Consider the following 144,179-nt stretch of genomic DNA (forward strand, 5'->3'; position numbering starts at 1 on the left):
TGAGCTCTAATTATGCGAGCATTTGCATTCTAATGTGCTCCTCAGTCCTACCAGAGGTCAAGAAGTCCTCTTTTCCCTCTTGGAAATGATGCAGTTCAGGTAGAACAACTGCAAGCTAATTATAATACTGTTTATTTAATAGTGCATTTCACTGCAGTCATTGTCACCTTACCACATATAAGAACGAGTCATACATTCAACAACAAAGAAATAAAAGAAAATACTCAAGTTTAGTACAAGTTTACCTTACAATTTATATTCTGCCACTCTTGATTGGAGTGTATTGAACCACATTTAAGACAGAGTTTAATATTCACTCTAGCAGAGCTCCCTTTCAAACAATGTTTATGTATTTTTTGTCAATCCCCTGCAGTTACTTAATACAACACAGTCTGCTTTTAGCATCAGGCCCAACAGGCCTGTGCTTCAGTTTTCAGGGGATAAATTGCCACCAAGTGGTCATGAGTTGCTACTGTAGTTGCTACAATGAGCCCATCAATTTCAGCCTTACTATCCCCAGATTGCCATTACAATCAAAGCATTTTAGTTAGTAATTATGTTATTGCAATTGTATAAATAACTTATTTATTACATTTTTATGGCAACAATATGAACAGCAAGTTATTTTAAAGGGTTAATGGATTATAATCTTGAGAGAAAGGAAAGCAGCCAACACATCCAAGACTTGCTTGCCAAAAAACAAACATTTGGGCTATATGACAAGTTTAAAGACAGAATGTAATATTAAGTTTTCATGGGAAACTGGTAATTACACTCTATCAGGCGACAAGTTGTGGTCATTTTAAACAATTTTAAAAAGTTATTTTAGTCATATTTTGCCATTATAAGACTGATGCTTCTTTCTAAAGTAGGCCTGCTTCATTTTTGTGTATTGTATTTGGCAAAGGCCTTAATATTACTGGAACACATTGTGACCTTGCCGTAAACAGGCTATCATAATGTCATATCGATTATAACATAAGCACCTAAAAGCACCAGTTCCAATCATTTTGACATTGAATTATGTTCTGATTAATAATGGAGCAAGAAATAATGCCAACCAGTAGCTGTTATTTGTCACTTTCAGTTAGAAATAGATGCTCCTATTTAAGCTTTCTGTGCATGAAACAAAGGAATTCAAAGTAGTTTATGTAGCTTTGCAATGCAGAGCCTCTTAGAAATGATTAGCTCCTTTCAATCCACGCTGCGCTGCCCTGAGAACATTAACTCTTATGTGCCCTGGCATGATTCTTCACGGCCAGTTTGTCTTTTGTCACACTTTACTTTGTTATTTGTTATCATTTTTAAAGTTTTTCTTAACTTGTGAATCTATTCCCTAACACTACATGTTTCTGTCAGTAAGACCAGAATATCAGTTATTGTGGCACTGCTCCGTTTGCCTCTTTTCAGTGAACTGAAGAACATGAAAACAATACTGAGAAATTCCCTTTTTCACTATTCCGCCATTAACACGATCTGACCAATAAGGTGTCGTGTTTTCCCAACGAGCCCGCCTCCTCCTGCTGCTGATTGGTCCACTCGCTCCTCTATTACCTTTCATCCGCTCTTCGCTCCAGGGAATAAGGTAAGCTCACTGCGAGCGGAGGAAAAGGAAAAGCCCATTAAGGGAGGTTGGAGGAGGCACGCCAGCCAACTAGTAGAAAGTGAATTTTGCTTGTCAGTTTATGTCTTCATTTTTAACCGTTATTCATTGAAGAAGAGGGGACACATCCGAGCGAAACAAGGACTAACACGAGTTGAAAACCAACAGGTACGTGAAGGCAGCAGCAGGTGCATCTAGTATCGCTGTGGCGGTTCAGTTTCGGTTGTCATCTGTCAACCTGTTGCTCGCTATTTCTTGTGATAAATTTTAACATGGAAGCTTTATAACAGTAAACGAAAACTCTTATTATGAACATATCTTTATAGGTGTAGTTTCTGAAAAGTTGTGTTGCGTGTCGCTGGTGAAATGAACGCTGTCCTTTAATAAGCTACCACTGCTCTCAGGTCAGTTCTGCAAGGTGGCAAATGGCCTTGACAGTGGTCATGGTGACTGGATGTATTTTTACCGTATGAACCGTATTTTTATTGACACAAAATTATCAAGTTTTGAGTATAGTATCTATATTTTTTTATATTTTTCTGTAATGGTTTCTGTTCCCTAACAGATATCGTTGTGCTCTGCGTCTATCATCATTATGGCTATTGATTTTTTTTAATGTTTTCCAAAACATTGTGTGTTATTAGTTGTTTATCATTGATGAATCCTAAAACTTTTAGTCAATTGATTTATGAGTCACAGAAAATAAGTAGTCAACTATTTGGATAAATTTATAGTTTCAATCATTTGTTTAGTAAATTAACCTTATTGTTTTGTGCTTTGTGTTCCTTTTTGGCTCTTTTAAAAGATTATTTGTGATAACAAAAAATCTTGGTCAGTTGCAGCCCTGTAATTTTTAGTGAAAACTGGAGACAGACTGCAACTCAAACTACTATTATCACCACGTTTAATTGCCATTCCCAAACTTTCCGTGTTGTAATTTACTCATGCAATGCCTGTTGTTTGACAGCAGTGTGAGAACAACACAGTATTGTCCTTCTCTAACCTTATCTCCTTGCCTTAAATTGATACCTGGCTCTGAATTATGCACAGGGGGGCCTTTCTACCTAATGACTGGACTATGTTTTATTTAAAGTGGGAACAAAAGGCGCCTCGGCTGTGGCAGGGTTGCTTTGTGGGAAACCAGACACTGGTGTTTTGTTGTGCTGCTGAAACTGAAGCACTCATGCGGTGCGTTGGTCAGATGGTGGGAGCAAGGGGAGCACACTGGCCTCTCTGTGTGGTGGTGCTGCTGCTGGATGGCCTCACCCGCCTGGACTGCACTGTGCCCGCAGAGTCTGACCTTAAGCGAGAAGCATGTAGGTAGATGCGTATATATACACACATGCATCCACCTACATGCAGGTTCCCAACACAAACACCTGTTGATCCAAGGATTGGCCATGCTCTGATGGATGGTTAAACTCATTGATAAAGAAGTGACTCAAGGAACACACTGCTTAATACCGTGACACAAAGACGCACATGCAATGTGGAAATAACACATTTGGCAATCATAGCATGCAGCTGCTTATATGAATGATAGGGTAGGTGGTGTGTGGGTGTGTGTTTGCAGGAAGATTAAAGAAGAAAGAAAGCCGGAAACAAAAGATGGAAGCAAATAGAGGGACAGGTCTATAATATAAAAGGAGCGTCACAAAGCCGTAAAGTTACCCGGGGTGTTGAAACATATAGGCGACAAAATTGTTTGCACAGTGGCAGCAAAAGTCATGCAACATGAAAAAAAAATTTGCTTAATGCAGTCATTTTATATGTAATTGGGTCGTGCTGCTTCAACATAACCCAATTCTCACACCTTACATAAACATACAGTGTGCACATGCGTTAAAAATAGAACTAATTACAGGTTCGGGACTGTTGATGTGGCGTGTTGTTGTTTGATATGATGACTCTGCTTGCTTGATTACTTTTGGTGTGTTTGAGCGCTGGGTTTAAAGTCGTATGTTTACATTCTTTCGGTGACCTTTCACACAGGCCATCATGACCCGTACGGATGAACTAACTGGTTCGGCTACGTGAGTTTAAAAGGGTTGAACACTGAATCTGCAGCCATAAGGATCCTCACAGAAGCATTAGCAGAACATGATCATACCTAAAAACGTGTTGCTAAATGGGATCCAAATGAAATGGCACGATTACAAACTGCTACATGATTTAACATGAACAAATCGAATCAACACCTAGAACTAAAGCAGCTTAAATGCTGAGAAAATCTTGGTCACATTACGTAACGCTGCTGTAATTATCCTTATCACTCATGTGCGGTGTCAGTTTGAACAACACTGTGTGTCAGTGAGATAATGGGACAAGGATGTAGCAGGAAGGTGTCAGAGTTATAAATCAGTTAACAGCTTGTTGGTTTCTGTTAGTCTTACAGGTATTGTTTACATTCTCCTGTAATGGATGAGTGTGTCTTGTTTCAGTTCCTTTTCTTCCATCATACCTGCATGATGTGATGTTTTTTCTGGTATTAATGGTTTCAGGAAATTGGTGAAGAAGTAAATGACTCATTTTAATGGACGGGGAATTCTGTGGGGGTTTTTTAATGGTGGATAAATGAACCAAGAATGGTTGTAATCAAGTAAAGGAGAGTTAAGTGTAGACTACTAGCTTGATCTAGATATGAATGAGCCGGTGTGATTAAGTACAAGCAGGTTTTTGATATGCAGTGCTTTAGTAAATATAAATAAGGGAAACATTACATTAAAAATGAAATAAATTGTGCTTGTAACGTTGAGCGATACAGCTCAAACAACTTGGCTGACCAAAGTCCTTTAGATTTGTTCTTATCAGGGATTTCTTTGCCGATAAAGTCGGACAATTCAAGACGACAACTTGGAAATATCAGAGATAAGCTGAGGACATTGTGTCATGCAAAAGAACCCAAATATTCAAGGTGAAACTATCGCATAATAACTAAACTGTAGTTAGCATGGAGGCTAGCTAGCCCAAAGTGAGGTAATCTGATTTGTAGAAGTAATCATGATGTCATGCTCAACCTTGGAAATGCTGATAAGTTGATAAGTGCCTGATTCTAACATACAGGTATTCAGGTGTGCTAAGGTTGGATGACATCATTGCAGTAACAACCAGTGAAGTCTAACGCTGATAAGGAGGTCAGGGTGAATGACTTGAATCTGCACAGTAAGAGCTCAAAGGAGGAAGTGCGAGGCCTGCTTAAGGTGCCTTATGCAAGATAAAAAGTTCCCTCACAGGATTAATAAGTAATCGAAGGACAGGCTGCTGTGTGGTGGGAACTAGCAGGCGTGTTGAGAATGGAAACACTAATAGGGAAAAACCTTGATGTGAATTAGCTTTGGCCATATTTAGGATGAAAGCAGCAGTAAGTAAATGTTACTTACTAAATTAACTTGAGGTTAGATTTTTCCAGTTACTATTGCAGAAACAAACCTCTCTCTAACGTGTTATAGCCTTTGCACTGAGGTTAAGGAGTTAGCGTTGTCTGAAGGGATTTCATGATAATGGAGGGGTGTTTGGCAACCACATTCAGCCTGGCAGAGTAGTTTTGAATACTGTAATGGTAATTATGCTCTAAACAACTCCACTAACTAACTGTCTAATAACAGAAGGTGGAAGACAGGCGACCTTTCTAACTATTACTGCTAGAAGTTGAGGCCGTTTGAAACTAGGACTGGTTTGCAATGACAGAAATTGAGTTGGCACAGACTTTGTGGAACTTACATGTTGCACAATTATATTGTTAACACAGTGTGTACAGAATAGAACTGTCATGATGAAAAGTGGTTCAAATAATTGTATGTTAAGCCCCTTTCCCACTGGTCAAAAAGACCACTAACACCTGTTTTTTTTTGCTCAGTGGGAAAGGTTCCAATCGGCATTCAGACCCGGGTCAAACGACTCTGCAGTAGACCTGAGTAATTATTGTCTTGGCTCCGATTTGGCAATGATGGGAACAAAAAACCCGCGTCAACACGCTAATCTCCGCCCCCTGTCTGGCGCGATGCTATGACGCGCATTAAAGTTCCGCCCACCATCGCTCAAAGAACAAAGTACAACCCCGAATTTGTTCTTTGTTTTGTGAAAGACAGCAAGGTAAGAGAGCTTCTTCTGATGGGAAGAAGAAATAAGGCGACAGGTTTGTGGCGCGTTTGTGGCGTCAGACGGTGACGCAGCAGAAAAGAGACCAACAGGAGTATACTCCACTGGCAATGGGAACAATCGGCATTAATTAGCGGGTCTTCCCGGGTCGGAAAACCCGCATCAACCTGCTAATTTTGGTGGGAAAGGGGTGTAAGTGTGAAAGTTGATGCTCAAAGGGACAGACCCACTCTGACTGTCTCCAGCTGATTGTTTTGGTTTGCCAGTCTGTAGCTTTGCTGTTTTGGTTCCCTCTGACTGTATACATAGACAACAGATTGAGCAACTGGTCAGTCAACAACATAGTTGAGCATTTAGTGGCTAATGAGTCAGATATTTTTCACAGGACGTTGAGAAGACAAAAACAAAAGCTTGAAGGGGAGTGATTATTCGCGTCCTCAGGTGGTTAAAAAACATCGAATTGCCCTGTCAGCTGGATATATATTTCTTGTAGGGACTATGTACGTTAATCAACATTTAAACTCTATATATATATATATAAACATAAATACAAAAAAGAGCTCCGGTAAATGTATTCAAGGAAGTGGATTTATCCCCCACATTCCTGGCATTGCAGGTTGTTTCTTGGAGAGATCGCAAAGACAGGAAGCACGTGGGTTGACTTCCAAATATTCAGTGTTTGTGGGCCATCGGTGAAACTATCTCAGATATCATCCAGCACAGTCAGACAGTCACAGCCTCTCCACACCTTTACCTTTCTCCCCCGTCTTTTGTCCCAGTTGTTATTTCAGAACTCTTTTCTGCAGGCGGGGTCAGGAGGCCTTTTCTTGACCACTCATCGGCCTGTGCTTGTGAGTTATTGTCAGACCCTCCTTCTTTTGTCAGGGGAACAGAGAGGCCTCTTCAGGTCCCACAGAGCAGATGGACGGGAAGGAGACAAATGGCTGACAGAGGTTATCGCTGGCTAATATGAGACCCCCTGAGGGCAGGCTGGAAAGTGTGTATGGTTATGTGTGTCTGTCTGCCTATTCTGGTTATCTGACAGGACCACACCTACACTATTGTATGGCTCTATAGGACCCTCTTTGGGATGTGGCAGTGTCATGTGTCATGTGTGGAAGTGTGTGAGTAACCTATTTGTATAGGCAGCTTTTAAAATATGTCCAACTCCTTTTACCTTCATTTTGGTTAAATAGCCTTCAGATAGAAAATGCAGCTGCAGCAGAAACACAGTGCAGATACAACGAGAGCCCTTTTCCCACTGGTCAAAAAACCCACTAACATCCAGCTTTTTTGCTTAAAGGGAAAGGTTACAATCAGCATGCAGACCCGGGTCAAATGACTCTGCAGTAGACCTGGGTAATTATCGCCTCGGCTCCGATCAGCATTGATGGGAACACAAAACCCGTGTCAACACGCTAATCTCCGCCCCCTTTCTGGCTTCTGTGACTCCTTGTCATCTCAGCTACAAATTCCGCCCGTCTCCGTCCAAGCAGCGCTCAAACAGCTTTCCATATTTGACGGCGGTGAGGCAGCAGAAAAGAGACCGAAAGGAGTATACTTCACTGGTGAGGGGAAAAGAGAGAATCGGCATCTATAAGCGGGTCCTTCTGGGTCTGAAACCTGCATCAACACTTTAATTTTGGTGGGAAAGGGTTATAACAAACTCTTGAATGCAGCCTAATGTGCAAGCTCAATACAGTCATAGAGAAGGCAGAGGTCTGCTGTGGAAGTTATTACTTAGTTATTACGTTTCTTATATAGGTATAAATGAGTCTTGACTGATGTTTTCATGCCTTGTTTGTCATGTGTTGTGAAAAAATTTTGTCAGATCAAAAAATTGGAACAACTCATGCATTGCTCTCTTACCGCTGTGACACTGGGGAAATTTCAATTTTTCTTATCAAACATCATTCAAATTTAAAAAATGAAATGATATTCTGCACCTGTTGTTTTGGATTCTTCTCTCCTGATGCACATAAATATTATCATTTGCAAGCAGCAACAACGTCTGCTTAGTTTGCATGAGTAGCAACAGCCACAATGGTTGAACAGTGAAAGCCCAGCCACCTGCAAAAAGCCCATCTGGAGAACACGCTAATCCAAGCGGCACTGTTTGACTGAAAAGAAAAAAATTATCACATAAAAAAAATTAAAATGCTGATGTTTAGTTAATTAAGGGCATGTAGGACTGAATAAAGAGGCCTACAGAGAGGCTGAGAGGAAACAGGCACGTCTGATGCTGTTTCACTGCAGTTTGAACTACAGAGTAACCCTTCATCCTTTGTGTGTTTTAGGCCCTGTTCACATTATGCATGTGTCCTGAGTGAGAGAGAGAGTTCGAGAGAAATAGAAAAGCCAGACACACTTGTGTGTGTGTGTGGGTGTTTGTGCGTACTGTACCCCCATAATGCCCTGTTCGATAACAGGCCTCTGCAGAGGGACCTCTCAGGTTTCACAGCCCCTGATGAAAAGGTGTGGGGTGAGGGGTTGTCACTGAGACTTGATGCGGCTGCAGACGCAGTAATATGGCTCTGATGTTCACTAATTTAAGAGGCATTTACAGCTGTCGGACATGTCTGGAGGTAGAGCTTGATGGGTTTTTTTTCGGTCAGTCTAAGTTGAGACACATTATCTCCTACTAGCACAAACTAAAAAGCCACAACACAAATGTATACAAGACAAAAAGTTATATAAGCTCAGCGTAGACACATAATAACAGCGGACAAGAAACAAGGAAGGAAAGTTATTTTTCTCGCACTACTCGCACCGATGTGGGTTCAGGCAGGACCACATCTGACTATTTTTCCTCTCCCAAGTTACAAAGTCCAGCGAGTGTTGCACCTTTTCCTGGTGAAGTTTAATCTCTGTGTGATTTATTTTACAGCTGCGAACCTTCCCCCACCACCCTCCACCCTTCAAACCACCCTTCCTCCTGTAATCCCCCCCCCCCCCTCTCCGAGGTAGGAAACCTGCGCTGCCAGCAGTAAAAAGGAGCCCATTGTGATCAGCTCCCCCAAAATTCAGCACGGTGGCGGACTCTGTGCCGGGAAACACAATGGAGATTAGAAATCACTTGACTCCCGAGCGTGATGATCAGTGCTATTAGGTTACTGTATGCGTTTCACAAGCAGCGTGATTAAAAGTTAACAGCGACTGTTTCGTGTCTGCAGAGGCATTAATACAATGAGCGATCATCTACAGCCTGCAGTGTGCAGCCTCAGGTGTAGGTGGGACTGTAATTATCAGCATGTTAGACATTCATGTCTTCTTATAGCAGACGCTTTTGTCCTAAGCTACATACGTAAGCGATGTTAGCTCCCACGTGTGCTCTATCTATCCTAAACGGTGTTAGCATGCATTAAGATCCCTATGCATGCGGTAATAGCGCTGCGAGCGAACAAAGACCAACTATATAAAGGATAAAATAAAATGTTACATTATTTTATAGCTTTCTGCAACATAAAGCAAACTTCTCAGAGGAAAAGCGCTTACGAAGGATTAGTCAATTTGAGAGACTTATCGGGGTACAAAAGGCCGGCTGTGTTGCACCGAACATCTGCTCAATAATGTCCCGAAGAATTACAAAATTATAGCTAAATGTTCATCGAACAGCTTCTGGCGGTTTAACGCCAAAGCTGTTTTTTTACCTATTACTGTTTATTGGTGTGATTAAAAGGTAGTTCGTCCCGCGTGTGGGCATGGAAAAGCCATTTAGGAAAAGCAGCGGTGAAAGCTGATCTTTTGCACATTACAATTTAAAACTGCAGCCTTCATTTTCCTGCGCTAAGCCGTCCACTAAATCACTTTTATTCATGGTTGCTTTTGCGGAAAAACTCCCCCTGTAGATTTTATGTGAAGATTGAGAGAGTGAGAAGCAGGAGAGAGGAAATAAATTTGTTGTTAGACAGATGTTTGGCACAAAGAGACGGACTCAAACTTTCCCTTTGTTTCTGTGGGGCTTTTTATTGCTGTGATGGGTAAACTAAAAGCTAAGCTGCCATATAATTTCATTTAGTGATACATTTTGATCAGTTGTCCTGAGCTTACTGAGTTCTTATCTTTTCTGTGTGAGGAAGTTTTTCTCTGATTGATGGCGAACACAGTCGGACTTAAACTTGGAAGTACTTGTTTTTCCTGACTCGAGCAATAACACTGAGCTTGATCCAACAAACTTCCCTTCAGTGAGGATTTTTCACCACGCTTCCACATAAATTACAGAGTTCAGACTATCAGATGCAGCAAGTATGGCGAAATCAGACACTCTGAGAGATGTGAGCCAGCCATCTGTTATTTTGTGTGCTTTGGGTTTTCTCCATATCAAATTGTGCCTCACAAGGTTGATGTTTGAACATCCAAAGTATATATTAGCGAAAGCACCTTTTTCAACAAATAGAGACCCCGAGTTGGAAAACAAAATCCTCTCCAGTGACTGTGCCGTTGTGAAAGCAGTACGTTGATTTGCCCCAGTTTTTTTTGTGTGTTTAACAGTGATGTTTCCCAAGAAACTGAGCGGGGTAAATAAAGGGAATGTGAATATTCAGTGAGACTAAAAAATAGTAGATCAGGTTTAAAGGAGCAGTTCGCCCCTGGAAAAATCCACTGTCAGTCAAAGCTGGTGTTCTCTGTAATCAATAGAAGCAATTATATTTGAAATTGGCGCCATAGCTGTGGAGAAAGTTGTACAAACAGCTCGTGGTTTCGTCAATTCTACATTCCTACAACACCCAGCATGCATTGCGCCCCTCCCTCTGAAAGGAACGGCCCAGCGATAGACGCTGGAGTGAAATACTACCGTTTTCGCTGCAGGCAATGGCTCAGAGCGGTACAGAATCTGAAATACGACGAGAATACACCGGTGGGTCGTCTAAAAAATCTACATTTTTGACGATTTTGAGTGAGACATGACAGGCGGGCATCCCAGATTGAGGAAGTGTAGTTTAGCGAGCTCCCTGGGCCCTGGAAAACCTAAAAACTACGTAAAACCCGTCATCTGGCCGAGGTTTTCCAGGGCCCATTGGAGAAGTGGATAGTGTCCTCCAAAGACACAGAGCCAAATTGCATTTAATCTGAAAATCTCATCTTTTTCAACACCTGCTTTAACTTTTGTCAGTTTCTAAGGAATGAGTGAGAGACAGAAGTGTAAAAAACGTTGGTGAGATTTGATCCAAGGCTTTTAAGGCCAATAAATTACCAGTTTTGAAAAGCAGTGACATGAGAAACAATAATTAAGCATTTAAGAACACCTGTTACCCACAATCCATCTCTCTATCTGCTTAATTATGGAGCATCTCTTCCACTTGGGTTAATCTAATCGCTCTATCAGGGGGGTGCCGTTCGGATAATTTCCCCAATCATTGTTCGAACCCAAAAATGTGGAGAATGTCTATCACTTTTTCATTTGCTTAATTTCAGCTGACGTTTGGAATCTGTTAAACCGACCGGTGCAGGCGGGTCACGGCGAGCGAGCACGCTCTCCTCAAAAATTATGAAAAATGTTCTTTCTCAAGAATCCGCCTTGGCTCGGGTCTGTTGTTTGCTTCAGCGGCGGCCATGTTGGGGTCAGTGGGGGAAGTGAGTGTTAACCGTTCGCCCTCACACAGTGTCTCTTGTCTGCCTGCCGGCTTCTTTTGCAATTCAAATCTCTGGTGCAACAGTGAGCAAATGTTTCCTTGTTGTGCTGCCGCTGCTGCTCTACAGGGCAGCGTATCGTGTATCTGGACCGTCCTTTTCAGGCTGCTTAAAGCATCCTGGCAGGTATAAAAGGAGAGATTAGAGGCATGTCTGTTCACTTTCATCACGCCATATTAGATAGTGGGCAGTGACCCACTTTCTCACACCTTATCCCTTTTATTCTCACATGTCTCTTTGTTTTCTGCTCTTTCTTCATCCCTACCAGACATGATGTCACTGACAGGCCCAGCAGCAGCATTCAGTCACTAAGCCTTTTCCTATGATGTCATTGATTCTGTAGTTTGTGTGTATACTGGTAATCTGTTAAAGTGACCACAAGGATGCACACATGACTGAAAAAGTCCCTACTTATTGGTTTAAACATTTCTGTCTGTCATGGAGCGAGATAAAATCGTGTCTGCTCAGTTTTAAATGTGTTTTTTTTCTAATGGACTCATGCAGCTGTTTTTCTCGTTGATCAGAGCACACCATGTTCAAGTTACTCGGAGCCGGGAATCACATAAGGTACTCAAACAAAGCAATCAGAATGATAAAGGTGCATCAGATGAGAAGTCAGTAAGGCACAGCGTGTAACCATTGAACAAATAGAGCCTTGATGAGATCAGGAAAAATACGTGGAAATACCAGTTGTTTTTCTTTAACAACTCCCCTTTCAGCCTCCTGAGACCCTGCGTCCTCATACGGGGACATTACATTTTGGCTTCACAACACCATAATATTTAATTCAGCAAAACTTAGACCCATATGTCTCATTCATGGACACTTTGTCCACCAGCCTGTGATCACAAAAGCAAATTACACTGATCGGTGTACATTCAAGATGGCCGTGATCCCGACCAAAATGTGGTCTCTACAGATAACTCGGTCTCTACAGATAACTCAACCAGGTACAAAACCTCTTCAGATTTTACTTGTTTATTTAATGCGTATGAACAGTTGTAGCTTGATATGGCAGACAAATTTGACTAATTTTATCAATAGCAACAAGCTACAACAGCATTACAACAAGGTACTTACATGAGGACTTTAATGTAACACAAAGACAATTCTTAGGTTTCATACCTATTAGGTCCTATGTATCCCCAAAAGGTAGGAGAAACTAAAAATGCACACCAAACAAAAGCTCGGGTCTCAGGAGGTTAAAGAGTTGTTAAACAGATGGGAGCACCTGTTTATAATGTGGCTATTCACATCTGTAAACAATGGTATGCACTATGCACAATCAATATTATTTGAATAAGGACTTGTATGGATTTGGGGTCACAACATAGGTGTCAGAATATAGGAATCTCTTTGTTTCTGCAAGTAGTTTCTGCAAGTAGTGCATGCATTTTGCTGCAGCTACTAAGATGCACTTCCATTTCTCAGTGTTGTTGTATATCCGCTTTCATTGGAAGCAGAAGACATGTTGAAATCAGATGTAGGCGGCCAGAGCGTCCTGACTGATACTGAACTGTAGAATCAGATTGGAATCACATCTTAAACCTCCTCTAAGTGTGGCTTTAATCGCATTTTGAAAAATCATGTTTCATTTATTTTTTTACCGTCCAAACAGCTTAAAAAATGCTGGTCAAATTTGCTGAAATGTCGCAGTGATTGGCCAAATTTGCAAGGTCACCAAAATGTGCAGAGATCGGTTGAATTTGCTGTGACTTCCTGGAGGAACTGCTTAACAAAAGTAAAGATTGGGAGTTGGGATGGTTTGGTTGGATGCTCAAATGTCGCAGAGTCTATTGGCTGTGTTTTTTCATTAAGCATTGTCCCCGTATAGCTTCTTTTACATTCCGTTCTCTAATATTGTCCATTCATTGGCTGTAATTGCCTCATATAGGTGGATCTTTGGGAGCAATAGGGACACGAGGAATGCTGTTGTCTTGGAGCTCGGCGGGTCATTTGGTACTGTAACCCGACTTGGGCCACTCCAGGAGGTCGGACGATTACAGGAGTGGAAACACCCAGTTCTAATTATGTAGTCTGAGTGTCTCACAGTGAAAAGGGTAGTGTGTTGGCGTACAGACTTAGGAATTGTGTGGCTGCAGAAGAACGGGTACAGAGTTGTGTGTGTTCTCCCATGAAAGATGTTGGTATATCTGAATAACTCAAAGCTAAAGCTGCAGCACTTCCCTCTGTTGGAGCTAAATCAATGAAAAGATTGTATGAAGAAGGCCTGGTGAAATCTAAGATGTAACTCCGATTGCTGAACACTTTATAACAGGTGCTCATGTTACGTGTATCTGAAAATATCGCCTTGCCACGTTATTGATCGAGCACTTCTGCCGTTGCATGTTCGCCTCACTGCAGGATTACATATTTAATGTCGTTATATAATGGGTAATCTTTGTTCTTGTGACAAAATAAAGCCTCATGAAATTAAATAATCAGTAATCAGGAAGTTGAACTTTACACGACCTCCAGGCATGTTTTTTTTCTGTCTTTATGTGGCAAACATTTAGCCCCAAAGCTATGTTAAATGCAATTGAATGGAAGGTGATTTAGTCCGACACGAGTTTCGGATATGTTTTTAACCAAAGAATATGCTTGAAGATAAAGCTGTTACGATCGGTTGGAAGTTTGTTTGAGTCTAATTTAAAAATAAAAAGTTTTTATGCCACATTTGCTTTAAAAAAACACTTAAAATGTTCCAGTTTTCAAAGGTATTTATTCTCTTTTTCTGTCTTTCTATGAAAGTAAACTTGGCTTTTGGGACTGTGACATTTAAAGACATCACCTTGGACTCTCATCAAGAATATAGAGTAGATTAATTGCAAATAAAAGTAGTTGCAGCTGTACTTTAATGTAGCCCCTCAGGTTTATACTCCTGTGATCTTCTTGTTTGGACAGGTGTTTGTTGAACCAGGAAGTGTCCTGCAGATTATCCTCTTATCAGGCATATTCACCAGCCGTCTGCACCGGGCAATAGATGTCTGTTGAGATCTTTGATTGCACGGATAATAATCAGTTATATGAGTGATTATAAAAGTCTTGTAATACACTTGATAACTGTCCAACCCCTCCCAAAATCCATTATTCTATACAAGATAGATGCAGTGTGTCATGTGGGATTCCTGCCTTTGTCACAGATAGATCTTCATTAGCAGTGTTGGCTGTTTAACACAACAATACAAGACGTCGTCAGACTCTGTCTTATGTAATTGATTGAGCGGTTGAAATTACATACTGTGCGTTTGAGAGCAAATAGGCTCAGTGTTGTGTGTGAGCAAGCCTTGTGATGCCATTGCATTTCACCCGCTTACGTAACTGATAATTGAAAGCTCTCCGAGGCCCGAGGTTCGGATGTGTTAGATCAACACAACATGTCATTAAGACGTGGGCACATCTAAACTTTGAATACAATTTCCATTATTTGTTTTAAGCTAACAATCTGAGGGCCAACGCGTACTGAATGAAACAACCTGTTTGTTTTACCTGCTGCACCCGCTCAACTGCTTATCAAGCACATTCCTCTGAATGTGCCACGCAGCCCGACCAGACAAAGTGCCAGTGATAAGGCAGCAAGGGTCAGAGTGTCACGCCGCCATAAAGTGTCAGGTGTTTGGCCTGCTGATTGACCATGGGAAATGATTTTATTGAATGGTTTTAAACTGTTTGTTGTCTGACTTTCTGTCACTTTCTCCTCAAGACTGATCGTTGGAAGTCATGCTGTTAATCACCCTTTCAAACTGTACTCAACAAGCTAGCAAGGTTTTTTGTGTTTTGTCTTGTTCCACCTTTGCTGGATCCACTTTGCTGCGATCGACTAGGAACGCCTTTTCAGTGCTGCTCCCAACAACATTGCTAACATGCAGGTATGATTTTTACCATGTTCCTAATCAGGGTTTAGCAACACATGCAACATTTGTTAGTTAGCACTAAACAAATTGGACTGAGTGGAGTAAATTTTGACCCAGTTAAATTCATAGATGTTCACTGAAAATGTAGAAACATTGCTCTTCTACCTTGGCTTTAAATGCATTGTTATACTTTCACCTTTTCCTCTGCAGTTGCTAATATGATCATTATTACTACATTATCTCAGTATTGGTGGAAGTGTGAGGCTGGCTGAAGAAAAGTGCATCCAGTACAGACACGGCATCTTTACAAGATAACACCTAGAATTAGGGGTGCAACGATTAGTCGACTTATGGATGATGCAGACTCGCACAGATAAATGATTAGCTTCTCAGCTAGTTAACGTTAGCTATCTATAGACGGATATGTACTGGCTTTTAACATGAATATAACACTGTAGTGCTATAGAGAGAACCTGACACATCTCTCTTTTAAACATCAACCGTGACATTCAAGGTAACAGTCCAAAGTTTTCAGCTTGTCTCTCATTTAAATTTTCCCCAGAGAACACACATTTTTCTCTCTTTCTCATCTCCGGTTCTTCCTCCTTTTATTTTTCTTTTCTGTCAGAAGGAGCCAAATCGGCCACAAAGTTTATTAAAAGACATATTTTTGAATGAAGTTATATTTATTGTCTTTATTGTTAGGTGATAGCTAAATAAGAGCTGGGGGGGCTCTGATCAGGATTTTTTGGGCCCGATCACTGGAAGCAGTATCTGTCGATGCCGATCACCGATCACAGGGTCTATTTGAGGTCTTGGATTGATTATGTCGCACTATTTATTCTTTTCACATTATCATCTTATTTACTTGGAAGCATTGTAGAATAACGTGCACTTTTTCCTTCGGGACCCCCCGTGCTCGGAACATGTCAGTGAATGCAACTGTGAGAGCCTCCGCAGTGTGTGACCGGGAGAACCCTTGAGAATGAAGAACAACTGTGTCGTTCGGTTTTGATCAGTAAACTGCGCAGTTAGGCTCAACATGGACATGGGACACACACTCAAACTCCAAATGCCACTTGTGAAACTTATTGTGATAGTGATAAGTGATAGTGTCCTTCATGAGGCTGGCGATATGTTCTCAGATCGTTTGGTATAACTGCAGCAGGTATACATCTGTGAAATATTTACCCACCGGCAGAGAGTAACGTTGATCCATGAGTCGTCTGAACCCTTCGTCTCCCACAAACGACTCTAGCTTGTGATCAAAGCAACATCATTTCTTTTGGTTTCTTGTTGTCTGTGCTGTATGTTCGCTGTCAGTGAAATGTAGAATGCAGACGTTTGAGTGAGTCGCGGCAGAGTCGCCAACCGCTCTCTCTGCTTCTTCTACGAGCTTGCTTTGAACACTCGTCATATTCTTTGACGTGACTCACCTTCAAATGTCTGGTGAGGTTCGTTCCCCCACGAGGTACTTCCTTGGAACGCACCTTGCAAATCGCAAATGTATTATCTTGTTTAGACACCTGATAAAACTGCCAGACCGGTGAAGCAATTTTAGTGTCGCTCAGAGAAATTGTTGAGAGTGTTGTGCGTCATCTGATCGGCTTTTAATACAGCGATAGACCGATCAAACAAGTTAGAACAAATATTGACCAATCAGAGCACCCTTAATAAGAGCCATTAATTAAGTGTGCAATTAATTATCCGACTAGTCGACTAATCATTTCACTAATTGATGACTGGTAGACTATCAAAATATTTAAGATTAAATAAAGTAAAAGAGCAGCTTAATTACATGTGCCATGTCACAGAAAGTGGTACGTATTTTAATTATAACTTCAAAATATCTTCATGATTTAGCTTCTCTGTACTGTTTATAATAATGTTTCATACGACAGGCCGTGTGAAAGCACCTAAGAACCAGGTTATATCATACGGCCTTTCTGCCACATCGCTCTGTTTAAGCTGTTAAAAGTCCATTAACAGCTTTTGACGGGGATTTCGACAGCATTATACATTCTGTGAGGGAAAATAAATACTTTCAGGAAGTGAATGTACAGCGGCTTGCATAAGGCTGTCATTGTTCTCCAGTCTGTTTGAAGTAGGACTTCTTTTCTTGGCTATATTTCCTCTCAGCGGGACATTTTATGAAACACCTATTTACTGTTTATTAATAGTAATTGTCCTTATCTGGTCTCTCATACAACCAGTATTTTTAATACAGTAAGTGTGAGTTAATACAGGCCCTTAATCATGCGATAAAAGTCACTGTGAGATTTGGGTTACATTACAATGACAGCCCGTGCACTGTGGAGTCAGTGTCTCCCTGGGAAGTCTCGTCTCATGTGCTTCTGGTGAAGTCATGCAGTGTCACGGGCCACGGCTGATGCAGTACCAGCTCGGGGGGCCACCATGGGTGAATTCCTGCATCTGTTCTGTGTCCGTGGTCAGCTGGTGGGACCACGGCTCATTATATAACAGAGATGGTTCCCGTAGCCTGGCAGGGCGGAGGCAGCTGTAGGCAAAGGATGACATAGGATGAGCTAACTGCTGATGTACTATTGTGTCCTCTGGTACGTTTTTGTGCACAATTTACTGGCTTATTACACACTGCTGTAGTTGTTCAGTACTGTTCCATCTGTTTTTGTTGGTCTACGATATAAGCATCTGTCCTGCTTAGGCTGCTGCAGACAGGGGTTGTTGAGAGATGAGGCCTGAGCTATAGGAGACACCTGGGACCCAAGAACAATAGAGATAACATTTTTTCGTAATGATGGTGTCACTGAGACTTTTCCCACCTTTCAACAGGAAGTGGGTCATTTGTTGTTGTGTGTTTTCCTTCCTGCACTGTTTGTCTTCAGCTTCCTGCGGGGCCTTCTCTTCTTTCTCACTTTCTGTGTGTTGTTTTTTTTTTTTTTCCTCCTTTCATACATTCCTCTCCCTGGCCGGCTCTCTTTTGTCGCTGTGGCTCCCTTGTTGCCGGTGATACCCCACATTTTGCTCTGAATAAGGTAATCTCCTGCTTTGTTGAGATGTTGTAAGATGCCGTTGAGCCAGTGAAACATGTGAGCCTCGAGCTTCCGCTGACATCAGAAGCTGCCAGCTCGCATCGAGACGAGTTTGTTGGCTCCTGCCCGGATGGATGTTTGCTGCAGTACCTTTTATTTAATGTAAAAAAAGGTGAGCGCGATTACAGCGTGAGGTTCCTGGTTGGTTAATTGCCTCCATAATCCTTTAATTATCATTTAAAATCTTACTTTTGTATGTGTATTAAAATCTGGGAACATACTGATCGGGGTCAAAGACTGAAAATGTGTGCTTTGCTGCAGTTGAATTTGCACGCCCCATTTTTAGACCAAACACAACACACAAACAAAACTCCATCGCCTGCAGCCCTGTACTATTCTAGTGCGGAGGCATTCCTACAGAATCCAGTTAAACTCACCATGACTAGATCATATTGCAGCCCCCCGGGGGGTCCTTAATGCAAAAGTAATTGTCCTCTTCTCAGAGGCCACTTGGAAGTAATAAGGAGTTTATCATTTGCAGAGGCTTGATGCAGTTCCTGGTTGATGGTTTACCCCGGAGGATACACAATACTTAACTGTGTGTGTTTTTTATACAATGTTTTTAATGTACTTGTATTGACTCTGCTGCTTAATTATGTAATATCTAAGTGTTGAACTAAACGCCACGTGCGGATGGCAGAGCAGAAGAAGCAGGGTTTGTAGTATCGATTGCACGTGCACACGTTCAGTCGACACGTCACTTTATCACAACTTATTTCAACTTGCTTCAAGTTGACTCAATGTTAAAGCCCCCCTCCAATGATAATCAAGTGTTTAACCTTGTAAACATCTCCATGTGGTGTTCTTCATGTGCTACAAGACATATAAGGGACAACATCAGCAGTCATCTCCATGGCTGGGCCTGTCTGCTTTTAAACTGCAGTGTACCAAGGACAGGCTGAACAACACGTTTTCAGATTGGCAGGTTTGAGACGTCACAAACCTAAGGAGCCAATCCCGTTAAAGGACGGGGTGACGCTATGCATATCATTATGTGTAACCTATGGCAACCACTTTGGCGATGTGCGAGCCAGCTGTAACCGTCATCATAGTTTTTGCAAACTCACTACTGACTGCTAACGTTAAAGTAACAATCTCAAACTTTTTCATGTAAATAAATGTCTGTTAAGTCACTATCTATCACCGAGTGAGGTAACACAATTTTGATTGAGCCTATGGCCCACTGATGAAAGACTTTGCATTTGCAGTATATAAAACTAACAGCAAACAAAAACCGAGGAAAATCAAGAGTTAGAACCATGACAAAGGTAGCCAGCTGTAGAGGTCTGGTTAAATCAGGACGTGTGCTCCCATAAGTACCAATCACTGCCAGTGGGTGGCGCTCAAGAACATGAAACTGAAACTTTAACGTTACTACTACTAATAACTAAATTTCAAGCTAGCTAAGTTTCAACAAGTTGCCACTAAACGATGGCAGAGACGTGTTTTGTTTTCGTGACAGAGGGGGCGGTTGGAACTTTGTGGTTGGGGACTCTGCAGATTCTGGAATTTTTAATGAGGAAGAATGAACAACAATGAATGAGGAGATGCCACAATTTATTATTTCAAGCAGAGCATTTTATAAGTCTTAAAACATGACTGGAGCTGGTCTTTAATAATGTCAAGGAAGTATTGAGGCCAGATCAGGGCAGGAATGCAGAGCTTATTAGAGTGTGACAGCTTGTCTTGGTCAGCTATAGATTTTAGACACTGGTGTGAGCACTGCCCAGCAACACACAGCCACTGTTTCTCTCACCGAACCTCACACACACTTTTTATATACACCTACAAGAGGAATTGCAGACGTTGGTGATAACACTGACGGCACGGCAACACAGCTTTCCCTTTCCCGCTACTGGGAGCTTTACTGTCAGTGCTCGACAACCGACCACTTCCACCTTTTCAAAAACAGCTTCCTCTCTGGTTCTGTTTGATCGCGGACAATGGGAGTGATGTCTTTCAGGTCCTGTGGGAGTCCAGATGTGTGGTAGTCCAGAATTTGTCATGCTTCCTTCATCCATTTGATGCACGAAGATATTACTTGGTGTTAATTTCTTGTGGCTTGAGTTCAGTTTTTTCAGCAATGGTAGGAGTTAATGGCACCTCATTGGTGTTTAAAGGAGGTTAAAGTACTACGTATACACTGAGTAAAGAATATAATGGTTCACTTTTTAAAGTAGGCCATAATGGGCCAAGTGGTCAGTGGAACGATTTTAATCCTATACAGCAAGAGGCTTAAATCACTCATATGTAAGTGAGAGTGCTGGTGCCTCGTGACTTCTGTGGGGTTTATGCCCTGCAACTAAATGCTCTACTGTTGGAGAGTCTGGTCTAATTTCTGTAGTTATAACTGCTTTGTCCTATAGGCAGGGCCCACTATAAAGCTTAGATACCGACTTACACCCAGTAAGACTTGAGGGCAGTAAAGTCTTCATGGAGCCATATTCTGGCAAAAGCATGCTTTTCTCCAGTATCATCTTGTTCCAACAATTTAATGATTTCTATTTGTTCCTCGGGCCTTGATACAAATCTGGAACAATAGATGTCTTACAGTAAAAGAGACAGACATAAAATAACACTAGATATGACGTTAAGAGTTTTAACAGTATTGTGAACTGAAAGGAGCCTGGTCTACCGAGGATTTCCTGTTTGCGTCACCAGCTCTTCCCTCCCTTACCCTTGCGTCACCAAACAGCACTCCTGTCGCCTAGCAACAGGTAGCTAGCAGGCTAACTAGCTATCATAACTAATGTCATGTAACCTTTTCGTTTATTTTAACATTTGTATCGCTAGCTATTTGATTAAGTTGAAGCCAAAAACTTTTACATTTCAAAGTGTATTCCTCGGCCGTTTAAAAGTCTGCCATCTCATTTGAATTGGCGCACAATGAATCATGGGATACGTTGGGCAAAGGATGCACCCGATGGATCCTTCGTGGCCTGGGAAAGGGAGGCCGCATCTGTCGGCCGCATCTGAGGGAGCCTTCATAATGGCACAGCCTTTGACCCGCCGCTGTGACTTTGCTTTGCTATTGACTTAGATGGAAATTGCACAGGTGTATTTGATAACATTAACGATGGCTCAGTTTCAGGGGCAAGGTTCACAAAGAAAGACTTTGGCTTAGATCAAATTGATAGTTGGAACTCCAATAAAACTCATCTGTGGCACAAAGATGTTTAGTTTGATCCCTTTACTCTTATATATTACTTATTTAATTTGCCCTGAATTCTGGGTAAGTTATTACATTGTTAGCGGAGCTTCAGAGTTAGCTTGGGCTTAAAGTGGCTAACTTTTTTGTGTTAAGGTATATGTTGTAAAACTGCCTTACTTATTTAGGCTAATTTATGGGCTAAATTAAGCTAGACTCTTACACTAAGAACAGGTGTAAACTATCTTAATGAAACATTTTCAATATAGTTCATTACACCTGTTCTCATCCTGTTTTGATATGTTAAAATGTATGCAGAGATACAGCGACACATTAATGGTTTATTAGTTCTTCCAAGCAGATTTAAAGTCGTGTTTCTCACCGCTAAATGCTTTCTCATTAAGAGCAACAGTGCTAACACACGCGCTAACAGAGCTAACAAGCTTTTTGGTTTTAGCATGCTCCTTGGTTTGCTGGCTACACATGGCGTCAGCTGTGTAGATCGTGATTTCCCTGCTTGTATCTTTTGTCTTCCTCCCTCTACCTCTCCCTTTCTCTCCCCATCATCTTCACGTTTCATTTTTCTTCCATCCCTTTTTTTTTCTATCTCTCCATCAAAATTCTGCCTTCTCTCTCTGAGGCTCCTGGTGGTCCAGTCTCGTGGCTGCATGGTGAAGGTCACGCTGGAACACATAATCACCATTAAAGAAAAAAAAAAAGAATCAGAAAGAATTTAACAACCCCCTCCTGTCCTTTATTTCTCCCTCTCTCCATCCGCCCTAACCCCGAGTTTCTGCTCTTGTTCGTTTTATGAATCCAAAAAGAAAATGTGGCCTTGCCTGACTCCTTCCCTGACCCTCTGGATGTTTTTAAACATATGGTCTTTAAATTCTTACGGCTCTTAAGGCAAACTTAAGAAGTGTAAGAATAGTACTTAGCTGAGTTGTCATGAGCTTATCCTTGTTTACACGTCTCATTTACATGTTGACCCGTTGCAGAGGTCTCTTGTAAACACGTCTTAATTACATTATTTTAAAGCTAAAGTCTGATTGGTTGTTTTGCTCACAAGTTCCAATCAGGTGTCAGCCTTCAAATTAAATGAAAGCATCGTTGTTGGCAAGAAGCCACATTGTTCACTTTACACACTTTATTATACTTGAAGTGTAAAATGTGTGTATTCAGCTTGTACTGAGTATTAATATAGATATTAAACAAGGCCTAGACGTTTCCGAAAACATCACACTCAATAAAGCAGATCATTTACAAATTGTATTATATTTAAAACAGATAATATCAAAGCAACAGTTTCATATGTTAATGATTTAATCTGGTAAAGAATGTGAAGCAAATCTGAATTAATTTGGGATTTCCAAGAGGCGTTGTGAACGGGTGTAGACCAAAATGCCTCTTCATGCTATAACCAGTCAATCAGACCAACAACATGTGTGATAAAGCAGCAGGCTGCGAGTTCAAACATTTATATCGATATGGCTCCTATTTTAAAATAATACACACTTTAGGCTATTGGTGGGAATCCCAGGGTAAGTTGCGATACAATACGTGGCCCACGATAATGATAATATCATGATACAGCGATTCTGCGATAATTGATATATTGCAAGACCATCATATCATGATACATCACGATATCTGATTAACTGAAGAATACAAAATGCCCCTAAAAAGGTGAGTGGGTGTCACAGATGTTTCACAGATGTTGAAACAAATTGAGATAAACAGTGATGCGCCAGCGACACGATAATTGTATCGCACCAGTTGGGATGACAATATATATTACAATATCGATATTTTGTCCCACAACTTCTGTTGCCATGACATGGTTCAGTAGCCAACACTTGCATTTGTACATATATTTAACTACCGTCCAGTTCATTAAATACTGCTGCGCTAAAAGATTCAGGTGACCACGTTAGCGGCAGCCATCTTTTTTAAATGTTTTTTTAACAGAAACTCTTAAATTGGGCTTAAACCTGCCACATGGTTGGTACTGGTTGGGATTGGTTCAACCTGATTTGGTGTGGATCCAAATCTTTCTGATGTGAGGGGGACCAGATGCATGGCCAGATCTCATACAACACAGATTTGTCTGCTTCCTGTCGGCTAATTTCTTCCTGTATCAGTGCCTTAAACATTTGCCCATCACAAAGAAAAGGCCTGATGTCATCAGGTGGAGTCAGGTGTTAAACACAATAAGGAAGTACGGATGATAGTTAGTATTTGTAACTAGGTTTTTCGATGGGGGGCTTGAGGCTGGGAGGTCACCCACCAGCTCCACCACCACAACCCCCTCCTGCTTTGGCTAGTCTCCATGTGCAGGGCTCAGGGCCTTGGGAATGAATGGCGCCCGGCTCTGCTCCGTCTTTGAAGCCAGCCAGGAATGCGAGGCCTCCTTTTTTTTTTTTTTTTTTTTTTTTTGCTCCCCTCTCTCCCTCTCTCTCTGTTGTTCAGGCGGCCGGCCGCACTAGCAGCTATCTGCTGCAGTGAAATATTCCCTCCGCTGCGCTCATTGTGCATCGGAGAGCCGGACGTCATCGGCTGGCCAATCAGTGGCTCCCACTGGGCAGCCTCGGGTCTCTGCGGGGGGAGAAGGGACTCACTAGAAGTCTTCCCTCTAATATGTAGCTCTCCTGGTTACTCGGTCTGGTCCCTCTTTAGAGGAAGAAAGATGTTCTGAGTGAGAAACATGGACAGAAACCTTTAAACAAATCTGTATTCAAGTTGAAGCTAAGGAGACTTTTTCTTTTTCAGATGGAAATCAGGAAGATCAGCACCTTAGACTCAAAGTTTGGGTGAGTTTTTCCACTTTTTACTTGCTGAAAGTGCTGTGTTAAGTTGGTAAACTTCCATGCAAGTCTTTCTGCTAGTAGCTGAGTTGTCTCAGAGTAGTTCCTCGTCTGCCTTGCGACTGTTGCTCCAGCCTCCTTACTTGTGTCCAGCTTCCCTGCCCTGCTGTCATTGTTCACTTCTCTCGTCTCTTGTTGTTGTAGTTTGCGTGTGAGGGTATTTGTCTGGGCCGGTCACCCTCTGCCTCACCCTCCCCTTCCCCTCCCTCCTCCCCTCTCTGTACATTTTGTCACTGCCTGTCCCCTCCATCACTTCCACTTGAGCGCTCCCCTGTTTGGGAGCCTCTCTCTCTCTGTTCGCAGAGGGAAGAGGAGGGCTGGAAACCCCACACACACACACACACACACAGAATCACACCACAGATCAGAAGGCCCTTCATAAACACATGGAATCCCCCTTAATACTGTAGTTTGAAAGGCTCTTGGGAGGTGGGTTTTGTGTGTATGCAAAGCGACCACCTAGGATCATGTTTGATTCAGCTTATTTTCAGCTTTGCCAAAAAACGTGGAAACACAGGGAAGATTCTGCTGACTGGCACTGATTACAAAGGAGTTGTTTAAGTTCCTAAGCTGTCATTTACTGCTAGATTTTTGGTGGTTATAATATATTTAGATTTGTTAAAAAGCCCAAAACACAAGAAACAAAATCAGCTGATTCACAATGTGTGCAACATTTCCTCCTCTTCCATAACCAGTCAGGCCCAACTTTTATACTGCACTTTCAGAGTTGATTAACTGGTTGGCATTTCTTTTTATTATAATAGCATCATTGACCTTTGTGTGTGCATGGCAGGAATGTAGCTTCAACTTGATGACAAAGTCCTAGATAGGTATGCAGGTCATGGGATAACCTACTTTTACTCTGTCATTAAGAGTCCACAGTAAAACCTATCATCAACCTTCAGGGGCTGTTTTCGGTACTGATTTTTTTTTTGCTGATGATGGCAGCGTGTTTCCATATGCTATAAAATTGTAGTCAAGTCAAGAAAGTGTGAGCAAGGATGAGGTAAATTGGTTCCCGCTCTTTAAAAGATTCATCCCATTCAAAATTAATGGCCTGTAGAGAATCAGCGCTCTAACAGTTTGAAAGGCCCAAACATTATGTTTTTAACGTGGCTTCAATCACAACATAATAACCCATTAAGGTTTCCTGACGAACCGAGAAAATCTTTAATATCCACTGAATATTAGGGGGATAAGACAAGTCTTTAGGGGGTGCAGTGCAGTATAATAAGCCCTTATACATCTTTCACATGACTAATCTCCCAGGATTTCTGTACTTCCATATGGAATTCCAGACATTTTTTATGCGTGTGCTGCAACGTGCACCGCAAGCCTCAATGCCCCTCATGAGAGGCCTGAAAAACACCAGGCAGACTCCTGTAACAGGTGGCTTACTGTACTAACCTACAAACCAAGGTGCACTTAACTGTGTCGACTGTGACACATAAAAATGAAGTCTTGTTCACATAATGCTGTTACCATCGACTTTATAGTGTAAGAGGAGGTGAGATCATTTTTGGTTTCATGCCATGTAACCATCTAATCAGACAGATCTGATTACTGCTGTGTGAGGGTATGCTCTGAATTTCTTACCCTACATTAAGTTAAGTAGTTTGATAATTGCCTTTTTTATGTATGTACAATAAATACACTTTATATGAAACTAAAGTTACAAAGAAAAATGAAAAAAAACACATTTGGAGTCATAAACAGTTTTAGGATTTCCCCCTCTGTGCTGCCGTGTACCAGCTCCTCCACACTTCTGGGTTGACAAAAACTGCTATCTACTGGAGAGAAAGAAACATATTTTAAGTCAAGTGGTGTATGATTTGTCTTTACAACTTATAACAGATGGTGCAACATTTCTCAGAGGAGGAATTTGACCTAGAAATGCCAGGCAAAGTTGTTTCACCACTGACTTACCGTTTTCTGGCATCTTAATAGTTTTTGAGCAGAAAGCACCCTGCAAAAATAGCAGCTATTTTTCCCACAGATCCTTTCACAAACAGTTTTTCCTCCATGCATATAGAGCGCGCATCCATTATAAATGTGTTTTTCTTTGAGGTGTGAGCTTTGTGTGCCATAAGCCTAGTAGACATGCCAAGCTGACAATCTGACACATACTCGTGTGTTTGTGTTAAATTGTCCTACCGTGGCGAGCAGTCAAAACACAGAGCTACGGGATACTGAGTATCGGTTAGTGTCTGTACTTTTCAAACCATTCACTCTTGAGCAGCCATTTGGCACAGATTTATGACTGGAGCGTGAGTCCTAAGTCAAGATTTCCGTCTGATAACCGGTCTGTGCTGTGTTTATGCTTTCTCCCCCAGGAGTTACTGAGCAGACCGTTTCAAGAGGCTTTGAATAAACAGAAAGGAGGCCGGAAAATGACCTAATTAGCGACAAGCGTGACGGACAACCTGGTGCAAATGTGTTGGTGGTAATTTCCCCAGTTTCACCCACGAGGAAGACACATGCATCAGCGCACATTCACTTACGATACACTTCCAAGCTCTGCCCTTCCCTTCCTGCCTTCCGCCCCAGTCCTCCATGGATTCCTACAACTTCCACTTTGAGAGAATGAGCAACGTGGACCTGCATCCTCTGAGCCTGCCTGTCAGCCGGCTCTCCCCAGCCAAGTCCAACAGCAGCATTGCCGACCAGCTCGCCCATCACCAACACGGCAAAGGAGACTCTGCCTATAGCTCCTTCTCTGGTGGATCCAATGCCCCAGACTACCCATCTCCCTTTCTCCCAGACGATCTACAGTCCAGCCACTTCAGCCACTATGCTGATCTTAAGTATGTAAGGTCCATTTACCATCCGACCCAGGTTCTGCAGTCTGACTCAAAGACCATGGACCAGCTCTACCGCTCTGTCGAAGCTATCTCCCAGCAGTATCGCAATAATACCAACAACAATGTAAACCACCACAACCACAATGGCAATAATAGTTTCCAAACCAACAACAAAGGACGCTCTAAGCAAGGTGTGCTTTTGGAGGTTCCTTCCCAAGGTGCCTACCCTCCTGTCCACCCTCCTCCGGTCCCAGCACGCCTGGATAGTTTCATTGCCATAAAAAACTTGGAGAACAGCAGGGTCCCCCAGAACAGCACTGAGTTTCAACCCCAACAGCCTGAACAACAGCCCAGACCCAATAATCGCTTACATCCACAGCCCTCTGGTCTGAATGCGGCAAGACTTGAGACGGTCAACCCAGATCCAGGCAACTCAAGCTTCAAATCTGACCCAATGTTCTCAGTTTGGAGGGGCTCTCAGCAGCCTCAGGCCCAGCAGCTACCAATGTACCGCCCCCATCTCAAGCCTCATAATGCGACCAGGGTGAACCAGCAGTTAAACCCAGAATACCTTTTCATCATGGATAACAAATCTGCCTCTGAGCAGCAGAAGTCAACAAACATCCTAAGCTGTTCACCTCCCCGAGTCACAGGCCAGCCTGACCACCTGAACCCCACACAATCCTCAAGCAATACTGGATGTAATAGAGACCATAAAAACAAGGCCGGTGGTAGCAGTAGCCATTTTGAGAGTCAGCGCAAAAGGGCACACTCTGCTGACGATTGGATCCGTTCAGAGCCAACCCGAGCAGCTAGCCCTTGGAATCCTGGTCAGAGTTTTATCAACAGCAGCATCCAGCACAAGGGTCAGTTCTACTTTGTCACGGGAGTGTGCAAGTCATCTGAAGCTGGTAAGAGGACACACTCTGCATCCGTGTGTGGGTCTGATGCTGGGAGTGAGAGCTCCTCTGTGCTGGAGACACATCACCTAAGAGAGAAGGACAGATGCCACAGCACAATGGATGGTTTGTTTAGACCCCTCCAAGCGAGTTCTCGCTCTTCAAGCGGTTTGATCTCAGACGAGCCAGAGGTTTTCCATTCTGTGTCTCAGGGCAATGACCTGTCCTCCAGGAGCCATGATCAGGAGAATCGCAGGCTATCCCTCACGTCAATGAAGTCATCGCGAAGCTTTGACGCTTTGGAAGAAATTGACATGATGCAGAATCGAGAGATCGGACGCCATTCTGCCAACAACCCTATATTCTACTGTGGACCTGACAGAAGCTGCCCACCAAATTCAGCGACGAAAACTAAGGATGTCCCCTCACTGATAAGCAATGAGACCAACCATGCCAAGAAAGAAGACCAGGCGAAGAGGAGCAAACGGCAGCCCTTAGCGGATGTAGCCAGCGAGAGGATAAACAAAGAAACAACACCTCTTCTGTATCATCTCACTGGAGCCAGCAGGGCAGCATTAAAGCCTAAAAAACCTTCTGATTTCACTATAAAAGGCAAGGAGGCGATCCCAAACAAAACAGGTAATGGAGATGCGGCTGTTAATGATAATGAAAGACTTCCAAAAAGCGACACAAGCATGAGCGACAAAGGGGATATCACCTCTGTTGCCTGTAACACATTGGATGACTCATTTAAAAAGTACTACAAAGAGAAGCTGAAAGATGCCCAGTCTAAAGTCCTAAGGGAGACATCCTTTAAAAGGAGGGACCTGCAGCTGTCATGGCCACACCGTATCAGGCAAAAACCAGAGTTGAGGCCTACAGTGATTCACACTTTCTCCGCCTCGCAGGACTCTGAGACCTCCACAGACACAATCACTCCCTCTTTGACCTCTGAGGAGACAGAGAGGGGGAGCATTAAAGAAGAAGTCAGGGAGCATCAGGAGGAGATGGACAAAGAGACTGAAAAGGAAAACGGGAAGCCAGCAAATGTGGCACAGCCCCAGGTAGCGCGCATCGGAGGAAGGAGGCGATTGACTCCTGAGCAGAAGAAGATGTGCTACTCTGAACCAGAGAAACTCAACCAGCTTGGTAAAGCCCCCGTGCACTCTGCCTGCCGCTCCTTTGGCAACGAAAGTGACAACCTGTTTGCTGCTGAATGTGAGGAAATGGAACATGCGCCACAAGGAGAGCAGGGACTGGTCGCAGCACGCAGGAAGATGTTTGAGACGAGAGGCCGAGCCCTTTCAGCGTCAAGCGCTTCAAAGACAAACTTAAAACATCTGCAACACAAGGCCCTGGTGGAGTACATGGAGCGTAAGACGGGCCAGAAAGTGGCAGAACCACAGCAACCAGCCCCTCAGTTAGCAACTCCATTGAGACAGAGGCATTCTCTGGGGGAGAAACCATTTGAGTGGGGTCCCAGACCTCTATCAGCAAATAATGAAGGCAAAAACACCAAGAAGAAACTCCACAGGCCGCACTCTGCAGGACGAATCCTTGACTCCTCCACCAGCTCCATCAGGTATGAAAGAGAGCAGTGAAACTTGTTCATTGCTTTTTGTTGGATCGAATCAAACATTTTAATTTTCATTGTCAAAAAACAGGTATGCCCAGTTCTTCTCGGCTCAGTCTTGTTCAGGCCAATATGCTGGCCAGTCGAATCAACCCAGATGGAGGGAGAGCCACGGTCCATCTCAGGTGAAGTCTGCCTCAGTGGAGAGTCTCTTAGACCAGCCAGAGGCACCTAGTTTCATCAGGATCAGATCCAAATCCACACCACATGCCTTCCAGGTACATCGATCTACATTCACTCACTATAAACTCATTGTAAAAATAGAATGAAAATGTATTGGTAGATATATTTAGACCTTTTGACCTCAAATCCTTAATGCCTTGTAGGGTTGATTTCTCTAGGTCAAGCCAAAGAATGCAATGAATCAGTATAACCAAGTCTGACTCTTACAGTATATTACACTTATTGTATAATTTGTGTACCAATTGTTGTGTAATTCATGTGTTCTTCTGGGTCTGCAGGAACTTGAGAAGGATCCATTACCAGTTCAAACTATGGAAACCTGGAGGTATGTACCAGAACCTCAGACAAATTGGGACATTTTTATTGGTTTTAGGTCAGTAGAGTATTAGGTCAGTAATGTCCCGGCTATAAATCTCCTTGTGAGTTATTGTGGCACTAGAAAGTCAACACCAGCCTGCTCCGACAAACCAACATTCCTTTTAAAAGATTTATGCATGGACTCCAAATGAGGAATAATTGCCTAAACCGTGTTCTAGGAGTTGGCCTTTTTCTCAAACTACATCTCGATTTGTAGGAATATCAACTTGTTGTTGTGAGTCTTCAATTAAAGATGTCTAGAACCTTTTTTTTTCATTAAGGACAAATTTGTCTGTACTAAAGTAGTCATAATATTCCTGATTCAATGGCTAATGTTTTACATTTAACCACTAAATGTCTATGTCAGACCCCAGAAGGATGCCACTGAGGACTCCCTGATGAAGTCATTCCCTGAGGGCCAGCAGCGTGTCCGTGTGGTTGCACAGAGGGGGAAGTCCATGGAAGAGCTTGGGGCATCAAAGTTAACAAGACTGACAGCCCTGAGTAAGAGTTCTGAGCAGCTGGATCAAATGTCGAGGCATTCGAGTGGACCGGGAGGACCAGACAGAGACAAGAGGAGCGTCTCATTCTTTGCTCAAGCCCGAGAAGCCCAGGGGCAGGACAGAGGGAGGAAGAAAGGATATGTAACAGAGCCAGCTGGAGAGATTGTTGGGCAGAAGAAAACTCAGGGACAAGCACAAAACCAAACCCAGAAAAGATCTGTGTTGAAGCAGAACTCAGAACCAGAGCAGGATACGTCATCAGGAACAAGGAACTCCAGTAGATCCACCTCTCCGGCCTCACGTTCCTCCTCCCGGGCCAGGGTTCACTCAGGATCTCCCGGTTCTCACGGCCTTCTCACCGATGAGCTCAGATCCAGTAGACCGCCCAGTGAGACTTCGTCTAACCCACCTTCCCCCAGAGGTCTAGAGACCAGTGATGGGGAGATCAAATCCACATCGTCCACCCCCACCCAGACAAAGCTTCCTTTTGAAAACAGACCAAGCTCCAGGTAAGATTAGACTCTGTAGTTACACTCCATTTGTTTCCTCTGTGCAAATACAATTCTGGCCAAGTTTTAAGTCTTAATCTATACTTTGTTTAACTTCCTGTAGAGTCAGGACTTCTCCTCCTCCTCTGGCTGGATCAGAGAGAGAGCAGTCAGTGGATGAACCGATAAATGGCGCCACGACACCTGATTCAAACCATGAAGTGTCTCTGAGCTGCGGCGTAACCACAGATCCATCGCTTTGGATTGTCCCTCCAGAAGAAGAGATCAAAGAGGAAGTCCACACCTCAGCGCTGACAGACGACGTTTTTGACGACGACTCCACCAGCACGGCCCCTAAAACGCAGACAAGTGAAACCTCTGTGTCCCCATGCACCTCCGTCTCTGACACAGATATCAGTCAGCAAGTGGAGGAGGAGAAAAATCCAGAAGCAGAAGATGAGAGGTCCGAAGACAACCAGGAGATGGAGGAGAGGGGAACTCCAGAGGGAGAGACGGAGAGGCCCGCTGAGGGACCTAAGTGGGAGGAGCTTGTAGAAGCAGCGGTCAAGGCAGACCAGTCACTGACCAGGGTGTTCTACCCACTGACGGATCGTAAGACAGCGCTGATGCTGATGGAGCAGCTGCTGTCAGAGGACACGCTGCTGATGGAGGAGCACTACAAGAAGAAGCAGGAGCAGAGAGGAGCTGCTGAAAGGTAAACGTGCACTTCAAGCTCTGGAATTCAAAAATAAACTCCCACTAGTGTCCACTATCTACTAACATTTTACTGCCTGTGTAAGCAGGAGAAGATTGTTCTATAAATTAATATGACTTATTCATGGAAAATAGCTGATAAGTAAAAGATTGGCATAGAAATGGAAGATAACTAGCTTTATAAATGTCCCATTTCATAACCCTTAATCCTAAACAGCCGTGTAGATGGATAGATGAATCCATCGCACTCATATCTTAAATTTCCTACTTTTATTTTCCGCTACGAAACTTGATACAGGTTTTTAATTTCCAACGAGCTAAGCTTCACCAGTACTGTGTTACCTTTTGTTGCGTCACATGCGGAGGCACACCTGGCTATCTGCTTACTGTTGTACATGCACTCGTATATCTGCTAGCATAAGCAAACTGCAGATACATAGAGAATGTGTTCTGTAATATGTAACTAAACACTTAGGCATTGCTTAGAGTGTTCTCTATGTGATGACAGGACTGTCTGCATCAGCAGAGCGAAAGCTAACTTGAGCTTAACACATGTTTCTTTTTCTAGTGCTGAAACGATTGAAGAGGCAGCACCACCTCCTTGTCCATCTGCTCCTGACAGCCTCGTATCTCAGTGCACAGACCCGCAGAGCAAAGCTGACATCACTGAGAAGAAGGTGATAGTTCATTTATGCTCATGAGTAAATGTGTAACAGTTTGCCTCACAGCACAAATAATCTTTAATTTGAATTATTTAAAACAATAAACCATTTAAAGATGCCAAAACAAAATGAGACAAGAGTGCAGCGGCAAGTTCATCATAAGATAATATATGTCTAAAATTGTCACAGCTTTGTTATGACATTGAATAATAAGAATAACAAGAAGTCAGACCGGACAGCAGAACAAACAGGACTTTTGATTCTGCACTACGAACTGCTTTTTATTCTTCAAGCATTTGCACTTGTTGCTATTTGGCTTTAAGTGGACTCATTACAGACGGAGATAGTTATGTGTCTCTTTTATTACATGATGTTCTGTCTGTCTCTTATCAGTGTCTCGCACTTAGCTAATGTTTGGCTCGGCAAATAAGCCCCCCCTCTACCTGACTCCACTTAACATTTACTCTTGACACACTATGCCTTCATTAATGATCCTATGACAGCACATGTTAAATATATATTATTTATATATTATAATAGAACTTTGATTGTGGCTCAACACATATTTTTTTACCTATATTTTTCCATGTGACCCTGCTTTCCCATGTGTATCTGATCTGCAGCATCATTGCCGAAAATCTCTCACACCTCATCTTCTCTGCTTCAATTAACAGCGTCTGTTGGTGTCGCATATCGATGCTCGTCTGCATTCACTGGAAGAGACGCGTGCTGCCCTCCAGACAGAGATTCAGGAGAACATAGCCCACGGTGAGACCCTGGAGGTACTGGTCCGTGAACGCTGTCTGCCCCTGGAGCTGGAGAGGTACAACCTGTTCATAGGAGACTTGGAGAGGGTGGTCAACCTGCTGCTGTGCCTCTCTGCTCGGCTGGCCAGGGTGCAGAACGCCCTGAGCACGGTGGACCAGCACACGGATGCTGAGGAGAAGGTGAGGAAGCAAAACCTTTACTGGGGATCAGTGTGATTGTAAATTAGGTTCTGTCACACAAGCAGTATCCTTTAAAGAGTCCGCTTCCCTTCCAGGCAGTGTTTGTATTTCATGAGTTTCTGAATGCTGTGAAAAACAGCTTGCAAACACTTGAATTTGCCCTGGATGAGTATTTTATTGCAGTCAATATTTAGTTATTCAATTGATTTTTAAATGTTGCATAAGTTTCTGTTGGTAAAAAACATGCCAGCAGTTATGAAAACTCTTCTTCTGGTGCGTTCAATGACCCATTGAAATCCAACATGTCTGCAGCTAAAGAGAGAACCCTTTTTGTAACGTAAGAAATGTACATAATCCATTAAGTGAAATCCGGGGTTAAAGGTCAACTAAATCAGTTAAACAAGATGTGATGAAAATCTTCGGATGAGCTACAATGCAACGTCATGTGCTCAACGATCTTATTTACACGCCTGTCTTTCCCCCCTAAAAGCTGCCTACATACTCACACTAACGCATGTACAGTCAGTAAATGCTCCTGGGCAGGATATTATTATTATCATATCACGTAACCTGCGGTTCTCACGATTCACTGCAGCTCATTTTGAGCCTCTGGCAACAAGAACCATGAGTGTTAGAAGCGTGCGGCTGCTCCCATGCCTTCAGCTATACTCCGTTGTGTTTGTTTTAGAACAGCAAACATGCCACTTGGGAAAAGTTGAAGGGCGACTTTAATGGAGTCAAGGTTTCTCACTGTGTGGAATTCAAAAAATGTCGTTGGCTTTATCTGTGTTTAATCGCCCGTTTAAAGCTCATCTTTGTTCGAGCCAAATGATTTATCAGAGGTGAGGATTATTTTAGAGATACTAATAGGGCTGCACTTTTTGGTCTGACATATTGAGGAATAATTACCTTAATGTCATCATGCTGCCTTTGAGCTAGCCACATTATAAGATGAATTCTGTCCTAAGTATTATCCTGAGTTGAGTCACAGGATCTGAGCATTGTGCTTTTTTGCATCCCAGTACTTTCATCATCAGTTTATGCGTGCATGGATGCATTCAATTCCTAGGTTTATCCCTGAAAGGGCTCCTTGTTAGTTTTTCCATCTGCAAAAGCCTGGCTGAACGTGTTGCATAGTGAGGGCTTGTTAGAGGCTCATTTGTTTTCTTGCTGTTATCAGCAACACTGGTATTTACACTGACTCACCGAAACTCCAGCCCGGTTTCGATGACATTTGTATCTACCCTGCCCTCTGTTGACACAAGGAAACACTGCACCTCCTCTCCTGTAGCTGCTTGACACATGATCACACAGCTTTTACAGCTCTCTATTACATCACTAAACACATTAGCTTTTAATTAAAACAGAAATATAACACAAATATGGCACTAATGGTTGAATAATAATGCTTTTATTCCATGTTCAGTGCTCAAATGTTCTATCAGCAATATCATTTTAGATAGAGAGGAAATATACCCTTTGTATATCGGGTATAATTCATCTTCTTTACCCCGTCTTTATCTCTGCACTCAGCAATCTCTGGACAGTCGCCACCGTCTGCTGTGCAAACAGAGGGAGGACGCCAAAGACCTGAAGGATAACCTGGACCGGAGAGAGAACCTGGTCTCCACCTTCCTGTCGCGCCAGCTGTCAGCCGAACAGCTGCAGGACTACCGGCGCTTTGTCCAGACCAAGGCGTCGCTGCTCATCCGGCAGAAGGACCTGGAGGAGAAGCAGCGGCTGGGAGAGGAGCAGCTGGAGGCCCTCTCCAACAGCCTGAGAGTGTGAGCCGGAGGAGCAAAGAAAGCACTGATTTCTCCTTTTACTCCTGACTTGATGGAAAGGATGGTCGTTTCAAAAGGACGAGAGAGTACTTTTAGACATAGACACACGTTCAAGAGTTTGACTGGAAAACCCATCATGCCATCTGCTCTGCTCTCATAACTACAGGCCGTACATGAGATGAGCATTAAAGACCGTTAAGACTGAAGCTTCCTGCCTTTCTCACATCTACTGAGCATGCCCAGAACGCTCATCCAATCTCCTCCCATTGTCGTTCTGCACAATCTGGTATGTGCATCAAGACTTTACCTGACATGTACTTGTTTCCGTTGACTTTGAACAGAGGAATGAACTGCTTCCTTGTGCCTTGATATCTGTATTGCTGTGGAACTTTTTTTCCATTAGAGCTGCTGGGCAGAAACTTTGCGTCCCCTGTTAGCAACCCAGCTGCTGTCCTTCACTTTTCATTAAGCCGATAGTTGCTTACAGCCCTGTATCTGCACCTGTGGAAACCTTCTATAAGCTTTAAGATTGTATTTTGACCAGTGAGAAGGCTGCAGTGAAAGAGAGTAGCCTGAGAGGGGGGCGGTGTACTGTATCATGTCAGAAAAAATGTACTATAGGTGTAGAAGATTTAATCTTTGTTTTTTATTGTTCTTATTTTTAAATGTGTTTCAAATTAAGGCACTAAAAACCAAAAAGGGTGAATGAAAAAAAGCACTTTGTGATACATAAATGCACATTTCTTCAAATCAGATCTCAAGCGAAAAGCCTTAATCCATCCGTTTAAACGATATTTTACTTCTTCTGTCTGTTTTTGTGTTGAAGTTTGAGCAGGAATGTTGAAATAATTGTTCTCCTAAGGTACATGAGCACACCCCGGCAACTTTAAGGAATGTGTACAAATTCTTCTCCGGCTTATTTCATGCTTAATGTTATTAAGTCTCGATGATTTCATGCTGGAACGGTTCCTCATACGGAGGCAGTAAACCTCTTTAAAGCAGATTATAAGTAAGCAACAATTATTTCTCCCAATGTCCCTTTGTCGCAGAAGTGACACGTGATACTTGAAATACTTTATACAAGGAAAGTCCACAATCTTCTCTTCAGGTGTCTCGAACTCATTTTCTTTTCTCTACCTCCACTGTGTGGCCCCTTTTAGACACATGTAACCTTTAAGTCTATTTAAATGTACACAGTTGTCTTTAGTTAAAAGCTCTTAATGAAAACACTGAATCAAATTACTTAAACCCCTAATTTTTCTAGTTGTTTTAATATCTTTTTACTAAACTTCCAACCATCAGAGAGTTGTTTTCGACTCATGTGAGCTCTGCGTCAGAGCATGTGCAGCACGTGTGTGTCTATGCTTGAAATCATGAATGTCTTAACTTTGTGTGCGTAGAGATTAGTTGTTCAAAAGAAAGACAGAACTCCTCTTGGTGTTTGCTGTGTGCGTTTTCCACAAATTAAAGTGATCAAAAGTTTATCATCCCTCAGGAAAACACACCTGTTGGCTGTTGTGTCTACGTTATTATGTAATGGTGACCACAAAAAGGCTGAGCGTCATTAACAGCCTTTACACACTAAAAAAAAGAGTAAACAACTAAAAGCAGTTTTTCCTCAGAAGCTGGAAACCATCCCACGCCTTCACCCCAAAGCGTTGCTCTGGAGATTTACGTCCGGCCGTTTCAGTTTGCTAAACAAATGTATGTTTGTTTTGGCCTTTGTGCTGACGCAGGGCCGAAGGGTTAGAAAGACTCTCATGTTGTTTCCTGCAGCCTGCTGGAATTCCTGAAGTATGCAAAAGACCAATATTTTGGAGTAAGAAAGTAAGAGCCGGGGGAAGTGAGGGAAAAGCTCCCACAAAGGAGCAGCACATGGATAAATAATCCTTTGAGTTCTTGCTGTGTGTGCATACTAACAAATGTTTGGCAAATTCCTCAGTCATTTCTTTCGTTTCTGTCATTCAATCAAAGCAGTGTTTTGTTGAGGTCGCAGGAAAGGGGGCCTGTTTTTCAATTAGTTATATATTTGTTTAGTATTGGAGTTTCTTTCACGTACCGGAGGTGTGTATTTCTGTCCCAGCTGGTGGTATGACAGCAGAGACGTTTTGAAAATCCACATTTTCTGCTATATTTCTCTTTCCTGTTGAGAGTTTGAGTTGTTTTTTGTGCCTGTTTGGAGTTATAAATTCCACGTTGTTTGTAATATTGTGAATAAATTAAGCTCTCCCTCTCCTCCAAGTGTACTACATTTCTTTTAATCCCTACAGTGAACAGTCAAAAGCATTTGGTACAGGAGCATCACATCACATGCAAGACACTTCATACTATACATAGAACTGCAAATATAGGCTGCATGAAGTATTTATGGAAAGACTGCTTTATGTTTTCTGCCACTATTGCAATATTAAAGCTTTGAGAGCAGGCAAAATGGGATATTCTGTTACATTATATTATTTAAATTTTGCCATATATTTGCTTTACTCTTCTTTAGGTCTGCAGTGTCCTCAGTAGTAATATTGTCAATCACCTGGATCGGTTGGTTTCACTCAGAGCTCGTGTCTGCCCTCTGCAGGCACAGCAACACACTGCGCCCGAGAGTTCAATGATCACTAAAATTGGAGCAACAAACAATTCCCACCAGAAATATCTATGCTTTACTGATAGGAGAGGAGAACTGATGTAAAGATATTGTACAGAAAGAGGCTGATGGTAATGACATAAATAATAGGTTCTTGCCTTCAAATGGAAGAAGAAAACTTATTAAGAAATATTTGATTTGATTTTTTCATGAGCTTGAGTGTTTGAGCTTTAAAATTGTATGTCAGCATTACTATTGCTACAAAAATCCCACTAATGTCTTACCTTAGTTGAAACATTTTGTTAAAAGAAAGATGACAAGAGAAATGCTGCTCTCCTACTGTACAGTAAATATTGAAACGGTAGCTAGCAGCCAGTTAGCTAAGTTTGTCTGCAATCAGGAAAACAGTTAGCTCGCTCTTTTAGAAGATTACCAAACCTACCTACCATAGCCTCTTCTCGCTTACTAACAAAAATGTATTAAATGTATATTAAATGTATTGTTTTTTAGAAGTTTTGGCGGTTTTGTACAGACAAAACAAAGAAGATATAATCTGTTATGAGTGAGGTATGTGCTGGTATGAGTCAACCTTTGGGCAGAGCCAGGCTAGCTATGTCCTGTTTCCAACCTTTTCCTAAAGCTTAAGCTAACTGCTGCCCGAATCCGACTTTTGAACATACATAAAACAAAAAGAATTTCCCCAGTGTTACATTAGTGTGTTGTATCAAGTAAATGCAAGTTTAAAGGAATGGTTTGACATTTTGGACGTATAGTTTTCATTAAGAAGGTAGAGCCAGGAGGCAGTTAGCCTAGCTTACCATGAAAACTGTACACAGGGGAAAGGTAGCAAAATCTGTCTACCAGCCCCTTTAAAGCTTACAAATGAGTATGTCGTATCTAATTTGTTTAATCTGTATAAAACTGGACATCAGTAGTAATTTACACTTTGTATTTGTGCATAAAACAAAATATATCATGTTAATCAATTAACTTTAGAGATGCTGATTTCCATTAGACAGAGCCAGGATAGTTGTTTCCACCTGAGTCTTTTTTGCTAAGCCAAACAGCTGAGGCATATTACCCAAACTATCCGACAACTAATTAAAAAACACCCATCACATTCTGGGGCTGAAAACAGGGCTAAATGCTGTGCTGAGGGGGATATATTCTCAGCAGTCTGTCTTCCTCCTGTCTTGTCTCTTTCATGCATCCCTGCCCTCGTTTGTTCAGCCTCACAGAGGAATGTCGTCCAGTTTGTTTGTCAGCAACAACAAATGCTTATTAAAAGACACGGAAAGGGCCGAGAAAAAGAAAAAGGATTTCATGTTGGCAAGTGCCGAAGGAAACCCCAGGAGGACAGCGACAGACACCAGAAAGCACTTAGAGTACTTTACAAAGTAAAAGCGCCTTACAATCAGATTCCCTTTGACGGCCACAGCGACATAAATCTCATCTCAGGGAGCTCTGAACAAGTAAGATCTTTGTTGGACACTAATTGCATACTAATGAGGGTTTAGCGACATTACAAGAGAGCATAAGTGATGGGGCATTTTGGGTGGTGTTTGCTGTAGACAAAAAAACAGGAGGGAACAGGATGGCCTGAACACTGCAGCAGCAGGCCTGTCACTCTGCTGTGTAATGAGGAGCTTTGCTGCTGATAATCACTGACTGTGTCCTTCTGTCTCAGCAGCTAAGCAGAGAAACGCAAAAATGGTGGATGAAACAAAAGCTGAGAAGTAACATCTACACCACAAAGAGCCAGAAAGTGTTGTGCTTCATGCCCTGAAATAACTGTTAATTTGACTATGACATACAGTGTCTGCGGGTCAGGAGGACGGCTGTTGATCATGTTGATGACTCTGTGATTATCCTGCCAGGTAAGAGCCTTCAAAGCTCACTTCTCAACCTGAACTCTGAACTCTCGGCCCGCAGGAATGTCAGTCTCCTCCTCTAACCCCTACTAGTCATTACACAGCTCAGCTATGATGACTAACAAAACCTTTTTCTTACTGACAATAAACCTGTATCGTTTTTATCACCATGATTTATCACCTCTTGGTGTTTCTGTTGGTGCTATACTCTAATTTAGCTAACCTAAGGTCTGTTCATAACTATCTGACACACATATGGGATAATAGCTTACGATGAAAATGCATTCCAGTCCCTCCTCATAATATTTCTCTACTGTCTCCAATTCCAAGACATGTAGGACATAATAAATGAGACTGAAAGTGTTGAAACTAACTCTCATGTAGACACTAAAATATAGCTAGCAGGCCCAATTTAGGTTGTGTTTGTTTTACTTTATAAATACTCAGATGACAATAGGTGTTCACTAGGTTGTGTTAAATATCTTTACTCACTTTCTTGACTAGCGTGAGATGAGAACATTGATACCACTCTCATGTCTGTAGGATAAACACGAAGCCTCAGCCAGCAGCCGGTTAGTTTAGCTTAGCATAAGGACTTGAAACAAAGGGGAACCTTGCCAGCTTGGCTCCGTCCAAAGGTTAAAATATCTGACGGTTGCCTGGCAAAGTCGAGGTCCTAAATCTTGAGGCTCATGTTTTATGTGCTCTGGCAGATGCATCTGGTCCCCCTTTTGTTCAGACAGATTTCTGTCTGATCTGATTCACGTCAGGCCGATAACAAATATATAACAGGTTTGGATCCTGCTGTCATGTCAGTATCAAATTAAAGGGACAGTACTTATCACTAAGTTCAAATGGTAAGTTTTGTTGGCAACTAAATCAGGCCAAATGTCTGTGTGTTATTAACTACAAGCTGAAGAACAAATTAAAAGTTGGAACTAGCTACATAGCTTAACAGCTAACCGCTATGTCACAGCTTTAGTTGCACTGGTTGTTATAGCATCTAAACTATTTAGACTGCACACAAACCTCACTTGGAAACAAAAAAACATTACTGACGAATTTCCAATCTGCCAGGTTTGAGAGGGTCTGGTAGGTAGATTTTGTTAGCTTTAGACAAAGTCAGGCTAGCAGTTTCCCCCTGCTTCCTGTCTTGAAGCTAAGCTAAGCCAACTGCCTCCAGTTCCAGCTCCAAACAATAAGCACAGATATGATATTGGTGTTGGTCATATTATGTAACTTATGGCAAAAAGTTTATTTTGGTAAGAACAGGTTTGGTCCAAGGACTGAGCCTAGTTAAGGCATTTTTAAGCAGACAACATGGCTGCCTCTCATTAGGAATGTTTAAATATGCTGTCATGTCAGTAACAAATGAAAGGGATGGTACTTCACACACATACTACACACACACGTTCAAATGGTGGCAACTAAATCAGGCCAGATGTTTTGTGTTACAAGCTAAAGAACAAAATAAATGTTGGAAGTAGCTACCAAGCTTCACAGCTAGCAGTTTCCCCCAATTGGAGCTAAGCTAAGCCATCCAGTTCCAGCTCCACACTAAAACCACAGATATGACATTGGTGTTTAAGCAATTCCAAAAATGATTTACTATTCCTTTTAACATACTTCTTCAGATCTTATTCTACATCCTATTGTGGAGAAATGTTGTTTGGTTAACCTTCATTGCCAGTGCTGCTTCAGAGAGATCTCTATAGTGTAGTTTAATACACTTTCTCCATACTGAGCCTGAACGATTTCTCTTTAGTGGACTTTTAATCCACTGCATTACAGAGGGAGATATTTTACTATATGGGTCTAATGGCTGTGGTTAGGTACAGCAAAACATGTGATTAACTCTCACAATGTGATGCATTTAAAACCACTGAAAAGATAATGTGGTTGACTAAATTGCATCTTACAGATCTCACTGTAAATAGGCTGATATCAAAACATCCCTTTTAGAATTCAAGATCACAAATCATACCTCCATATTTTTTATTTTTGCAAAAAGTTTCCTTTAATAATGTAGTTCAACCTTACGGCGTTTCTGCTTCTTTTATCTAAAGGATTTGACTCTTTCCACCACTCTGGGTCTTGTTCCCGACCTTGTCTTGGCCTTTCTCCTCACAGCAGCAGCAGCAGAGGGGAACATTTGCTTAATAAAACCCTGAGGCTTAGAGATGAAACATCGTCTTGACGTGAAGACAATGCACGCTGCTAGGGAAGTGACATCATCAGACATGAAAGAAACGGAGGGAGACGACTCGAGGCGGGGACCAGACTAACAGTCACAGAAAGACTTTACTACACATGGCTTCCTCTTTGCTTATGATTCTTTTATCTCCTAAACAAGTTCCAAATAACGTTTCCAAAACATCAAAAGTCTGACTTTTATTAAGATAACACACAGTCACATCTGTCGAGAAATGAACCAGGACAGACTGGAAACAAAGCATTCCTCGTCAGCTGCTCATCCGGCTGGATCACAGCTGTCTCAACAAGCCAGGAGATGCATCAGAGCCACATTTCAGAGACGTTTTGGCACGTACAGGGGCTGTAATGATTTATGAAGCACCTGCACAATGCTTTATGAATGGCAGACCCTTTGACATATCTTGTAAAATGTATTGTAACTCAGTGAGTTTGTTTTCTTCAGTGGGATGTTTACTTCTCCTAAATGCTTTTTTAATAATTAATGTGTTAGAGAGAGAAGCAAGTCCTCTAAATCCTCCTCGGAGGCACAAACATTTAGATTTTTTGTATTATTTATTAATTCATTTTGTTGCTTCTAGATGTTTGATTCACCCATACTTTGGCAAATCCTTGTTTTTTTAGTTTGGGCATGATTGCCTCTAGAAATGTAGAGGATGACCACTTCCTTTTATTACTCAGAGGTGAAATCTGAGAGGGAAACAAGTCCTGTCTTAACCTTTTTTGCTTCATCAGTAGGAGAATTTCTTCATCATGTATTTATTTCCTGTAAGTATAGGTTCATTTTGATCAAAAACAGATTAAGAAAGGACTTTTTTTAAACAGGACATTCATTTAAAATGTGGGTATGAATACGTGCAAACGTCGTCAGTAGACGTACTGATTTATTCCTCATTGTATAGAGGGTGGTTCTTTTACAATCACAATTAAAGGGAATGTACGGCTCATTTTACAGGCAGTGGAAACTTGACATAAATGAGATTAAAACCAGATTTTTGTGCTTTGTGAATAGAAATGCTACAGTGGCTTTACATTTACATGACTTTACATTGAGAACAATTAACTCATAACAATAAAGATAAAGGGAAAATCACCCTAATCAGCCTTATTTATGTATTAAACTCTTACAATGTCTTTGTCTGTCCTGAACTGATGAGCGGACTGAAGAGATGATGCATTCAAGATACTGCAGACAGTGAGGAATGATAGGACGAGTCACAGGACCCACTGGGTTATTTTTTTAATCATTCTCTTGTTAACACCTGGAAACAGTAACTTAGAAATAGTTCATTAAGGTAATGTCTCAAACTAAATATTTATGTCAACAACCACGTCAGAAAATATAAATAACATAAAACAGGAAGGAGTCATTGCTTAAGTCTTCCAAAAAGTTTGTGCCGTTTCTCTGCTGCTTGGCATGGCACACTATTCCTCAAGAAAATAAGACAAGACAGGCTTTCTGACTTTACATAAAAGCATCTGACACCAGTCTGTGTCTGAATCCGTTGCTGTCCTCTCGTTCCTCGCTGGGGTCATCGCTCAGGGAGTAAAAAGCCGGCCTCTGCTTGTGCTTCTTCTTGTGGCCTGTCATGTGGGGCTGAAAGAGCCGGCTTATCGAAGACAGGCCCTTGGAGAGATCCGGGAACAGGTCCAGCTCCTCTTTCTCTTGTGGGGCCTTTTCCGGAGCCTTTTCCTGGACTTTTGGCTGTCCTAACATCTCTCTCACTGTCCCAGAGATCCCTTTGTGCAGATAGTGATAGGCCCTCTTCCCGCAGTTGTCCCTGATGCTCGGATCAGCCCCGAACTCCTTCACCAGCATGGCCATGATGTACTCCTGGTCGTGCAAGGCGGCGATGTGCAAAGGAGTGTATCCACCGTGTGTTTTTGCATTAACATCAACTTCCACCCCCCCGTCCTTGGACACGTCGATGATCTTCAAAATCATTTTGCTGTTTCCACATTTGGCTGCCCAGTGCAGAGCGGTGAACCCTGACATGAAGTCTCTCTTCTCGGCCAGCTGGGCGTCTCTCAGCAGCAGACCGTAAACCTGGGTCCAGCGTCCAGCGGCGCAGTTAACCATCCAGTCATGCTCCGACTGCTCCAATGGAACCAAGGAGGGCACCCTTGTTTCCTCTGACGCCCTGGTGCTCTTTACTGCCCTCCTCAGCTGGGGGGAGCTGCTGCTGCTGCTGATGGACTCCGCCGAAGGCCTCCGTTTGTTCCTGAAGGAGTACGGTTGAGGACTCTCAGGAAGGTCATCCTCGTCCACTTTCAGTTTGCGGATCTCCACTCTGGTGGCGCCGGGGGGCACCCTCAGAGGCAAGGCATACGGTTTGTTTTGGCTGATGCGAGGCTCATTTTCTGCACCTTTGTCTGAGCCATTTTCCTGCCTTTGGGTCCCAAAACTCAGCACTCTCTTAACTTTAATATCATAAAGTTTGCTCCTTTGCAGTGCCAGCTGGATAGGAGACAGTATTTCTGAAGGATTTTCCCCACTTTCACATTCCTGTTCCCGATCAGGTTCAGGATCAGCTGATCTCTCCCCTCCTGCTTCGTCGGATCTCTCAATCTTCTCATTCTGCGCAGGTGGGCGCTGCTGCTCACCTGTCAGCTGGATCTCTGTATTATCAGTCTTTTCCTCATTTTGAATATCACCGTCAAGCAAATGCTGATACATTTTCCTAATAACAACGTACCGGACACCGTCGATTTCCTTCACGTAGGCGACGTTGTTGACTAAAGTCTTAAATAGCTCCCTGTTCCGCTCTTTCTCCCGTGGATCGTCGCAGTTTATCAAACCTTTGAACTTACCCACCAGGTCGGACTTCTTCACTTTGCCCCCCTCCGCTATCAGCAGAAACAGGAGGGATTCTTGCGTCAAAGCCATTATGAAATGTTGTTTAAGTAGTTAAAGTAAAGAGGTCCAACTCCGCGTTGTATCGTGTTTCACCTTTGTTCTGGTGACAGTACAGTGTTAGCCTTCACCTGCCCGCGCGCTTCTCCCCTCCCTCCCTACCTGGACGAGTCGCTCTTTCCGGGGAAAGTGCAGACGTGGATTCGATTTGAATAATATATGCACGAAATCCCTACAGGCAAAGTGGCTGCGAGCTCTTAAAGACTTGTTTACTGTTTATTTTTCTGTCGACATTTTGTCTTCGACTTCAGGAGTAATAAAGTTTGAAATGCTTCAATTAGATACTTAAAGCCCACACACCCATTAGCCTACTCCCACTCACATAAAGAAGCTTAAAACTAAAAGCACATGTCAAGGTAGGACATTTATATAAAATTAATCAATATAAACCTATAATGCTTTATTTTGGAATTTAAGAAGGTAGTCCTACAATGCAAATTAATAAACATGAGCATAGGTATAATAAGTAGATTTAACATATTTAGCCATACAGGGTATTATTTATCTACCTCCTTTTAAAATAGGTTTATTAATAACCATAATAAAACTACCAACAATCACTACTTCGATCAAGATAATAGGAGGGCCTATTTGCTCTATGACATGCACATATGTTGCCTAAACAAATATATAGGTATTTAAAAAAAATACATATTTAATATTAAAATGTATGTGAAATGTCTTGCTTTGATAATATTATTGTCACAATATCATAGTCTGATTTTTTTTCATAATAACCATATACTGTATGTAGATAATCGTTTTCAAGTCAAAAACTACCAGTCTATCAATATCACTCTTAAACTACAATATTGATGGGGCCTCAAAAACCACACACAAAGTTTACAAGTGTTTTATGGAAACAGGATGCCATCAATGTCCTGTGAAAAGTCCCCAGGGAACCTGGCAACATGCACCTTCCAACATTAGGCTACAACACATACAATAGGTCTATACACTGTTTTTTTTAATTGGAGTAAATTGCACAATAGTGCAAGAATTACATGGATTGCTCTGATTGGCTGAGTTACAAAGTTAAGTCAATCGTGACCTCATTTATTCATTTAAATATTAATACCCTATCCTGACAAGACACATCCACATCTGGCTACACTGCAGTGATGATTAGGTATTTTTATTATCTCTACGGTTGACACACATATTTCTGCTCTCCCCCTCCTGTCGCCCTGTGTTGCTGCTCGCTCCTGTCCTGGCTTGCAGTGTGTGCAGCATGACATTCCTGAACTGAATGGGAGTTCCTGAGAAGTGGCCATATTGGAACGTATGTGTCCCATCCAAAGATGAAACCTGTATGTCAAGATATTTCACATCTTTTCTTGAACGTACGTAAACGTTGACCGTTACAACGCCTAGAAACGCATGAAGGCGGCTTCTATTTCCGAATACATCAAAATTTAATTGCAAGCATTCTTGGTAAATAATTTAAACATAAGCTTATTTTAAATGAAGCAATAATTCATTAAACGTGTTCAAAATATTTCACAAAAAGAGAGTGTCGGCTGAACCTATTCAAGCTGACTGACTCTGTTTGCTGACTTATTTATGTATTCTCCAGTGTTGCATAGCTTAGCCAGATGAAGCAAAGTATTTGAGTACTTCTACTAATTCCCTGCCAAAGTCTTAGCAAAAAAACAAAAAAACAAAACAAAAGACAACAATTTCCCATGCTGAGCGAAACAGAAGAGGCGTAGCAGTGAATGCTCTTGTCGCTTAGCTAACAGCCTCCCTGCCCAGTTACTAGCTCTTCACCGTCTTGTGTCCCTCTCTTCCTATCTCTGTCAGCACCACGGCTCAGTAGTTTAGCAGGCTAGTACGGAGAGACGAGGGCTGCTCCCTTTCGCCTCTGCTTAGTCTGCCCAGCACAACCAACACCATACATTCCTCACCATGGCTGCCACGGACGTTGACGTGTTTTCGGTAAGTAAAAACAACGCCTTTTTTCTCTTTGGACCAGAAAACATCGCAAGTGCAACCGCGGGAATACTTGGTTGTGATTAGTAAAAGTGTGTGTGTTAGCTGCTGTGTGTATGGTATGAAGCTAAGCCTCCCCCGCTTTTGAAGCCTTGTAATGTGGGCTCTGTCGAGATGGTGGAAGTGATTTCTGTGATGGTGACTGGGTTTATTTCAGTTAAGACACATTTAAGATGACGCTGCAGCCGTTGACTATTTTAACGTCGTGACTTGAAACGTTTCTATCAGCTCATATGGGTGTAACGTATGGCACCATTCAACTGTTTACTGCTGACGTTATTAATGTGACTGTAAAAACCAAACATTTAGGAAGGTTTGCTGTATCATATTACAGGTTATTTTTAAATATACACAAATACAGTGGTTAGCTCGCAGATTCAAACACTATAAAGTCGGATACTATTGCTAGAAACACTGTTGTGTTCCATTGACACATTCATCCCCCTAAACTAAGGGATGCACGATATTGGATTTTTTGCCGATATGCCGATATTTTCCAACCCATTTAGCTAATTTCGATCACGATATATTAGGCACATGTTTTTTTCCCACCTAATTGCAAAGAAAATCAAGTCTCCCCAGTAGTGGAATTGATATAATGCCTACTCTTATTGTAGTGGCCCAATGGCAGATGCAGAAATAACATAATAGTGCTTTTTAAAAGATGCACAATCACTTGGCAATATAAGAAAACTACTTAAACTTAGGTGTACCAAATGCCATATTTATTTGTATGTAACATTTTCTTTCAAATAAAACTGTAATATTCATTCAAATTAGACAGGCTTGGATGATGCTCTCCCTGAGACAATCCTGACAACAGCCACAACGAGGGCAAATTTGACCTATTGCACAGAACAAATAGATAAAATGAAATCAACCTTGCTGTCTGTTTAGGAAACTTTGGAAAAACTGCCATATCCCAGACACCATGCAACCCTGAAAGAGGCGCGGTGCAGGCATGGTGAGCTTTTTTAGGGAATCATCGAGCATTTAGGATTAATTAAAGTGTTGTTTTATCGGCGGAAAATATCGGCAGAAAAATGACATATCGGCTGATGCCGATATGTCATTTTCAAGCCATAATCTGCGGATACCAAACGTGCCAATAATATCGTGCATCCCTACTGTAACTAGTATTACTTGCAGTTTTGTGTACGTAACCGCACTTTTGTGTTGAGTTACCACATCTCAGTGTAGCCTAACAATGTGTTGACATTTGGCTTTGAACTTCCTGCTCTGGGGTTCTAAAATGAAACTTTCTTGACTCATAATGTGACATTTACATTGCAGTTTTACCAGCCAGGTGCTGAATAAGCCCTGGCTTCACTTCTGATGGCCTGTGTTTCTCGATACACAGCACCTTGGTACGTCATAGTAGTATGTTGGGCGTACAATCAGATGAGAGTGGAATGTATCCTGCTTTATTTTTAAAGTGACAAGCCCTGTCAGTTAGGTATGATGATGCAATAAAGGCTTCACAAGTATATGCAGTAGGATAGTTAGCTACTTATGTCAAGAATTCAAAGCATGTGTGTTAGGAGAAAAAAACAACATTATTGAAGTGTGGAGGCGAATGTACAGGAGGGGATTTAAAAAGGGTGATTAACTTTTTGGCAGATGCTTCAAGAGATCCTCGCGGTGGCGAATTGGACAGTAAGCAGCACTGAGTTGCAGGGATAAAGAGATTAAGAACACACTCCGGGCCACTCCTACCACTTATTGGTGCAACACATGTCTGCAAAGAAAGGAAAGGGTCCAAAAACAGGGTGCTTAGGATATTGAACACTGGGCATTTCTTAAATTTGGAAGGTGTCCAAGATAGAGGGGTACGGGTTGCGAAAGGTATTGCCTTCTTGCGGTTTCTTAAACGTCCCTTTTTGGAATACAAAAGTGGAGCATTGATTAATGAGAAAAATGCTGAGATTGCAGTGAAACAGGCTCGTGGAATGAGCAGCAGCACAGTTGCCTGACTGGCTGACTTCCTGTCTTAACTTTGGGAACTAAGTGAGACCATATTGAACAGACTGACGTGCTCGCCTGGCAGTTTGTGTAAAGGGCATGCTGTTAATTACGTGTAGCTATCAATAGGGATGTGTGGTTGGCCCATGTCAATCCCGTTTTTGCTTTAGGTTACCTTTCCAGGCCAGAGAGCCACATGAGGCGATCAATCTTTCAGACTACCCATCTATTGTTTTCACTCACTGATTGCACTAGAGTGTGCATATATGAGAGGATGCTGTTTATTGAAATGGTTATGTAATGAAATGCCCTATGACATCTTTAACATGTACAGTGCTTACTGACCCTAAAGAGCATTGTTTCTCCTGTGAGGCGTGCATGCATAACATTACATTAGCTCCATAAAGTGCTTTAAGGCAAGAGACAAGGACTTACAGGGCAAGTCACTTGCAGTTTATGGCTGCATGTTTTTGCAGAGGATGATGTTACCTTATCTACATGTGCTCTAGTTATAGACTCTGGCAGTCCACCTTCAATCCTTAGGCTAACCCTTAAAACTCTGCAATATATATGAGTGCTTTAATTGGTGTTTTTTCTTATTGCGATGTAATTTCTTGGATTATTCTCAAATGTTTAATATCTCGAGTCTGTGCAGCCTAACCTAAAAGTTGTGAAAGTCAATTGTAATTGAAGAAGTAGTTGAAGTGGTATCAGAAATTGAGAAAATGCAACAATGCAACCTGATGTTTTTCCTGCAGTATCTTTAAATGCGTCTTGTACCAAAAGCCTGTACAACTTAAAGGGTATGTAAGTCCTCACCTCATGCAAATAATGAGCTCCTGCAGCCAGATTATGGTCGCCCCCTGCAACGTTTTATCACCACATTTCACACTGTACCTAACAGCATGTAAGGCTCTGGCTATAGTTTTTATTTTACATTGATTTGAACAGGCTCGTGTAAAAAATAAGATCTGAAATGCAGGTTCTTTTCGATGTTGTATGTTGCTGAGGTCAGATTGCAGGTCGAGCATACAGACTGCTGTGTGTCATCACTGATACATGCTTTATATAGAACATACAGGCTAGAGCTGGCTAGAGGCGGAAAGCTTGTCAAATCCACTGTTGTAGATGGATAATGACAGCTGAGCTGCAGCCTCTGTGGTGATGAGTCAATATGCATCTATAGAATAGGGCAGAATTTCTCAAACATTGGTTTCAAAGCCTGATTTGTAATGCATGCTCTGAGATTAAAATAGCTTTCTAAATACTCTCGGCAGACGATGAATTCAGATTTACGGGCGGTAATGTTTGTTTTGATGTTTAATAACCATCAGCGTTCTTTCTGTTTGCAAGAAGGAAGGAAAGTTGATGATGAATTAAGTCCACATTAAATAGCTGCTGTGGACAGGATGACGTGGAGGGTAGAGGTTTTTCCATAAGCTTACAAGTTTGATCCATAGCAACCAACTTATCCATCAGCAGTCATGTGTCTCTTCAGCTCACAGTGTCTCAGTTGCTCCACACGTACAGTTTTCAAGTCTTAAAAAGATTGTATGTAAATGCTCATATCAAGTCCATCTTGGCTTATTTACACAACGCAGCTCAAGCTGATTGGACAATAAGACAAAACAGAAAGTAAAAGCAAGGCGGCCTGTACTTTACCTGCAGATTCAGTTGGTTGACATGTCTGTAAATGTCATGTGCATGCTTGATTGCACAATGCAAAAAACGTCTCTTGTTACTAACCCACTATTTTAATGTGTACAATGTGATTAAGTCAGGTTTTCCTCCTTGATGTTGGAATGACCAACAGCACTCAGTAACGAGTATTAATGTGTATATGTTAAACAAGAATTACTTACTTAAGAGTATGTGTGAAACTTTTGCATGCCTGTAAGAGAGAGAAGCTCACCACTTCCAGACCAGTTATACGCCTATTCCCACAAAACACAAACATACTGCTTCGTGACTAAAACATACATAATGTAACTGTCAGAACTATAAACAATATTTTTTCAGGACAGAATTTTTCTTCCTCAGTTCAGTGATCGTCAGGAAACAGTGTATTTATGAACAGACCTGTAAAGATGAGTGAGCTGTACATCTGTCTCATAAAGTGGTTCCTGTCTCCTCTCCTGTCCGTCTCACTCTTTTTTTTTTTTGGTCTTTCCTGTTAGATGAGTGATGAGGGTCTGCAGCATTGTTGCCGTACAAATTTTGTGCTTGAGCGTGAGAGAAGAGAGAGAGTTCATTTCATATAGAACTGATATTGGATTTTTTGTTGTTTTTTCTTTAGACCAAAGCCAATTTTAGAGGTTCGTGGTTATAGATTACGGTTATGGCGACCCCAGTGACCTTTTCTGCATAGATTGTGCGCTGCTATGACTATGCAAAGCTACTCAGGAAGCTGTTTCTTAAGCAGATAACAGTAGGCTATACTTGGCCAATTCTAGTGCAAACCCTTGTCTGCTGCGCTGTGGCACTTGCAGACAATCGACCCAGGCATTGTTTTCTGCATAATATGTTATATATTATAACATTTCTCATATCAGCGCATATCGAACATGTACACTAAGGCCCCGTGTCCGCATAGCGCCTTTTGTTTTGGCAGAAAAGCGTTTGAGAGAGCTGGGATGAAGCGCTTGTGAGGTGAGAGATTAAAGGCTGCACAGGTTTTTTTTCTATGACAACAATAAGTTTAACTTACTACGCAGCTAACAACGAGCTTGCAACGCACGGGGCGATAAAAGCAACAACACTCACCAGCAACATCTAGTGTCTGGCTGATCTGCTCCCACAAATGGGCTTTTCGGTCTCTACTGTGATTCTGTTTGTTTGTCATATGTAGGCGACAGCTCCAGGTAGACCGAAACGGCCAAAACAAGTTGCTCCTCAATGTTGTCGTAACTATGGTGACGAGTGACCCCATGTGATTGACCTGGAAAAAGGCGGCAGGGACGTCACCAGCGCCTTTCTGAAAAGTTCAGAGATTTTTAACTCGAAGCGCTCGGAGTGGCGGCCCACACAAAAAAGGTGGAGCGCTCTGAAACTCTCGCCGAGTGCATGCGGCCGCATACGCTCCGTCCTTATTGGGAGTAATTGAAAAAAGACGCTGGCGCTCAGAAAAGGGGACACAGGACCTAATATGTTTAATCTGTGATAGGCCCACATTGACCATTAATATTGGCTGGCCGATGCATTAGTCTGAGTCAAATCTCGTGAGAAGTTTCTGTTTCTATGTGCAAATCTCAAGCATCTATATCACCCCCCCCCCAGTATCCTGTACCGATCCACGTTTGAGTACATGTGAAACAACATTAGGTATTTGGACAGGAAGCATCAGCCGCCCATCTGTACTGACTGTGCGTGTGGGTTTGTCTCTGAGGTTATCATGTGGCCTCCTCCTCTCACAGATGCTATGTTAAATTAGGCCCATACTGTCTCTCCAGAAGACCAAAAACAGATATCCGCTCTCAACATGAAGCTTCTGTTGCTCGCAGTGAATACACCTAAACAACTAAAGGCACAGGAGGCTTTTGTTGCTAACGATGACTCATCCCTCTTAAATCAGCTGAGTATTTGTCGTAAAAGCCATGTTCAGTAATAAATCAGATGTCAGTAGTTTCATATGTCGATTTCATAATGTAGGTTCTTGTTTTTTGCACCCCCGTCCGGAGGATTTACACTCTTCCTCTGGCTAAGTTTACGTGCAGAAGTGCAAAAAACCCCCAACTAAAATATTTCTAACTGTTCATTTACATATGTTTTTGGATTGGCATTCAAAACAGGATTTCTTTAAATTGTTTTGGAAGTAATTGGATAATTTTTACAGAATTCAAGTCAAGTTAAAAAGATAACTCAAAGCAGTCAGTCAGTAAGGGTTCAGATCTTAAGTAGGGCTACACCAAACCTTATTTTTCAATATATACATGCACAGATACACATTTTTCAAAAGCTATATGATAAAAGTGAGTCAAAGAGCAGTTAAAAGGAAGGTACTGATTTAGTAAAGCTGAGCTTTTCGTGCAGGTTGTTCTATTGTAGTGGTGCAGAGACAGAAACAGCTCTGTCCTCTTTTAGTCCTCAGCTTCGCCTTAGGACAGCCAGGATGGTCCTGGCAATGTGTCAGAACCCGCTGCGATGTCTGCATATTGCATTTTCTGTCAGGCTAAAGTCAGGACGGCAAAGTGAAAGAGAGAAAAGCAGGAAGACCTTATATGTCAGAAGCTGCATGATTAAGTGATAATCAAAGATGTTAATTATTTTAGCATAAAAGTCATGCTCCAAAAATAACTATTACATTAGGACCTTGTTGCAGTATAGAGAATGTCTTAAATAAATATAAATAATATATACAGGAAGTGAAGTGATAGAAAACTACCATTGTGAAATATAGAATACCACCGTGCAGCTGGCCCCTTTTAAAATTTCATGTGAAAACACAGCATTTAAGGGCACCCACTTCTACACAAAGTGCACCTGGAGTTATTGTAAATATTTGAAGCATCTTCAAAGGCTTTCCGTCCGTGTATTTCCTCACACTCAGGCCTCAGCTGCAGCCGTGTGCGTATCAGTCTGTCAGGTTGCCGCTGTCTGTCAGGTGGAGGCTCACTGAGGCAGACATGAACTGCAAAACACAAGTCAGACACAAGTCAGGTGGGAGGGGAGGCCCGAAGGCGAGAGGGGAAAGAGACAGACAGCAGGAGGAGAAGGAGGGGGTCTGCAGGAGCAGGAGGGGAGCATGACTGAAATTTCAGGTCATATCAGGACTGTTCAGTGGAAGAGTTTCTTCAGAGCGATGGAGGGCTTTAAACAGATCTCGGTTTTGTCTTCAGTTTGTGTCAAGTTGGATCTGCGTCGCATGTATTTCACCTTTCTGAAAGTTTTTGTCAGAGCTGATGTCAAAGTGCCCCGTGAGCTGCCTTGCCTCATTTGTGATGTTTTAAATGTCTCTGTTGCATCGAGTTACAGTCTCAAGACTTAAAAAAGCGCCGAGGTTTAGATAAAACGATGGAGGGAGGCACATGAGGCAAAGAGACTGGGTGAGGTGAAAGGGCCAGGTGCATGTTTAATTCAGCCTGCTTATCTACACGCTGAGCAGTTTAAGCAGCAGCGGTGGCTGTGACATAAAGCTCGGGAAGGAAATTAAGGTACGACCTCTTGGGGTCATGACATAGACAAAACTCATAACAGAGTAAGTCACTACTAGTATTATCGTAGGAGAATTGTCACGTTTTCGAGCTGTGTTTAGTATCAAATTTATCCTTAGTTGTCTGTGCAATCATGGGTTATTTGCATACAGGACAAGTATTGCTAATAGCTAACATAGCTTACTTTAATTGCTGCCAATAAGCCAAAATATTAACAATTGTAAGCTTACAGAGTCTTGTTTTATTAAGGATCCACGGTGGTTTAGATGAATCGTGAAGAAAATGTGGGAATTGCTCTGAACGTTTAGCTCAATTCCAGCCTGTTAAAGTCTTTAGTATCAATTATTGAATCAGAAACATTTGGTAAAGATTAATTAAAAGTGAGAATAATCATTAAATGTAGCCCTTGTCTTAAAATAAAAGGTTTAATTCATTCATATTCAAGTGTCCCAGCAAGCCATGAAAATGTTAACAGTGAGCCTGAGTGCATGACACTAGAGCCTGAAACTGACCTCGGCAATCATCAAGTTTGTTAATCACTGGTGCTTTCCCTCTCTGTTAGAACAGGCCTGTAACTGACATAAAAAGCAGCTCACATTAGCCAGCTACAAACCAGCGTATATGGGTTGTGCCTCATTTCGCTTTAAACCACCTGGGGCCCCAGTGTGCAGCCATTTCCTGTCGGCATGTTGATACGGTGGCCTGGGAACCGTGTCGTTTCCTCACCCTGGGACAGTTAACCAGAAGCTTGTCATTCCTGTCATACTTTACGCCGCTGCTCTTCTCTCCTCTGCTCGGATGGCTGGACAGACATGATGCCTCAGAGTGTCCCTAATAGCCCTCCTCTGCTGGTTGAACATTATTAGCTGATGGGTGTTTTGATGCTGCTGTCATTTCAGAGGACTGTGAAGATCACGTTTTATCATGTATGCGTTTCTTCTGAGCCTCATAAGGTGGGAAAATGGCTTAACTTATCGTGAGTTTTGCAATCATTCTGCCCAAGTACAAACAAGAAAAAGACCATGAAATGGTTTCACATGACGGTAGATATTAGCTGTAGCTCTAGCATGCAAAGTTTGGCCTGTTCATTTTCCTGCTACTTCCTACTGCTCGTTCACTACATTTCCATCGACACCTGTAGTTACTATACTATAGCCAATTACAGATGACGATTTTTAAAACAAAACATATGATTTTCTTCTATATTTATATCAAATTTGTGTCTTTAAAGTTTTCAATTTAATGGAGTAAAAATCTGCTTGTCACAACATTTTTCAGCGCACATCAACTTTTGCATTTCAAGTTTCATTATTCTAATTCTGCAGTCTGCCTTATTCTATTTAGTATCAAGCTAAACGCTCATTTCTTACCTCTTATCTCTTTGCTGATTTTGTCCTGTACATGCTTAAGAGGTGGTTTTTAATAAAAAATCTCATCCTGCTTTCTTTAACAGTCATATGCACTTTAAATGTTTGCCCTGTAAAATGTAAACAAAGGCAGCGTGCAGTTAATCGCTTCGTCTGACACCTACCCCCCCCGCCAGCAGATTCAGGCATTCAAAATAACTAGATAGAAATAATCTATGTTGTCGTTGATGGTCTGGTTTGCTTTTGTAGCTCATATAGAGTCATCAGAATTAATTTCAGTCTGTTTTATAACCAGCGAAAAACTCCTCACAGGAGCTTTAAACAAGTGGATTTAAATTGAAAAGTTAGACAGACAGTTGGACTAGGGCTGGGCGATGTGGCCAAAATCACGATATAGGATTTTCCGCATCTTTATTCCGATATATATCACAATAAAGGGTGTCATGTTTTCTGGTAATTTAACAAATAGGCTAATTAGTCCAATAACCACGTTAAAGCCTATTTTTGGAAAATCCTGTGTGAACTTTTATGTCCATGTTAATAAACAGCAGCTCCCTCTATTCCAGGTTCACTCCCATGTGTGAGGATTAAAACGCAAAGCAGTTCAGCTGTTGTGTTTGTGATATCACGATAGACACGATATAGAAAAACACATATGATAGACATTTTCACATTGTTAATTTAACCTTTTATAGGGCTTCATTGTATTAGGCCATATAAAGTAGATACATACATTCGCACAGACATGCATATTTTAATGATTAGACTTAAGTACTTTGAATTTTTTACCTTGTTTTTTGCTACTTTTACTTCAGTTAAGGACTTCTGTTAACACTGAGTCCGGTGCACACTCACCACACATCAGTTAAGTCACAGTTTGGCGAGCTTGTGTCCACGTCTGCACTTCTATTGTGTGTGATCCTGAAAGATAACACTGTTGGTCAGGTCTGCGTGCGCTTTTGGTCTCCCTCAGTCACAGCCCCATCACTCACTCAGAGATTATGTGCTACTGTCAGCTCGGTCTGGTTCAGTGTAGGAGGAAGTTTGACAAAAGCAATGTTTACAAGGTTAAAAAAAAAAGAAACTGCTTATGACTGACACAACCCTACTTCTGAAATATGGCCATGTTTCTATGAAGGGCCTGATATAAACAGTGAGTTTCCAGACCTGCGGTTGTAACACGCACACACAAAAATTCCACACTCGCATAAAAAAAGTTGTCAAGGTGCCCTTGAGCAGGACGTCTAATCACTAACTGTGCAGTAAGAAAGCTGCCACGTGTGAAACTGTACACAGGACGAGGCGTTGATGGAAAGTGAGCGCGCAGCCTTTATTTATCCTCCACAGGATAAATAAAGGCTAATATAACTTTCTCTATTTCCTATTTTAAACACAACTCTGGAATCCAGAGAGTCACTGCACCGGTTTCCCTTCCAGGCCCGATACCAGCACTCACACCCTCCCCCCTCCAGCAGTCTATCCAAATATCTCCATAAGCTTCATTTGGACTGAATACCACGGGGAAGCTTTAATGTCGTCTGACTAGCTCGGAGTGTAACGTGATTACACTAACAAGAAATGGCCACTGCCTCTTCCTCTTCCTCATCCCTGTAAACCTGCTACTGAGTAGCACAAACATTACATTCTTCTGGCAGATGTTTTGTTGAAAGCGACTTACAATAGATCCTCAAAAGGAACAAAAACTAGATGTCATCAAACACTGGAAGAGCTGCGCTCCCACATAAACGGCTGGAAGTGTGTGAGGGAGCTTTGTCCCACATGTTTGCATCTTGATAAATGTAAGTTGGAAGTCTCTGTGGTGTTTTTTATGTGCTACAAGACATATCAGTGTCATCTCCATTGCTGGGCCTGTCTGCTTTTAAACTGCAGTGTACCAAGGACAGGCTGAACAACACGTTTTCAGATTGGCAGGTTTGAGACGTCACAAACCTAAGGAGCCAATCCCGTTAAAGGACGTGGTGACGCTATGTATATCATTATGTGTAACCTATGGCAACCACTTTGGCGATGCACGAGATTTTTACAAGGTAATTAAATGGATTTTGCAGAAAAAACATATCAGACACAATTTATTATTTCTTAAAACATGACTGGAGCTGGTCTTTAAGACTCCAACTAACAATATTTTTCATTATCTATTACTTCCATGATCAATTGTTTGATCTGTAAAATGTCAAGACGTTGTGAAAAATACTCAACAATCAAAATTTCCCATGAGCCCAAAGTGACGTTATGAATGACAAAGGAAAGCGGCAAATCCTAACATTAAAGAAGCTGGAGCAATTGTTTGACATTTTTGCTTGAAAAATGACTTAAACGATGAATCAATTATTTAAACAATAGGCACTTAATGCTCTTTCGTCTTCTTTTATAGGTCCACTAAGCTGCCAGCTGACTTACCACAAAATGCATAACCTCAGCTTGGCTGGATGTTTGACAAACAACATCACTTTTAGAAACACTTGTATTGATTATTCTCTCATTGAACAGGGTGTTATTGTAATGTAATAAACTCACAGCGCGCTGCAGTTCAGCTCAGTATTGCCTAGCTCAGCTCATGTTACATTACTCCAGTGGTGTTGCCTGTCACATTAAGCCCTATTTTCTTCCTCACACACACACACAAACAGACAGTGCTCATCGCTTATTGTGCAGTTCATTCAGGTTTATAGCTGCATGCAGAGCCTGCCTCCACCTCTCAGTTCAACGTAGCATTCAGCTGCTCTGCTCTCGGGCTGCCTGTGCTCGGTGACATCAGCCCTCAAGTATGCAGTCCTTCGTGGCTGAGCCAGACGAGCTCGGGTGGCCTCATTCATCTCAAGGTGCTGTCTTGTTGCCTTCCTCACAAACGATCTCTCCTTCAGACAAGATGCGTTAGATAAGAGAGATCAAAGGTGAACTCGCTTACAGCCCAGTAGTTTGGTTTGTTGTATATATCCGCAATCTTTAAGCTTTTAGGACTCTCTCTCCCGGATGTAGATTGGTGACAGAGTGGTTGTGCATCGTCTCTGCATAATTTACTGTAGAGATGGTGATAAGGGATTATTTTTGGCTTTGTTTACAGGTGTGGGTGCTGCAGCTTGTCACACTCCATTTGTTTGTGCTGGGAAAGATGATGATATAAGGCAGAAATGAGATGGTTTGATATCATTTTTTCCAGGGGTGTGGGGGCTATCAGTGCTAAACTAATAGAAAGGAGTAACTTTTAAATATTTATGTTGTTGTAATACTTTCAAAGAACTGCTTAACATACATCCTGCAACCAAGGACATTGTCTTTTCTCTTACCGAGTTAATATGCTTCCTAAAACACGTCTTTCTTTGTGTGAAAGTCTGTACTTCCTCATCCTTGTGAATAATTTTCCTCGCCCTCCCTGCAGGCCCTGATTACCTAACTCCTAATTTTTCAGACAATGGCTTTTACATCTGCCGAATGTGTGGAGGGTCTTTGACATTGATTTGCGTAGGAATGCGAAGACATCAGCTCTTCCTACCTCTGACTAATGCTTTCCCCGTGTGTGTATTCCTCACATGCAACCAGGCTTTTAATGTCTTGTTTTGTTCTTGCCCCTCAGAATGAAGAGAAGCGCAACCTGAGCTTGGGCGGACATGTTGGATTTGACAGCCTGCCTGACCAACTGGTCAGCAAATCGGTCACACAGGGATTTTGTTTTAACATTCTCTGTGTAGGTGAGTACCAAACCCCAGCATGTGTGACAGACTGTGTTAAATATTGAATACAATTAGCACCTCAAGGAACTGCCGTGCCGTAACTACTGAACATTCCTCTACAGCCCTTTTTCCCTCAGTCTTGATTTGCTTTCCTCCAAACATCATGTTCAACTACAACAAATCAGGGGCGTTCTGTTGTTTCCCTGACATGAAATGAAGGCACAGGCCTCCCACATGACTCGCTGCATTAAAACACTCATGTCTGAAAGCTAATTAATGACTCCCCGGTGACTGAGTGATTTAACTCTCTGTCTACGTTTTCTCTCTGCTTCCCGCCGTCCACAGGGGAGACAGGTATCGGCAAGTCAACGTTAATGAACACGCTCTTCAACACCATGTTCGAAAACGAAGAGGCCAGCCATTATCAGAACGGCGTGTATCTGCGGCCGCGAACATACGACCTGCAGGAAAGCAACGTGCACCTCAAACTGACGATCGTTGACACGGTTGGCTTCGGCGATCAGATCAACAAAGAGGACAGGTGAGGAGTGGGACATCAGTGATGCTCTTTTGGTTAAAACTCTATTTGGTCTAGAAGCAATGGATGTTTTTAGACAGGATGCTTAGACAATATCTTCAATAGAATTACAGTGACAGTATTTCAGTGTGAAGCTGTTCACCAAAGAGAGAGATCTTCCAGACAGCTATTTAAATACACAGTTACATAGTACAGGCCCGTGTTTCCAAAATTAGACTTTGGGTCTCCTCCGAATGATGTCAAGATAAATCTGAGATGTCGTGAGATGATTAATGGGAGAGGAAAGAAGAAAAAAAAGTTTCCGCTACACTAATTTTGTTCTCATTTTTGGTCGATTTATCTCTATCAGCAGTCAGCAGTTATTTATTTGAGGAAGTTTAGAGGGGAAATGTTTCTTTGGTGGAACTGCGAACAATCAGTAGATGCACATGTAGAATATAATCAGGGACAGGGACGAGGGTTAACAGCAGAAAGCTACTCATTGACTCAGTAAATATGTGTTGTATTTGAAAAAAATTGTAAAAAGTAAAGGTAAGAAGACATTACAGCTTTTAGATGACTGGTTGCAAAAAAATATTTTGCTTTGAAGTTAAGCTAGTGAGTATAGTATAAAGGTTAAAGAAAAGTAAATACTCTGAAACATTAAACTGTAAAGTTGTAATATGAAGATCTCAGTTTCGTTCTCTTTGGCAGCACCTATGGTGATAAACGGTAATTGCGGGAGCACACTTCCCAGATATCCAGACAGTGTTGCATGTGTGACGTCCACGGTTGGCTCATGTTGTAACTCTTGATTTTCCTCGCTAACGGTCGCTTTCCTTTTTAGACTGTTTGCTTCATCTGAGCGTCGAATTTGTTTCCTTTTCTTTGGATTTTCACTTATTTTTGAAGTTGTATCTGTAGGCATCCATCTTTTCTTTGTTTGTTCAGCCATAGTAGATTACTGTGCTTTTACACACAAGTGTGTTGTTGCGTTACCTCCGCCTACCCTCTCTGACCAACCACTCCTGGGTGATGGAAAACGCGTCACTAACTGGGCGCTGCTTGTTATTTTTATATGTGAAAGTCGCACCAGTTACCCAGTCTGTAATACTGCAAATGCAAAGGTTTTCATCAGTGGGCCATAGGCTCAGTCACCATTGTGTTATCTCATCCGGCAATAGAAAGAGACTTAAAAGACATTTAAATACAAATCTTGGAGAAATAGATGTACTTATTATACTCCACCAATGAGTCACTGAAAATCTTTGAATAGGCTGTATATTTGTGACACTTTTCAGCCAAGTTCAACCCAGTTTTAGTTCATACTCTGACTTGTTTTTGGTTTAGCAGAATAAAACAAACCATGATGAGTCTCACCCCTTGTGCTATTTTTGGCATTCTGGCTTTTCTTGATGTATTCTGATAAACAGTTCTCATTGCACAGAGCTGTGAGTCAAATTCGGTTCATCTGGTACTGAAACACATGCTTGGGTGTGTTTTCCATTTGACTCCTGACTGTTGTAACTACATATTTTCCTGTCAATCCTCATCCAAACCCTCCTTTCTATTTGCAAGTTGTCAACTGCTCAGTTTTGCTGAAATTAGGTCAATGTTGCCTCGGGATACAAACGAGAGAAACAGACACAAAGGAATATCAGTCCAGGTTTCAGCACATTTTTGTTTTCTCTTTTGGATGGAAAAAAAGATGGAAGATGGGACGGGGACTGTTGTTTTTTAACTTTCGGCTGTGGAATGAAGTGTTCTTGTTGTGACCAAGCCAGCGAGCAGCACTCTCACGCCCTTTGATAGCAGCTTTCTCTGCAGGCCGTATAAACTAACATAGTGAAGGACAGACCCTGCAGCGGACTGTAAATGCTCAGTGCGAGCTTCAAAAGGTCAGAGTTTGTGCATTCCACAGGGAAGATTGAAGATAGATGTGAAGGCAAAGGACAGATGACTGTAAACAAGGAGCTCGCTGAGGATATGGAATAGATTCTTTAGACTTATATCTCACTCAGAGCTCAAATGCAGGAAGACTTTGAGAGTTTGACAAGTACAGTCTGCTGTTCATATAAGCAATGAGCAGGGATTTATGTGCAATATGGTTAACAGGAGGACATGACTAAGCATGTAGCCTAACATGTTACCTATAGTTTTGGATTTTAGGCCTAATAAGTTACTTGTTTATAGAATAGGAGTTTAGGTAACTGATCTTGTCTAGCACATGTACCTTCATTTATCTTAGTTAGCCTTCACCTTTGCTGGGATTGTAAACGAGCAACGATTCGGGCAGCAAAAAATGGCATACTAAAGTATGAGTGTGGGAGATAGGATACATTTAATAGTATTTTGTCTGACTTGAATAATTCAGCTAGTTTACAAAAAAACAGAAGAAATCCAGCATAGAGAGGTTGACGCTGAGGTTGCTCACATGCAAAGCATCCTGGTACATGTAGGCACTGCAGCTCTGCAAGCAGGTGAACTCAGCTTTCTCGGCTGTTGCAGCTTTCTCGGCTGTTGCACTGAGGAATTTATTGCTTAAAATGACTACAATTACCATCAAGACTGATTGGACAGCCATCAATCAAATTTCTCTTGAAGTTTAACATGATCTACGTACTTGTTGTGATTTTAACTCCTGTGCAAGTGGCTATCAATGTAAAGATCTGCCTCCTTATAGCTCTGAATCTGTGTGCTTTGGGCTTGTACCCTGTGTGCGCCTCCGAGTATGTTCTCACTTTTAAAGGTAGGAAGTTCAGAATAGATTCTTGTGCTCTAACGGCTTTTGTAGACCTTCTAGAACGTAGGTTGACCTTCAGCTGCTTTGAAGTATTGGGGGCTCCTGTGGCTGATGTTATGTTGATTCAAGAGGTATTATCGATGTTTGACATTGGCCAGTTTTATAAATACTTATCAGTCTTGCCGGAAGGAGCCGGAGGAGATGTAAAAGCTGAGGTGACACCAGCTGTAACCTTTGAGCCTGAGGTGGTCGTGAAATGACAAATAGAGCATTGGTTTGGTAACCACAGATGTGTCATTTTTGAGGTAAACATAGGAAATGATGCTGGTTGAGTTGTGTAAAGTAAACCATTTATTAAACATCTCAAAAACAGATAACACAATTAAATCTATATCTTTAATAAACAACAAGCCTTCACTCAGGCAGCCATGATGCAGTTTGTTAAATATGAGGCTGACTCTAATGGTCTCATTCCCATCTCCCCAGATAAACTGAACTAATTGAGTTAAAGCTGAGGACTCAAACAAACTGCTCCAAGAAAGCTTGCTGAGAATGCGGCATAAAATATCTTCAAACTGTCATGATCTAACCTTTTTTTTTGTTGTTGTTTTGGGGGTTAAAGCGAATTAAAAACAGATTGCAGACACATGTGATGTACGTACTGGTGCGTTAGACAAATATCCTTTCTAAAACTTTAATTAATTTATGACTCCTATAGCAATGGAGGACATGTGCAGTGCCTTTCTGTTTCACTGCACATGCACAATGCTCCTGAGAAAACACTCCTTATTTCTTTGATTTACTGATGACACTGAAGACTACAAAGACCATCACAGCACTGCGACAGAAGACAGGATGTTTTGCAGTCTCTGTGATTTGTTTTAACCAGACGCCCATAAGCAGAGCACAAATGTTCACGCAGCACTAAGCTGTACAGCTCTAAGCTGAGATCTTGGCATAGAGTCAGATCAAACAGTAACTGAAAACACAACTGTCTCGGTTCATTTCCCCAGCGACAAGTCCATATTTCCTTTTATATTCCTAACCGGTGCATGAACAAGAAGAACTGTTTTAGCTTTAACCGACATTCATACATGCTTACAGTGTCTTTTTTTTTGCTGTCTCCACAGTTACAAGCCCATTGTCGACTACATCGATACGCAGTTCGAAAACTATCTCCAGGAAGAGCTGAAGATAAAACGCTCGCTCTTTAACTACCACGACACCAGGATCCACATCTGCCTTTATTTCATAGCCCCGACAGGACACTCCCTCAAGTCTCTGGACCTCGTCACGATGAAAAAACTGGACAGCAAGGTGACACACAACTGGCACACAAACACAAATCCATGTGTATGCTGTTGTTTTCCTCCCCTTTGGCAAAAAGCTCACATTCCCAATCCTCTCCTTTTGTCTGTGAATAACTTTCAGTGTTGCTGAAATCTGACCTCCTTTCACTGTGACTGGTGTGAATTTCACTGAGACATGGAGATCCCTGATCTTTTTGTTTGGGTGTGGACTCCAAATGTCCCCAAACAATGAAGCCAAAAGACAAATGTTGGAATGAAAGAAGAACATTTAACATTGAGACATTTGGATGAGGGTTTTTCGCAGGTGGTTATGTTTGATTTACTGTGTTAAAGTCAATACGATTTTCTCTGAATGGCCCGTCAAATTATAAAGATTTTTGTACACAATAGGATTAAATTGTTCTTTGTGAGGCAGTGTGTAAATCAATGAAAAATCCTGCTCATCTTTCTGAGTTCCGGTTTGACACATTTCCAGTTGACGGGTCAGCTGTAAACCAGTCAATAGTCTCATTCAGAGCCGCATTGATTTGTGGCTTTTGTCGTTGCTCTTGTGTGAGTATTACTACACAGCTTGTTGGTCAGTGGATCCATGTTTTGCCATACATCCGGTGAGTGCGGCATAGTGGAGACTCAATCATTGGCTTGGCCTCAATTATTCAACTGGTAGAAAAAAGATTTCCTCATAACAGCGCCGGGAGTGTGACAGAAGGGGAGGGAGGAATAAGAGTACTCTGCTACACCAAACATTCATGTGCATTTTGCAACTGGTGTGTGCCGCGCATCCGTGGTGCGGTGTGTCTCTCTGCAGCATCGAAACAAGGAGAGAGAGAGGAGAGATGCTGTTTATTCCAAAAACAATACACTGTATTGCTGGCAAAATGTTCTAATACGACTAAAGTTATCATTATAGTTATGATTGTTGTTGTGGACCACCTTTTTACCTCTACGTGTTGGAGCTTAGTGCTAGTGTTAGCTGTTACCATAAGAGCTACTGTTACCTGTCCAGGAGGAAAAGGGCAGCATCTGCATCGCTCTTCAGCCCCTTACACTCCCACGCGTCTGATCCCTCTTTTTATTTAGGGCTCTCTGTGTAGCTTTTTTCTCCTCTAAGCTCTTCCTTCTTTTTGCTTCTCTTGCAGTATATTGCCGTTGTCGGCAATGGAGGTACAGGAAATTTACCGCAAGTAGCCATAGCTCCTGACGGACACAACCTCTGCAAACACGCTGCTGACACAAGTCACGTAAAAGCCAGATGATGCTAGTTTGTACGGAGTCGCTGTGATTTGCTAGTTGCGTGGAAAGCTAATTCTGATTGGTTATATGATTCAGACCGGAACATTTTTTTAACACTTGAATAAATCCAACCAGTTTAAATTTAGATAAAATGCCTCAGCGATAAACACAGCTGAACTCATTCAGCGGTTTTTGATCGTAACTCTTAAGTTTCAACATGTGGGAAGTGTGGAATCTCAAGAAGGTAAAATATTCCCAGAACATTTCAAAGCACATGTTTACAAAGCCCAGAAGAGAGGGAAGGACACAGTTAGAATGCAAAGTTCAACTCCATTTCCAAGATTGAGAAGGATCTTGGAAGCACTGAAATGTTGCTACACCTTTAGCTTCATTCAAGATGTTTTTGAGTGATTAACAGCACCATCACTGGAGAGAAATACATAGGATGATGTATAACACTGCTGTAGGAATGACAGAAGCGGCAGCTTTGGCCCTGCTTGTGTCTGATGATCCAATCATAACGAATCCAGAACAGAGCAGATGGTCAGCTTGTGACCAAAACCTGCTGACTGACTGCTGCCAACTATCGACGCACGGCTGCTCATCTCTGCCAAATGTCTTCTGATGCAATTCAAAACAATGACCGGACACTTCAGCCAACTGTCGCTCTCAAGAGACAGGAAATGCTTTTACGAGGAAAAACAATGTCATCATTGCGGTTTATTACATCGGTTTTTAGTTCCTGATGATTTGATTTACTAAAAATAAATGCTGGTTTAATATTTCCACCATGAAAAAGTGATAGTTTTTAGCAATATAATCCAACCATTACCTTGAATAACAACTTAAAATTCATTTTGGTGGTACCCTGATTTATAATAGGGAGAATAGAGCCTTATTCATTCTCATTACAGGCCCCTTTGCCTGATGAGGAACAACGTCCCAGGAGAAATATGGCACAGCTTTATGGCCGAAAGCAAACGCCTACCAGTACTGGTCTGAGCTCAGTATTCTCAGAGCAGACATCGCAGCAGAGGTGAACAGACCCAAGAGGAGTTGGATGGAGAAGTGAAAAAGACTCGGATTGGCATTAACTAATTTGTGAGAGAGTGAATTCTCAGAGGAAACCCAGCAAACAACAGAGTTCACTTAAATAAAGGCCAGCCTCAGCACTTTTCACACTGAGACGTGATGGCGCTGACCACTGAGCCTCTGTACGGTCTTTATAAGCCAGCAGTGATCAAACCCTGGCAGCCTCGATTGCCAACTGTCTCCTGATACCATCCAAGCCACCCCGGCATACACAGCCAACTCTCTCTGCCCCCTGCTTTGAAGCAAGCCATGGAGCCCTACCTGAGCTAAATATATTATCACACAGCAGTTAACATGAGCTGAATGTGTTTGCTATCGTATAGCAGCCTACCTGCTATACTCTAATAAGAGTGAAAGCAAAGCAGCTTACCTCCTTAAATCTCCCCCTCTTTTGTGCTCCACTTTGGCTGTTACTCAGTTGCACGCTGCCAAAAGGTACTGAAAGTGCAACAGCAATGTTGTTGCTTTTGTTCAACTGATTTACAACGTTGTGAGTGTAACAGTGGACTCAGCTTTAGCCTGGGTGGGTGGCCACGATGAACACCACTCTGACCTCAGTTGCTCTGTCCCAGCAGTCTTTCCATCATGTAAAATATGACCACTGTTTTATGAGAAAGCAAGCCAGCGTTGAGTGACCACAGTGTGGATGTGACACTGTTTTGTTTTACAGGCCTGATGGGGTTGTTGATGCAGTGGTCTCTTTTAAAGATAGAATAAATGTGCTGTCGCAGGCGATATTTACGGCTGCTACTGGTGCAGTTTATTTTCTTTTATGTGTGAGCTTCAGATAGATGTTGATGACAAAAGGTATCTGCTTTGATTCTCAAGAAGCTTTTCATTATTGCTTCACTGTAGAAGCCAACATACATAAAAAATACCCTTCATATGTACCCATTTGAACTTTAGGGGGACAACCAGGTACGCAGACACAGGCAGAAACAACCTTCCTCTCATTCTGTAGAGTTTGCAGTCCAAGCTTAGACAATGGTGTTTTTCTTGGGGTTTGAATCACCCCACCCTGCAGAGGATGGTGAAAGGCCCAGCAGAGTGAGTGTGGTTTGTGGTGGAGGAAGTCAGGAAGAGAGATAAGAGTCTGAAAAAGGGGTCTTGTGTTTTAAATAGAGATATATTTTTTCTTGAATTGGAGGAAATCATTACCTGTTTCTATTTCATACGAGAGATTTCAGTTTGTAGAGGCCATTTGACAATCAAGGACTGATATTTCTTGCTAATCTGTGAAGTGCCTCATAATTTGCACTTTAAGGGCCTGTGTCCACTAACGGCTTTTTTGCGCTGACACGTCTATTTTCTATACAAAACCAATGCAGTTGAGTTCAACTTTTGGAACACCTTTTTGCTCGTCAGTGTCACTTCTCCCTCACCGACCAATCAAAATCAAGAAGGGGCAGGACTTCAGGTATCAACTTTGTAAACAACAATGGCGGAGGAGAAGCGTATCGTTTCTTTCCGAGGGTACGATTCCCAGGTCTAAAGCTGCTGCTAACGCCAGGACACGATTCCTTTCGTTTTTATGTTTTCTTTGTAAAATTTCCTTGAATAAAAGCAAATATTAAGCACACAGGGATTTAAAACAGACTCAATGGTCACTACAGAGGGAGGTGGAAGTGCCACCAGACAACTTTCGTAACCTAGCAACAGTAAGCGCCGACGAGAAGCGCTCTGAAATTGAAGTCGGTGGGTGCTGCTAGTGCAAAACGCAGCGTTGGTGGACACAGGCCCTAATAAGTCACATGTAGATAGCTTCATCATTACTTCCCTCTGAGGTCGTTGTTCTTTTTATTTTAGTGCACTATCCTTCATGCTCGATTGCTACAATTTGTGCAAAATGTATACCCCTTCCCAGAGTCATAACTTGTGAAACAAATGTAAGCACGCAGAAATGATGCATATGTTAAGATTCAATGTGACTGGCACCTTCTAAGGATACAATTATCTCTGGTGTTGGTGCCCAATAAACAAACATAAATCTGCTTTGAAGTCATAGAACTGGGCGCCCAAGAAGCTCACCTCATAGAGTGTGCCCCTCATGTTATCCCCTCCCTTGATTCTCTCTTATTTCTTGCCTATCTTCACATAAAATCACATGACGCTGCCTTATATTGACTATTGTCACATTTTTTGACATTAAGACTCAAAACGGTTCTTGTGTACCTTGAACATTTATACTCTCCTCTATCCTTTTTTATACAGATAAAGCCTGTGTACTGAAATAAAAAGTGACGGAAATATAAGGCTATGTGAATTGTATTACTCATTTATAATCTTACATATAAACTGCTTTAATGTGGCCACAGCTCACCATCTGGATCTCCTAGTTGTTCAAAACAAACATTAAGAACTATTTAAGGATACTCTTTGGCCAGCTGGGAAAACCCAGCAGTTGTGGGAAGTGAACAAATATCCCCGTCCACTCCCTCCTCACTGCTCCATCGGCCACACAGGGCTGCTGTCAGCTCTGGATAACTATTAGTGCAATCTGTTAAATACGGGTTAAAACGCGATACTGGCCGCCCCGCTGTAAATTAATGATCCAATAAAGTATGATGAGCCTGTAATTTGACTCCTAACAAGCTCTGGCTCTGAGGCACACTATGGAATTGATGAGTGGATCTGTGGGGATCCTCCTCATCCTCCTGGTTAGTGATTTAGGGAACGTTGCTGTATAGAGGAATGCAGAGAAACTGTGTTTACTCCTGCACATCTGCTGCTGATTGGAGCTGGAGCCTTGTTTGTTTTCATAATCACTGTTTGTTTTATGTATCTTTAGGGGTTCTGTTTGAGCTTATTCACTGTACAGTTAACTGCACTCTGCTTCCTCAGCCTTGTTCAGTAATGCACTGAGTTTAGTTTATGTTTTTAATTAAGTCCTCAGTATGTTTAATTTCTGTAATTCTCTGAAGACTTTGGTCTCATTCTCTGTTATCATAGTTAGCTCGACAGGTACATGAAGATGCATGTCAGACAAGTCTAAACCAAACCAGCACATAATAAATTCCCTTGTATACACCATAAACACAAAGCAGCTTTCAATATATCAAAACAACTCTCTAAACATGAATCATTTTTCTCACCCTTTCCTCAGGTGAATATAATACCCATAATCGCCAAAGCAGACACCATCTCCAAGAGTGAGCTCCACAAGTTCAAAATCAAGATCATGAGTGAACTCGTGTCAAATGGTGTGCAAATCTATCAGTTTCCTACGGATGATGAAACTGTCAGCGAGATCAACGCCTCCATGAATGTAAGTCATGTCATCACGCTCTCATAGTATGTGAATCAGTCTAGGTTTGACCCTTCCTTATTAATCTCATCTATCTTCCCACATGTGTTTAATGTAGATGATAACATATGCTCAAACTCCACCTGAAAATGCCAGATGTGTTTTTGAGCACACATGGATGATATATTTTTCACACATTTGACTTCTGACCCGCAGAACTTTATCTTTAAGATATCTGCGTGCCAACTTACTTGTAGCATCGCGTCTTCAGCCCCACATGTGTTAAACATCTGGTGACGCCAGCATATGTTAACACTGTTTTATTGCTTTAAGACGTGCTGAAAAGTAGTGTTGTTTCTCTTATGTGGACACTTTGCACTCCCACAAAGCTGTGACTATATACAGGGACTCCTCAACTCTTTCCATATTAGAAATAATGTATGAACTAGATGGCAGCCTAGCTTTCATATAACTAGGTTTACTGCCAATTTGTACATTTTCCATCGTCAAAATAAGCTGTAAATCTAGAAATACTGAACAGAATATGCATAAAAAAATATAACTAACATAAGTTTATGACTTTTGCTCAGGCAGCAAGCACAAATGCATCTCCCTCAGAGTAATTAGCCATTTAAGTGGGGATGATGTATAATCACACTGTGCTCAAACACTCACCCACACATGTACCGATGCACAAACAGTAAATTCTCTCATGCACTTGTACAGTATCCCCGTCTATTCATAGTCGCTTACATCAGCGCCCACACTCACCAGCTTGTTCCTCTGAGCTGCAACCAGCCAGATGGTTTTTAACTCTCCGCCTAATTTTTGAGGTTGTGTATCGGGCATGTTTTCCCCATGATGCCTCGCTGTAGATCCTAATGAGGCATAGTAGCTAAGAGAGCAATGAGAAGGTATATGTGTGTTTCATTGCTTGTACAAAATTGGCCTCTCAGCCCAGACTGAGCCACATGCTAGACATAAAAAAAGAGCTCTTGTGCTGCTTATGTGTCAGCATGGTTACACTTCTCTCTGGTGTGGTGTGGCTGTAAAAGATAAGACACAGTGAAGCAAGCTTTATTAGAAATTTAACACTCAAGCTTCATTTATTCTTTTAGTTGTGTTATTTGTTGGTGTCTAGTGAAATTTAAGTTAATTTGCATTAAGAAACTAATGTTTCACCCAGACTGAAAAAGGAGCTGTAATTCAGCCTCTAGTCTAGGCTCAAATTAAACTCATGACCTCTTGATGTTTTTAACACTTTTTTTTCCTGCTCAGGCCCATCTGCCGTTCGCTGTGGTTGGGAGCGTGGAAGAGGTCAAAGTGGGAAACAAAACTGTGAGGGCCAGGCAGTATCCTTGGGGTGTTGTGCAAGGTAAGAACCATTAACAAGCAAATTAATCACTGTCTGGTGTGTGTGGATGTTTGTCTCTTAAGCAAATAGTAACAGTAAGAACAAAAGGGGCTCAGCGGATGTTTAAATTTTTTAATATTCTCAATCAAATTTTGATGATGCAGGTTCGTATGTATATCCATTAGCTTTTGGCGGATTTTGAGGTTGCTAGGTTACAGGTTTAAAAAAGGGTTTAAAAGAGTTGGAGTGATGCATCGGGATGGGTATCATTAAGATTACTACTCTTATCAATACTGTGTATCGATTGGGTATTTTAACGGTTTTCCTATTGGGTCTTTTTGTTATTTCTTAAGAGAAAAAACGAAAGAAATTAAGAGCAGAATTAAGAATTGCTCTATTTTCTGAAATTTAAAATAAGCAATTATTCACAGCAAAAGAAACGACAATGTTTAGAACAGATCACTATTATAGACTGCAATGTTGTGATGATGGGAATCGTGAGAAGTTTGGCGCATGTCTGTATATGAGGCTCTTTAGACAGATGTTTGGACAGATCACTTGTGTTTCCTCCCTTACAAGCAAAAGTGTTGTTGCACGTTTTTTTCTCTCCGCCATCGTCACGAGCAGGATATCTTGTCTGCGCGCGCGCGTGTCTCTTCTGTATTGGGAATATGCATCGTATGTCTTAATCTTATTGAAAATTAGAAACGGTTGCTTAGATTAAATGTGCAAGATAACATTTTTGTAGCAATAATAAACAGGAAATGTGTTTTCTTATTTTCTCCAGTACCAAAAGCAGAACCGATAACGTCAGTTTTATGTTCTTTCATAATTCAGCCCCATGGCCCGTTTAATACCGGGTTTCTGTACTAGTGATGCATTTGGGAAAATGGGAGGAGTGCTAAAATAGGAGACTTCGGCAATCTTTGGAATGCCTCTCAACATATCAATTCACAGTGTCAGAAGTTGAAATGTGGTGCTGTCTTTATTATGCAATAATATGAGTGTGCTGGATTTTATTGCAGCGTGGACATGGGTATAACATTTTTGAGGAAGTACATGGCAGCTTTTTAGTCACAGCCCAGTGAGTGTGAATAAAAAAAACTGGCAAAAAAAAAGATCTGCAACAGAAGGTGATTTATTATTTCTGCCATTTTCTTTTAGCAAAACTGGAAAATGTACTCCATCCCAGGTTTGTCATGTATAACTCTAAATGAAATATCTGTGCTTTGTCTGACAAATGAACATTTAGAAGTTATCCCCTTTGGCTGTGGGATCTTTTCATGGGTCCTTTTAGTTACTTTTTTTAAATTTAATAATAGTCAAAGTTACAGAAAACTATCCTGATTAAAACCTGTTACATTTTAGCAAATGCTACTTAACTCTGCGCTAAAGTCACGTGCAGGAGAATGAAATAAACATATATATGTTCAACTTGTATAACGCTTCAAGGGTGTTCTTGTCAGGAGCTGTTTTCCTGCTCGTGGCAGAGTAGCGAGTGCGTCCCACAGTTTGCCTCTTTATTTATACCCGCCCTGTTAATGCGGAGTGCCCTCCACAGCTGTGAGTGTGACTTCATGCAGAATGACACTGTGAAATGAAGGGTGAGTGGGTAGAGATTGTTTTGGGAAATTGCCAGTGTGTGCTTGTGAAGTGTATGGTGTTAAGATCCTTCTTTGTGTTTATGCTGCTCTGCCTTTGTGGCGTGTGTGTGTGCGGCGAGCATTTGCGTCTGCATGCACGTGTTGCCAACTGTGACATCACTTGTTGTTTCCCATAGATCATTCCCCTGTGCTTGTCATTTAGAGTCAACATTTTAATTTAATAATGTCTCACAGAGTTGTTCTGTGAGAATACGACCGCTCTGATGGGAGTTCTCAGAGATTCTCCCTCTCTCACTCCTCCCTTTCCTCATTTTACTGCCCTTGCGTCCTCACCCTCTCTTCCTCTCCTCTCTCCATTATCCACTGACCGCCTCATTCCCCAACCCTCAGAGGACACTCTGTAGATATATATAAAGCCTGCTGTTGGTCTCCTGGGTTCGGATTCCTTCGAACTCAGTCAGTCACCATGTAGCTGTAGTTCAGTCCAGTAACAGACAGAATAGTGCCGTATGCAGAAAGCTATCTCTGCTTTACTGTGAGATGATTTCTTTGGGATTGTATTGGCATATTTTCCTTTTGTGGTCATTCTTTAGCAGCAATAAAGAGTTGGTAGATATTTTCTTGTCTTGAGGTAAATATTGGGTACTTAAAATGCTGATCCTAGATTGTCAAGGGCACAATATTTCCCCTAAATGAAAACAAAAATGCCCCCAAAAGTCATTCTTCTCTCTGACAGTTTAAAACATACATTTCCAGTTGTTTCGTTAAGAAGATTGTTGTCAAAATTCATCATTGAGAGAAGATATCAAGTTGGTCAATCTCGGATCCCATCGGCTATAGTCTGACGACGATATAGCCTCTGGGGACAACGGTGAACATGTCGGGCGTGTAGCCGGCGGTTAGCGATAAAAGACTTCCAGTCGAGACCTCCTTTTCCGCGTGCTGCATTGTTATAGAAAAATAAACAGTTTTTTTTGTGACTTACTTTAATTAACAGGTCTTACCTTTGCTTAAATTTTAACATCATGATGCAGATTTGTAAAAAATGCTCTTTTGTTGAACGGAAGTCAGATCGATAATTTCTGATGCATTCGAGGAAGTCGGGAATTCTGAATGCTGAACGGCTTTCGTGACACAACGTTAAGGGAATTTAATTTAAGTTAAACTTCAGATCTAGAACAGATTGTGAGCTGAACTTGCTGCAGATGTCCGTTTATAGAGATTAATAAGAAGCTAAATCGTCGTCACATAGCCGCTGATGGGAGCCGGGATGTCACTACGTTCTGCCTGCTTTTGCTCTCCTCACCGACTTTTTTTTCTGCATACGCTGCAGCCTGCTGATACATGATTGGTCAATATTACTCACTACAAGCGTGGTACAAATGGAAACCAGAACACTTGGCATCCCTTAAGTCCACGTCCCTGTGTACAGATTTGACATTTCTATGTAGAATCAGTGAATAGAGATTACAAGTTGGTTGATGCTGCTGTGTTTCCTCTCCCTAACCACACAAATCTGCACTGATAGGACGTAAAACAAGCAAACTACTTTGCTCTAAGTCAGGCCTGCTTGCAAACGGATGGCTCCCCATTCACACTTTGTCACAGTATCTGAGCACAGGGGCAGAGGAGGACAGAAGTGTCAGTGTTTTACTCCACTTGGCCGGCTAAAAGGAAGGCCTGTGTCAGTGGAAACAGTTTGTAGATGCCAGATGTCATATAGACGGGTTATGGTAACCTCTTGAGGAGCCATGGGAAATTTCCATCGAGTTGAAGGAAGACAGAGGAAGGACTGTCTTCTGACAAAGCTGTAATTGGAGGGGGTCAGTGTGTGTGTTTATCTTCCCTCAGGATCTTGATGCTCTGTTATCTCTGAACACCAGACATGTTTGACATAAAGCAGACCCCTGGTATTTCTCCTCCAACGGCTTCTGTGTGTTTGTTCAACTGTGCACACATATTGTAGTGGCTGCTTGTATGTGAACATGGATGCTATTAATCACTGACTGTTGTCCTTGTGATTCAGGTTAGGTGAGGGTTGAGCGATAAAGTGTAAAACGGCACAAAATTAGAAACATATTTGTAATATCAATATAACGAAAATATGTCAAATGCATGCAAAATCATGCAAAAGTTAATTGAAGTTTTGTACAACTTGATGTTTGCTGAGATGAGTCGATGTTTTCATGTATTTCCATTTAGCACATTTGTCTATTTCTATTAATATTTTGATATCTGTTGGTATATTTGCAGCCATGTCTCTGTTCCCCTTTAATGCTATCTGTTCTCATGCTGCAGAGCCCTGTGCTCGGATATCTTAAGGGCTTAGTGCTGCAGTCAGTCGGAGGATTGGCCCTCATTCAGCCCTTAGCGGGGGGGCCAGTTCAGAGAGACTATTAGATGCCAAATGAACAGGCAATTTTAGTAGTCTGGATGCAGCCCCAGAGAACAACTCATTCCTGTTTTTAACTCGTATACTCCCACTAATGATGCGCAGTCAGCCTGCAAATTTAAGTAAAAAGTAACAGTGAGTGATTTAGACAGCTGCATCACCACATTGCTTAGGGTCGAAAAGTGTTGGGAAAGTATTGTTCACTTGGCTTTTTCTAGTCGCTATGTTATTTCAAATTTTTGTGTATGCTAAATTGTGGTTCATTATTATAAACTGCTTTCCCGGCCTTTTGCATCTTAGGGAGCTAAATGACATTCTAATTGGGCTCTCAGTGTCGTTATTCCCGCCTTTACATCCTTACAGCTCACAGCTTGTGGTGGCATTTAAACACAACATACACCCCTTTCTCCACCACTACTACCCGGGGGTTCATGGGCATATGCTCCAACCACTGAAAGACCATGTGCCTTCGCTCTGCACGTGCCCTCAGCCACGACACACACCAGCTCTGAGAGCACAGAAAAACAGTTAATAGCATCTCTTGCGAAACAGGTTCATCACATTAACCACGTCCGTTTTAACAAGACACTTCATTTTTCCACGATTAGACAGCTGTGTTAAGTTGTGCTGCATGTTTTTAGTAATTTTCAGACATTTGGCACTTTAGTGGGTCAATATTTAAAGAGAGGACAGACCGAGCATAGCAAATAATTAGCAGTTTCCTTACAGACTATGGAAGTATTATGGGGTTTGTAAATGGTGGAAAAATAATGTCTAGAAGGGAAAAGTTCATTTTCAAAGGGAGTAGTGCAGAACAGAAGAGGCAGCAGAAAAGCTGCTGGCTGCGGGGTACGTGCAGGCCTCACATAGTCTTAAAAAGCATGGAATTTAGTTTCCCTAATAAAAAGCCTTTGAAGGTATTAAAAAGTGTTAAATTTAATTAAAAAGTCCTTTTTATGTGGAGTTTCAGTCAACATTATCAGACCTGAAGCAAAGCACTGTCTCAGGGAGAGTACTCAGGAAGCTGGAAGTTATGTAACGGACAAATGTCAATATTGGCACAAACTTTATTGAATATAATTCATTGGTTTATCCAGCCATCAAGTTGTCCTGCTTACCAGAGCCTGCAATATTATTGTTGAAGGGGTTGTATCTCTTCGATGGATAATCTCATATTTTTCATGGGTTTCACATTTGTTTATTGTTCACAGTGAAAAATTGAAAGCTGCATAATTCCGTGTTTTTCCAGAGTTAAATTTTTAAAAAGGTCGCCTCAGAAATGGGCCGTTCAGAACAGCTGCAGGTTTCTACGTAGAACCTTGATTTGGATGAAATCGACCAATCGGCTGCCTTCTTGCACGAGCTTGTAGTCAAGTCGATCCCTCCAGGCCATTCTGGCTTGTACTTACAAGGCAGAATAACCGATCCTAGAGCACCCATGTTTTCTACAACTGTTTTCAACTGGAGTGACAGTGCAGTGCGGCCGCTGCATAGCTAAAATATGTCCCCCATAAACTACTATTATATGATCACAAAATGTGTATTAAACTGCATTATATGTGATTAAAACAGTCTTTGATTTGGTGAACCCTGTGGCTGATTATTAGCAGCATTTCTATTTCCTTATTATTACCCACTTGTTTTATCCCGACTATAATCTCAAAGACCACCGATTCTCCACGTTCATGCACCTCTGCCGAAATGCTGACCTTTCTCCTGACCTCTAAGAGAACAAAAAAAAATCCACGTTTTCATTTCAGCACAGCGGATATTGTTTGGATAGAGCAGATGAGGTGACCTATGAGTAAAAAGGCTTCATCAGAATGGAAATGATGCCCAGGGCACATTCCCCCTCCGCTGCTGTCAGTCTGTTAGGCAGGAAACGCTTCCTGCCCTTTCCCCACTATGAATTAATTTCACTGTCAGAGTCGCTTTGACATCAAACTAAAGTGAAGTTGTTTAAGTGTTCCAGTACAAAAATTGAACACGGATAGTGTTTTAAATCGTAAATTTCTCAGTGGGATATATTTGCTTTAATTTGATGGATGTCAAATGTGTTTAATCAAGTGTATTTTGTGCAGACAGCTTCACATTCCTGCAGAGATGTGGTATGATTTCCTGCTTTTAAAGAGTAATGGAGGAAGGGAGAGTAACAGGATGACAGATGGGGTGGTAAAATAAGTTATAAGCAGTAAAAAAAAGAGAGACAGGCACAGAATGAAAGCGAGAAACATGACCCAGAATTTGAAACAAGACGTGTGCACATTCAGAGCTCTTACAAAGGCTCATTAACACAACCAGAACCACATTTTTTAACTGCAATACATTAGTGTAAGTATCGGAAATCACCCAAACCACGACCTCTGTCCTAACCCTTGTGTGTTATTTTCCCTTCAGTTGAAAACGAGAGTCACTGCGACTTCGTGAAACTACGGGAGATGCTAATCAGGGTCAACATGGAGGACCTGAGGGAGCAGACCCACGCCCGCCACTACGAGCTCTATAGACGCTGTAAGCTGGAGGAGATGGGGTTCAAGGACACCGATCCAGACGAACAACCCTTCAGGTACACAGAGAGAGAGAGAGTGCATGGGGAGTCGAAACCACTGAGATGCTCAAGTTTTAACAGCAGGCAGAGTCTCGATTGCTTTCAGACAATACCTAAACTATCACCGTCTAATTCTACTCTCTGTCCTGTCTCTTCTTCCCTCAAGCCTCCAAGAGACCTACGAGGCCAAGAGGAAAGAGTTCTTGGGGGACCTGCAGCGGAAAGAGGAAGAAATGCGCCAAATGTTTGTAAACAAAGTGAAAGAGACGGAGGCAGAGCTGAAGGAGAAGGAGAGAGAGGTCAGTCTCATTTTGATCATTGATTCACATATCAAAACTGCAACTACAGAGACACTGTTTTCAATGAATGTGTTAATATAGAACAATAGCAGCCTGTTGGCATTTTCATGGCATTAGGGAATAAACACGCTTGTGCCCAGGTGCATGCAATGTTCCCCACATTTAGACGAGGTATATTGACGGCCATATATTATCTGTCCATGATCGGCATACACAACAGATTAACCACAAGCCACTCTCCTATCGCGCTCTGCCCCTCCCATACCTGCCACGAGCAGAGTCAGCAGAAGAGACGCATACAGAGAGAGACGTCCGCTGGATGTCCCTCCTGTAAATGCATTGATTGATGTGCGACATCACCTGTTAAATATGGACCTTCTTATCGCTCTGTTTTTAAAAGGATTTAAGTGCAGCTGTGTTGTGGATTTTGGGATCCCGAGGAGTTCCCATGCCAGGTGGGATATACTGTATAATCCCTCCAGCGGGCTCTGGGTCTACCCCGGGGTCTCCTCCCGGTTGGTTGTGCCCAGAAAACCTCCACAGGGATGCGCCTCAACTGGCTCACATGCCGCTAATCAATGTTAATTATGCAATTTGCTCTACATCTTCGTTTCGACATGCTGGCGATCTTTACTGTACATTTCTAGCACAAAACTTTGGGGTATTCAGCATTCCTGGCTTGTAATTTCTGGCCCAGAGGTACATTAAATATTTTAAAGGTGGCTGTGATCCTGTTTTAACTTCTGGATATGTTTTCTTTACCTGTCTGTCCCCCTCCTGTCGTCCCCGTCCCCTCTTGTCCATCACCACCACCCCTCGTCTCCTCCTCCCCTCTCAGCTGCACGACAAGTTCGAGCAGCTGAAGCGGATGCACCAGGAGGAGAAGAGGAAGGTGGAGGAGAAGCGGAGAGACCTGGAGGAGGAGATGAACGCCTTCAACAGGAAGAAGGTGGCGGCGGAGACGCTCTCCTTATCTCAGCCTCTCAAGAAAGACAAGGACAAGAAAAAGTAAGCCAATTCCTCCTCTTTATCACTCACTCGCCTCAGTCTTCTTTCCAAAGCAGGAAGCTACTTTTTCTAACCCTGCTTCCCATAACTAATCCTGTTGTCTCTTTATTGGGTGCCTTAAATCCTTAAATGATTTCCTTTTTCTACACCAGCTTCTCTCAGCCCTTCTCTTTCTGCTCTCCAACCCTTGTTACAAGTCTTAAAGCAGGAGTCCTTTTGCAAAGTGTCACATCAACGAGCCTTTTCTGCTGAATGTGCTTGTCCACCTATCTCCAGCACACAAGTATCTCAGCTATTATAACAGCCTGGCATGTGTTAAGGAAACTTCCTCCCCTTTTTGTCCTGCCCGAGCTTAACATTTCCTGTCCTTTCACTCTTTCCCTTTGCCTCGCTCTAATTATTCAGGATATTCGCGGAGGAGCCGGTGAACTTTCTCACTCGCCCAGGCGATCGAAAGCTTGGTTATAAATAGGTGATACAGAACGCAGCTCACATAGGGTAAAAACTGATTGTTAATATGTGTATGCTGAGTGCATACACAGGTGTAACTACAATATAGGTGTTTGTTGTTTTATCTTCCTGACTACAGATCATGCATTTGCAGAGATGTAGCACACACATTACCTACGGCTGTGTACATTACTTTCTTGTCAACACTCTGCTTTATTGTTCAGGGACAGACTTTTGCAGCAGTTCCTTGTAGACAGCCCTGTCCATAGTCTCTAGTGTACTTTTGATCTGTGGATGTTTTCCCGAAATCAAGTCCGACCCCTTAGTTCCACTAAAGAAAAATCGTAATATTACATCATACAAATAAATACATATCTTAGTGTTTACAATTGTGTTCTTCCAAAGTTAGAGCAGATTCTGTCTGGCAACCTTCTGTGTCCCCTGTGCACAGAGTGAGCTCCATCCTGCAGCCAGACTCCAAAGTCACAACATATATTGTTTAATCAATTGATGAGGGACTTAGTAAGTTTTTATTCAGACAAAAAAGCTCCTTGAATAGATAACCGTACTGCTTTACATGTATGAATTGGAGGAAGATCTCAAAGCAGGTTTTATTCCGTCTGCATTGAAGTCTGAGAACTCATGTGCAGACATGTGGCTCCCTCTAGTGGCTGCTCACGCTCTGCCGTCAGTGCTCCTGAAGGAGACTGAACTTCCATTTTGTGGTTTTGTGAAGCCTTTTCAACAGATCCTTATTTGCTTTTCTTTAATCAAATTACTAGATTCACTAATTATTAACTTCATGTAGCGTTCTCCCATCTGACAGATTAACTACGTCTCACACTGTTGTTTTCCATTCACTAACACAAGCACTGGTATTTATGTTGACGTTTCCATCATTTCTCTATTGATCATTATTTCCATACAGTAGTTGTTTACTCATCCAATTTATTTTCTTTATTGTTTGTCATTGTTTTTCAGTTAATTTATGGCCGCTGTTTACCCTCCCACACACGACCATGGATTTGTCCTCCATCACCAAAGCCACGACAACACCTGTTTATTATTTGTTTGTTTATTGTTTTGACATTCCATCTTGACATTGTGCACATGGACCAAAAACACTGAGGATGATGATGATGATGATGATGGTGAAGCCACAGGGGGAGAAAAGAGTGAAAGATGGTGAGAGATAATGAGGAAATAAATGTTCACTTGCCAACAGTGGCCATCTCATTTATTCAGGATCTTTCTTTCTGTTTGTTTTTTGGACACTTTTTTATATATATGCAATTTTGTTTTACTATTTTGTGATTTTAAGATTTTCTGTTGTTATTTTTGTGTTTTTCCATCAATTATTCAGACAGAAACGAGAGGTTAAACCCCTAAAGACATGTTGGGTAACAGTGTAACACAGTGGGCTAGGTATCACTGAAAGCAAGCCTTTCCTGAAGTGTTTCAAATACCTGAGCTGTTGGAAATATTGTCCAGCTTTTGTGCGACTGTTAACCTTTTTGTAGTTAAATTTAGTACATTTCTCAGTAGACTAAATCCCTGTATCAAGAGTCAAAATAATACATTTATATAGAAGTATCTCAAGCAATAAAACTGAGTACCTGTATGCTGTATGCATATTAAGGTACTGACGACCTAAAACTTATTCTTAAGTCTTAATAAAACTTATGCAATACTTTGGTGCTGTTTCGTATTAACACAATAAAATGTATGTGAATATTTTTAAGAGCTTACCCAGCCTAATATGCAAAATGTACTAGTTTTTGAACATGATATTATTGTAAGAAGCACATACGACGGTGAATATTGTTCATAAGTGATGTAACTATATTGTAAACCACGAGTGATTGCCTTTTGTTGTGACAGTGGACAAACTTACAAACATAAAGCCAGTATATATTAAGTGTATATACACACAGAGGATTCAGGACGACTTACAAGCCTCAGCTCGCCACAGAAGAGTTTACACTCCGAGACGGAGGCGAGAGCAGCTGTATTTACTGTCTGTCATTGGAAATAAATGCAACCACCAACCCCTTCCTGACTTTGATCTGTCTCTCTCTGCCATGATTTGTTTGACAATATTCATCCGGGAAGGAGATAAAAGTGAAACACAGGCAGGTGAAGATGCTTATTCCGTCACACACGCGGAGGCGGTCGCCCTCAAATGTAACCCAAGCAGCTGTCAGCTTGAGATGCAGTGTTTCCTGTTTAGCGCTGAAGAGCGGAGAGATGTTTGCTCACTCTGCTCCCCGCTTTCACCACCGTGCTGCTGACCTCAGCTGCATGTGTGTGTGTGTGTTGGCAAAATTGCAAGTTTACAGTGTGTGTTTACCGAAGGTGGAGAAGAAAAAGTGTGTTTGTGTGTGTGTGTGTGTGTGTGTGTGTGAAAGGAGAAACAAGTGACTTCTATTGACTTTGTATGACTGAGTCACGTGTGTGAAAAAGGAAATGGTTAGCAGTGAGTGGTGTGTGTGTACATAAAGTCTGCGTGTTAACACAAACTGCAGCTGGATGTTCCTCATTTCTGCACTTGTTGACTGCTTCCTCATTTAATCCCCATCTCAGCTATTTTTATTCAAGCATGAAAACAGACTTTATTTAAAGTGATAATCGCAATGATTTTCATTTAAATAAATGTCTGTAAAGTCACTATCTATTGCCGAATGAGGTAACACAATGGTGATTGAGCCTATGGCCCACTGATGAAAGCCTGTGCGTTTACAGTATATAGTATTTGACTGGGTGTCGGTGGTTATTTTCATGAAAAAAATCCCAAGCGGCGCCCAGTTAGTGATGCGTTTTCCATCATCCAGCAGTGGTTGGTCTGCCAGAGAGGGTAGGCGGAGCTAAGCGGCTGCTTTTCCGGTCTCTGCAAGTGTTGCGAGTAAACAGTAATCGACTATGGCTGAACAAACAAAGAAAAGATGGATGACTACAGATACAACTTCAAAAATAAGTGAAAATCCAAAGAAAAAGAAACAAAGTCGACGCTCAGATGAAGCAAACAGTCTGAAAAGGAAAGCGACCGTCAGTGAGGAAAAACCAAGAGTTGCAACCGGAGCCAACCGTGGACGTCACACATGCAACACTGTCTGGATATCTGGGAAGTGTGCTCTAGAGATGGCAGTCATCGGTCACTGCAGAGATTCGGATCTTCAAATCTCGTTCAGCTGCAAGATTCGTTGATGAAACTCGTTCACCAAGTCGTTCAGTGACATTTCCGGTTTACCCGTAGCGACAAAGAAACGGCTCACTCACTCCTTCCTCACTCTCACTCGTTCATGATCGATGACGGCTCACATTGCATTCACTAGTCTTCCCTTAAAATCATCACACCATAAATAACCGTTTCTTGGCCCAACTTGTCCATTACGAAACCTCCTGACATTATGTCTTAATAAACATAATTTCGTTTGTGTTCTTCTGTCAGTGGTTTACACGTCTGTGAATTGGTTTTGTATGCACGCCTGAAATACTGCCCCACTTTCGTACATAATCTGGTCGTATCGTTCACGAGGACCCTTCTCGTTCAGTGGACGAGTGAGAGAGAGACATTCGGTCAAGTGATACGTTCCGTAGTTGTTCTAATCAATAACATGGTCATTTGATACATACAGCCCTCCTCCAAAAGGCTGTTGTCGCATGCTAACATTAATCAGAGGGCAGGAACGAATCAATGCATGGAAACGAACAGACCTTTCAATTCAATAAAAAAATTAGCTATTTTTGAACGAATTGCTCATGACTGAAACATCTCCAGTGTGCTCCCGCAAATACCGTTTATCGCCATAGGTGCCGCCAAAGAGTACAAAACAGATTGAGATGACCACTTTAAATATTAGGAAAAGTCAATGAATGAGCGTGAGATTAAGATTATTTTGTAGTGAAGTGTTCATATGTGACTTATAAAATGAACATGTACAACAGACATGTTGACATTTAAAATATTACCTTTTATAGTACAAAAAGGTTCATCTTGTGTTCACTGAACTTATTAATATTTTTCTTATCAATACACAATGAGTTAAGGTGTTTTGAAGACGGCAGTCGAAACATGTCAAGGTAAAAAACACCTTACATTATTGTCTATTGATAAGAGAAAAATAATTATATTCCATGTTAATACATTTGGACTTATTTTCTCAGCGTATTTGCTCATCCTGTTAAACATTGGAAAACAGTGACACATTGTTGCTGCTTCTGCTGCACCACTCCTTTCATACTTAGCCTACAGCACTCTGTTTGTGAGTCAACAACAGACAGAGGAAGTCATAGCACAGTATTAGGATCTGCCCATAGTTATGGTTTACGGTTTACTGGGAAAAGCTCTGCCAGCTCTATTATTATTCTGTCCACCACCTGCAGGGCTCACTGGATCTTATCCAGCAGTACAATCTGTTCAGAGCTCTCTGTTCTCTCTGTCCTTTAGTGCACGACCAACACACTCACTGATACTGGCCGTCTGACAGCCTGTTCTACATACTGTACATACAGGACTGCATGACGGTAAGCTGTGACACAGAGCACTAGAAAGGCAGAGAGCAGTCAATACAGAAGCAGTGGACATGCGAAAGGCATTTAAAAGTTTTCATGCATGATGACAAACTGTCATGAATAAAAGACAGTGCCTACATTTTTATGCATTTTAAGGAAACTTAACCATACTAAATCACGTGAATTTTATCATAAAGTTCCTAACGAACACAGGAGTGTTTCGCTTCTGTGTCATTGGTTATTTGGGATCAAAAATTAGCAAAGTCTTTATCAAATTATATATTCTTCATTAACAAAAACGTTTAAGAAAATTAGCACAATTAGCTTTAACCATCTGGAGTTAGCAGTCTGTATCTCCCCAGCTAGCTAGCTTCTACTTGATTTAGCTCTGAAGATCGCGATCTCCCAATAACAGATTTGTGTATGTTATCATATTGTTCGTCATATTATTCCATGCCCGAATAATTTACATACAGTATAACCAATGACAAAAAATCAGGCTCAGGTCATAATTCAAGATACAGCATTCTGGTATTTGACAGCTGAGTGCTGTTGTCATTGCAATCAGAAAATAACTTAGTAAAGTTGTTTACCAGACATAAGTAGAATCAAGTGAGGTAAACTTCATCAATCATACTGATATAGTCGGCCCCAGTGTCCGGTCGCATTTGAAGCCGTTTGTTGGCGCTACCTGATGTTGTTCCCTCCTGTCTTGATCGTTGCTTGTGTTGCATTAACTCTCACATGTACGTCGATTTGGACAAAAGCGTCTGCTAAATGAAATTGTAACATTGTACATTTGTTACAATGTATGCTGAATACAACCTATTAGTATTACATGACTTCTGTTGAAGTATTATTCTATCTTTATTGGAACAACACGCCGAAAGTGAAATATGGACTTCAGTAGCTTACCAAAGAGTGTTTTCTATGAACAGTAACACATACTTTTGACCCTTTTAAAAGTGACAAACCAGAAAGTACACTTTTAGACTTTTAAAGTCATATCTTTATTTCTGTGCTTGACCAGACAATAAGATATAGCTGCCTCAGTAAATGAAGGAATATGAAAAACATTGGTCACCGGCGTAACATCCAGCTTGGATGGATGAACTGAAGCAGACTTTACAGTTGAGAGAAACAGCCAGTAACCGATTCACATTGTAGAAAATATAACCAGTACATTTCAGCGGTCAAAGAATGAAGATACAAATCTGTTCACTGCCGGTAAGGCTTCAACTGTCTGGACAAACTGTTGATGTATCAGCCAAAATTAAATAAAGTTTAAATTGAAACAGTATACTTTGTCAGTATGCATCAGTGCTGTGATAAAACTGACATCACATCGTACAGAAAGAGGTGGCATTTACAAAATAAAACTTGGGCATCACAGAGACAATATTTGGATAATGATTATTAGCGCTCTCATGCTGTTCTTAGTAAGAAAGAAAATTTCATGATCTCAAAAGACTTTTTTTTTTGTCATACTGCTCTAGTGTTGCACTCATCTCCCAAATGTGCTTTTGTTTGATATGCAACAGTGGCATCAGGCTGAAGCATCAATAAAATAAAAACATCTGCAGCATTAATATCACGAAAATAAAGCTTTTTTTGTAAAATGTAGCTTCTAAAAATAACTGGTAAATAAACACAGCACAAAAATGTTAAGTACAAGTAAATGAGAGATTAAAATAATAATAAAAAAGTTGTGAAAAAATATAATTATTTGCATTTAAAAAAAAAAGCTTAATCTCAAAGTGCTTTGTGGCTCTGTGGAGGAACCTGAGCACCAAGATACCTCGAAACAAAATCAGGTTCAACTCTCAAACATAAAAAAAAGCCATTCTTGGCTTCAACCACACTCATACAAAGATACACACAACTGCCTGCCTCATCCTTTAACCTACAACTTGTTAAACAAAAGGAATATGTTGAGGTTATAAAGGACAGGTAGGTTAAAAAGTAGAAACAAATATGGCATCAATAAAAGAAAGAACTTAAATGGATGCACCAAGAAGAAACTTTACACTCCCAATTCAGTCTCAGTGTTTCCCAAGTGATCCCAAAATTTCACCTCAGCTGCCCGGCTGCCAACTCAGAGAACAAGGTATGACATCAGGTCCAGAGGCTTCCTCGAACACACCTCAAGATCCACATTTTGGGTGTGAATTAGTAACAAAAGAGACCAGAACAAAATCTGAATCCGACCTCGACTTTCTGCCGTCTATGTTGTGGTATTGTTAAGAAACTTAACATGTGAATTTACCATTGCAACATTCTCACTGTGCTCTTGTTAGACATGTTTTTTTCTGAATAAATGTCACACTAGTTGACAGCCGGATGCAGTGGCGGGCAGGGCGACACGTTTTTCTGCTGGGAATCGAACACAAAACCGTCTCCCTCTGGCCCTGGAGCCAGCTCCTCCTTATACAAACACCTAAAACCGTCGTAATACTCATCCAAGTCCCCCTGCACGCTGCCCCACCCCCTCCGCCCGTGCCTGAGGCGCTGCGTGGGGCTCCGCGCTCGCTCCTCGTCCTGGATGAGGGCGCTGTCGAAGATGTAGACGGCGTTGGCCGGCAGGGAGAACTCAAGGCTGTGTAGGTACTCGTCCACCATCTCTTTGCAGTGGATGAACTCGCCACTGTCGACCTGGGAGAGCAGAGACATCAAGTCAAGTGGGTGTGTGCCACAAATGTCATATGCTGCTACTTCATGATGGGATGGTTAAAGAAAGATTTCTGAGGATGATTGCCTAGACGATTTGTCTAGTTTGGGCATCGTGACATAACGTTTTTCGTTGAAACAGAGTGGAATACTTCAAGGGGAATTCTGCTAGTTTTTAAGACTGTATTAGCCTATATTTTGCCATCTTAAGTTATGACCTTGCTTGATCTCCTCAGCCAGCAGACCTAAAACCTAGTTGCAATGGCTGCAATGTAAATTCTTGAGGGAAACTGGGCCCACAATATTAAAAGGATCTCAACCTCTTATCTCCAACTCTGACCAACGTTTTCGTCGTCAAACGAAAACTCACCTCTCCTTATGGAATTGTATAGTGAGGCTTCTGTCTCCGGTTAAAAGAAAGGATCCTAATGTTTCACAAACATGTCCATCTCTGTGGGGGTTCTCTCTATAATGTTGGCAATGTGCTCATCAATGTGTTGGGCCTGCAATCAGAGCCGTGTGTCCATTTTTGGCAGTATGGAGCGTCATTTGCAGACTGCAATGTGCCAATATGTGCCTTTTAATGCTGTGCCTTCATCCAAAGCATCTCCAGCATTAGAAAAGGGAGCCAAGTTTGCTTTGCAGTAGGTGCAATGTTTGGAAAATTACAGGGGGAGGAAAAATACTCGGGCATTTTGAAATATAGTGCAACAACTAATAGATAAAAAAAGGGCTGCGAGCTTAAAAAACATTAGAATTACATGGTGGTTTTGTCGTTCAGGGGAGTACAAATCATTTATTTTAACTGTTCAAAGACATCATATATCATGGATTTAAAAATATCCTGTGTTATACTTAAGTTATTTATTACTTCAACAAATGTACTGGCTATGGATAAATATATCCTCTTAGTAACCCAAAGACTGTTAACTTAGGTCAATAAAGGTTCTTGTAATTTATCGACTACATATGCAGATTCAATTATATCTGACTTACATCCATGGAGAAAAAGCCCGTACTAGAGGGCCTGTGCATTCCTCTTACCTGTGCTTTCTTCAGCAGATCGGTGAAGACGGAGAACCAGTCGGCCGTGAGCGCCTCCAGTTCCAAAGTGATGATGGCCAAGGCCAACGTGGAGCCCTTGAACTGCCAAAGCTGGTGGCAAGCCATACAGTGCTGCACCTGCCTGGTCCACAGCGCCGCCTGGAAGCCAGGTGGCGTCTTCTGATGCACGGGCCTGGCCGGAAGCAAACCGGGCTCTGTTGCTGAGTCCCGGCTGACGCCGGAGCCGAGCCCGATGGACGGAACGAGGTGAGGGTGGCCGGAGACGAGTAGGGCGTGGAACTAGACCGTAGACGAGAAGAGGAAAGAAGAGGAACGAGACCAAAACGTTAGCATAATGATGTCATATTTCTCATTGTCCATCCCTCTATCATTCCTTAACTCTACGAACTTCATTTCAACTTTAAATACACCAGAACATTTAATGTCTAACCATGTATATCTCGGAAGAAAGATTTCATTCATTCCTTCGACCCCATCCTCCATTATATCCACCGAGGACACTCTACTCTTCTCAAGTGTTCAGTTCAGCATTAAAAGCTACTGTAAACATCCGGCTCCACACAGGAGGACACCTTGAGAAACAAGTAGGAACATCACTATCAGGTTTATTAATAAGACCCGCCCGTTTGCCTGAGGAATCATAGTAATCTTGTTCGTATTGTATGGTACGTGCAGTGCGTTTCTGTGTTCCCGTTCCGCTGTAAACCCCAACCTGAGTGGGGCTTAATGTTAAAAACGTCATTTTAATTTTAAGTTACAGAATTTGTTTTATACTTTTCTTACATAGTGTTTGGGAAACACCTCTTTAGCTAGCTTTAATTGAACCAAGAGGCTCAAGCTAACATGCTAGCGAGCTCCATCAGCGGGCGACAACCACCGACTACATTTCAAAATATCATCACTCTTTGTAATGTTTGTTACATCCAAATGTCTTCTTGTTGTCATTCATGTTTTGTCGAGCTCTCTTGCTTTACTTTGCCTCTGTAGCAAAAATAAGCCATGAGTGGAATTTACTGGGAGGTAGATTCAGCGATGTGGTGCGCAAGTCAAAAAGAAATCCCTGAAACGGTTCAGCTTCAACTTTCCCATCTCCCTTCCTCCAGCTCCAAGTTTTCCTTCTTTACTTAATTTTGGGATTCAGGGTAATGTAGCAAACTAAGGACAGTGTGTGTTATGATTCCACAGTCCTGATACGGGCACAGATGGTGAAAGATTTGAGCATCACATAGCTGATTCTGCCATTTTTACACGGATGTTGAAGCATATTGAGAGGTAATGTCAAGGCATCTCTGTCAATCCTCTTACTTGTTCATATCAAAGTGTCATGGTGGCGAGTCTGACAATAGATTTTATGGATTGCTGTTTTATAGACAATGGCAGGTAACTGTTTAGGAATGGGAACGCAGAGGGTTTTTTCAGGGCAGTGGGAATGTATTGTGAGATATAGGTAAAAAGTATTTATTTGAATAGTATAAAGAGAGAAAATGTCTTTATTTTATTATAGTTTTTATTAATACATTATGTCTCTTTATTTTGAAAGTGTTGGATTTTTGTAATACTAGGACAATAATAGGTTCACAACAATTACTCTACGCACTGTAAACCGAACACACTAATATAGTCAGATCCACAAACCACAGCAGTGGAGGTACTGCCGTTTTTCATTTTGCAGAAGACACTAAATCTGTCCAAATGTGCCAAGCCGTTTATTTTGGTGACAGTTTATGGTTTGTGGCTTTAAGACAACATATCAATCCAACACCTGTTTCAATATCACAGACAAATCAAGCGCTGTTATTAATTTGTTGAGGGAATGCAAGTTGTCTTTTAGTCCAGCTAAAGATTATAGACTCACAGAATGCATGACAAGACTTCACAAATCAACAGGGCATAGTGCTTGAGCAAGTAAATCAATATCTTCTTTTAAAAGAAAAAATGTTTGAGAGGAGATGTGCATCAGGAATTTGGTATCCCTAAAAATTAAGGAGGTTGTCTCCATGGAAGTCTTTGTAATAATGTGGATCATTACAATGTGTTAACCGTGTCTGTCGAGAAAAATTACGGGATGTATTCATAAAGGCTCCGACTACTGCCTGCGTCCTGTTTCGCCTCTGATCTCACAGTTTTTCTTTAAGAGCACTTTTTATGGCTTAACAGGAAACACAGGTAGTACATTCATTTGACCTTCCAAACATTATCTATATGTAATGTGAAAATTGGGCTTGGCAATATATAGAATTCTATCATGTTATGATACTGTGTCATATTGTTTTGCCAAATTTATGGCAAAATCTAGTTAAAAATAGAAGGTTATGCTAATGTAACTTATTATATGGAAAGTTAAAGAGGGGGTATTATGAAGTTTCACATTTTAAGACATATATATTATGTTACAATGTTGGATGTCCAGACTAAACGTGGCTGAAGTTTCAAATCTGTAGGTAAAAGTATGTTGGAGTAATCCCCAGGCTTCTCAGCTCAGTCTGCTGTTAACTCCAGGTTTCACACTGTTTTTTCTACACTCTGTGACGTCACAAAGTGCAGCAGGCTTCGGTTGGTTGGCCAATTAGAGGAAAGGTAGCTTGTTTGAAGGGCGGGGTTTCTTAAAGGGACAGCACTGACTGAGTCGTTTCAGGCAAAGGCTGTATGAGGGCCTGCACAGAGCACCAGTGTGAGAAAAATGAGGAGGTTTTAAAACTGTAAATTATGCTAAGCTACTCCACAGGTATCACAGAGTGGAATATGAAGCTTGAAATTAGCATAATACCCCCCTTTAAGGGGTCACCAAATTGATAACAATATAGCAATTATTCATGGGATTGTATGTGTAAATGTATAATATTTTACTGAGACAATACTGTACCATAACCATAACTGTAAACCTGCTTGGTGACACAGGAGGAAAAAGGTAATATTAGGAAAATAGAGTGGGACCCGAGTAGTAGACTGACATTTTGATCCATAAAGCTGCTAGTGTCGCTAAAAGCTGACAAAAGTTGACCTGATGTTTGTTTTAAAGATGCAAAGACTTTAAGCCAACGCAATACACTTTTTCTGGCAAACATTTGCCATTTTACGATATATGAAGGATGACTTTTTGTGAAGAGCCTTATGAATACAGCCCTGGGCCCAACAGCATGAGGGACCTTAATGATGTTGTGTGTGTGTTTGTTGACAGTTCAGTGAGTGGTTAAGGCTTCAGGATTCAATGATCTGTGAGGGTTTAACAATGAACCGCTGTGAATAGGTCCAAGCTATGAAACAATATTGTGCCATAAACAAAATAACACAACAAATGACAAACCGTGCTTTGACAATAGAAACAGTCTTACAATTCACAGCATAACGTAGTTATGCCAACGACCCACATTGTTTAAGTTTCTGAAAGGTTTGACGATGAGCTGTAGGGCTGCAGGTAAGAGTTAGTCAGAAGTGCCTTGGCCTGATATGCAACATGCCTGTTATTTTGCTGGCAGCTTGCAAATGCAGTCTTACACGGTTTGAGAGAAGCTCTATTCAGATTTCATGCTGGAATGTTTTGTTTTTTTTTAAAACCAAATATGCGCAATGGAACTTGGGTTTGTCCAAAATGTGGTTTACAAATTTAGTCAATTTGGCACTGAAGCTGCAGATAGCTGACAATAAAAAAACATTAGAGTGAAAACACACCTTTATTAAGCATTTAAACAATAATGTGTGATCACTTTATCAGTTTAATCACATCTTTAAACCACTTTGAGTAAAGCCGAGACAATGTTTTTAGATGCTTAGCAGACTGTTTTATCACAGCTGAGGTCAGACTGCATAATCAATATTTAAACTGATATTTCATTATCTTTAAGTTCCTTTGATTCTGATTTTTTGGAAAGCCAAACATATGCTCTAATCGGAGTCTTTGATTTTAATATTTGCATTTTATTTTCCCTGCTTTGCTACAGGGTTTATTTACAAAAGGAAAGGACACACTCCAACCAGAACTGATTGGAGTTAATGACATAATGGGCACAATGGATCAAATAAATGCACAATGGCTACCAGGACCAAGTCTTTACTGTGGGCCAAAGGTGTTGTGAAGGTTTGTGAACACTTATTGAGGCCAACTTGATGCAAAGCATGATGGTTTTTATGTGTGCTTTTTGTACTTCTGTGTCTTTAGGCAAGACCGGGACCTGAATTCACAAAGCATTTCAAAGGCTTACTCTGAGATGCTCTGCTGACCCCGTTCAGGTCCAGTTAAAAAAATAAAAAAATGTTATGTTTGCTATCTGCTAAAATTCTGACTTACTATGTGAATGAAGTCGACTGGTGTTGCAGTGTACAAGTCCCAGTGCAGCTTGTCTAGAATGATCCTTTCCATGCGAAGAATCTCCGCTGTTGAAAAGTTGCATCCGCTCTGCACAACCAGGTCTTTGACAGAGCCTATTACCTGTTTAACAGACACAAACAAAGGGAAGCAAATAAACGTATTGTTTTGAAATAGAATTGACGTTGGTCTCTTTTTTTTCTCCACAGCTTTATTTTGACAATATTGTTTGTATCATTTGGGGAAGTCTTACCTCATCTTCCTCGTTCATTTTGGCAGCCAGGACCAATGAGGTAAAAGAGATACATTTCAGGTACTTGGGTTGGGCCTAAAAAAAAAGGAGACTTTATTTAGTACTTAAAAGGGCCAGTTCACAGATTTTCAACCTCAGTCCTATCATCCTATTATGGGGAGCTAACGCCATTATGGTAGAAAAAATGCAATTTCACTCTGTGCCTTTAGAGGACTTTATCCGCTTCTCCAATGGGCCCTGGAAAACCTCCACCAGACTACGTAAAAAGAGTCATCTGGTTGAGGCCAGGGAGCTTGCTAAACTACGCTTCCTCAATCTAGGACGCTCCCCTCCGATGTCATGTCTCTGTCTTCTGTACCGCTCTGAGCCACTGCCTGCAGCGATCAATGTCCTTGACTGGAAAACGGTAGTATTTCACTCCAGCATCCCAGCTCCTTTCAGAGGGAGGGGTGCAATGCACGCTGGGTGTTGTAGGAATGTAGAATGGGCGAAACCATGAGCGGTTTGTACAACTTTCTCCACAGCTTTGGCGCCAATTTCAATTATCATTGCTTCTATCGATTACAGAGAACAGCAGCTTTGACTAGACAGTGGCTTTTTCCAGGAGGGAGTTGCTCCTTTAAGGTTACACTGAGATGACATAGCAGACCTCAGAATGTCATAATTTACCAATCAGAATCAAGTATTTAACACAGCAGAGCAAGTAAGTCTATTACTGTCCTACACAGAAAAATGGGCCTGTGGACAAAAGGTTAAAAACCACTAGCCTATATGTTGCAGCTGTCTACCTTGACAGTGGACAGCAGTCGGTTGAGGACACAGACTCCCAGTGCAAAAGTCTCTGGACAGAACTGGAACAGCCTGCTCATCTCGCCAAGCCAAACGATCATTTCTTGGTGCTGGGATGAAGAGATGTCAGTGCCCTGAGTGGCCAAAGGAAACGTGCATTGGTTAATAAGTCAAAGATAATGCATCAGACATTTTTGAAAAGCAAATGCTTTACTGTGGATTGGATCAGCCAAATTAGCCAGTGGGATATTACACTCTAACATGGAGTAACGTGAAATGTTTTAGATCCCACAATGCTATGATGTGATTCCACTGTGTATTACAGCATTACTGATAATGATTTGACATTAAATACTACACTTAACACCTCTCAAACAATCTAGAAATGCACAAATGAGTTGCCATATATACAAACATGTATATAGTCCTCTCATCTCACCTGGATGCATCCGTTCTTGAAGACGGGTACCTTCCAGAGGCGAGCCTCCCTCACCAGCGCTGCCTCCAGCAGGACGACCAGGCGGCTGCTCTCCACAGCTCCTGGGTTCTTCATCGCCACCACAGCACAGGCCAGGCTGCACACAGGGCACACACACCTGCAGGGGAGGGGGGGGGAGGAAGAAACAGATAAGAGACTACAATAGAAACAACAAATATGCATCTATTTGTTCGCCCTCATAAAGACTAACTGTTGCTTGAATTCACTCAGGAGGTAAGACAAAAATAACCATCAGTGCATTCAGCTGTTTTATCTTTTGAGTACCTTACTTACTGAACTTTCAACCGTTACTTTTATTTGGAAGATTTGAGGGTTTCACATTTGATGGTATTCGTTAAGTATTTGGAAAAAGAATACGGTATTTTCTTGGCTCTACTTTTTGTTAACCGACACACTGGTCAGTGTACCTGTTTATAGGCCAAGTAATATGACTGATTTTGCACTTGAACAGTAAAAGTTACGAATACTATCTTGTAGTCCAACTCATCATTTATTGTCGTTAATGTAAGTCAAGAAACATAACAGTATGATCCCACTTTATCAGTTAAACAAAAAAACGTAAGACAACAAAATGGACTGTATGATAGATTTGAGGAGGACGCAATGTTAACCACTGTGGCGTTTGGTCCCCTTTTGGGAGTTAAACAAAGACAGCGGTAAAATAATAAAAATAATTTAATTAATCCTAAAAGTCTAGCAGTCTAAACAGCTGAGGCGAAAATAGCAAATTAAAGAGATAATTTAAATTCACGAGCATTTTAACAGATTCAAACTGTCCATAATTTGTCGGTTTTGGGCGCCACATATATGGAATATGGTAAACAGATAATCGGACAAACAGCCCTCGGCTGAAAGAGCCAAGTAAGCTGCAGGAAATAGATTGGCTACAACAACATCGCCATTCTCCAGCCTTTGCAGGCAGTCAGTGTAGGATAGAGAGACTAGAATTACAATGCAAAATGTTTTAATAAATTGTACGTGACTTTGTTTAAGCCTGCTGTTGGTGAACTACTACACACAAGATCCAGGCGGGATAATGGGCTGCAGCTGCTGCAGCCTCTTGAACAGTTGCTGCTCCTGCAACATTTTTTTGTCTTCCTCTTTTTTTGTTTTGAAGCAGTCTTACCTCGTCGATTTCAAAAGCGGGAAATCCCTTCGACGGCAGGTGCATTTGCACAGGCTTTTCTTATTAGTCCATATTCACGGAAAGCAACAGTCAAACAAACAGTCGGATGCTGTTGGAGAAAACAATCTCGGAATGAATTGTGTTTCGGAGTGAATATACAGAAAGCAGCCGCATTATATTAAAAGATGAAGTATAACAAAATGCAAAGAAGCGCGAATAAGTCCAAAGAACTGTGGGCAGTTGCAAAAATAAGCGCAAAAACAAGAGGCAGGAAGCAGAAAATCAGGGAGGATTGAGGGCAAGCTGTGTTTTGAACGCCTCGGACTCCGCCCCCTTATGACGTCACTCCGTCTATTGAGCAGAAATGTGTTAGTGGGTCAGACATACGGGACTCCTCGCACAAAATGGTTGAGCTTTCACTGGAAATGGAAGATTTCTAATGTGTGTCACAAGAATATGTTCGTTCAAGTGTTGAAATTGAGATATAACGGCCGTCGTTTGGATTTAACCCTCTATACGTGAATGAGTGCTGCAGAGAGCCAGACATCTTGTCCAGCAGCAGTATCTCTCTTCACCTCTGCAAGATCATTATGTTTCCCTTATGCAGGTTAATGCTAACTAAACATTATTCAGTTTTAGTACGAATTTGGTTTAGGCTAATTCACTCAGCATGCAACAATATCTGATCTTGGAATGTGGATCATTTATAGGGTCATGAGCTTCTTTGTTATGTGTTTTTTAATGATCGAGTTGATTTTTATAGGATATGTGGGCTTATTTTTGTTTAACCAGAGTAAGTATAAAAAAAGTCTTGAATCAATTGCTACTGTATAGAATCTCAAGAAGTTGTGGCTCATTTTGTAGCTGACCCTGACCTGTGACCTTTTTAGAAAGTAGAGAGTGATAGCCTATAACTATTAACAGTGATAGGATCTAAGTACTGTATTAGTGTAAAACTTTAAAGTAATTTGACGGCGAGAGAAAATTAGTTTAGAGACCTGTTTTGTTGTGCAGGCTCTATGGTCCTGCATATTGGTGAGGATAAAGTGCTTTGAGGGGGGTTGCATCCAAATTAGATCAACAATGTAAGGATAATGTCCTTTCTATATGTTGATTCTCAGTTACAGGGAACAGAAAGTATTTGCACTACAGGTTAATGTAAATTATGTCATATTATTTTATATTTGACTGCAATTAATGAATGTCTGGTGGTTTCAGGTTGAATCAGTAATGAAACAGTAATCAGTTGGATTCAAGTCAGTCACCTAACCTGACCTGTCATGCAAATTCTACTTTCAGGTGCTTAGGCTGTGTTTCTCATATTCAGGGCAAATAGAAACCTACATTGTTAAAACTGAGAAAAAAACTCGGGCCTTTAAAGTGCTGGCTTTCAATCAGTTATTTCTTCAGGTTGATCTTGCAAGGGCGCAATCCCCCATACTTATGTGTTGTACTGTCACAAGTAAGGGAAGTCCCGCCTTCCCCTGGGATTACAAAAGACTCTGCACAGCCTCTGCTCCTCAATATATTAGCACTTCACCTCGCAAAACCCAGTACCTGTCGGACCCTTGTAGCGATTTAACAGCCTGCCTGGAGGTGAGCTAGCTCCCTGCCCAAGGCATCGCTACCAAGATTCTCTACAAAGCACTTGTTTAGCTCGCAAAGTTTATTAGCCCAGCTAATGTAGATCTAACAAGTAGTTTAGCAAAGCTAACTAGTAAAGTAGAATGGCCCCTGACTAAAAGAAAAGCTGTTCCCGCGTGTCAAGCAAAGCGAGCAAAGCTGTGATGGCGAAATGCCCTAGTGCCTGCGGGTTTTCCCATCACACCTGCCCAGTGTGTCTTGGCATGCTGCATGCTAAAGCGCAACTTGCTAACCCAGAGAGCTGTGCGCACTGTCGCCGACTCCGAAGGTCGACCCTGGGAAGATGTGTGGCTTTTCTGTCCAGGGTGATAGGAAACTCCATGCACAAAGATCCCTCGTGTCCAGGTTGTCAAAGGCTTTTACCTTTTTTTTTTTTTTTCAGCCAACAGGGATTATGGTGAGCTTTTACTATAATAAGGTACACTGATATCAGTATGTAGCATTGATTGATTAGCTTCTTGTCATTTTAACTTAATGTTAAAAAATTGAACTCTTGTAAAAAATAATCCAGGTACAACTTTAAACATTTCCCTTCCTTTAATGGACAGACTGTCTATCAATCATCAGTTTGCCTTATTCTAAATATACAGGCCTTAAAGCTGTGTCACAAACTTGTCACTGTTGTTCCACTTTCTCCTTGCCTGTTGGAGGTCAGCAGCAGATAAAAAATAGTTTCATACCACTTAATCCTGACATACTAAAATATATCATAAAGATTGTTTCATTTCTGACTGATGCTCATAATCACAAAATATAAACAGTCTACAAACTTTATCTGACACCAGTCGACAGACGTCAGCTGCTGGCAGGAAGTGTTTGCTCTTCCCTCTCAGCCACCTCACACAGCTGACTGATAAAAAACAAAGTTGACCAGCGCGTCTGAGCCGAGGTCACGACGGGAATGCTGATAAGGAGAGGCGGTCGCAGCGAGCAGCGTATCTGCATGTTGACAGACGGTGGGAACACAGTGGTTGTGTACTGTATCAAGTCAGGTTGTGTTTGATTTACACATTTTGTTTGAGATGAGATTGGTGAGTATCAAAAGGTCATTCTCACATATTCTCAGGCTGGCATCTGCACGTGAATCTGTCCTTCTCTTCATCTCCCTCCTTCACTCCGAGTCTCTCTCTCTCCTCTGCAGTCTGAACTGTATCATGCAGACTGTAGTGCTCGCTAGCTGCCTGTGTTGATCCCACATTTTCTGTGTTTGCACAGTAATGTGTGTGTGTTTACATTTCATCATGCTCCAATCAGCAGTGGGAATATGACTGAGTTGCTATTCATGGTTTTTCGAGTGTTTACCTGCTCCCAATCTGTAAACAGAAGCAACAGAAGCGTCTGTGTCCCTGAGGTCGGCTGGTTTAGAGATGCTTGTGTTTAACTCTGAGAGCACTCATACTGCCAACTTCCACAAGAGCCCGGCTAAAAATCTTCACAATAAAAGTCTTTAGGGGGAAAAATGATGCCACTACACAATAAGTTATTTTCAGTTCATACAAACAAACTTTATCGATCAAACTAATTCAATCAATCACTGAGTAGGATACATTTGGTGATTTTTTTATACTTTTCTTCTTGTCAATAAATGTTCGCTGGTCTCTCAAAACTGTGAGACTTGCCTCCCCTACTGTTTCTCGCTGCCTCATTCCCATGTAATATCCTGTCTATATTAAAGTAGACGTCTATCTTTAGAACAAGTTGCTAAATATTCATTCAAAACAACCCTCAATAATTTCTTTAAACAGCTTGGCATTTTAGTTTCATCTCGTGTTATATTAACTGGTTTAGAGCGTCTCTTCTTCAAATATTTAGTGCACTAGTGAGTATTTTACACGCAGTAGGACGGTATATTTGCGGTACTGGAAAACAAACTGCATTGCCCATCTTTAAGGTTAATCATGTAACATGTCACTCAGTACAACACTGTTTCTCATTGGAGGTCTGTATTAAAGAACAATAAGCCATATCCAGTACACAAACTTATAAGTAGGATCAAATTGTTGCTGCTTTTAGTCTGTTTGTGGATTTTTTCTAATAAAAGAAAACTGGCCTTTAACTGCCCCTTACACTCTACACACCTGTCAATAACAGTTTAACCTTTTGGGAACTTGTTGGATTTAAGTATTTAGTAACTCCATAAATAGTTATGAATTTGATTAGAGTTGAGTAGGTGAAAGAGCTAATCAGTCTAACTTTTAGAAGTCACAGTAAACAAGCTTATAACTTTTATTACATATGTAATTAATCTCATTTGGTGTTAATCAACTATAAACATCAAATTTACCTGCTTGCATTCTCTTTTTCTTATGATTGTTAATGTTTTAGGGCCTTTTCTTGTCTTCTTGTCAGACAACATAAGACATTTTTACACATCATAGAGGCCCCTGGTTATGAGGATCATTTGTCATAGTTCTTTTTTAGGGGGGTATTCAACATACTTATTTTCTATTTAAATCTTATTTAACCAGGAAAAGCCTCCTCCTGGCCAAGACAGGCAGCCGCACATTTCAACAAAGTTTCAGTAATACGACACATGACAATTACAGTCAACATATCCTTGGTCACATAGCAGAAAGTCATTAGTCACAGCATCTACAACCTGATGCATCCTCCTCCAACGCCTTCAATCTACTTTTAAAAAGATTCAAAGAGATCGGCTCCCCCAGAGCCAAATCCTCCTGCAGCATTTCACCTCCAGTAGCAGCGTACCTGAAACCCCTGTTCCCCATTTCAAGACGCACTTTGGGGACAGATAGCAAAACTAAGTGTGACTGCAGGTTCCAGCATTTTTCAGATGAATAAAATAACATAAGTACGAGGAGTCAATCACTTTAATGATTGACTAACTCAATATATTTTGATCAAATGGACCCGATAAACTTGAAGCAATGACAATGACGGTTTGCATGTTTGAAGATAGAACATCCTGCATGAATGTTTTCTTTTGTATAAAATGGTAATGAGAAATAAATCCAGGAAATCTACATGGGCAGAGTTTAGAGGATGAAACATTAAACATGAATTTCACACAGTATATGATCATATACAGTAATAGAGTATATTCACCAGGGAGCCCAGTCAGGCTGCATGTAGAAGAGATAAAGGCACTCACAGAGCCTCGGGGGAGCGCTGCCTTCAGCTTCCTGAATCCTGAAACAGAGAAGGAGACTCTACATGTTCAGCTTGATGTCTCTGTGATGGTTCAGTCTGCTCTCATCTGTTTAACAAGAGTTTACAATGTGTCTGCAGGCCCCCCATGTCTCCTCTGAGCCCCCGTCAGTAAAGAATGCTCAGCTCCGCACCGTAAATCAATGTCAACCCGTGAACCAACTCTGTCCTGTCAGGAAAGTTCTGTGCACTCGGCTGAGCACATTATGTTCCTGGAGTCACATCTGATCTCTGACTTTGATCACGGCCCGTCGGGCCAAACTGAAACGTATTTTCTTTTCTTTTTATCTTGTGAGGCCTCTTTTGAGCACTGTCGCCTCTGCATGGGCTTAGCTAAACTCACGTGCACAGAGGGATGTTCAGATTTACAGGAATTCACTGTGTGAACAAAATGTACCGACCAGGCTGCTCGTTGTGCAGACCCCCAACTGCAGAGAAGAAGAAAACTTATATTCCCTGTTCTTAATTAACATCGTACATTATGTTTTACGCAGTTAATAAAACAAATGTAGCTTAGTTTAAAAGATATCAGTTTGGTATTTTAAGCTGTGCTGCTTAAGCGATGGCGATGTCAGTCAGCCCGCCTCTTTGGTTAAATGCAGTGTTTCGTATGCGGGACTAATCTCTCCTTCACCTGCTTCAGTCAAAATGAGGATGTGATCCAACTATATTAATAAAAGTCCAGAGTGACACTGCCTTATTTTGTCTCTACACGATGCAAAACACGATTAAATCCAGGATCGGACATAGAGGGCCTTTCTGTGTGGAGACTGCATGTTCTCCCCCTGCATGCCTGGGTACTCCTCCAGTACAAAGACATGCTCGTTAGCTTCATTGGTGGCTCTAAACTGCCTGTAACTGTTAGAGTGAGCCTGAAATGTGTCAGCTCTGTGATTGACTGGCGATCAGTCCAGGGTGTAACCCCGCCTCTCACCCAATGACACCCCAACGACCCTGAACAGGATAAGCGGTATAACAGATGGACAAAGAACCTAGCTTCAATGGCATGCACATGGCTTTATGTCAACATCTTGTTAGGACCTGATAAACATTTAAACAAAGTTATAATGCTTCCATATTTAGTGTGACTTTAGTTTGGATGTCACATCTTTGATCCAAAAAAAAATCACCAAATGAGACCCGCGGGGGCTCTGGATAGCTCACATATTCAGAGGCAACAGTCCTCGATGCGGCGGCCCCAGGTTCGACTCCCACCCTCGCCCCCTTGCTGCATATCATTCCCCGACTCTCTCCTCACATGTGTCCGACACTATCCATTATCCTATCTCTCAATAAAGGCATAAAAGGCCAGCATCCACCTGCAGTCTCCGGCTAAAGGGGGTTTAATACATTATCTCATCACTCCTCTAATTTCTGCATGTTAAAATAAATCTACTACAACGTGAGTTGTCTGACTGAACTGACAAAATGAAAGGAGCTCAAATACCGGAGGAATACTCAGGTGTTAAAAAATCTTTCACATTTTTAACCAAAACATTTTAACAATATTGAAATAACTTATGTGTTAGTAGCTTAAGTTGTAAGACAGGACAGATGACAAGCAAAGAGTACGCAACACATAAGTGTGGCTGCGAACACAGTGTGCATCAAAGTGTCCATAAATAAGACAATAAGACAAGGCATTCACCATATTCACGTATATGTCACGCTCAGGGTAGGAAGTTTTAAAGCTGTACTGCTGTGTTGAAGGTTGGCCTATGATTTGTGTCTATGTGTAAACTATAATGCAGTACATCAGAGTCATATTCTAAATATCAAGCCTTTACTGCTTAGCAGTCAGCAGCAGTAAAACCATTAAAGCAAACATAACTGTGTATTCTGCACTAACCCATCCACCCCTCACGGCGCAGACAGAAAGAGAAAGACTGGATGTGATCATTAAAAAAGTGCTCCTTTCCCCCTGCCAGCTGACATGATCATTAACTCTTTAGAAACTGTTAGATCTACCTGTGTCCACTGGAGGGCGACAGAGGCCACACCATAGCTGTTGAAACGCTCGCTGACCGTTCAACATCTCCTTTTAACCCCGGTCATGTTTCTTCTTCATTTTCTTCATGGCGCCTGTGATCTGAAGATGAAATGCTGAACTTTACACCCATTGGCTGCTCACTTATTTTAAAAAAACCCATCCTTCTTTGTTCCCCCTCTGAAGCCCCCTGCTGTGGTGGGCTCTCAGATGTCAGATTTCACCACCGCCTGCCTTGAACAGTGAAGAATTTCCAGAGGGGGAGACTTCACATGGTTAGGGTGAGAGAAAGAAGAAGCAGGGTGAGGAGGAGGGAGCAGGCGTTAACGTGACCATTATCACAGAGTGAGTTTAAATAATCCAAAAAAAAACACGGTGTTCCTTTCTCCCTGCCTTCATGTCGTTATTAAAGGTTGTTCGCTGAAGGTGGGAAACATGGAGATGATAACAGCGAGGCCGGCTCAATCAATTTCACGGTCTGTTTAATGGAAAAGTGGCAGGTTGTCCCATTACTTTGTACAGTCGGTGTGTCTGATGTGGCATAATGGATGGAGATAAAACAGAGGAAGGTTACATCACCAATCCACATGTCTTATTAAATCTGAAGCCACAAGGACTTCGAATAAATTTGAATTTCAGCATAAAGTAGGCGACTTATCAGGTGAGGATTTCAGCTCCCTTTAAAGGTGATTGTTAATTTGATTGCAGCTCAAGAAAAGCACATGAAAGACGTCTGTGGAGGAAAATGTTTCACTTTTAACCGCACAGTTGAATAAAAAGAGATAGAAAAGAGGCCTGGTATGTGTACGGCATGAGGGACTGTATTATCTGGTCTGGTTTACATGTGAGTAATTGTATCGAAAAATGTATTTTATTAGTTTTGTTGACTGTTTTTTGTTTGTTGCCCTGATTTTTGGGTCTGTTTTCTTTACCTGTTACTTTTTTTTGCCTTTATTGATAGAACACAGGTCACAGGAAGTGTGGGGAGGAGAGAGTAGGGGATGACATGCACCAGAAGGTCACAGACCTGGAGTCGAACCTGTGACCAGTGCGTCAAAGACTGCAGCCTCTGTACATGAGGTGCCTTTTCTACCAGCTGAGCTAAACCAGCGCGCCATGTCATGAGTTATCATGTTTATAATTAAGTTAAAATGTTTATTATTAAAGTTGTAATCTCGAAGGTCTCAGTTTCCTTCTCTTTGGCGGCACCTATGGCGATAAACGGTAATTGCAGGAGCACGCTTCCCAGATATCCAGACAGTGTTGCATGTGTGATGGGAAACACGTCATTAACTGGGCGCCAACAAGTGTTCTGTGTTTTTGATTTGTATTTCAGAGTTCTAATATCATTTCCTGTTTTACTTTGTCACCTTGTCTCTCGTGTTGATCCACTTCCTGCCTCTGTGTGTTTCGCACTTGTTTGATTACGTGCCCTGCCCTTATTATTTTCACCTGCTCCTTGATTGTCTCACCTGTGTCTGATTAGTCTGTGTTTCCTTTTCTCAACGTCAGTTCATCGTTTGTCTTCCGTCAAACCCTTGCCCCTTGTGGATTTTTGTCCTGTGAGTTTTTCTTGTGTCTCACTGTGTTTTGGGAATTTACCTCATTTTTGGATCCTGCTGTCACTCATGGACTTTGTAAGTTTTTTTTGTTCTGCCCTTTTGTTTGCTTTTAGCTCCTGTGAGGAGTTTTTCGCTGGTTATGAAACAGACTGAAATTAGATCCAAAGTGAGTGATACATATGACGGTCAAAGACGGCAGCATGAGATTTTCTTTGTTAAAAAACACCACTTAAGCATGTACAGGACAAAATCAACAAGGAGATAAGAGTGGCTTTGTCCACAGGGGGCGCCAACATCAACAAAAACTGAATGTTCCTCACAGGGGCTTTAAGTGAATCACTGCATCTGTGTCCTCTACCTTTTTATTTAAAACTCTTTAAGACACTTTACAGTAATAAAACAGGAAGTTATATCTAAACAATGTAACTAAACAAGATTAAATCATTACAAGAACACAGAATACATTCAATGTCTCAACTCAATGACACCCAAGTATTTTTTAGAATATGTTTTCTACCTTATTGTGTTGTTTTAGACATGCAATTTCATATGCCTGATCATTACATATATTTTAAATAAGTGTTCAGTTTTATAGTAATGTGTGTAATCTGAGCTGTCTGCATGAGCTTGCATGTACTTTCCAGAATTTACACTTTTTTCTCTCTAAGTGTTCACCCTTACACACCCACAGACCTGAGTCTGAGGTGTTCTTTCCTGAGGGGGTAGATGTATGAAAGGAGACGCTTCATGAAACACACAGTGACAAAGAAGTTTGCTTTGGAGTCAAACTTTTAGCAACAGGCAGAGCAGCACCAAACCTGATGGCTTTAGTTCCCTTTTCTCATCAGTAGGGGGCAGTATTGGCACACTGAGCTGTCGTGCTTTCAATATCCTCTGCACAAAGCTCTCTGGAGCACAACCAGAGGAATATATTATATAATAAAATCATCTTGGAAGCAGAGGAGCGGCCGCTGAGGAATTTCTGGAAACTCAATATCTTTCAATGTGTGAGTTTGTGACTCTGATTCTTGTGTCACTTTTTTTGCCTTTCAAGCTTTTATTAAAACCATCGTGATACCGCACAAACCTTTTCATTTCAGTATGGATATGAAGTTGAGTCTGTTCCTGCTGTCTCTCTTGGTAGTTGATTCTGTAATTGGAGTGTAGAACTTGGTTGTTTTCTTTTTAGGGTTTGATTGTTACCTTGTTTAAAACCCCCGCAAAGTGCAATCGAATATAAAGTATGACTTCCAACAACAATTTTATCCCATTAAAAAAACATGTAATTTGCTTCAATTTACCATTTAATAGCAGGTATTAACCTTCACATGCACTCATTTTTGTAAACAAGAGTAAAAGCAAGTATTTGTTTCAGCTCCATTTGCAGTTGTCTTGGCTACACGTGAATCCTCTTCTCCGAGCCCTTTAACATCGAAATTAAATTCTAATCTCTGTTCTCATGCAAGTGCTTAAAACAGAATAAGCAAATTTCCATTTAAATCACTTCTCTGTTGTATAGCACCTTAGGTGAAGAATTAAATTCAGGCTTAATCAGTATTGAATGTGGGCTTACTCCAGGCATTAAACAAATTAAGATTTATGGCATCAGATTGCTCGAAACCAGCCTCGGTATAATGACGATTATTGCACAGCTAATTGTCCGCCATTGTACATACCATTATGGCAGTGATACCTGCGGGAGGATTCTTTACGGTTATCCTGACTTCACTGACGATTAGAGAGGAATTTCTGCTCATTATGGAAAGTATTAATGTTTCTATAATCCACTCCGAACAATCAAACCGTCCGAGCAAAACGACCTGTTGATGTAAGAAAGCCACGCTGAAATATCAAAGAACCTTCTGATCACATTTAACCAAGGGGAAGGAGGCAGCAGCTATTTCTTCATGCTGCACTGCAAACGTCTCAAAGGGCTTCTCATCTGCTTGCATTACCTCGTCGTCTTATATAAGGATTTGACTGCAGTCGTTCACAGCCAGGAACTGTGAGGTTTCACTTCCTTCATTTGAGTTTGACAGCTTTTTCTTTCCAGTCCCCAATTTTGGTGCTGACTGAAACATCCGTCAACAACCGTTGGATAGATCGCCTTGAAATTCAGTACAGATATTCATGGTGCGCAGAGGTTGAATCCTAATGACCTTAGAGAGCCTCTGACTTTCCATCTGGCGCCACCAAGAGATTCATGTTCCTCTAAGGATGAATTTAAATTCATTATGTCACCATCGTCAGACAAAATTAGTCCGGTACATTTGTTTATGACAGATTGGACCTGAAAATGATCTTGAAGATTTTCATGTAAATAAATGTCTGTTAAGTCACTATCACCAAATGAGGTAACACAATGGTGATTGAGCCTATGGCTCACTGATGAAAGCCTTTGCATTTGCAGTATTACAGACTGGGTGTCTGTGGCGACATGCGCAGAAAAAATCACAAGCGGCGCCTAGTTAGTGACATGTTTTCCATCACCCAGCAGTGGTTGGTCTGCCAGAGAGGGTAGGCGGAGCGAGTAAACAGTAATCTACTATGGCTGAACAAACAAAGAAAAGCTCGATGCCCACCTATGGCGATACCGTCTATCGCCATAGGTGCCGCCAAAGAGAATGAAATCTTCAAGATATACAGTGCTGTTTTAGCTCAGATGGTAGAGCAGGCGCCCCATGTACAGAGGCTGCAGTCTTCGACGCACTGGTCACAGGTTCCACTCCCAGTCTGTGACCATTTAGTGCATGTCATCCTGCCCTGAGTGAGTTGTCCATTACCTAATGTCCCGTTAGTTGTGTCAGGTGTAATCTCTTTTTACAGATTCTACATATAACTTATAATCTATAGCCAGGGACCTAGATTTTCGGGATGGCAAGTGTTCTGGTTTCCGCTTGTAGCAATATTGACCAATCACGTATCAGCAGGCTGCGGCGTATGCAGGAAAAACAGTCTGTGTGGAGAACAAAAGCAGGCGGAACATAATGCACCGTAATGACATCCCGGCTCCCATCAGCGTCATCTGATGATGATTTAGCTTCTTATTAATCTCTATAAACGGACATCTGCATGCTAACAGCTAACAATCTGTCCTAGATCAAAAACTCAACTCGAGTTGTTCACCTTTGTCCCCAGAGGCGATATCTTCGTCAGACTATAGCCGATGGGATCCAAGATTGTATCAGGTGTCACTTTTAAGCATTCAGATTCATCGTTTCATCACAAACTAAAAACCACATATCCTTTTATTCTGAATTAGTTTTGTTTTCGTTCACTTCTGGTGTACTACCGGCAAAAGCGGTATGCTATGAAAATGTATATTGGATATTTTGCATGCATGTGTGGAAATGTAATTCTAAAGTTTGTGCATTGTGTAGCGGTGGTTGTCTGCTTGCGAGTCCACCTCACAGTTTCTGGCTTTTGTTGGGGAGAATTTTCCTCCTATTGATGTTCCGTTTGAGGGATTTCTGAAGGCCTGAAGATTTGAAAGTCTCCAATTTTTCACAAGAAAATAGCAACAATTTGAGATTTTTTTTTTCTATCTCAATGCTTAAATTGTGTTCTGGCCGCTCCAGTTCATCTTTGGACCATCGGGGAGTCTTTCCCGGGGTTCGAAAACACTGAGTGAGCAGAATTTCTTCCAGAGGCCGCACAGCCAAACAATATACATCCATTGCATTGTAAAGTGCTCCAAACAAAGTGCACATGATGAGCTATTCTGAGAAAGACTTTACTCAAGGTGGGAGTCTGCGGGAACATTCAGTCCTCAAACTATGCCATGCGCAAACATCCTCCCACATGCATTTTAAAGAATAGATCCAACAGATTCTCAGAGTCTTGTTGCCACACTTTAATAACCATGACAACAGGATGGTCATTTCATTGCTTCTAGGAAAAAAAAAAGTCACCGGGGGAGTTTCATGGAAGATAGTGGCCGTTGTGTGGGTGGAGGAAGAAGAAGAGGAGGAGGAGGAGGCACAAGACAAACCAAGCGTCACCTTTCTGAGGAAGAAAAACACATAAAAGAAGGAAGATTTCAGGAGAATCCGCTTTCACCCCTCTGAGGCATCGAGCAGTGAGACACATGAGCCACTGGTTTGTTAGACTCACTTTATAATTAGACTTTGTGCTGCCACTATCATTTCTCATCTCCGTGGAAAGGAGAGCAGCAGTCCTCATCACCGCAACCTGCCTGCAAGGTGCTCATTAATGAAGCGACGGACACACACACATTTACACACAGGAGCCCTTTCTACTTTATTTACTCCAGCAGCTCAAATAATTGTGTTTCATGCCATTTCTTAAAAAAGGACAGGTTTTAACAGCTGTGAGGTAACACCTGCCCCAGCTATCTGAGCATGACGGCACACACAGATTGACAAACACACACACGCGTTGTGAAGTGGAAATCTTGACATTCTAATTATGATGTTTAAGTCAGTTTTAAGGACGCTATGAACCGTCATTTGCCTCACTTCATCATCTGTAATTCTCTGACAAACAGAGCAGAATCATCATATTTCATTACGTATAGAAACATTGCATTGTTTATTCACTATAGAGTAATATTTCCAGGCGTGTTAAAGGTCAGGCTCCTCTGCCATTCCTCCTGTTTAAGGAGTCTAGATATATATTTGTATTCCAGGTTGATCCTTTTTGTTTGGGCAGGAAATTAAAGGTCGGTTTGATGTAGATCTATGTGTTCTGTTGTTGGTTAGCCGGGGCCCGTCCTGAAGCCTGAATGTCCCAAAAGTTCTGAGTGATAAATACCTTAAGGGCTAGGAAAGCTTGTAGCTTGTAAGTAAATACAACAAATACAACTGTGAGAGTAATATTCCCTGCACTGAGAGGTTTCAATTTGTCAGCTCAGCAACCCAGTGCTGCAACTTCAGAGCAGGAAGGTGTTCTGTGAGAATGAAACAACAATGCATCAACTATATACCATAAAATTCGGTGTATAAGATGCACTTTTAATCAATTTTTTTCCATCTAAAAAGGGGGCTGCAACCAATACACCAGTATAATGGAGAGAGAGGTATTTTATTGTGTTATGGTATTTTACCCAGACAATGGCGCGATAATCTAGCGAACGCTTTGTCACGGACATGCGCCGTCATGATCGCCAGTGCAGCCGCCGTCCTCACAACAATAGCAAACTATCAAAAGTCAGAAAGGCATTCATGTTAATCCTTTGCAATGATTTTACTGAGTAAAACAACCATCTATAAAAAATTTAACATTTAGCACTTTTGTGGTTATTAACAGATAGATTTACAGAAATGGTTCCTGTCGCAGTCCATGCTTTGTTTACGTTTCGTTGGGGGGCTGGACAATCACGTTTGTATACGTCACCAAGTTGGCTATGAACTCTGGGTAACTACAGCGGGATATCAGTAAGCACTCAAACACTTACCGGGAACACACCTCAAAGTCTGTGAGTCACATTTTTATTAGAAAACCATTTTTCCCTCTGGGATACCCCTCCCATCTTATATTCCTGATACATCCCAGAACTTCTACACAATGTGGATGAATCCAGTCAAAGACAGAATCTTGTGAGATGTGAGATAATTTCTTTCTCATAATGATATAACACTGCACACGGCTGCAAAGATTTGCGCCATTAAAGAGTGTTGCTATTCAGAGGGTATGGTTAATAAAACCAAGCTGGCTGTGTGTCTAACTTCTGCTACAGTTGTTTGTCATAATCCAAACAAAAGCCTTTGTTTTTCCTTTAAACGGGTCACAGAAGAGGTTTTAATGTTGTCGGCCGATTCCCCAACAAATGTGACAAAATAGCAGCTCGTCGGCGCTCTGACACCAGCTGGTCCTCTGTTAATATAATTCACTGTAGGTGGTGATACATGTATTTATAATTGTCAGATTAGTCCAAACTGCTGGGCTACTGCTTTACTCCGTGTTCTTTTAAGATGTAATACATTGATATTTTTACTCTTGTTGTATATTTATCCAATATAGTATCAGCATTAGAAAAGCTTCTCTGTTTTAAGAGATGAAAGCAAACCCTTTGTTCACCGAGGGGATGTTTTTTCTGTTTAATTTTTAAGTTTTATTATTTCATATTCCAACATTAATTTAAAAACCTGTCAGAATTAAAGGTAGGGAATATTAGAAGCATTCATAAAGTGGATGAACTTGCACATTTTCTCCTACCTGTCATTATAACTGCTTATAGAACACTGTACCGTGACATTTTCTAATATTGCCTGCCTATTTTTATGAGCGAGTACCTCGTGTGAGGAGTAATATCAGTAATATCATCATTCCTGACTGAAGCCAATGGGCATTGAGAGCTGGTACCTACGTTTTGGTTTAAAAAAAAGATAAACTAGGGAATGGTGTGCGTCTGTGTTAAAACGACACACATACGACACCGCTGGTTCTTCCATAATTATACAATTCCCCGTTTTTATCAGCCTTAATGCTGGGGGTGGCTCAGTGGTAAAGCAGGGCGTCTTCTCATGAGAAGGCTGGTGGTTTGATCACTGGCTCCTGTAGTCTACAAGTGTCCTTGGGCAAGACGGTCGGTGTATAGATGTGTGTCAGTAAGGTTAGGGTAGATCCTGATGGGCAGATTGGCATTTACATGGCAGTCTCTGCCAGCAGTGAATGCATGCATGTGTGAATGGGCGATTTTGACATGCAGTGTAATTGGTTTGAGTGGTCAGAAGGCTAGAAAAGAGCTTTATAAGTGCGGTCCATTTACCATTTAATGGTGCCAACCTCTGCTTCAGGGTATGAAGCGGGCCTCAGTTCCTTTTAGATCCCACTTAATGCATCTAATGCATCGTTCCTTTGCTCCTCCTACTTGCAACACAAAGGTTAATATGCAAGGATGTAAGAATCACCACCATCCACTAAACGGAACACCTGTGAAGTCTCTGTGTCTACTTGTTGCAGAATCCATTACCTGAGTTGGGTCCATGAGGTCATCTGCATGATTAGCACCTGACAAGAGGCACTTACAGTTTACATAATACGGGATGTCATAGTATTTTTACTTTTGCAACTTTTGCTTCAGTCCTATCATCCTATTATGGGGAGCTAATGCCATTATGGTAGGAAAAAAATGCTATGTGGCTCTGTGCCTTTAGAGGACGCTATCCGCTTCTCCAATGGGCCCTGGAAAACCTCCGCCAGAATATGTCAAACACGTCATCTGGTGGAGGCCAGGGAGCTCGCTAAACTATACTTCCTCAATCTAGGACGCCCGCCTCCGATGTCATGTCTTGTTAAAAATCGTCAGGTTCGAAATGTAGACTGCAGACCTGAAGATTTTTTAGACGATTCACCGATATATTCTCGTCGTATTTCAGATTCTGTATCGCTCTGAGCCATTGCCTGCAGTGATCAATGTCCTTGACTGGAAAACGTTATTTCACTCCAGTGTCTCTCGCTGGGCCGTTCCTTTCAGAGGGAGGGGCGCAATGCATGCTGGGTGTTGTAGGAATGTAGAATGGGTGACGGTGGCTTTTTCCTGGGGTGAATTGCTCCTTTAAGTATCCGAGTTCTTCTTCCAACACTGGTGATGCATGTTGCTTTGTAGACCAAAATACGAAATCATGTTTCGTAATTTCCTCCTTTGATGCAGGTCAGTTGAAGAGCCATAATGTGAAATACTCTGCATACGGTCCCTTTAAATCGCACCATTAGGCATGCAGCGTCCCATTAATCCACACATGAATAGCAAACAGCTACTTACTGCAGGACTGTGTGAATGAAGATCAATCAAATGATTTGTATGTTTATTTCACACGCCTGGATGATTAAAAGCTATCACACCAGCTCCCAGCATTTCATTAATAGGCTTACCAAATAGACATGTTGTTATATAAAAATCTAGCACATTAAAAAGATTATTGATTTGCTGAATCTGTGTCATCACTTCACCGTCCCATCATATCAGCTCCAGTATCCAATTACTGCACAGATTTCCAGCCCAGAGGCCAGCTGATGCCTTTGAACTAAGTCATAAAACATACATGGTCCAATGATGTCATGTTATAACTTCAGCCATCTATTCCAAAAGTATTGATCGTCTATGGAACATAAGCCCTTATTATTTTTTATAATTTTATTTTATTAAGATGCCATATGGTGACATATAACCAAGATATGATAGAGGACAAGCACCATCAATTTAAAGAAAAAAAACAAAAAAAGCACAATGGAAAAAAAACAAGACTCTATATTATTTATGATATAAACATATATAATTATAAGCATACTATCGCATTAATAAAAGATCTCTGCAGCTTCCTACGAAAGCCTCCTTGCTCTCCTCTTTGCTGCACTTTATGTCTTTAAAGATGGCCGACCTCCATCGATGTGTGTGTCGTGCGATGGACTACAAATGAGCAAAGAGACGCGCATGCATCAATAGAGAAGAAGTGAGACTGCTGGGAGTGTGAGCCGGGCTAACAGGGAGGTAATGGGACATGTGTTTGATGTGGTCACATGGGCGGGGGAATTACCTGTGGTAATTGGGGAACAGCGAAGGCAGCAGACAGATTGTATTACCTGAAGGACTTACACACATATTAGACACACACAGATACACGACTCAGAGTAGAAGTAGAAGCTCAGGCTGCTTGTCTTATGTGTTGGTGGGAAAGTTTGATTCTTATTGGTGACAACCATAAAAAATGGGTGATGGATTGTGAGATCTTAAGAGCTGAGGAAGTCCGGGCCCTACCATGTTTGGAAGGACCTGGGAGTTGTTTTATATATTCTTTGATTCATGGTGTTACATCCAATGACTGTATATAATCTTCTTCAGTTTGAAACTGAAGAAGCCTTTTAAAAATTGAACCTCTGGTCCACCAGAACTGAAGAAGCCTTTCGGATGAAACGTCTTCAATTACCATGAATTACCATGACCTGGATGACAGAGAACCTTCACAGACATCTTTCTTAAAGTGGTAATCCAGTTATCTCAGTTTCGTTCTCTTTTGCGTCACCTATGGCGATAAATGGTATTTGTGGGAGCACGCTTCCCAGATATCCAGACAGTGTTGCATGTGTGACGTTCACGGTTGGCTCCGGTTGTAACTCTTGATTTTGACGGTCGCTTTCCTTTTTAGACTGTTTGCCTTCATCTGAGCGTCGAATTTGTTTCTTTTTCTTTGTATTTTCACTTATTTGTGAAGTTGTATCTGTAGTCATCCATCTTTTCTTTGTTTGTTCAGCCATAGTAGATTACTGTTTACTCGCAACACTTGCAAAGACCGGAAAAGCAGCCGCTTAGCTCCGCCTACCCTCTCTGGCAGACCAACCACTGCTGGGTGATGGAAAACGCGTTTTTTTCCTTTAAAGTCGCCACACACACCCAGTCTGTAATACTGCAAATGTAAAGGCTTTCATCAGTGGGCCATAGGCTCAATCACCATTGTGTGACCTCACTCAGCGATAGATAGTGACTTAACAGACATTTATTTAAATGAAAATCATCGAGATTATCTCTTTAAAAGGTTCCTGTCCCTGCAGTGTAAACGCACCATTAGTAATTACGCACTATTAGTAATGTTTAATATCTGTGGCTCTGAAAGGAACTGTCTAAAGTCTGATAACAATAATCTGTTATGCACTTGGACTGTGGAGTTTAAAAGGCAAATTTATCTCAAGTCTCCAAACATCAGGGAAGTGGAGTACTGAATTTATCGAGTATTCCTTAAAGCAGACTGTGCTCATGACCCCTCATCACAGCGTTACGAGCAAGTTAACCTAAAAGGGATTTTTTTTCCTTTCAAAAGGATCTTTTTCTCACGTTGTTTGATTTGGAGGCTGTTCAGGCGCCCAAAGGGATGACTGTATCCTGTTTGAAAAAAATAAATAAATAAGAGAAAAATATGGAAACATGGACTGAAGAAGGACTGAATGCTTTGGGACAACAAAGCAAAGCAAATGTACCTTCATAGCACCTTTGAACAATATGGTAATTCACGGTGCTATACACAAGACAACAGAGAAATCTATAGACGATAGAAAACAAGGCCACCATGCAGAGTATGCAGGTCACCCTCACACAGCTTGTGTTCAGGCTTTGCCATAATGTGTACATTAGAATTAAAGGGCCCGGGCATTACTGTTTAATGGCTCTGAACCAAATTAAACATTTAAAAGGCCCCACCATCAAAGTGATGTAAAGGGAAATAAATATTAATGAACGAACCAACACTTGGTTCAAAGGGCTGGAAGCTGAGAAAATTAAAAGGGGAGTAAGGGTCTGCATAGGGAAGGATGCTTGGTGGGGAGAGCGCAGCGCCGAAGGGGTTTGATTCCCTGAAGACCACACATGTAACCAAATGAATATATTAATGTTACTGTGAGGCATGTTGGTTTAAAGCACAACTGTTACTGTGCACCTGCAGAGATCATGTGAGGCATGAAGTCAGGGATACACAGTTGTATCTTGTCTTGTTTTTCTTTCATGTCAGCCTTTCTCTTGCACAAATACAATACAACTGTAGAGAGCTTGTTGCCTATATTTTAGTACATTTCTGTAGAGTGCTGCAGATGTTCAAGCTGACCAGAAGCCTCAAAGGAATAGATATTATATTTTACGGTATATTTGACATTGTCTCATTTGAGATTCTCTCATTTTGGATCCCTTGTTTGCCAAAATGAACAGTCCATCTATAAACCATCAGGCTATATATATAAGCATTGCTCGTGACACAGGCTGATATGACTAATCACGCTAGCTTAACTCAGCTGAACTCACCAAGACGCTGCCAAAAGTTGTGCGCACAGGTCCTAAAATTACCTCTCCCTCTTCACTATCGTGTTGTCTGACTGTGTGCTTAGCGATTATAACAAAGTTGTTTAATATTAGTTTCTTTATAACTCGAGCAGCATTCTTCTTCTTCTGTCGTTTTTTTGGCAGATCGTAAACAACTTTAAGGTGCATACCGCCACCTACTGTACAAGAGTGTGTAGCATCATATCATTTACCTACTTCACCTTCTGGCTATGAGCCATGTGTTGTATAGGAAGGTAATAAGCGCCTTCCTGACATCTCTTATTCCCTCTTCCTCCCCCTCTGTTCCTAGAATACCTGTCGGGCTCCACTCCTGCCCTGCTGTTCCGACATTCTTTTGCAGTCCCTCTCGCTCTGTTGCATACCTAACACACTGAAGTATTATATGTTCTACTTTTTCTTTTGCTCCACACCTTCCACACCTGTCATTATTCCTTTTCCCCAGAATGTCATTCAGTCCAGTATGGCCCACCCTAAGTCTCATTATAACGACTTCCTCCTTCCTGTTCCTTTCTTTATAGTTCTTTGTTATAACAGACTTTTGTATTTTATAGAAACCCCTTCCTCTCTGATCCTCCCACTTTTTCTGCCATATTTCCATTCCATTCTTTTTAATCATTGCTTTTCCCTCTCCTTTACCGAGAGATATTGGGATTGTAATATTCTATTCCCCCTTTTGCTAATTTGTCAGCAGTCTCAACAAACTGTGCTGAAGATCAATTAGTAAGTCTTCTCTGACTGTGTTTGTGGACTGTAGGCTTTCCAATACTGATATTAAATACCCAATCTGGTCTAACATCCTCCACCCACTGTAGACTGACAAGGACTGCCACTATTTCTGCTGTATATACTGACAGTTGCTCGTGTCGTCTCTCTTACGCTGCACTGTCGGTCTTCTCCCGGTAAGGGGTGGGACTTAACCTCCCACAGCCAATCAGGAGTCGGCACTGGCCGATATAGCCAATAAGAACAGAATCTGAGTTAAGCTACCCTGATTGACAGTTACCTAAGCAAATAGGCATTAATATTGAAAATAAACAATACTACAGAGCCCAATTGTCGACTGGGTTATGATCACATTTCTTACCAACATTAAGCTTCATATCAAGAATCTCTGTGTTTGTCCTGTTGCCGATGTGAATGAGCTTCATCTTGATCATCATATGATTTCTCTTCACCAAGCTTGCATCCTTTTTGTTGTGTCTTTTATACACAAAACTGTGTACATGCATGGTGATGTATTATTTTACAGAGTAAAATTAGACATTTCCTGGATAAAAAATTCTTGGATAAAAACTACAAAAGTGCCGGCTGTGAGCCTGGGCGTACAGGCCACTTAACATGATAGAAATAGTGAGGTCAAGAACAAAGGGCAGCACCAGCATTACCTGTCCTCTTTAAGATTCCCTTACCTTCATCATTTGGGGCAGCTTTAAGGAAGCTGTAGGCATTTTAGACAGCTCATCAGAATGAATGACAAGTGTGGGGACGTGAACTTAACCAAATGAGGGGAAAAGGTGACTCATTTTCCTGACTCGAGGCAAAAAGTTACACTATTGTGAGCGAGAGGCCTTTTTGTTCCACGCAGGCAGATGTATTATCCCATGAGTCAGAAATGAGTTTAAAAAAGTCTCGGTTTGACCTGAACATTGTCATCATTGTTTAAAAACTGTGTGGGTTAGCTAATCCAAACCCCATTAATTCCTGTCTGTCATTCCAAGCTGTTCTACTCAGTGCAAAAGTTTTATAAATGCAAGAACTTTGCTAACGCTTGTTTGACTCTTGTGAAGTGAGCCTTAAAAGAGTGCATCATAATGTATCAGGACAAATTAAGACATTAATAATCAAATGGGATATGTGTAAATATATGCAGCCAGTTCTGGATCAAAACAGCCTTCTGTACATCTCTTTTTTTATCTGATTTAAACTTTCAAACCCCTTTTTATTTAATGTTTAATTCATCCTTCGCATCAAACTTTCAGGCTCACACGAGTTAAATATATGCAAATGAACTCACAGTGACTTCCCTTCCCATTAACTCACAATGTCTCCTGCTGGATGTGTCCTCACGCTAACCCCATGTGATGTGAGGTGAGCGGGAAAATAACCATCCCAGGTTGTATTCTCCAATGACCCGATATATTGCCTCCATCTAAGCTCGAACAGAACGTCCTCCCGGTTCTCTTCTCTGGTAAACACGTGAGAAAGGTGCGTCTCCTTACGCACGGATACTACAACCATTAAATCATTTATGCTTTTTGGAGATGATAATGTGAGAACACTGCGAAAGATTTTGGGAATGCATTTAAGGATGTGTGTTCTCAGGCGTTAAGACTTCTATCTTAAACTCTGATGTGGGTAATTCAGATGACTGGGGAGATACGGGTGCCGGAAATTGAAGGATACACCCAAAAAAGATGATTTATCGAGTTGTGACAAGCTCAGACTGAACCCAGATGCAGACAGACGAACAGGTAGGGTGTAAAAGTGCTTTAATTGCAAGCAGGGGAGTAGTGATGGGCCTGGCAGGAGTTTGGGCTGGGGAGTTGGGGAGTATCCTGGAGACGGCTTGTGGGAGTCCTGGAATAGGGAGTGGGGGAGTAACCCGGGAGGAAGTTGGCTGGCAGGTGGGCCTGTTGAAGTGGCACGCCAGGCTGGCAAACTGGAGATCCTGGAGACAGGGACAACAGCTGTAAGGAAAGGCGGCAGGCAGACAAAAGACTAGACTTGAGCTGGGCGTGAGGCACAAAGGCAAATGGTTTATTGCATAACGGTCTGGCAGGGACTGACTGTCAGTGCAGAGTTCTTGCAGGGGGTGCTAAGTGCTTGATGGCAAGCAGGTGTGTTGATTCCAGATCCAGGGCAGGTCTGCAGCGATTGAAAGAGACAGGGAAAGGAAAACTAAAACACACCAGGCACTTCTTACTCATATTAGAAGGTCTGAAAATAAATAACAACACACCAACAGGCATGACTATTATATTGAAACTGTTTTCATTCTTGACTCTAGTCAAGGCAGTACAGTGTTTTTGTGTCAGTGAGAAGTTGTGAGAAAGTGGTGGCGGAGACTTAACATGACAAAGAACAGGACTTTGACAAAGGAGTCCTGCATGCTGTTATGTTTGAAGCACTGTGGTCAAAGTTAAAGCATCTAGGTTTTATTTAAATGTCTATTATCTGTATTTTTAAATGTATTTTGTTATCATAAATGCAACCACAGATCTGTTTTTCAGGGGGACATATTTTAGCTATGCAATCAATTTTCTATTATTCTATTTTTGAATCATGTTGGTAAAGTTGGTTTCGTTTTAAAAATTGTATTCATATTTGAATTTAATTATTTTTCAGAGCCTCTCCTTCTTCCTGAAACGAACAAGCCGTTTTGCCATTCAAAGGTCAGACCTTAGCCACAGTTGGCTGACAGATTTTGGAGTGACCGCGTAGCCCTTCCCCCATGTGGGGGAGCGGCCGCACTGGACTGTCACTCCAAAGTTGTAGAAAACATGGCTGCTCTAGGATCGGTTATTCGGCCCTCTATGTACGAGCCAGAATCGCCAGGAGGTATCACAATGGTAAGTTGAAATCTTGACGACTTGACTACAAGCTCGTGCAAGAAGGCAGCCTGAGGTGAATGACAGTGAATGATGATTGGTCAAGTTCAGCTAAAGCGAGGTTCTACGTAGAAACTTGCAGCTGTTCTAAACGGCCCATTTCAGAGGTGACCTTTTTAAAAATGTTATTCTGGAAAAACACATAATTATGCAGTTTTCACTTTTTCACTGTGAACAATAAACACCCAAAAATGTGAAGCCCATGCAAAATATTAGAATATCCATTTAAGAGATACGCCCCCTTTAACAATTAAACAGCTGTATAGCTCTACCTTATTAGCACCAAACAGCAGCCTCACACAGTAAGCAACTAGTAAGTGAACCAATTATCTGCTAAAAAGCTGGATATTATACCCCCAGAAGGAGTGGAGCCCAAAATAGAGCTAAAAAGGAGTCTGAATATTGCACCTACATGTAAAGGTGAACAGAAAAAAACAACTTAAAAGAAATGTTAATATTGCTACATGTGAGCAGAAGGTGTAAGTAGGAAAGTGTTTTAAAGAAAATCCCCTTAAAAATACATGCAGGATGTAGTCTGTTACAGGGAAAAACATGTGAGGTCAAAGGTCACACTGTTTAAGTAATACTAAAAGCAGGAAATGAAAACTCTTACGAGCAAAATGTAGTTTAACCACCAGAGAAAAACACATGACCAGTGAGCATAATGCCATTTTCATGAGGAAGAATACATTATTCAGCAACACCGGCTAAACTGCATGTCATGTCAGCACAACCTCACTGTTCATATGTACACTTGTTTGATGATTTATTCACTTGGTGCTGGCCTGTTAGCTGTCGACACATCGTCCACGCAATGGCCCACGCATAGCGCCGGGCCTGTGTGGAGGTTGTGGGGGGAAAACTAGTGTAAAGTTTGAATCATGACCTTGTGAACAGGCATTTGCTTTTCCTGTTCGAACCACAAGTGATGTCGGTGGCCTTTAGGTTGAAACTTAAAAGCTGTCAGATATCAATATTTAATGACTTCGGCAGCATGATTAAAGCCTTGGTTGTTGCTTTCCAGCTTCCTGTGATCAAGTAGATCTTTTGATGAAGCTGCTTTTTCTGTCGGATTTTTTTTTTACACTGTATTTGAAGCAGAGGTTTCATAAGATACAAGTTATAGCTTTTAATGATAAGATGACTTGAGATCTGGGACTTTTAAACAAGTTATTTTATAGGAGATGATCAATATTACATTTTGAGTGATAAAGTACTTTGTTTTTTAAATACGGGACTATCAGTCAATCAATTTGTATTTATATAGCGTCAATTCAGAACATGACTTATCTCAGGGCACTTTACAAATAGAGCAGGTGTAGACAGTACTCTTGTTATATTATAAACAGAGACCCAACATTAATCCAACATTAATCTCTATTTACAGATTCACCCGACTGGATTTTAGTACGGGAAGTGTTTCCGTTTGTAGTCCGAGTAATATTGACCAATCACGTATCAGCAGGCTGCGGCGTATGCAGGAAATACAGTCCGTGTGGAGAGCAAAAGCAAGCGTCATCTGACAGCGATTTAGCTTCTTATTAATCTCGTAAGACAGACATCTGCAGCACGTTCGGCTAACAATGTGTTCGAGATCAAAAATGAATTAAATTCCCTTGACACTGTGTCACGAAAGCCGTCCAGCATTTAGATTTCCTGACTTCCTCAAATGCATCAGAAATGATCGGTCCAACGTCCATTTAACAAACGAACATTTTAAAAGTAGTTTTCTTCTCCTCTTGAGGACAGACCTGACAAAGCTTGCATTTTTACTTTTTACTAATCTGCATCATGATGTTGTAATTTCCACAAACTTAAGATCCCTTAACTGCAAGTAAATCATAAGAAAAGCAGTTACTATTTCAGGTTCTTTCCGCTGATGTAAGAGTGCAGCTCCAGGTTTAACTTACTATTTACAGTGAAACTTGAAATGATAGCAACTTGAGAAGCGACCGTTTGTTCAGATTAAAAGTGAAGATATATCAGCAAAATAAAAGCTAACTGGACTGTAAACAATGCAGAGCACGGAAAAGGAAGTCTTGGCTAAAAGTTCTTATAGCCAAGTTAAGTTCTTCTTCTAAACGCTGGCTAAACCGGAATCCCCAAAATGTTCGCTGTTGCTCCCAGAGGATATGTCGTCGTCAGACCATGAGCAAACACTTGGCAATCAACTTCCTTCTAACGGACAGAAACCTCATTCATTGGTGAACAGCCATCTGCCTCAACTGGACAGAGAGAGATGGATAGAGACAAACAGAGAGACAGAGACGGACAGACGCAGAGGAACAAAAGCAACAACAGATAATTCAGGTTTATAATGACCATGTTTGGCTGGTGGCCACAATCATCCCTAAAGATCAGTGTCCTCTCTCCGTCTTATCTCTATTCTCTCTCTGTTCTTTTGTCTTCCTTCGACAGCTCACTGTTGACAGTGTTTCGGATTTGGAAAGTATCTGCCAACGATGCCTGTGCTTTTAACAGTCCACGATTTAAACTGCTCCCTCCCACTGTCTCCGCGGCCCCCCAGAGAAGTAGCTGTGGAGATGCTGCGCTGTTCTAAACAAGCAACTGGGGAGTATTTGTGTTGAAGAAATTCTTTGCTGCCATTTAATGAAGCCTTATATCATGTCGGGGTTTCAAACAGAAACAGCGCATACTGATTTCAGAACAGAGTCTCGAGTAAAGGTGGTTTTATCTGCTTTCAGTCAGTGAATCCATGTGCTTGCATTGTCTGCATGGGAATTTAACGCTATATATACACTTCCAATCTGTGTTCGGCTGCCGTTTGTTATTGTATATACGAGTGTTTGCCTCCACTGCAATTTTACCAATTATCTGACAAAACAATACAAAGAAATGACTCGCCTGGGATGAATGCTCAATGAAGAAAATGCAATCATCATATTGCTTGTTTGAAGTCATTACCTGGCTTGCCAGCACCGTCATTAAAGGCAATGTAAGACCAGAATGAGGAGCCGGGGAAGGCCTGCTACTTCTCAGAATATTAAAGAATAGATGAGCACGTTTGAATAAATAAAGGGTAAATGTCAGGGGCATGCACAGACTGCTCATGTGGAGGGATACGTGATGTGTAGGTTTGAAGCTGTTGCATACATGAGTGAGAGTGGGTGGAACTGCAGCGGAAAGATTGAAACTGTTGTTCTGCTTTTTCACCTTAGTCCAGGTATGGTTACTATAAAGTTGCCTTGAGAGAGTCACTGAAAGGGCCATTTCACTGATTTTCAACCTCAGTCCAATCAATGGCATTATGGGAGGGGGAAAAAATGCAGTTTGGCTCTGTGCCTTTGGAGGATGCTGTCCGCTTCTCCAATGGGCCCTGGAAAACCTCCAGGGAGCTCTCTAAACTACACTTCCTCACTCTAGGACGCCCGCCTCCGATGTCATGTCTCGTTCAAAATCGTCAGGTTTGAAATGCAGACTGCAGACCTGAAGATGTTTTAGACGATCCATCGGTATATTCTCATCGTATTTCAGATTCTGTACTGCTCTGAGCCATTACCGCAGCCAAAACCGGAGTATTTCACTCCAGTGGACTGAGGGAGGGGCGCAATGCATGCTGGGTGTGGTAGGAATGAATAATGGATGAAACCACAGGCTGTTTGTACAACTTTCTCCACAGCTATGGCGCCAATTTCAAATATTATTGCTTCAATCGATTACAGAGAACACCAGAATTGACTTAAAGTGGCTTTTTCCAGGGGAGAATTGCTCCTTTAAGAAAAAAAAAGGTGCTCCATGGCTGACAGTCCAAAACTAACGAGGCTTGAGGGAAAAAAATGCCCTTGAAACATAATGGATGTCAGTGAATTAAAAAAAAACAGGACACAAAAATGTCCCAAATGTGTCAGGACGGCCTTTCCTCTTCTACTTTGATTAATGGCAGTCGTAAACTGACAGTCAAGCAGTTAAACCATTGCTATGATGTCATCTGATTAAAGTGCAGGAGGTTTTAGGAAAAACATATGCGTAGGTATAAATGTTCCCTTTCTCCCTCTCTCTGTTAGCCTCTTGTTTTCTGCTGATACAGCCCTGGGGGTTTCCCAAGCCTGGAAGCCATGGTAAATCCTCAATGAAGCCTGCTCCACATTGCAGCCTTCCTCCTGCTTCACCACTAATATCTGCTTCTTACTTCTCATAGGTTTTTATATTCATGAACTATTATATTCACACGTCAGTTGATGGTATTGTCCTTGCTTGTCACATATTACAAATAACAAGGACACAAATATGTAGTATGATTGCAAAAAAAGTAAGAGCTGTATTGAGGCGTTGCAGATATGATGAAAACAGCACTGGACTGGGTTGGAGGCACTAGACAACAGTCACAGATAATAACCATAGCCACTGTGCAGAGTCTGTGTCAGTGTCCAGCAGTGTAAGAGGAGTAATTCAGACTGATTACCACCGTGAGGAAGGATTTCCTGTTGTGCACCTTGCCGGTTTTCACTCAGGTGCTAAAGATGCTCCTGTGTTCATCGAGGATGGCTTAAAGGGGGCTTGGAGGTATTTATAGAACTCAACAACCTGTATGTGCTGTCTCCTGTCTTATCAGGGGGTTCAGCCAACACCACTTGACGAACCTGTCCGCAACACATCTATACTCAGCCTTGTGTTCCCTGCTGATGCACCCCACAATAGCAATCATCGCAGAGTGTTATATCTGGCATCCCAGGTGTAGAGGGGAAAGAGATAAGGACCCAGGACGGTTCCCTGAGGAGTGCCAGTGCTGCATGTTAAAAAGATGAACTTACATTTAAGAATCTTTGTTTTGGTTAATTATTGGAATGTTTCCTGTAAAAGTTATCAAAATTAAACTGTTTGAAGAGGGCACAGTCATTTTGGAAAACTTAAAGTTCTTCAAAATATGTAAAAATGTATATGGTAAAAATGTATAGCCTGTGGTGAAGGCACGCAAGTTTGAACTGTTTAAATGTAAATGACCATATGCCAATGATATACCGTTAGTTAGGTGCACAAAGTCTCTTTTGATGATTGCATAGTATTTAAATAACATACAGTATCAGCTGCTGCTTTTCCACTACTTCCATTTTCTTCCCCAACAACGGAGATTGCTAAATCTGATGAAACACAAAACAATTTTGCCTGTTGGATAGTCTCTCTCTCTTTTATTTTTGTATTTCATACCCTCATATTTTAAAGTAACATTAAAAATACATGACATATTACTTCACTGACACAGTAAACGCTCCTACATCCCATTTGCGTCATCACTGCATACCACAGCTCACTTGTCACCCCCTTGGAGTCTTATTCTCTAAATCAATGCAGTGTAGTCCCACATGTGCAATAGCTGTGGAGTTTGATGTAATTGCCTGAGGAGCACAGTTACTTCACAAATGAAAAATATGCTAATTACTACACACTCTGCATAAATGTAATTTCTCTCTAAATGAAATTGACTTGCAGTGAGTCACAAGTATGTGCACATCCACAAATGAGCTAGGTCTGCTCCAGAATGTAAAAAATATGCATGCAAACAAACACTGATATTTTGCTTTAGGTGCACAGAATACAGGCAGTGCCTTGTGGGAAGTGGTGTTCTCTGTGTCTCTTGGGAAACTCATGCAAAGCTTTGTAAGTCTGTATGATTTAACATGAAGTTTACATGTAAATCTACAATCAATAAAATCAATCTGTGTGGGTTGCAAACCCCCAGCCAGTGACGTTTGTCATTTTGTCGACTGTAATATCTAAAGTATGTTTTTAAATGGGTTTCTTTATATGGACTGTAATGTTTAATGTATATTCTTTCAATGTGAACCCCTTAGGGAGTAACAATACTTTAAGGCACAGCTAATGGAGATCCTATTAAATAAACACAAACAAATGAATATGCAGCTTGTGCATTCATGCAAACATGCTTTACATGCGTTTTTACACACATTATCTGATTAGACAGATTGTCTTGCAACAACAGGCCTGGGATCAAGCTGCAGCAGTCACCTTCCTGGTGTACATTTGGGATTGAAGCATTGTTTGTACACAAATTAATCCCTATCAGCTGCAGGGGGTGGAGTTTTGTAACCGATCCAACAATGTAAACTGTATGTAACAAAGACCGCAGTGGCACTTGTGGTATTTTTGTATTTGGTATGTTTGAATAAATCTGCTGATATGGTAGAGAGCAGGCTTTCCAGCTAAAAAAGTACTTGGAAACAAAAAGCAGGTGCATGGGTGTGAAAAAGGGTGTCGCTCTGGTGCTCTTCAGTGTGGGGATTTTATTAATTACCCCTCACATCTTTTCAGTAACTTTATACTTAGAATCAAACCTGCCGTATAATTTATCTCATGCTCTGCAAAAAGAGGGAAAGCTGCCAACTGTCTTCCTCCATTAACTTTATCCGAGAGTTGTCTCTTGATACTGTATTTTATTTAATTTTACTCTCATGAAGCAGCCGTATAAAAAGATTTCTCAGCACATCTCTGGGTAATATAACATATATTGAATAAATGACACCCACCTGTCACAATTCATCTTTGAAGTCTTTTAATTGGGGAAACAACTTCACATACTGTAAGCTATGTGTTGAGAAAAGCTCTTATTTGTTTGAATATGTTGAATGTGTTATAAGCTTGTGTATCCACTATACTAAGATGTATCGATAAAATAACAAAAGGTGATTGTTTTCTTTTTTGGTGTTTATCAGGGCATGTTTGAATGGTTAAACATGAATAAATTAGGAATTAAAAAGGCTACGGTTTGAAAAGATAAAATAAAATATGTTAAAAGATTGTACTTTTTCTTGAAAATGTTGTAAAAGTGAGCAAAAAAAAGATGACAAAGAGACCAGACAGGCAATTAAAATGCACTTAATGTGATTTTCTCTCTTGGCTGTGACATAAATCTAACGCACCCCAGCAGCAGGGCTGGGTATTTAACCTGTCAATGCCCCGCCCACTTTTTTTCCTCTGCTAGCTTGTTAACTCACATGTCATTAGCTAACTAGCTAACAGGTGTTGGCCTCAAACATTGTCCAAGTCAGGGGTTTGCGGTCTGTTATTTCTTTCCAATGACGGATTTTTAAGGGACACTTTACAGAATGGACGCAGGAATCACCACAACACCTCTCCAAGCTAAAGTAAGTGTTTGCTGCTTTTGCTAACAGGTTAATGAGTTTTGTTGTCTTGGCTGTGTTCAGATGGTGGTTGTGTGTTTGGTGATTTTAGAAAAGTTTGAACTTCTGCTGGTTCTGGTTATTTTTTGTTGTTGTCATTTTTGGCTTCAAATTGAGCTCTTTTGTTGCACTTTGCCTGTCTGGTTTTGGCCTATTTACACCAAGTTTCCAGCTTACTAGGTAAGCTACACCTAGCTAAAACTAAAAGGTATTTGAGAGTGAGAAGTTTGTAACCTTTCAGAACAGAAGAGTGATAAAAGCACTGTTGTATAAGCTCCATTAGTTTAAGCAATGTGTACATTTTAAACGGGGCATGAGTGTACTTTGCTAGTAATGGGCCTTTTTGTCAAAATGTATGACATGGAAAATGCCTGTTACTTTTAAATATAGTGACTCAGCTAATCTTTGTTGTCAGTGTTTGTTTGGTCTGTGTATTTTGTTGCTTCCATACTTTTAAAATTGTAACTCATGAGCTATGATATTAGTATTTTGAGTGATGTGAGCTAAACTGGTTCAGAAAAACTGATTTTGGCATTTGGCCTTGTTTTAATTGTCCATTGTCTGGAGCAAAGGGTAAAGTTGTGCATGTCTTTAGTGACATAAACATGTTAACTTGCACACAGAACAATCAGGTTTGCTTTTACATCTGTTTCATTGTCTGCCCAGCTTTTGTCATTCCCCTTAATGTTCACACACTTTATATTTTGCACACATACGCCAACTCACAAGCTGAGCTAACCGTCTTCTGTTTAATGGTACATACTACTGCTTCACTCTTCACCAACCTTGATGTCCTGATGGTTATCAGGATATGTTTAGTTAATATTTGTTTGCTGTATTATTGATGTGTCTTAACCTGGATTAATTAATCTTGTAAATTGTGTTAATTGACAGGCCATGATGTGGATTCTTACACTTGAAGCATACGTGAAACCCAATATATTTCCATTGATAATTCCAGTAAAGTTGTTTCAAACCATATCGAAAGGGAGCAATTCATCTATGACAGGGAACCGCAGCTGTTTAACCAAAATTTGGCATGCCCAATCCGTCCAATTCTCCAAGAGGGAGATCATTGACCATCCATGCATATAAGCAGGTGTTGTAACCAGGCTCAGACTCCATATCAAATGACACAAATGGTCCAAACGGTGCTTGAGCATAAAAGATTACCCAGAAAAACCAATTCAAGTTTAAAATCCATGTGTATCTGGTAGCTTGTTGGCTTTTCCGTCCAATTTGGCCGGATATTTCACACAGCGTTTGCCGGGGCTTTGATTGGTAATGGCAACATTGCTGTTGATGTTTGGCCCACATAATGGCTGCAAAGCTGGGTTTGTTTTGGGGTGATGTTGATTATCTTCTGTTTCAATGCACTCAGATTGTTTGAGGCCATGTGGCGAATGACGAGGTCACTTGATGCCAGAGTCTTGATGCCAAATAATGAATCTTCACATGTTTTGTATTCGCTTAATCCAAGGGAGTGATCAAAAGTAGGGAAAGGAAAGTAATATAAAATTGGGAAAACTGACAAATCTTCATAATTTACCTCATGGTGAAAACTAATAAAAGACAGATGTTCACTCCGTGATGTGTTCAGCCGTTCCAAGTCTTCCACCAAATCTTCCACTCCCTCTGTTTTCCAGGCAATTAAACGAAAAAGGTTTCCATCCCCGAGTTCAGAGCTCATTTAACCAAATTAGCGAACGGATTACATTACTAATGAAAAGTAATTGAGCATTCTGTAATTAAAACAAAGACAAACGGGCTTGTCAGCTCCACTTTTATTCAGCATTTATACCATATTTAGGCTTTAATTCCTCCATTTGTCAAATCAAATCAAATTCAGTGGCTTTAATGGTGGTCTTGATGGCTGAATTAAGAAACCACTGTCTGGTTGATTAGCATGTTAACTTTCTACCTGACTCCTGTGTCTTTTTGTCCTTTTCTTGTGTTCCGTTTGAGGTGCTTTCACATAGTAAAGACTTTGCTTGCTCTGCACTTGGCTGACCTGCTTTCTGACTTGCCCCACAGCAATTAATCTGTGTAAATGACTGACTGTCTGCGTGCCTGCCTCCCTGACGGATTGGCATGATCAAATCAATTTAAGTGTCTGTGTGCCAGATGTGGCAGCCAGTGTTGAGAAAATACAGCTTAGTTTTTGCAGCCACGCACACATATGCTAATTCGTCCCTCTATGACCTGCATATCATGCAGCAATTCAGGAACAATTGCTCCTAATACCCCAACAGCTTAAATGTGATGGATAACCAGTTGTGGGAGTGTGGCAGCTGTATATTTATGATTGTGTGAGTGTAACAGCCTGAGAGTTGACAACATAGCGTTGTGTTCGGCTCTCCGTGGAGCTTTGTAGTCGAGCTGTGTGTTAGAACAGCTTGAGAGCGGCTTCAACAGCTCCCTTCCCTTAAGATTGTGATGAATTCCCTGCACTCTCATTAGGCCGCTCTGGTTTGACTGTCCACTGCTCTGGAAAGACAATGGGACCTAATAGGCTTTGCTAAATGGTCAGAAGCGAGTCAATCGTGGAGAAAGACGAGGTGGAGGGAAAAGAAAAAAAACCTGTCATAAAACAAACAAGAGTGGAGGAGAGCGAGTGTGCTAAGTGACTGTAAATGGTGGTGGAAGACGGTTAACGAGTCTGACCTGGCAGGGAACCAGAGGGTAGGTGGCTGTCAGGTCAGGCCTGGGCATGTGTGTGTGTTTAACCCTCGTACCCTGCAGACACAATAATAAAGAGTTCACCTGTCGTTCAAGGCTCCAAACAGGAGCTCCGCTGTGCCAGTCACAAGTGGGCCATAACAACCTTAATAATTGCTGCAGGCAACCCTGCTGATGGTAAACTGCCTTCATATCTGTGTGTGTGTGTGTGTGTGTGTGTGTGTATTTATAGGAGAAGGACACACTCGGACGCCAATTTAACCTACATTTGGACATTAATTGTGATGCTGATTTAGTCAGACATGCCCACGCACCCACAAACACACACTAACTACCTGCATATACAGTCGTAAATACAGTTGTATCTGCACAGGAATGCAATTAACATTCAGCAGAACCAATGCGATTTGGAAGTGCGATATTGAACATGGAGTGCAGCGTTGGTTTTACACCTCGCTCTGTTCAGCATATTCTGATTTCCCATCATTCCCGTCACCACATTTTGTCTTGTTCTATACCGGCTCCCTGATGAATAAATAACGCTATACACCAGTATGTATAACACACTTTAATCTGCTGCTATTATAAACTTAAAGCGCAACGCAAAAGGCTACAAACTCACACTGTGTAATGAAATGTTTTACATAATTTATAGCTATGAAGAAGCTTTTCTCCCACATGAGGCTGTTAGCGCTCAGTGCTTTTGATTATTAAGCATGATTTTCCTTTCATACTGTCCCTCAGGCTTTATATCACCTACATGTATGCACCCTTTTATTCCTGTAATATGCAGGACTTTCATTTCTGCATATTAGAGTGTTTGTTAACATGTCTCGAGGCATTCTTGTGACACAAAGGTAGCTGATTAAAAGACGAGTGCTGCATGTGTTTAGATGCTGTATCGTTAAGTTGACTAAAAAGCACAATGATTCTCTCATGCAGGTAAATGAGAGTATTCTCTAGAACTGAGGCTGTCCTCCCAAGAAAAACAAGAGCATTCTTTGTTTCAGCAAATCCCTAGAAAACACCATATGTTTGCTTTAAATACAAAGCTCTCTAACAGCTGAACATCTGGTAACCCAAATCCATAAAGACCCTCTCTCTCTGTAATTTGGGATCTTATGTAACAGTAATCAAAAAGTGTTACTAGAAACCTAATCTACAAACTTTCCTAATATTGTACTTGAACTGGGTGTTGTTATGCTAGGATATTTAAAGTACGCAATCGCTTACGCTAACCAAACATAGAAATAGTCACATGGCATTTATTTGGCTAACTACACCCTGTGTGAGCATGATTGAGCTTGAGCATTATTGATAGCTATGGGCGTTAAAGGAGAAAGTTGTACAAACAGCTTGTAGTTGTGCCCATTCTACATTCCTACAACACCCAGCATGCATTGCGCCCCTCCCTCTGAAAGGAACGGCCCAGCGAGAGACACTGGAGTGAAATACTACAGTTTTGCTGCAGGCAACGGCTCAGAGCGGTACAGAATCCGAAATACGATGAGAATATACCGGTGGATCGTCTAAAAAATCTTCAGGTCTGCAGTCTACATTTCAAACCTGCCGATTTTGAACGAGACATGACATCGGAGGCGGGCGAGCAAGCTCCCTGGCCTCTACCAGATGACACATTTGATGTAGTGTGGCGGAGGTTTTCCAGGGCCCACTGGAGAAGCTGATGGCGTCCTCCAAAGGCACAGAGCCAAATTGCAATTTTTTCCCACCACAATGGCATTAGCTCCCCATAGGAGCATGATAGGACTGAGGTTGAAAATCGGTGAACTGGCCCTTTAAGTATCGGCCACAATTGTCTATTTATGGCTTTCGTGAGGGCACTTGGTGATCTATTTCAGCTACAGAGCCATCATTTAGCAATGCATGTAGCTTTGAGAACAAACAGGGGCATTGTGTATGCTAACTGCTAACTATTATATGGACAGCTAAGCATTTTGTAACTCACAATTCAGTAAACAATTGAACTGAATACTTCTCAGATAGCAGGGCTTTTCCTCCTCCTTTGATTCTGTCTTAAACGTACTGTTCAGGGCTGCACGACACTGATTGTCACATCTGTGTTTGTTGTGTTCAGAGCCAGGCAGATGTCAATCAAAATGACTCCTGTCAATCAAAACGTGATCTACCACACCTGATATTTTTGGATGCTTTGTAAGTCTCTCAACTTTGATATCATAAATGCATTTTTATTATTTCGAGCCAAATTTCCGGAGGATGAAAACATAGCATCGTCAGTTACACTTTGCTGGAAGTTGCATGTAAAATTTGCTTAATAAGTAAAGCCAGCATTTATGTTAGCAATGCTATGCTAGTGGATTAACTGCTGCCTCAAAATTCGAACTTGGATTTTCTCACCACAGGCCCTTTAACTGCACGCTGATAGTTACGTGTATATGTTTTCCCCCCTGTATCTGCACGTTTGTGTGCCTCCGTCTGACAGATTGACGCGGACTGATTGTTTATTCATGCGTAAACACAGCTGAGCGCTTACTTACAGAATGCATGTGTGTGTTTAGCGTTGTGTATACAGTCACAAGAGGCGGGTAAACATACGTACGCCCATTTTATTTACCATTTGACATTAATTGTGATGCTGATGTGGTGTGACAGCGGTGGAGAGGCACACAAATACACACACAAAGACACGTGAACATGTATCAACAGCTGCATGAACATGCTACTTACAAGCCATGTGCGTCTGCCCTAGAAAACAATTAACCTTGAGCAGAACGAATGGAATTCGGAAGCCGAGTGCCGCATGCAGAGAGGGGAGATCCTGCTGTTGCTCATTAGTGACGTGCATTGCAAGATGTATGGATATGGAACGGTGCTGCATGTTTGCATAAACATGGAGGCTTTTACTGTTGAAGAAAATTGGCTGTGCTGTTGTATCTATCCAGTGTTTATGTAGGAGTCATGCTGATGGATGGCCTCCATCAACGTGTCTTGTTACAGATGAATATATATTGTACCTGCAGTTTGTTATTTGCATTTTAATACAAAGTTTGGTACGGTTGGTCTTCAAATGATTCAACAAATTGCTGAATAATTTCAACTTAAAAGCAGGGCGTGGAATTAATGAACGTTGGGTGTCCTTGATGGAGGATGAATGGATGGGGTGCTCAAGGAGAAGAGCGAGGGCGGGGCAGCTGTCCCGAGTCCCCATGAGATCCCTGAAGGAAAGGACGAAGAGACGGAACGACAGAGCAGAAGCAGGAGAGGAAGTTTGGGAACCAGTGGATAAAGAGATAAAAGAACTGTAATCCACCAAAATCATGAATGTGTTCTTGGTAGAACGTTTTCTTTGGAAACGTTGGCAAACCAGCTCTGGTAGACCATCTGTCGAACAATACACAGATATGATAGACCTTTTTTACAGCAGACATTTTGACTTGTCATATCAAGCACAGGTGGTGCGAGTTCCATCAGAGTGTCTCAGTATTCCAGGACGGTATCCAGCTGACTGACAAGCCAAATATTTGCTGTGAGAAAGGTCTTTTGTCGCTCTTCATGAGTCCTAGACATTTGTGACTGATGGGAAGATGGCCAATCGCCTGTTGGCTGCTTGGCTCAACTATAATACAGTAGCTGGGATGTGTTGCTGCAGGGAATGTAAAAAATATGTGCTTGTTTTTGGAGCGTTAAGGGAAGACGATGCTGAGAAATTGGACGTTGGAGTATGACGAGCTGATGTGTGTCATAGTGCAATGATTCAATCTTCTCACCACCAGTGTGTGGGCTCAAACTGAAGAAATCAGTGGGTGTTTGTGTTTTGTGCCACGTTCCACAGACGTGTTTCCCCTTAGTCACTGGAGGTGACCAGCATTCTCCAAAAAGTGGCAAAAATGAGAACCTGACTTCAACCTTCATGCATGGTTCAACCCACACACATGTTTTCGTGTAAGTTGGTTAATCAGAGCTCGGCATGTAGATCTCCTTCGAAAGCAAACTCAACAGTTTGTAGCACCTGGCAGTGTGGAACAACACGATTTTTAATATTGACAAATTCGTTCCATTGAGTAGCAATTTAAGTAAATTTCGTTGTTGGCTGAAGTATGTTATACCTTCAGGTCATAATTAAATATTGGAGCTGATTGCATTATTCTTAACTGATTTGGAGGGATTTATGATTTGAAGCATCTTGAGTGGTTATTAAATTATCTGGAGGGTTATATGTTTTTTATCTCTGTACTGTATCTATGTGGGCATGTGTGCTTGAATATGAGAATTTTTCATTCTAAGTTTGTGCCTTGGACAGCCTTTAAAGCCCCCTCTACCAGAGATGTGGACTTGAGACTTGGTGACTTGGAGTCTTGTCGACTCAAGTCCCTGTTTTGATGACTTGCGACTTGACAAAAATTGAATGACTTGAGACTCGACTTGACTTTAGGCATGATGACTCGGATGACTTGTGTGTGTTCATAAGTTTGAACAAGTTTCTGTCTATCAAGTATGTACGCAGTGCGAACTGGGAATCATGATTGGACGACTCAAAAAGCTCCCTGGTATGTGATTGTCATGATTGGAGGACTGGCTGTCACTCAAACTCCTCACTATGGCAAAGCCCCCCCGCTACCTGATGTTTTTCCCCAAAGAGAAGCCTCATCAGTCCTACTCGTTACTACTCAATACGGTCTCAGAGCAGACCATCAGCATGGCTGCGTCTGTGCCAAGATAATACAGATACAATTCATTGTCATACTTTTTGAACAGGTTATATAAATTGGCCAATAAGATCTTTATTAGACGGGCTGCTAACACCTTGTCTTTTCTCTTTATAAAGACCGGATACTACAGGTAAGAGTGCTGCATCTTGGGTGGAAAAAAAGTGACTTGACTCAGGACTTGACTTGCCTTAACTAAGGACTCGACTTGACTTGACATAACCTGTGACTTGACTTGACTTGCCCAAGAAAATTGACTCTAGACTAGCTTGAGGCTTTGACCAAATGACTTGACGGCATCGGAGGTAGTTACGGAGACGAAACGGCGTCAGGGTAAACGGCGGCGAGCCGGCAGGGCGGAGCAGCGGCATGTCTGTGAAGATTGCGCTTTTTGTTTACATGGCGCACGCCTTTTGCTTCCACAAGCTGGAATGCTGTGTAAAAAACGCACACCGGGGCGGCTTTACTCTGCTGTGGATTGGTTCAATGTAAAATGGCAAAGGGGGCATGACGGCTGAGCTTTGTTATGGCAATGTGGCAGAACCGCAGTGTAAAAAGGGCTTAAATTTGCTCTTAACATCCCAACTAAATAGCAGACATCGTATAGTTTGGACTCTCAACTGGGGTTGCTTTGGAAATCATATGGCATTCAATGTTATCACAGTTTTACAGGATACAATTTTGATTTTATTCATGTGGCCTTCGATTGATATGAGAGATATGAGAAATTTATACGATGAGTTACATTTATTAACTCAGAAAAATTGGCTTTGACAATGTTTTTACTGAACATTTCCTGAAATTACAATAAAAATCAATATTTCCTTTTCATATGGCGTGATGAATCGATGTTTGCTTTTTGCATCCATTAGATTGACTCATTGATGTACCGTTACAGCCCGACTCTCAACCTTGTCACTGAGGGAGTTTAACGTCCCTCCCCTTGTTTCTCCCACTGACTTCATTGACCAGAGGCGACTACAAGTTTCTAATTGTGTTGACCCTGCTATTGACCAGTAACCTGCCCATGGGGTGTCACAGCTTAGTGTCCTTTCCGTGTTTGTACACTTACTGCCCTTGGACCTGAAAAGAATTAAGTGGGTAAAAACATAATCAAATTGGTCTGTTATCTTAAGATCTTGAATTTAAATTAGGTTGAGCATTCAGCAGGGATACACTGGTGGTCTGTGCAAACTAGATTAAATGACTCAAATCACAATGATACTTTCTGCTTCAGATTTAATTGCGCATGTATTTTCACAGCGAGATAAAGCAATGTTTCCCTGCCCTCCCTTACATGCTTAGTCACTTTCCAAGAGCAGATAAAAGCTGCATACAGTTGACTGCCTACTCTTGTTCTCTCCCTGCAAACACGTAGATTAGGCTTCAGTGAATGTGTAGGTGAAGTTAAGCACCTGGATCAGATTAACATCCAGCATCTCTTGCGACTTGATTCCTCTGAACTCATTACCATTCGGTCCCTGTTTGTGTAATTATTTTTCAACGCAAAGAAAAATTGCTTGCCTCACAAAAGCGTAGGACGGCACGGCGCATAATTACGTCAACATTATAGAAATTACCATCACATTCAATCACTAGAACGGCTGCATTATTGATAACTGTGTGAAATAGATTTTCTATTGTTGGTGGGCTTAAGTTAATCATGTATGCATGTGTTAGGCTAAACCCCGATACTGGAAATAACATTAATTGATTGCTTGCAGTTTTCAGTTATCGGGATAATTACTGGGTCATGGTAGATGATTATGTTCTTCAGAAAGGCAATCACTAAGTCCAAACCCAGAAAGACGTGTGTTGTGTTGCTCAGAAATAATGTATTCGTGTTGTCTTGTGTTCTACAGGAGTCCAGTCCTCAGCCACCCACATTTGTGTGAGCATTTCTCATGTGCACGGTCTGAAGCGGGGGCTGAGAGTTGGGTGGTTTATTGTAATGATAGTTTAGGGCGTACTATCAGCGTATCAGTGGTAAGAGGTTTAAAGACTGTGTTTATGATGGGTTGCTTTGTACTGCTTGGTGAGAGCTGCACCATTAGCACTTTGCATGTCTTCATATTTATGGTCTGATGACTTCTTTATCAAGACATATAAGCTACCGAAGAGCAGACTGCAGCACTCAGACCAGTCCATCCCTCGTGTTTGGATGCTGTGTCCACTCGATACACATTTTAAACATCGCTGAAGTTATCTTCTTGATCATTTTTTCCTTACAACATATCAGTTTTAAATATTGTACACAGGGTTGCAGGATACATCATTTCGTTTAACAATCGCTATTGGGATGTGCGCAGGTGCAATAGTGAGGCAAATGAAGTGAAACGTCGAGCTGCTATTGCATTGTTGCTCAGTTCAAAACGAAAAACAGTTTCTCGTTCTCCATGACTAATCTAGTGAAAAAGTCTTCCTGTTCCTAAATATTGCAGAACAAAAAGTTATCACAATGTCAGTTTTTAGAGGGCTATAGAAAGCTGTTAGATGCAGAGCTGCAGGTGACGTGCACACCATTATCTCTTCACCAAGGTAACTAGGGATAGACCGATTACCTCCCTTTTTTTTTTTAATCCGACGGCCGATAAGAGATCAATTTAAAACTGGGTTATTTTGGCTCTGAAGCAGCCGCGCCTCTCTGTCTGCAGTCACTACTCTGTCTCCAGCATTGTCCCACCCACAGCACTGATTGGTTACACGCAGAGCCATGGCACGGGTAACAGCCAATCAGCAGTGAAAGCTGTGCATGCAGAGTGCTCACACACACGGCGGAGAGGAGAAAAAGTTCATTTCTTTGCAAATTTTATTTAACTTTGTTTTAATTACTTTATAAACCTTCAGGAAGTTATTTATTTATTTAAATTTTCAGTTAACTTTATAAGAGATGCTGCTGACCCTGGGAACTGCGCTTTTTGTTTGTTTGTTTGTTTAATAAACATATGCTTAAAGGCATTTACACAAAGTTAAGTGTTGGAGTTTGTATTATTAAAAATTTTGACGCCAATATTTTCACTTTTACTGCAAATGAATATCGGCTCCAAATATCAGTTATTGGCCTCCTTGACTACTAATAATCGGTATCAGTATCGGCCCTGAAAAAAACATATCGGTCTATCTCTAAAGGTAACCAACACCTGTTACTGTGCTCGGGTGTTAAATGGAAGATGACATGACATCAGAGCAAGGTTATAGAGTATATTGTTGGGAAATCATGTGAGAAACCATATTTATGATGAGAAGAGGGTATTTTTTAAGTTAGACAATAAAGTACTGGACGAGTCAAGTCGCTTCATCACATTGATGCAATAATCCTGTGAATCCAAACTCACCATGCTGCAGTCCTGCTCATTGCACTCATGCACTCCCTCATTTCTGCAGCAGCCTAAAACAACTTCAAACAGCTGAGGCAGGCCTTTTAAAAGTGCGAAACATGGATCCAGGGAGAAGCAAAATAGTCTCGCATTGATGCCAAACCCAGCCTGCCAGCGTAGACACAGGTGGCAGACGGCAACAACACACACAACCCCGACATCTAAACTGTTGTCGCCCTGGTGCCACAGCTGTGCCAGGAGACGGAGACGACCCAGCCAACCGGTGACTCAGAGAGCCTCTCTTCTCCTCTTAATGTCCTCCACCTGCGCGAAGATGCTGCAGGAAATAAGAGATGAAATGTTTAGATGCATTGATTAAACCTTGTGAATGATGTTAAAGGACAAACCGCGCCCTTGTATACCACAACCATCAGTCAACATTTTAATTATTGACTCTTCCATCCATCTGCCATTCCACAACACCCACACGTCCAACCAACCCCTCACCCTCTCTGTAATGAAACGCCCCTGAGCCAAACCACCAGAGCTGGCTTGTTCTGTGGTTTTATTATTGAATTTGACGTCTTTTCACAGCGCGATCACGGGTTTAAACGTGTACTGTTGGGTATATTTGGACATCTGTTGACTCATAAGTGAGCAGAAGGACATCAATCTTGTCTCCATGCTCGCTCTTAAATGCCAGGTTAGCAGACAGACACTACCTGCATATGAGCACGTCTTTGCTTCTGTGCAGCAAGTGCACAACTCTTCGGGGAAAAGTGAAGAGACGAAGAAAATTAAATGTCTGCTGTATATTTATATTCAGTTTGAGGTGTGGTGTGTGTGTCGTCTCAGCTTGTACTTTCTCAACTTTCTGTGGTTTGTTCTCGATATTTAAAAGGAAAAGTAGCAAAAAAACCTCACTGTTCTGTATTCCCTTTCCCCGCTTTGTCAACGTATTTGCATTCATGTGATGTGACTCAGCGAATCTTCCCCCAAAAATGTCCAAAGAAACTTTTCGAACCCCCTGCTGGAGCGCAATCCAGCACTCATCCGTCCATTTGTGTGCTTTAAATGTTCTGGACGGGTATAATAATGGCCGTTATTTTGCCGCTAGCGTGGTTAGTGGTTATGTCCTGAATTCTACACTCCCGTCCCCCGTTTCTGTCTTTCAGCCTCATTTTGAAAAGCATCATGCTGCGGAGAATTGGTGCCTTTTAGAAATGGAGTGAGCAGCAGTGATATGATACCCGTGGCTACTTTTCAGCTGCATCTTTCTGCGGCGGCTTCTTCCCCTCCTTTATCCGAGTCTGAGAAGTCAGCTCCGCGTCTCATTTTTCTCTCCCCACTGCTCATCAGAGGCGAGTCTCGCTCCCCGCTATGCTCCGTGCCTGTGGGGAGTCTCGTCAGTCACCCGGACCTGGGACACCTCCCGACAAGGTCACTGAGGTCTGCCACTCTGAGATTAAAACAGCTCCATCCATCCAGAGAGTCCCCCCTCTGGGCGGCCATTATCATAGCAGATCGCCATGCCAAAAAGCTGGAATGGATATGTAGTGCACAGGCTGTGACCTTCCAACAGACTGCTGTCATTTTCAGGTCTCTCTGTCTTGTAAGACAGCGATGGTGCTTCAAATGTTCCTCTTTTCTTTTTAGGTGGTGGTGTGAGGAGGAGAAAGTTCATAATTTCATGCTTGTCCATAATCTTAGCGTGCAGGTAGAAAGCAGGAGTCACCTTTAAAAAAAGTGTCCTTTATCTGCCAATCCTCATGTTTTTTTTTTGTGTTAAAATGTTTTTATTGTTCAAGTATGTGTGCGTGCCTTCAGTTTGAGCCAGGCCAACAGCAGGGCTGGGCAGGCGGCCTGTTTAAGGTCTCAGCGCCCAGAGGTTTCACGCAAACACAGCTGTCAAAACTGGCACACAACCCTTATTAGCGCTCATTAGTGCACACACATTTGCTTGTGTGGGTTTTGTTCGACGTGAGGTTCATTGCTGGATTAAGAGAGCAGTCTGGTTTGGGGACTTTAGATCACTCAAGCTTTAATCCATCCATCCTTTATTTTATTTTCTGAGCTAAAAAGAGTTTGTTTTGGTCTTACATATGCAATTCATCACCTCCCTATTAACAATGACGGGCGTTAAACACGGCCTCTTATCTCCCTTTCATTGCAGTTAAACTTCTTGTTTATTAAAAAGACAAAGAAAGATGAGAAGCGAAAGCAGCTCTTGATTTCATGAATCTAATAACTCAGGTTTATTAAGCTGTATATAACCTCCAGTTCAATGTTACAATCCTCCTGCAGCCATAAAACAAAGCAGCAGAGAACTCCTGTAAAATCTGACCTGGTGCCTTCACTGTACGCTGCAGCGTAAAGGCCCGCTGAGTGAAGAAACAAACAGAACCCATCTGTTTGTGTCGAGTAGGCTCACTAATTACTGTGATTATACTAATGTCTCTTAATGGGGTTATGATTTATTGATATTTGAATGTGACTCAAAGCACCTTTGCAAGGATACACCATTTGTTTCAATGAATTAATTCTTTGATCAGCTTATTATGTGGCGAGAAAGCTTCTAGTAGTTTCCTGCTGTGTGCTTACAGTTTGATTTTTGCTTAGACATTTACTAGGTTTGCTTTTTTAAGCAATTTTATTGTTTATAATCCATTTTCACAGTGATGAACTATGATTTCTTTTTCATCAAAGGCATGTGTTAGGCTGTTTTCTGGATTTAACTACAAGACGGTGCAAACAATCCTCTCAAGACTGATTTTAACCTCGTGTTAAGTGAACCGGGAAAATCTTAGGAGTAAAATTTGTGTTTGTTCTTTTCTGTGCTGTTTTTGTTCAGACAGAAAAGCGTCATCAGTTTGCTTCACTCTCAGTTGTGTTTCACATTCCTGTCAAGTGGACTCAAAACATAACCGAACGGTTTGGCACACTGTACTTTGGATAAGCGCCTGCAAATAGCTATCGGCACTTTCTTGCCATAAATATGATACCAATTTTCTCACCACTCCAAAATGATTTTTACAAACTTCTTGTTTTACTGCAGCAGACAAATCACCTCCGAACGTACCCGACAATTTTAGAAAGTGCTCTTGGACTTTTGAGGAGTTTGAGCAGCAGTTAAGTGAACGCTGCCAGGTACAGTATATTAGATGTTCTTCCTACCAAGCAGTGTTGTTCCAACTTCCTGTTCCGACCTCATCCAGGTCGGGCCATTCACAACCGTTTATCCAATGGGGTATATTTAAAGTTTGGTTTGTGTTGATTTTGGCGCCCCCTGTAGACAAAGCCGTACCTCTCTTTGCTGATTTTGTCCTGTACATGTTTAAATGGTGGTTTCTTACAAAAATCTCATCCCGCTTTCTTTAACAGTCATATGTGTCTTCACTTTAAATTCCTGCCCTGGAAGATGTAAAAAAAGGCAGCATGCAGTTAATCACTTCGTCTGATACCTACCCCCCATTAGCAGCTTCAGGCATTAAAAATAACTATATAGAAATAACCAATCTTGTCGGTGATGGTCTGGTTTGCTTTTGTAGCTCATATAGAGACATCAGAATTAATTTCAGTCTGTTTCATAACCAGTGAAAAACTCCTCACAGGAGCTTTTATATATTGACTGAGTGCCATTAAGGCGTTTTTGTAAATAAACAAGATGGTTCCCGCCAATGCTCTGAATCCACTATCAAGTTGAGTTTTAACAAACTGGAAGGCAGTCCCCCCCCCCCCCCCCCCCCCTTTTTTTTAGAACAAATTTGGGGCTTTTTTTTTTTTTAACAAAGTTTATTTATGACTTTTTGCAGTACAATCTTGAAAATTAACAGAACTTACACTAGAAATTAGACCCCCCCACCCACAGTAACATTGAGGAGACAAGCAAGATAAATAATAATGAGCACAATACATAAAATAAATATTTAAAATAAATAAATAATAATAATAATAATGATAATAGAAATAGAAAATAATTGTAATAAATAAACAGAATACAGTCCAACAAGTTATTAGTGGTCTAAAGTAACATACTCTACTAAATTTGGGGCATTTTTGCCTTTATTCGATAGGACAGCTGAAGAGAGACAGGAAGTATTGGGAGAAGAGTGGGGGATGACATGCAGGAAAGGGGCTCAGGGCGGGAGTCCAGCCTGTAGCCGTTGCGTGGAGGACTGTAGCCTCTGCATATGGGGCGCCTGCTCTGCCGACTGACAGTTCCCTTTAAGTAAAAGTGGTAAATGTTAGCTACTAAATCATGTCATGCTAAAATAGCTGCTTTATTGTGAACTAGAAGCCTTATTAATATGATTTTTGAGGCTACCTAGCCTAGCAGCCATACCACGATGTCGCGCATCTCGTTGCTCTGATTTGGTGTTAGGTCTGTCTGCTCCCGTTGAAAATGCCCCTTGGAAACCGAAAATGAAGCGAGTGGTTCTAGACTTATTTGCATTTATGAATTGGTCTGGCTTTGCTCGGCTAAAAGTACCTTTTATGAGCAAAAGCAAAACATCACATTTAAGCTGTCTCGTCCAATAAACCGGAGCAGGACTGATTTCTAACACCAAGGGGACATTCAGATTGCATCTGACATGAAATATCAATCATTCATTACTTTCTTTCATTAACGTCTCAGCCTCTCTGCCTACGAGCATCGTCTCCTTCTCTTCCCCACCACAGCTTGTTCCAGATTTAGATGGCATTAAATGTGAATCGATGAGAGAGGGAGTTTGTGTGCTTTTGTCTACCCTAGAGCAACTCGGGGCCTCGTGGGGCGCAGGGTCTTGGGTATGGGGGGGGTTGGGGAGATCAGGGGATTTAATATGAGTGTGAGGAAAGTGTGTGTTTGTGTATGAACACTGTCAGGAGGGTTGCCAAGGCTCAGGCAGCGTGTGCCCGCGGGGTAAGGAGGGCTGGGATGTATTTGTTTGTAGATGGGAGTGCACACACACACACACGCACACACACACACATACACGATGCATCTAATTGGCAGAAGACAGCTGCTGCCAACCAGAAAACCCATGTGAAAGTACTCATCGTGCTCGGGGCTTCAGGCAGCCACGCCACACTTAACAATTTAGCCTCGTCGTAATGAGCGCAAATGTGCATTGAATTCATTTCCCGTTTGAAGCGTTTTATTTACAAGCCATATAGCAGCACAAGAGCTATCAACCTTTGTCATAATCCTTTCATATACTCATGGAATAATTTCATTCGTTCATTCATTCAGATGGGTATCAAGACAGACCCTGATCCTGTGCCGTAAGGAAACAGCTTAGAGTTCACCGTCATCGGTTGTTTATTTCCCTGCTGAAACAGAATGTTTTAGTATTCACAGTGCAGAATGTCTTTGTATAGAGTCAATGAATGCGCTTCCTGTCTGCTCTAAATGAACGTAACAGCCAGAGAATTGTGTTGACGTCATCGTCCAAACAAATAAGACTGGATGTTCACTGATTAGACAGAGGGACCTGCGTGTGTGTGCACATTCATGGTACAATGATTAATTTCCAGCAGGAAATTAGATTAAATGTTTCAAACATTCATCATTATGTAACCTCTGACAATCTATCCATTTTAATTAAAATGTATGTGATTACATTTGATACTCCCAAGGATGTGAATGCTCAGTTATTTTTGACTCAAGCAACAATAATTTCATTAATTAAAAATGGACAAATGACTCAAACATGACATTTTATTTTGAATGTGAGAATGTGTCTGAAACGACCACAGCCCCGTTACAGGAACATGAAGGATGGAAGCTTTAATGTTATAATTAGACGGTCAATCTCGGATCCCATCGGCTATAGTCAGACGACGATAAAGCCTCTGGGGACACCTGTGAACATGCCGGGGCATGTAGCCGGTGGTTAGCGATAAACGACTTTCCGCGTGCTGCATTGTTTACAGACAAAAAAAGTTAAATTAACAGGTCTTACCTTTGCCGAAATTTCCACATCATGATGCAGATTAGTAAAAAGTAAAACTAAAGCTCTGTCAGGTCTGTCCTCAAGAGGAGAAGAAAACTTGAGAACAAATGCTTGTTTGTTGAACGGAGGTCGGATTTCTGATGCATTTGAGAAAGCTGGGAAATCTGAACGCTGAGCGGCTTTTGTGACACATTTATCTCAAGCTGAATTTTAGATCTAGAACAGATTGTTAGCTGTTAGCATGCAGACGTCTGTTTATAGAGATTAATAAGAAGCTAAATCATCATCAGATAGCCGCTGATGGGAGCCGGGATGTCAGGACGGCGTATTACGTTCCGCCTGCTTTTGCTCTCCAGACGGACTGTTTTTTCCTGCATGCGGAGCAGCCTGCTGATACGTGATTGGTCCAATTACTCGGACTACAAGCTTACTACAAGCAGAAACCAGAACAGTTGCCGTCCTGGAAATCCACATCCCTGCCTGATTATTAGACAGTAGCTCAGTCTGTAGGGACTTGGCTTGGGAACTGGAGGGTGGCTGGTTCAAGTCCCGGTACGGACCAAACATGGAATTGGAGCTGGAGAGCTGCAAGTTCCTTTCCTGGGCATCGTCAAGATGTCCCTGCGCATGGCACCGAATCCCCCAACTCGGAGCGCATGTCCATGTGCAGCCCCCTCACTCTATCACTCCATTTGTGCTTGTCCATGGAGTCCTGTTTGTGCATTTGTATTTCTATTATGTGTGTGTAGCATGTTTGTAAAAACAGAGTTGAAAATTTGAATTTCCCCTAAAGTCTGTCTTCTTCATAAAAAGGCAGAAATCGAGGCTACAACTAGTTTAATCAATGGAAGTTTTATTCTGGGTTTGTATGATGCAATATTTGCATTTTTCACACTTTTGCAGGAGATAGCAAATAATATGGTTTAAAAGCCTACAACATAAAAAAATGTATGCTCCAGTGCATTGCTTAATTTATCACAGCTTTTAGCCAGTGACCTTGACAAAGTTTGGCTAGCTTTGCTGATAGTTATAAATGAATTTATAAGCACATGACATGAGTAAATCCTTCCTGCGTCAGTGCGCAGGTATTACAGTTAGTCTCAAAATACATTTTAATGATGCATAACCACCAGCTGCATGCTCCTGCCTCCTCTTTGGGGATTATTTCACTCAAAATGTGAATCAATTGTTTAATGTGAATAAAATGTATTGTCACAGATTTCTAAGCTTTAGACCCCACATGTTAATGATTAGCTTTTTGCTCCTTCAGCCTGCACGGAGTTGTTTCAAATCTCTGAGACACCTTTCAGTCATGCATTGGGAGAGCTGTGTTGGGTGTGTGTGGAAGGATAAGAGAGCAGTGCAAGGTTTTGAGGAGACAGATGGCATGCGTGTACAGTACTCCTCAATAAGTGTCATAAAGTAGTCACTCATTGCAATGATCTTCTCACCGATTGGAAATAAACTCTCACTGATGCAAGATGCATAAGCTATCTCAAACGCTGTCGTCCCCTCCCCCACCCCGTCTCCCCGCAGTTCCCCCTCCGCCCAGTAGATGGAAGCAAAGCCACACACACCAACAGGAAAAAAAAACTCCCAGTTGGGTTTGAGTTTCTCCAGATGGTGAGTGGCACGCAGGAGCTCCTCTGCCCTTCCTTCCCCAAGCCGACAGACAGACAGGTCCTTTCAACTCTCTTCAATCAAGTTTCCATAAAGGCAGAAAGAGACCCAGTGCTCCTTACAGCGGGGTCTCTGCCAGTGCTTCATTCCAAAGTGACAGATACGGCGGTGGCTGATCCAAGCGACCTGCACCCCAACGGGGAGAGGAGGAGTGGAAAGAAAAAACAGCAGTGGAGAGAAGGAAGTGAGAAGGAGGCTTGAGAAACTGAAGATCTGATTACCAAATGTAGTTAACGGGGAGACCCCGAGGTCTGAAGAATGCAAATGAAACACAAGCAGATTCCTCTCTCTCTCCACCCGCCCTTGATCCAACTTTGAACCTGCAGTTTTGAAGCCTTGGGTGCATGTAACACCTCTTCGCTCGCTCTTGTTCTCCCTCTTGCTGCATCTCCCTCTCTAATTAACGCTCGGCTATGTGAACCCCGGATTAGATCAGGCCGGGGAAATCAATGTCTGACAGCAGAGGAAAAAACAAAGAGGGGAGCAATAAGCAAGCTGTCACATTTTAATCAGGCTGGGCGCGGATCGGTTGTAAAAGCAACAGTTCCCCTTTGAGTTTGAGCGTGGGTCAGAGTTAGTCGCATACGTGTGCAGCGTATGTGCGTCCGCATGTGTAAGCCAGCGTCAGGCGCAGCTTTGAGAGAGAGGCCGTGTGATATCTGTGAGAGAGGTTGGACCCTGACGTTCCCACAGAAGGGCCGACTGATTCTCGGAAGTCTTGGAGGCCTGCACGGCTCTGCAAGAGTGCAACCTCAGCTGCAGCAGTCGTGGGAACGGGATGCTTCCCCGCAGCATGCTTGGAAAACACCACGCTTCACTCCTCTTACATGATTTCACCGGGGTGCTGAATCCTGCAAATCAGACTGTGGAAAAGAGAATCCAGGACAGCATTTTGCTCAAAAGACACTTTTGAAAGATTTCTTGCCCTGAACAAAATCGTCCTCTTCAACGTTAATGAGAAAAACATTGAGATTCATATTAGTGTTCATCTTGGGGGCACAGACTAGTGTTCCAGTGATTTGGCAGTGATGGCTCTGGTATAGCAGAACTGAGCTGAATTAAAGTGCTCTGGTTGTGCTTCAACAAAAGCTGTAATTGACTGAACAGTGGGAAAGTGAATTAAATGAACTGGATTGTTTTTTATGATCAGCAGTTAGATTGTGATGTACTTCTTAGATCTCTATTTTCAGACAGTAAGCACACCACCTGCCTATACTTACATGTGTGTACCCCTTTTAGTAAACACTAAATGCTAATAATAATAACAAAAATAATTATTAATCATAATAATAAAAGTTTTCAATGTAAAATAATTGTTGCAGAAATACACAAAATTCCACTTTTATACACACATTGAGCTTTAAAGAGGGGGTATTATGCTGTTTCACATTTTAAGACATATATATAATATTACAATGTTGGATTTCCACACTAAACGTGGGTGAAGTTTCAGATCTGTAGGTAAAAGTATGTTGGAGTAATCCCCCGCTAAAAAAGTCTCAGTCTGCAGGCTGCTGTGAACGCCAGGTTTCAGACAGGCTTCTCCAGACGCTTCGTGCTTGTCACAAAGTGGAGGAACTCTATATTTGGGCATCTGCCCCTGGCACAGTTGAAGGACATGCCCACCCAGCAGCTCAGTCTGCCTTGGACATTTGTTTCACTCCACCACTTTGCTCAATGGCTCTGCTCGTCGAGTTGGTTCACAATGTCTTGGAGAAAGTGTTTTTTGGTCTGTGAAGGAAAGACATCAGTGCTTACTTTTCTAAGAGCAGCAGACATTCATTTCAAATGGAAAAGGTTAAGTTTACTCTTTGCCGACAACTCTGTCGGACAAGGTCACAGGGGCAGGCTTCGGAGAGCTGGCCAGTCAGAAGACAGTGGGCTTGTAGGGGCGGGGTTTTTTAAAGAGACAGAGCAGACTGAGTTTCAGGCAGAGGCTGTATGAGGGCCCGCACAGAGCACCAGTGTGAGAAAAATTTGGA

At 41.7% G+C, this 144,179-nt stretch overlaps 4 protein-coding genes across 6 annotated transcripts; 2 read left to right on the forward strand and 2 right to left on the reverse strand.

Moving 5' to 3' along the window:
* Positions 1–1,612: 1,612 nt before the first annotated feature.
* Positions 1,613–37,422, forward strand: shroom1 (shroom family member 1). 2 transcript variants are annotated; one of them, XM_069676876.1, is made up of 10 exons: positions 1,613–1,771; positions 24,175–24,215; positions 26,603–29,551; positions 29,634–29,820; positions 30,064–30,110; positions 30,510–31,154; positions 31,258–31,848; positions 32,416–32,524; positions 33,184–33,456; positions 34,990–37,422. In XM_069676876.1, exons 3-10 carry the CDS (start codon positions 26,823–26,825, stop codon positions 35,242–35,244), a joined length of 4,836 nt encoding a protein of 1,611 aa, XP_069532977.1. In that variant the 5' UTR covers positions 1,613–1,771; positions 24,175–24,215; positions 26,603–26,822; the 3' UTR covers positions 35,245–37,422. The 2 variants fall into 2 exon arrangements, with proteins under 2 accessions (XP_069532977.1, XP_069532985.1); XM_069676884.1 differs by lacking the exon at positions 24,175–24,215.
* A 5,864-nt stretch (positions 37,423–43,286) lies between these two features.
* On the reverse strand, positions 43,287–44,882 carry LOC138604688 (ankyrin repeat domain-containing protein SOWAHA). The gene has a single exon (XM_069676662.1). It carries the CDS (start codon positions 44,788–44,790, stop codon positions 43,369–43,371), a length of 1,422 nt encoding a protein of 473 aa, XP_069532763.1. The 5' UTR covers positions 44,791–44,882; the 3' UTR covers positions 43,287–43,368.
* Positions 44,883–46,592: 1,710 nt separating this feature from the next.
* Positions 46,593–88,954, forward strand: septin8a (septin 8a). 2 transcript variants are annotated; one of them, XM_069675337.1, is made up of 10 exons: positions 46,593–46,755; positions 58,884–58,998; positions 59,326–59,521; positions 63,371–63,557; positions 68,979–69,140; positions 70,398–70,494; positions 76,867–77,035; positions 77,184–77,316; positions 78,155–78,324; positions 87,016–88,954. In XM_069675337.1, the coding sequence occupies exons 1-10, from the start codon at positions 46,726–46,728 to the stop codon at positions 87,179–87,181; spliced, it is 1,425 nt and encodes a 474-aa protein (XP_069531438.1). In that variant the 5' UTR covers positions 46,593–46,725; the 3' UTR covers positions 87,182–88,954. The 2 variants fall into 2 exon arrangements, with proteins under 2 accessions (XP_069531438.1, XP_069531446.1); XM_069675345.1 differs by lacking the exon at positions 87,016–88,954 and adding an exon at positions 79,756–80,828 and having other exon boundaries at positions 46,594–46,755.
* Positions 88,955–90,769: 1,815 nt separating this feature from the next.
* Positions 90,770–94,296, reverse strand: ccni2 (cyclin I family, member 2). Its single transcript, XM_069675358.1, has 5 exons — positions 93,989–94,296; positions 92,803–92,959; positions 92,363–92,497; positions 91,575–91,649; positions 90,770–91,444 (listed from the first exon to the last, which is right to left on the reverse strand). Exons 2-5 carry the CDS (start codon positions 92,914–92,916, stop codon positions 91,280–91,282), a joined length of 489 nt encoding a protein of 162 aa, XP_069531459.1. The 5' UTR covers positions 92,917–92,959; positions 93,989–94,296; the 3' UTR covers positions 90,770–91,279.
* Positions 94,297–144,179: the final 49,883 nt, after the last annotated feature.

The sequence above is a fragment of the Semicossyphus pulcher genome, unplaced genomic scaffold (assembly GCF_022749685.1).
Source record: "Semicossyphus pulcher isolate SPU_LCO1_2020_fin unplaced genomic scaffold, fSemPul1.0.p SCAF_10, whole genome shotgun sequence".
Classification (NCBI taxonomy): domain Eukaryota; kingdom Metazoa; phylum Chordata; class Actinopteri; order Labriformes; family Labridae; genus Semicossyphus; species Semicossyphus pulcher.

Excerpts from the sequence above, each read along its gene's own strand:
- ccni2 (XM_069675358.1), bottom strand. The coding sequence starts at position 92,916 with ATGAAGAACCCAGGAGCTGTGGAGAGCAGCCGCCTGGTCGTCCTGCTG. Across the intron at positions 92,498-92,802 it reads TCAAGAACGGATGCATCCAG|GGCACTGACATCTCTTCATC; the intron begins GTGAGATGAGAG and ends TTGGCCACTCAG. Across the intron at positions 91,650-92,362 it reads GACTGCTGTCCACTGTCAAG|GCCCAACCCAAGTACCTGAA; the intron begins GTAGACAGCTGC and ends CTTTTTTTTTAG.
- septin8a (XM_069675337.1), top strand. The coding sequence starts at position 46,726 with ATGGCTGCCACGGACGTTGACGTGTTTTCG. Across the intron at positions 59,522-63,370 it reads CAGATCAACAAAGAGGACAG|TTACAAGCCCATTGTCGACT; the intron begins GTGAGGAGTGGG and ends CTGTCTCCACAG. Across the intron at positions 63,558-68,978 it reads TGAAAAAACTGGACAGCAAG|GTGAATATAATACCCATAAT; the intron begins GTGACACACAAC and ends CCCTTTCCTCAG.
- LOC138604688 (XM_069676662.1), bottom strand. The coding sequence starts at position 44,790 with ATGGCTTTGACGCAAGAATCCCTCCTGTTTCTGCTGATAGCGGAGGGG.
- shroom1 (XM_069676876.1), top strand. The coding sequence starts at position 26,823 with ATGGATTCCTACAACTTCCACTTTGAGAGAATGAGCAACGTGGACCTG. Across the intron at positions 30,111-30,509 it reads CAAACTATGGAAACCTGGAG|ACCCCAGAAGGATGCCACTG; the intron begins GTATGTACCAGA and ends TGTCTATGTCAG. Across the intron at positions 31,155-31,257 it reads GAAAACAGACCAAGCTCCAG|AGTCAGGACTTCTCCTCCTC; the intron begins GTAAGATTAGAC and ends AACTTCCTGTAG.